Source organism: Chiloscyllium punctatum, chromosome 47 (assembly GCF_047496795.1).
Source record: "Chiloscyllium punctatum isolate Juve2018m chromosome 47, sChiPun1.3, whole genome shotgun sequence".
Lineage (NCBI taxonomy): Eukaryota > Metazoa > Chordata > Chondrichthyes > Orectolobiformes > Hemiscylliidae > Chiloscyllium > Chiloscyllium punctatum.
The window spans coordinates 13,948,715-14,092,893 of NC_092785.1; positions in this window are offsets into that span (position 1 = coordinate 13,948,715).

Consider the following 144,179-nt stretch of genomic DNA (forward strand, 5'->3'; position numbering starts at 1 on the left):
CTTGAAGATCACTTCAAGTGCAGATCCAGGTATCCTTTAAATGAGTTGAACGTTGCAGCTGAAGCAGTCACCCAACCACAGCACCCCACTCCTCCAAAACTGGGAAGTGAATTCCAGACAAACTACTACCCTCTGGATGAAATGGTAAGTCCTCATGTCCCCTATAACCCTTCAATCAATTAGTATCCCTCTTGTACACCGCTCAATGATCATTCGTTCAGGGTGACAGGTCTCCATTCAAGACGTTAGTTGTTTGGACACATGAATCACATTTTTTCTCTTTCTCCTCTGTGGAAAATGAACCTAAGGTATCCATCTTTCCTCAACGCTCCAGTAATTTCCATAGTATTAGCAATATTCTTGTATATCTTTTCTACATTCTTCTCAGTGCAAGACTGTCTTGATGGTTAGGTGGTGATCAGAACTATGCACAAACGGCAGCTGTGACCGATCCAATCCTAATTTATTGTCAGTGTTTCAGGTCTGGCAGGTGTGAGGGAATTTGTTTTGTGTTGCCTCTGCTGCAGGGTAACGGGGTAATAATTTGGCGATGGGGGTCACATTACACTGTATCTTAGTTCAGGTGTCCGGTCAGGATTGAGCGTATAAATGGAACTGGAGGGGTATAGTTGGACCATAGTGTGATCAAAGTAGAGCATTAGTTAATCAGTTCCTCACGAGTTAGACGATGTGTTTAACAGCTTCACCTCTGCTCTGATACCAGCTGATATAGACACTAAACAAGGCAGACCCCAGACCCCAGCTTGATGTATCCCGACTTTATTTATTTTTATTTATCAAAGGAATCTCTTCCTGAAATGTGCATAACCAATGCTGTAAATATTGCTTCAGCAAAAAAAATCAGAAGTTTACAATAAATGAAATGGTGATACAATAGAATAACCGAGCTATGTACATACAACACAGATTCAAAGGCAATGAACATGCAGTCAATGGATAATCGTCAAGCTAAAAGCAATGCAAAAATGAAAAGAAAGAAAACGTATTTAAAAGGTGGGACAAAACAATAGCAAGGGTGCGATTACAAACAGAATTTTTCCTCGTACAATGATCACACCAGAATCTTGGTTAAGTGACTTGTGATTTCAAGTATTAAACTGGTACTCCAGTAAACCTCTTCCTGAATCTCCCACACAGCTGAGTGTGAATTTACTTAGCTTTAAGTAATCTATGCAGAGCTTTATTTTAAACCAAAATTTCTGGTCTGCGGTGAACACGAACTGTTGGCTCCTCAGTAAAGTGTTTGACTAAATCTATCATTCACTTCAAATGAGCAAACATCTACATATCCACTCAGTTCCAGGAAATTAGAAGGACTAAAAGAAATGACAAAATTGATAAAATTGAAACGAAAGGTTTCAAAGGTAAGGGTACTATTCCTAATCTCAGATTCCAGAACTCAGAAATAAATCTTTGGGTCCATTTTAATGCCATGTTGGGTTACAACCAAAAATAAACAAAGTTTTTTTTTGGCCTGTAGCCAAACTTCAAAAGCAGTTTGAAAAACAAATTGTTGTGATTGCATAAATACCTACAAGTTAACTATTAACTTCAGAAGCACAGAGAAGCCCACTGCTTATTTACTCAATAGCCAGAACCAAACTCACTCGAAATATTATTGAAATCTATACATAAAAATATCATCGTTTTTAATTTTCCGACATGATGAATTTGCTCAATTCCACGGTAGTCTTCAATTGAAATGGAGATTCCCAGAATAGATAAATAGCTTGGCAGACGAAAGTTCAATATCCCAGGCAATAACTTCGGTATCTGTGATAGTGGGGAATCTGCAGCGTCCCTGCAATTTGAAACTAAATCAGTCATCCGCCACTGTGTGAGGGTGATCACAATATGCGTATGGACCATTGTCAGTGGCAGTAACTGAAGCGAATCTTCAGGCCGGTTCTAATAAATTCAGTTCTGCAAATCAATTATGCAAGACACCCTCCCGGAATTGCACATGCTGAAAATAAAACATCATTTTCTGCATGAAGCTCTTTGTGCAGGCAATATCTCTGAACTCAATGCCGATGTGATTCAATCTCAAAGCCTTTCCTTTCTACTTGCTAACATTGCCTGGGCGACTGTAACATGACAACGTGATTCAATTCATTTCTTAAAGAATTTGAATGACCAGGTGACGACTGTGAGTGAACTCCCAATTGTGGCAGAATATTTTTCAAACTGAGGTTTATTGGATGAGTCCAATCTCAATCGATCAATAGCAGACATTGGAAAACACATATTGAGTTATTTCATAACATCCCTACAGCGGACATGGAGGCCAATCGGCCCATTGAATCGACACAGACCCTGCAAAGGGCATCCCACTCAGACCCAATCCGTGGAAATGTCAGGCAGCAGAGATAACCACTGTGCCACCCCACATGCCAGCATTGGCAAACCAACACCATCCAGCCCACTTTGAAATCTCCTTTTAATTCATCTTGCCCTTGACTTTGACCATTTGGAAATTAAAATCTCGTTGTTAAATAGCTCTCTGAGAACTTTCTCCTCAACACTGTGACGTCGCTTCTCTGTTTAACAGCAGCTGGTACCGTGAAGAAATATTGTTTGAGAAATGGAGACGACAAATTTCAGGTTTTAACACATGCAACATCGAAATAGAATTGCTCAACTTGCATGGATACAGTGTCTCAATCAAATATAACTTCATCAATGAAGGCAACGTTTGAAACAAGTAAAATATTCACAGAAAACTACCTTCAACCGTTACGTAAGCTCAAATCAATAGAGATCCTCATACCATGATGAGACTATCCTGGAGATAGGTGAGATCTGACTCTGATGCACACATGATATGTACGACAGCAGATGGGCACGAATGGTACCCACATGTATGGTGAAGAAACCTAAAACATTTTGCTGATGATGCGATGGCACAGTTTGAAGGGAGATGGACAGATAAGCACAGTGGGGAATTTGCACGCACAAGGGTGCAAAAAATGTCAAATTCCAGAAATGTGTGTTCGGTAGTTAAACTTGTCTACGTGCCCTGTAGTGATGGTGAAATGGGACTTGGTGTGAAGACTGATAAGGGACAGAAAACAGCGAGCAGAAGAAAAATATGCCATACTCAGTTTGTCAGGTTGGTATTAGCAAGTCCACAAGGAGCATTACTTGCGATACAGCCATCGAAAATTTCTATCAATGACAGAGATCATACGATCATGTGTTACATTGGCGAGCATAATGTTACGTGGGACAGCAAAATACAAGGATGACATAGGAACGCTGAAAAGAGGGAAGACATGTTCAGTGAATGAATAAGCACCACATAGATTGTGTCATATAATGTAGAGAATGTGATACATTGTTCCTTCATTTCCATCTTGGAAATATTTCAGGCCGTCAACAAACTAATAGATGCTTAACCTAGTCATAAATCGAAAGCCAAAAAGTAGCATTTCTGTCCATTCAATGATTGCCATTGGCATTATTCTCTTGGACATTTTACTTCTCTCAGATCTCTCTAAATTTGAGGAACAAACATTGCTTTGTGTCATTTCACTCCATCATCATTGAAGCCTTGCTCTATTGCTTTCATTATGGTCATTCAATGCTGCACTCAAAAGAACATCGACCCTCAACTCCCCAGTATATTTTTCTGTTTTTCCTTTTTTTACAGTCAGTGTCGGTGCTGTGTTAAAAATCAAATGGCAGCAGTGGACAAACCTAAAATGGCTGTCTGACTCAGAATCATCAGTCCTGACTTGCCAGATCCAGAATGGTATGTTGCCTCCACAGTTACCAGTGTCAAGCACATCAAGAACAACTTTCGCCCTTCCTGGATGTGGGATGGGCTTGAGGTGGGAAAGAGGCAGGCGTTGGATAGTGTGGTAAGTGAAGTCACAGAGGTCCTGGTCCACATTGACGAAAACAATACTTGACAGCGAAATAGCGACTCAAAAGCTGGCATCCTATCATTATGCACGCTTTTGATACAAGTGCATAAACTTTGACAAAAACCTGTTACTGAGCCATGCCGTCAGCATCTCAATATCCCTGATACTCACCCGTTGACATCAGCGATGCTTCTCTGATCGGTCTCAATTAACAGCCACAGTCAGGGAACTCATGCCCCATGTTGTGCAGTTGGCTGTCCTCATTACCTTCCTGAAATCCATATTGATGAAACCCATTGCTCTGCCTTCATCAGACCACTTTGATATTTCATCAAAAAGCTCAATTAAGTTTGTGAGACATGATTTCCCTCGCACAAAACCATGTTGACTATCCCTAATCAGTCCTCGCCTTTCCAAATCCAAATACTGTCATTACCTTATTTTTGAAGGCTTCCAATTTTCCATCCGACCCAATCCTGTGAATGTCAGCCTCCAACAGCTTTTGAAAGTTCTTGCCTAATACCATCAAAATTAGCCTTCCTCCAATTTAGAATTTTTTCACTCTTGCATCACTATTTTAAAGCTATTAAAATTATAGTCACTGGCCCCAAAGTGCTCCCCAACGGACACACCAGTCACTTACCCTGAATATTTCCCAAGAGTAGGTTAAGTGTCGCACCTTTTCTAGTAGGTCCTTCCGCATACTGAATAAGAAAATTTTCTTGAACACACTTAACAAACGCTTCTGCATCTAAACACTATTACTCTATTATTCTGCATTTCATCATTTCTCTATTACTCGTTATTTTCCTCATACTTTCCATTTAATGTATTTACAATTACTCTCCATTTCAGCCACTCTGCTTAAACCTTCACTCTGTATTCAACATTCTCCCTGTTACTCTCTGTTTAGTACTCTCACTATTGTTCTTCGTTTAATCCTCCGTACTCTGGACTTAACCTTCTCCATTCCCTTGCATTTATCCCTGTCCCTGTTGTGGTGTATACAACTCTCTCTTCATTACTCTCTATTTCGTTCTTTTTCTATCACTCTGTCTTATCTCTCCTTCCTTTTCCCCTTAACTGAACACTCACGTTACTCCCCTGTATTGAACAATCTCCTTAGCACTCTGTATTATTTCCTCTCAATTTCCAAAAATGTGGTAACCCCTTATCACGTCACTCTGCATTTATACTTGCATAGTCCATGATATTCACCCAGCTCGCACAAAGCTGTTTCCTAAAGTGAACCGAACCCTTGACATTCCCGTTGATATCCTGTCAGCCAGGACTCATTCTTCCTACCAGATTAATAGCCCCACTCAGGAAGCTCATCTTTAATGAGATCCATCTGGCTGACCAAATTACAATCTCTCCAAATTTCCCTGCACTTCCCTCTCCCTGTGCCCCTGTAATCAGGATTGCCACACTTATTCTTTATGCACTTCTTCCCCTGTTATTTTCTATTAAGTCCTCACCCTTTCTGTTTCTAAACTCAACCAATTGTCCTGTATCCAGCTTTCTCGCTATTACTCTCCACTTAACCCTCTCCAATTGTCTATCTTTTCCTCTACCCATTATTCTATAATGAATTCTCTCCATATTACAATCTTTAACCCTTTCTCTATCTGTATTTCACACTGTCTCTTTCTCCAGGGCTCTTTTATTAATGTCTCCATTCACTCCCCCCATTCCGGATTCAGTGTTTTTTTCCTCTGCAATAATGAGAGACTGAGTATCCCTGCCTGAACATTGCCCACAGCCGCGAAACTGTAACCACTGCTGCTCTGTGCTGCCGCCCGTCTGGCCAACGCTAGGACTGCAGATTTATCCCAGAGTGCTGGAGGAACTCAGCACCAGCCCCACATCGTCAGAGACAGTGTCGCTGGTTGGAAGAAGAAAAGCACAACTTTAACATGAGCTAATACAGTATTGATGTAAAAATAGGAACAGCTATAATACACAACAACATTTACATATAAGTTTGAACAATTCTAATCTGCAACAATATATAGCTATAAACTCGAACATCTCCAACACAACCAATATTTAAGTTCCAATGCACAATAATATTACATGTAAACACAATCAGCTCTAATGCACAATGATATTTGTACAGACACAAAGACCTCCAACATATAACAATACATAATGTATATTAGGTACATAAACATGTAATAATGTGTATGTGAATGACTTGTATGAAGAAAATGAATGCACTGCTGCGAAAGTTACAGATGAAACAAAAATAGGAGGAATGGCAAGTTGGGACATTGCATGTGCTTTCTTAGGTACGGGGATGGTGGTGGTCTTCTTGAAAAAGATAGGATCTTCAGATTGTTGGGGGGAGAGGGTAAAGATGTCGGTGTGTACCTCCTGCCAGTTTGGCCGTACAGAATCTAATTTCACGGCCAGAGACTCCATCCAGTCCCGTCGCTTTCCTTGGGTTGACTCTCAGGACATCTGCTCTGACATGTGCAGCGGTGAACGATGGAACAGGTGTGCCTGGGGCTGTTGGAGCAGAAGTGATTGCGCTACTGGGATTCTGCTCAAACCGAGCAGAGAAAGCATTGAGCACATCAGGGAGGGACGTGTTTTGTCCGCTATCCCTCTCTGCTTCAGTTTACATCCCATAATGTTCTTTAGTTCTTGCCATAGGCTGCGGGAGTCTGTTTGGTTTGTATGGCCCGCTTATGTGCTCTGGTCCTCCCTCTTGGCATCCCCGATGGCCCAGTGGTTTTCAGATCTGAATTCCCTGTATAAGTCAGGCTCAATCCCACTTTAATGTTGCTCATCTGGTCTTCAGTAGGGAGTGGATTTCCTGATCCACTGAAGGTTTACGCTTGGGGAACATTGGATTGAATTCTTCACTCCACAGTCCTCCATGCATTTGCCCATGATGTCTGCGATGGTGGTGTTGTCTTCATCCAGGATTTCCACTGAGTACTTCAACACGGTCCAGTTCACCAATTCCAAACAGTCCCAGAGACTGTCATTCACAGCCTCAGACCAGCATTGTATTTCATTTTGTAAAGGGTCCTCCCATTACAACTTCTCCTTGTAAGCTGTTTCCACATGTCGAAAGATGAATACCGGAGGACACAGCCTCAGAGTGTAGGGGCGACGTTTGGAACTGAGACTGGAATTAATTCCTTCAGGTGATTCATCTGTGGAAATAATTGCTTCAGAGTGTTGTGGACGTCAAACATTGAGTGCATGATGCTGCTGCCCCTTTACCAAGGTTGTGTTTCCTTGTTTTTTTTCTTAGTGTGTTTGGAAATGCAATGGTTCTAGGATGTCGAGTTTGGATGGTTTGCAGAGCCAATTTCATGATAGCTAACAGAAACTGCCTGAGGCCAAAAGGCTTTCAAATGCAAAATCATCTGCAATGAAAGGGGTGTGGCCAATTCTCCCACCTCCGATTATCTCTGGTCTGGTTTAGTTTGGGTAGGTGTTTGCAAGTTGCCAGATTTTTAAACTGCTGGTAAAAGGAACAGCGACAAGGAAGAAGTTGTTCCATGCTGATCTCTCTCTGACATCTCTCCTGCAAGACCCTGTGTTTGATTTTAACCGTTTTGACATTGGGTGCTTATGGGGATTGTTGGAGGAATTTTGAACAATCGTTAAGTTGGGACAGTCTGTTGGGTTTTCAGATGAATGAAGTGATTTAGTCTTCTGTTCTCTTTTGTTTGTGTTTGATTCGATACTCTGTAGATAAACTCTGTTTTATTTAAACCGATGAATGTTTATCTGCTCCATCAATCCTGGAATATCCACTTTACTCATGCATAAAATCAGCAGATAAGTTAGGGTCTGGGCTACCATCTTAAAATACTTTTAGTGGATCTGATCCATAACAATTGTATTAAAAATTGTGCAATATGGGTCCCTGGTTGATAAGGGAATCAAACGTTGTGGGGATAAGGCCAGAGAATAGAATTGAGAAACAGATCATTCATGATCAAATGACAGAGCAGACACGATGGGCTGAATGGCCCTATTCAGTTGCTACATTGTATAGCGGAATGGTCCCGTCTATGACAACATTTATGGATGGACACAAACAGCTCCAACATGGAAAAAGTGTATGTATCTCTTCCTTGGTTAAACATGGAAGAAACAATTGGAATCCTGCCTTTCATTGAATATTTCCCTGTGTTATTTTTATTTTCATTAGTCTTAGGTCCTTGAACTGACGTAGCAGTTCCGTAATCAGGGTGCAGAGGTACATATATTGATATTTTGATTTTCCCAGGTTGCCAAAATGCACCTTTGAGAGCAATATGTGCACAGAGACCTGCCATAGGGTTCACATGTCCTTTTTCAGGAGACGGAGTCTCATGATCAGACAGAGACAGAACCACACCGAGAGGGACACAGAAACACGCCCACACCCCCACGTACACACAAGGACATGCAAGCAGAAGGACATCCACACACAGAAATGCAGGCAAATTAAGATATAGGAACATACTGACAAATAAAAACACATGCACGTGCACACATTCAACTCACAAAAATGCACACATGCACAATAACACATTCCAACTGAAATGTGTGAACACACCTATACAATGACTAAAGAAGTATGCCCATACCCTCACGACACATACAGGAATACAATCAAAGTCAAGAATGGGGTACAACTACTCACATAGGCGTGAGCATGTAAGCGCACATGCACACACGCACGCAAACACATGACAACAGGCAAACTAAGACAAATAGGAACACCCCCACGTATGGTCAGAATGCATACACGTTTCCACACAAAGAAATACAGTCATACAGAAAGAGTTGAAGAAAACTACACACGCATACATGCACACACATACCTACAGACATACTCACGGAGAAAGGAACATACCCATGTACATACCGAATGCACACATATCCACACACTCAGAAATACAGTCATACTGAGATACAGGAAGACAGGCACAGAATCACACCCACACCCTCACACACTTACATAAACAAACTCAAAGTAACAGACATTACACACCAACCTGCGAGAATGACAGCAACTTCTTGTACATATGTAAAAACACATTCAAACACTGTTATGGAACCATCACCACAACTAGAAATAGACAGAGTGACACACAGAAACAAACACAGAGAGATCCAGACAGTCAAACAGAGTCTGAACAACATATTCTCTTGCTTAAACATATTCGCTTGCTTCTGCCTGGCTGTGCTCTTGCTTAAACAAGAGCACAGCCAGGCAGAAACACACTCCCCAAACCCACAATAATGTGATGACACTCAGAGACATACATACATCGTTTCACAGAACGTACACACACAACCACATAGTCATTGAACTGCCATGCCAAAAACAGCATACACACAGGCACAAACACCACAGATGCACATGTGCAAAACACAGACAGATACCAATCACTCAGGTACAGTAACATACGCCAACATAAAAACACCCACCTTAACAGAAACGATCTCAGACAGACTGAATAACATTCCCAAATAGATGTATGCATGAATTGAAATACTTCTCAACACACACAAAGGGAAAGCCACTTTGACATTCATAAACACAATCATAATGTGTCACACTCAGGGACATGTCCAAGAACAAATACTGAGAGACACGCAAACACAGGGAGATCCCCATAAAGGCAATGAAGACCCACCCCTCTCACACACACACACACACACACAGAGGGAGATCCCTACAAAGGAAATGAAGCCCCCTCCCCACCACACACACGGAGAGCCCGACAAAGGCAATGAAGCCCCCTCCCACCACCCGACACAAACACAGGGAGATCCCCACAAAAAGAAAAGAAGTCACCTCCCCTCCCCCCACCCACACACAGCGAGAATCCCCACAAAGGCAATGAAGCCCACTTGCCCCAATCCACACACACAGGGAGATCCCCACAATGGCAATGATGCCTCCTCTTCAAACACACACACAGGGAGATCCCCACAAAGGCAATGAATCCCCCTCCCACCACCCACACACACAGGGAGATCCCCACTAAAAGAAATTAAGCCACGTCTCCTCGCCCGACACACACAATGAGATACCCACAAAAGGAAATGAAGGCCCCTCCCCCCCACACACACAGGGAGATCCCCACAAAGGCAATGAAGCCCCTCTCCTCCACACTTAGTTGGATTCCTACAAAGTCAATGAAGCCCCCTTCCCTCCCCGTCACACACATGGAGATCCCTACAAAGGCAAAGAAGCCCCCTTCCCCCATCCACACACACACATGGAGATCCCCACAAATGCAATGAAGCACCCTCCCCCCACCACACACACGGGGAGATCCCCACAAAGACAGTGAAGACACCCAGCCACACACACACACACCGGTAGATCCCCACAAAGTCAAGGAAATATGCAGCCCCACGCCACCCCAAACACAGGGAGATCCCACAAAGGCAAAGACGCCCCATACACACAGGGAGATCTCCACAAAGGCACTGAAGCCCCCTCAACCCCACAACACCCCCCCACACACACACGCACACACACCCACAAATGCAATGAAGCACCTTCCACCCCCACACACGGGCGCACAGGTATATCCCCAAAAATGCAATAAATTATGGTCCCTCCACCCACCCACACGCAGGGAGATCCCCACAAATAGGCAATGAAGCCCATTCCCCCCCCCCACCACAACACACACATACACAAGGAGGTCCCCTCAAAGGCAATGAAGCCCCCTCCCCCCACACACAGAGAGATCCCCACAAAGGCAATGAAGCCCCACTCCGCTCCCACACACACACAGCTACACAGGCACCCTCACACACAGAAAGGGAAACGCGTGAACACACTTCCCGCCCAGCCACAGGGAGAGGAATGGGAGATAGATGACCAAACTCCAGCCGACTTACTTACAGTAATGTGTCAAAGTATTGCTGGCTATAGCCGTACACTTTGTATTTTAAAAATCACTGTTTGGGGAAAGATCAGTGAATAAAGGGATTAAAGTCAATGCAAGTGAGCATGTGCTGAACTGAGACAACATTTGTCTGACATGGTCAATGTGAGATAAAGACAGACAGCGCAAGAGGGAGAGAGAGAGAGAGACAGAGAGACAAGAAGGATAGACATAGAGGAAGACAGAGAGACTGACAGACAGACAGATAGCTAGAGAGAGAGAGACAGAGCAAGAGAGAAACAGACAAAGGCAGACAGAAAGAGGCAGAGAGGGAGAGACAGAAATAGCCGGATGAATGAAGTAGACAGAAGGTGGACGCAATAAACACACTCAAATACAAATGTGCATTGAACAATTACCCATTCATATGACCAGATCACCGGTACACAGAACTTTTATCTTGTTGTAATAAAGTGTTTATTGTGAGCTGAAGAGAGAGAGGCTGACAGTCATCATGGTGCAGGAGGGACTGTTTCAGCCCCTCCCCCCTGCGCCCCAGCAAGGAAAATTCAGAGACACCTCCTGCTATAGTCTTTAACACTCATCCGCCAAGCAGTCCATGAAGACAAAATATTCCAGCTGAACCCATCACTCACACCTGTCCATCACTTGGAATTAATCCTGCAGCCTCTTTCCATCCTACCCTGCCCCGGATAGTCACCGCTTGCTCCATTACCTGCTGTCCATTTTTCGTAACTTTCAGTATCATTGAAGGGGAATGCAGATAAATTATTGCTAATGTTTTGAGGGATGATGTGGGAGGACCGCTCGGGTGAACAAGGAAATGCGGGTTTGATGGTACAGTTGCATCAAAATCACGATTTTCTGGTCTGGCTGGACGATCAGAAAAGAAGGGCTGAATGGCCTCTTGCTGCTCATTGTGTGCCTCCGTGTGTGTCAATCCGTCAGTCAATCAAGGATAGAAGCATGCTCCTGAGCATGGTGAATGGTGATCCATCCTGTTACTGCCCCCCGCATCCTGCACCGGGTGTTATAGTCAAATTCTTGTGCTTGTGCTGGTGGAATCCTGGCCGTACATCTGCAATTCCTGCACTGGGAACACTGCGGCTGCCTCTGGAGCTCTCTCAGTTGTTTTGCTAATTTATGAAGTGATGAATCTACATGACCAGTTGGTGCACTGCATTCCTGAACTTCGCTCTGAACTTGGGAAGAGTCATTGCATAAAATAATGTGTTTGTGCTGCAGCTGAAATCCTTCAGCATTACTCCAATGTATCCAAAATTCATGAAAGATCTGCTGTACCATTGATTCCCTCCTTTAATTAAATTGTACAAGTATACTGCACCTTGCATGAACCACAGAAGTATGAAACTGATGGATATGGTGAAGAGGGAAATCACCGACTTCCTCCGGCTCTCCATCTCTGCATCTTTGTGACTGTCTCCCTTCCTTTGACCCATCAGGCTCTTGCGTACTCGACTAGCCACTAAAATGTGCCTTACCGTCAGAGTGTTCATCCACAGAATTAACACGAATGCGATTAAAGGGGTTAAAATTATATCGAACCACTGAAACCCCAGCCACCTGGAATCAGTCTCAAAACTTGACTTTGTTCGGCAATACCACTGAACATTGTCAATTATCCTCCCAGGTTGAAACCGAAAATAATAGGGAATATTTTTTGAACAGATGAGAATGCTGGTTGCAGCCACAGCCACAGCCAAGGCTTTCTCTGTCCAATATTTTCTCTTCAGTTTCAGACAGGAAATGGCCACAAAACGTTCAAAGGAGAAAAGGACAGTGAACCAGACGGAACAGTCTGTGGCTGCTCGAGCTAAGGCATAGACAGCACTACACACAGGAGTGATATTCAGGAAAGACCTTGAGTCGTAAATGAATTTGAGTTGCCACAGAATAATCTCCGTGAGAATGAACATGAGATCCGATGTTGCCATGGCCATCAGGCAGCGCATTGTGCAGTTAGAGAGGCCGCATTTTCCCCGTGCGAGAACCAAAACCACCAGGAAATTAACTGAAAGACAAAGGAAGTTAAATTCAAATCAGAAATTGATGATCAAACATTCTCTGCTTCGTTTCAGAGAGCAATAGAAGATCTCAGCACCTAACTGAGGGAGCTGGAAGTGTTCAGGTATCGAGTTTGAATATGACATCTTCAAAGGCCTGACACATTGTTTGAAACAGCTCAATCCTGTGTTTGACTAATTGTGGGCAGGCAATCAACAGATGCAGATGGCATCATTTTTAAGATGAAAGGGAAGAGGTTAAAACGGGGTCTGAGCAAGATGTTTTCACACAAAGAGTAGTGAGGGCGTGGGTAATTCATTGCCTGGGAGATTCGTGGAAGCAGGAAACCTCACAAACTTCAAAAACTGGATGAACACTTGAAGCGTCACAGTATTTGAGACTACATGTACAGTGGTAGATCCTGGCGCGGGTATAGATTTCGTGTAGCATTGATAGCACAAACTGGATGGAACGAAGTACCTCTTCGGTATCATTGATTCTACTATTCTATGAATTACTTCTGGGGGAAGATTTTGTAGTGTAGCATTTTAATGGAATAACTGAAAGGGATTTGAATGCTGAAAACATGAAACAGAATCAGATACAACTGGCAAAACCCAACAGATATGGCAGCATCTATGGGGACAGAAACAAAGTTAGTGGAATCACCGTTCATCAGAGTTTTTTCATCTAAACATGGGTCATTGAACTCAAAACATCATATCAGGTTTCTGCCCACTCTATACCTTATCATTTCAACCAAAAACACAGGGATTCGTTTCTAACAGGGAAATGAGGTTGAAAGTGTTGATATTCAACTACAATGGAACATGTGGTAAACTGCTCTTCACTTACATAGTTGGAGTCATGAAGATGTACAACACAGAAACAGGCCATGTAGCCCAAATTGTTCATATAGTTCAGATATCCTAAATTAATCTAGTCTCGTTTGCCCCTATCTTCCTCTAAAATCTTTCTAAACATTTAAATGTAATTATACCAGCCACCATCCCGTCCTAGAGCAGATCATTCCAGACATGCACCACCCTTTGAAGAAGTTACCCCTTAGGTCCCTTTTAATTTTTGCTCCTCTCACTCTAAATCTATCTGCTTTAATTTTGGACTCCCGCAACCCATGGAAAAAAAACCTTTCCACTTACCTTGTCAATGCTCCTTGTGGCTTTGTAAACATCTAATATTCAGCCCTCAGCCTCCTAAACTTCAGGAAAAACAGCCCCAACTTACTCAGCATTTCCCCATAGCTCAAATACTCCAATCCGGGCAACATCCTTTTGAATCTTTTCCGAACCGATTCAAGTTTCAAGGCATCCTCCCTTTTGTAGGAAGACCAGAAATGCACACAATATTCCAAAAGTGGCCGGACCAATGTCCTGCACAGACAGAACATAATCTCCCCATTCCAACATTCAGTGGTCTGAACAATAAAGGAAATTATAACAAGCGTCTTCTTCACCATCCTATCGACTTGAGACATCATTTTCAAGTGTCAATGAACCTGCACTCCAACACCTCTTCTTTCAGCAACATTTTCCAGGACCTTACCATTAACTGTACATGTCCTGCTCTGGTTTACCTTTCCAAAATGTAGCACTTCACATTCATCTGAATTAAAATATATCTGACACTCCTCAAACAATTGTCCCATCTGATAAAGACCCGTTGTAAACTGAGAAACATTTTCCGCTGACCACTCCAACTCTAATTCTTGTGGCATCTGCAAACTTACCAACTGTATCTCCAATGTTCACCTCCAAAGCATGTCTATGAATGAGGAAACGCCGTGGATTCCGCACTGAACCTTGTGGCACACCACTGGTCATCGACCTCCAATCTGAAAAGCAACGTTTCACGACCACATTCTGTCTTCTGCCTTCAAGGCACTTCTCCTCAAATGGTTGTGTCTCCATTAGTTGAATATAATCTAACCTTGCTCACGACTCTACCATGAGAAAACTGATTGAATGCCTTCCCAAAGTCCATATAGATCACATGCGTTGTTCTGTGTCAACAATCCTCTTCGGAACTTCTTCAAAAAACAGAGTCAGGTTCGTGAGTTATATTATCCCATGCACAAGGCCATGTTGACTGTCTTTAATCAATCATTGCCAATTAAAATACATGTAAATCCTCTCCCTGAGGATTCCCTCCAATAACTCCTCAGATACACCAGTCTATAGATCCCTGGCTTTTCCTTACAACCTTTCTAAAATCGTGGCACCACGTTCGTCAACCTCCAATTTTCTGGCATCTCACCTGTGATGATCGATTATACAAATATCTCAGCAAGGTGCCTCGCAATCACGTCCCCAGCTTCCCAAAGAGTTCTAGGGTACATCTGATCAGTTCCTTGGTATTTATCCACCTTTATACGTTGTAAGACATCCAGGACCGCCTCTTCTGCAATATGGACATTTTTCAAGAAATCACGAAGTATTTACCCAAATTCTGTATATTCCAAGTCTTTCGCCACAGTAAAAAATGATGCAAAGATACTCAATTAATATTTCCCCCATCCCCACCATTTCCACACATCGGCTACCTTGCTGATCTTTGCAGGATCCTATTTTCTCTTCAGTTAGGCTTTTGTCCTTAACATATTTATGAGACCCCATTGTTTTCTCATAAAACCTATTTGCAAAAGCCATTTCATGACCCCTTTTTGATCTCCTGATTTCACTCCGAAGTATACATCTTTATACTTTTCTAAGTATTCGCTCGACCTCTGCGATCAAGATGTGACATATGTGTCCTTCTTTCTCTTACCAAAAGATCAAATTCTTTTGTCATCCTGCATTCCCTACACTTACCAGCCTTGCCTTTCAACCGAACGGGAAGATACTGTCTCTGGACTCTCCTTTTCTCATTTTTATGGGTTCCAATTCTCCCCTGTCCCTTTACATGAGAACATCTGTCCCCAGTCAAACTTTGAAAGTTCTTGCCTGGTACTATCAAATTGGCTTTTATGTAATTTCAACTTTTAAATCCGGTCTATCCTTGTCCATCAGTGTACGAAAACTAAGGGAATTATGGTCACTGGTTCCAAAGTGCTCCCCAGCTCACAACTCAGTCACTTACCCTGCCTTACTTCCCAAGATTTGTGCCTTCTCTTGTAGACCCATCCACATACTGAATCAGAAAATGTTCTTGCACACACTAACCCAATTCCTTTCCATCTAAACACTTAACACGACGGACATCTCAGTCTATGTTTGGAAAGTTAAAATTCCCGACCATTCCCACTCTATTATTGTTACAGAGATCAGAGATGGCCTGACAAAGTTTCTCTTCAAATTCCCGCTGACGGTGGGGAATGGGTCCACAGTACAATCCTAATTAGGAGATCATTCCTTTCTTATTTCTCAGTTCAACCAGAAATACTTCCCTGCACCTATTCCGAGGAACATCCTGTCAGTACAGCCATAATACCATTCCTTATCAAATACTCAACTTCTCCTCTTCCCCATTTCTTGCTCCCCCTTTCTTTCCTTCCCACAGCCTTTGTATTCTGCAACATTAAGCTGCCAGACCTGTCCACCCTAAGCCACATCTCCACAATTGCTATGATTTCTAAATCCCATTTTTTTAACCATTTCCTAAGTTCATCTGTCTTCCTTGTTTGGAATCGTGCACTGAAATAAATTCAGGTTAATTGATTAGACCTACCGCGTTTTCTGCTTTGTCCCTGCCTGCCCTGATTGTTTGACCGCCTCCTTTTCCCAAATGTACCAGTCTCAGACTGATATTTTTCTCACTATTTCCCTGGGTCCCACCCAGTCCCCTGGATCCCCGCCCGCACCAAACACCGACCTTATTATTTTAAATCCAAGCAGCTCGAGCAAATCACCCTGCTAGTATATTAGTCCCCTTCCAATTCAGATTCAATCCGTCCACCTGATACAGGATATTTCTCCCCCAGGTTCCAGTGATAACAAAGTGTGAACCCTTGTCCCCTGCACCAGTATTCCTCCCAAGCATTCATCTGCTCTATCCCCCTGGTCCTACGCTCACTACCTTGTTGCACTGAGAATTGTCCAGGTATTACTCCGCTCGAGGACCTCCTTTTAACTTCCTACCTAACTTCTTACATTCTCCCTTCAGAATTTCATCTTTTTTTCCTTCCTATGTCTTTAGATCCAATGTGCATAATGACCTCCTGCTGGTACCACGCCCCTTTGAGAATACTCTGCACCTTCTGCAAGAGATCCTTAATGCTGGTGGCAGAAAGAGAGAACTCCATTTTGATTTCTCACTCCTGACCGCAGACGCATCTCTGTGAGTCTTTGATGACGACAACTGATCGTTTGGAAACTGATGTACTGCTTGTTACATTAGAGCCAGACTTGGTACCAGAAACGTGGCTGTTCGTGTTGCATTCCCCTAACAGTCTATCAGCGCTATGTTTTTCACAAGAACACGGTTGTTTAAAATGGGTGTAGCCACCAGAGACTCCTGCACTACACACCTTCCTCTCCTACCTTTCCTGGTGGAAACCCATCAAACTGATTGTATCTGTGGTTATTCTCTCTTCGTATAAGTGCTATTCATCACACCCCGACCTCCTATAAATTCCTCATTACCTCAGGCTGCTGCTCCAATTCACACCATGCGATCTGATGGGATTCACAACCCAACATACTTACTGTAGATCCTAATCATCGGTAACATGGAAGCTGTCAAGAAAATCCCATATCCGACAAGAAGATTATATCACTCTACTAAAGGCCACCACTGCGGCTGAGCAATCTGCGGACCCAGAAAATGTCACTGTCTTACTGCGCTAAAAGGCACAGCTCCAGGTAAACGTTTTGCCTATGCTTTTTACTTTCATATTTTCGTCAAGAGACAGACCTCAATAAAACATAAACCCAAAAAGAACTCACTCTACTCACTTTGGTACATTTACACAAAAGAATGTCAGCAAGATTACAAGTAAAAGCCTGTACCATGAATTCGCCCACACAGGTTCCTCCAAGGTCAGTTGCAATTTTCGTGTTGTTGCTTTTTCGTAGATGCACTCTGATCCCCAGAAATACATGAACGCAAAAAGCAAAGGCAGTAGCTGGGCAGATTCACCGCAATGGCAAAAGTGAGGACTTCAGATAATGGAGGTTGAGAGTCGAGTGTGCGGTGTTGGAAAGCGCAGCACATCAGGCAGCATCTGAGAAGCAGAAATATCGACGTTTCGGACATTCCTAATGAAGGGGTTTTGGCCAAAACTTCTATTTTCCTGCTTCTCGGATGTTGTCTGACATGCTGTCTATTTTCAGCACTTCACTGCTGTGTCAGTCAGCAGTGTCGGTGTCTCTGTCGTTCTCTTTCACTGGCCATGTGATCTCTAGCTTTGTCTTTCTCCCTCCTTTTTAAATTGCCGTTTCTTTGGTCTTTCTATGCACAAATTTCGAAAACAATGCAATAGCTTATAAAACAATAATTACTTTTCCTGGAGTTCATGGAAATCAGCTCTGCCATCGAAGATCACCCAAAAAAGGAGCAGCTCTTCAGGCTGCAATCTTTGCCCGTCCCCATATAGAATTACCTAGAATTGGCTGGTCACCACAATTCAAAAATCAAGAGTTGTTGCATTGGAGAAGATGTTATTATTTGACGGCTCATGCTAACAGATCTGAGAAAGGTTTGTTTTATCATTAAAGGCACAAACCCCGATAGAAGCCCCGTCTCTGTGAGGATAAACTGAGGATTTGTAAACTCACTGAATCCCTCATACTTTGTTTTGGGACCTGAACAATTCCTTGTCATGTCTAACAAATGTTGTAATTTTTTTTGTACACTCAGTCATCAAATAATGCAAAATGCAAATCGAGAACTGTGACTTTTTGATACATTCTCTGCGTTATCTGACTCAAATTGATTGGGGCTGTGCTTGTTGATATTTTTTGAATAAACGACATAATGCAAAAGAAAACAGGCAATTCAGTGCTGCAATTACAGAGTGTGACAGATCCAATCCTTTGTATAATGAAAATATAATACGGTAAAAATTCAGTCTCTCTGACTTCTATTGCGTTTTGATTACGTCAGGGATAATTAACATTTGAAGTGATAATCCAAATACTCAGCATTTCATAAACAGTACAAGATTTCACAGTACTCCTTTTAAAAAAAATATTAGTTTTTTTGAATGAGAGTAACTAAGCAAGGTAAGCAATACTAACCTAATGAATTATTAAATCCTGAAGTTCCAAACTTAGTTAATATTATTCCTCCCCATGTTGAAATCACTTTAGGCACTGCAAAAATTATGAAGCAACAAAAACTTCTTCAGTGAACAACTGGAAGGGCGCCGCAGCCGACTGAAATTCAACTTAACACTTCACCATGTTCCAGTGGTGGAAACTGACAACACAGAAACAGGCTATTTAAGGCACCAAGCGAATTCACTTTAACACTCCTCAGTCTTTCTGCAATCTCACAGAAATGCTCGGAAGTTATGGCACTGTAAGAGGTCATTCATGTCTGCATCAACTGAATAAACTCGCTACCTGCTCTGATACAACTTTCCAGCATCTTGTCCACAGTGTTGAAGGGTTGTACACTTTACATGCAGATCCAAGTTCCCTTTGAATGAGTTAAGGTTTGACACCTCAAGCCACCATCAAAACTGGGCAGTGAATTCCAGTTGCAACATCATCTTCTAAATGAAATGATAGGCCTAAATTTTCTTGATAATCCTCCCATTAATTTTTCTCACTCTGTGGGTCCTGTTAAATGGTCCTGCATTCTGGGAGACAAGTCTCCAACCAAGACCCTGCTTATTTTGCACATCTCAATCACGTCAAATTTCATTCACATCTGTTTCGTGAAAATCCATCTTTCCTCAATGCTGCAGTAATTTCCACGAACTAACACCATTCTTGTAAATCTCTTCTATACTCTCCACAGTGCAATTCTATCCTCGCTGCTCGGTGATGACCTGTACTGTGCACAAACCCACTGCTGGAAGCCACCCGGTGTCTCATGTAGTTCCAGTATTACAGGTCTGGTGGTGGGGAGGGAGGGAATTTGTTTTGTTTTGGCTGTGGTGCAGAGTGAGAGAAGAGTCAGTTTGGGAGGAGTAATATTGAATTACTTCTCAGTGTGGATATCTGATCAGGATCTGGGACACATACTGGACTTGAACTGATATAGTAGGGCGCAATCTTATTTGACGTGTGGGGTTAGTGTATCAGTTCCTCCTGAGTAAGTCTAAGTGTTTAATCGCCTAACTTCTGTTCTAACACAAGCTGATTAATTAAAGAACAAGCCAGATCGACGAAGAAATCCAGCCTGTTGGATAATAAATTTATTTGTTTTGATTTAATAAAGTGATCTCTTGCTGAATTATAAACACACTTTGCTGCACATATTGGTTCCACAAGAAAGCAGAGATTTATTTCAAAAGAAGTGACGATAAAATAGAATGAGGATCTAGATTAAATTGGTGCTGGAAAAGCAGAGCAGGTCAGGCAGCATCCGAGGAGCAGGAAAATTGACGTTTCCGGCAAAATCCTTTCATCAGGGCTTTTGCCTGAAACGTCGATTTTCCTGCTCCTCGGATGCTGCCTGACCTGCTGTGCTTTTCCAGCACCACTCTAATGTAGACTCTGCTTTCCAGTATCTGCAGTCCTTGTTTTCACCCCGATAAAACACAATAAACCAAACTTCGTATTTGTTCTGCAGATTCATAGGCATTAACCTCATTAACCCCAAACCAATAGAAAAATGAAACAAAAGGACATGACTGTTATATATTGTGTAAAACACGACTCCCAGTGTCGTTATAAAGAAACAACCCTCACATAATATTCACACCAGAATCCCTTTATCTCACAATTGGTTGAATGCTTGTGATTATCACTTGTAAACTGGAACTGCAATGGATTTCTTCATGAAGCTACCACATAACTGAATGTCAATGTACTCAGCTTTAAACCATCGCTTCAGAGATTTTTCTTGTCCCAACACTTCTGCCTGGGACCAACACAACATTTTCATTCAAAGGCAATGCAATTTACTGAAGCCCTCATTTCCTTCGCATGAGCATAGAGCTACACATCCAATCATTTCCAGGGTCTGACTGGAACTAAAAGAAGTGACAAAAATGATATCAGTGAAAGCAAATCTTTCTCAGTTAAGTGTTTGGTCCTCCATCGCTTATTCCAGAACTCTTCAACAAATCTTACAGGCTCCATTAACACCATGCTGGGTTGTAATCATCAAAAATAAACACAGGTTCACTCATGCACAAAGCCATTTAGCCGAAAGGCAAAGCTCAAACGCAATTTTTAAAACAAATTTATGTTATTGCAGAAATAACTTCAACTTCAGATGCACAGAGAAGCCTACTGCTTGTTCACTCAACACACCAGAACAACATGCAAATTAACTGATTGTGCAAACTCGACATAAAAAAACCTCAGCTTATATTTTTACAAAGTGATTCATTTTATTAATTCCAAAGAAAATCTTTATATTCTTCGACTGAAATGGAGATTTCTGGATGGTTCCCAGAAGAGAGGAATACTTTTCCAGGCAATTCCTGTGGAATCTGCGATGATGTGGATTCCACGCAGTCCCTGTAATCTGAGACTAAATTACTGATTGTCTGCCACTGTGTGACCTCTGGGCACAATATGGCCAGTTATCATTGCCAGTGGCAGAAGAAACCCGCATAGAATCCTCAAACAGATTCACAGAAATTCATAGGTGCAAGGCACTTACCAGGAATTGTGACAAACGGAAGGGTCGTGAGAAATATTTTCCTCACACCATAAAGTGAAAACGTCATTTTCTTCCTCAATCACTTTGTGATGTCAATTTCACTGTACTCAATGCCGTGGTGATATCATCTCAAAGCCTTTCATTTATGTCTGCTGGCATCGTCTCGGGGACTGTTACATTAAAATATGGTTCAATCAATTTATTTACAAACTTGAACAAACAGGTGACAGCGGTGAGTTAACTCTCAGTTGTCACAGAGCATTTTTAGAACTGATGTTTATTGGATGATGCAAATCTCAAATCGTCGAGAGGAAACATTGGAAAATGCATGTTGATGAAAATCATAGAATCCTTACAATGTGGAAGTAGACCAATGGGCCCATCGAGTCCACACCGACCCTGAAAAGTCTATCCCACCCAGACCCACCCACCGTCCCTGTCAGGCAGCAGAGCTAAGTACTGAGCTACTGTGCCAACCTGTCCACCAGCATTGACACCCCAACACCATCTCTCGAACACTGAAAACTCATTTTACTTCAGTGTCATCCTTCCCTTGCCTTTGACCATTTGGAAATTAAATTCCAGTTGTTGAGCGTCTCTCTCTGAGAAATGTTCTCCTCAACACTGGGATATGGCTTCCCTGGTTATCAGCGGCTGCTTTGTAAAGGGATGATAGTTGGTTAATGGAGACGACACATTGTATGTTTTAATACATCAAACATCGTGATCGAATTCCTCTCCCTCCACAGGTACAGCGTCTGAAACTAATATAACGTTTCCTGTTCAGGCAATAATTGAAATCAATAAAATAATCACTGAAAATTGCCCTCAAAGACTATGCAAACTCCAATCAATACAGATCCTTCGACTGGGATACGAATGTCCTGGACATTTTGCAGAGCTGACTCTGAGACACACCTGACCTATACAGAAGCACATGGGCCTGAGTCATTATCTCTTCCCTGCAGTGTACTGAGCATGTATAGAGAAGAAACTTCAAACATCTGACTAATGGTAGATTTGCGCACTTAAGGATGAAGAAATTTCAAATTCTGGAATAGTGTGAGAAGTAGTAAATGTTATCAATGAGCCATGCAGTGATGGGGAAATGGGAATTGCTGTGAGGACTGATAAAGTACAAAAAACAGAGAGCAGGAATAAATCTGTCATATTCATGTTCTTCGGCTGATATTAGTGAGTACCACAATTATCATTCCTCGTGCCATTTATGATCTGTATCCATGACTGAGGTGATAGGATCATGTGTAACGTTGGTGATCACACAATGTCAGGTGAACAGTAAAGGAGGAGAGAGGAAGAATGAAAAAGGAAGGACAGCTTCAGTGAGTGATTGAGCACAAAAATAGTCTGTGCAATTTAATGTCGAGAAATGTGAACAAATCTTCAACCATTTCAGTCTTGGAAAGATTTTCGGCCACCAGTAACTTTTCGATGCTCACTCCAGTCGTAAATCAAAAGGCTACAGGAATCCTTTCGTTCCATTCACTGCCAGTAGTTTCTATTATTCTCTTGAAAACTTTACTTTCCTCACACCCTGCCAAATTTGAGGAATTCCACCCTGGGTTTCCATCATTTTGGTCCCTCATATTGATCCCTTTTCGTTCAGTTACCATTCTGGTCAAATGATGCTGCACTCAAACAGACATGGCCGCAAAACTTGGTTTATATTTTTCGTTTTTTCCCCACTTATAAAGTCAGTTTGGTTCTGTGTTAACATCAAGTTGCAGCAGGGTTCAAAGCTAAATTGATTGACTTTTTCAGAATCATCCGTCCTAACCCAACAGTGTCCAGGAAGATCTATTGTCTGAAAAGTGCCGAGAGTCGAGAATATCACAAAACATCTTCAGCACGTTTTTGGGGTGTGGTTGACTGTGAGTGTGACAGGGAAGTGTGGAAAATGAGGAGGTCCTCATCCACATTGGCGCCAACCCTTCAGAATCTTGCATCCTGCCATTAATCACATTTTATTTACAAAGAAAGAGCCTTTGACGGAAGACTGTCACTGAGTCATGTACTAGGCATCTCAGTATTCCTGACATTTACCCTTCAGAATCAGCCTGGTCTCCCTGACGGACACAGAATATTGGCCCCAGTCAGGGATTTCATATCCAGTATAATCCAGCTACCCCATCTCATGGCAATCATTACCAGGGTGAAAAAAACAATGAGTTTCTGAAAGTGCGGATTAACAATCGGGCAAGAAATTAAAAAGCTGATCCATGGGTGACAACGAGTGCTCATTAAGCCGAAGAAGGTGTGGCTGGAAACACTGGTTCCATGAGGAAGGGCTTTGGGCATCTCAGTCATTGGAAATGTTTCGCAGGGTGGGGCGACCTGAATGCATTGTGACATTGTGATTGTTTTGTTTTAATTGGATGGGGATTGCAACACAGCTCGGGAGATATACGACTGCTGTTAGAGAATATTTAATCAGACCTGTCAGAGGATTGGGAATCTGAGATCAAACGCATTTAGTAGGGAAATGAAGCTGATCATTATAAGTAGACAATCTGTGAGTGAAAGAGAAAAGCAGCAGAATCACAATCTGGATCTGTTAAGATGCTGTGCATCTGAATTCTGGTCTCCAGGATCAAACTTCCATCCCCGAACTCACATTTCTAGGGAAAGAGTTATTTCCTGCACGTTTCTTTTTCATTTTCGGGAGAAGCTGAATAACATAGTTACTATCGAAAGATTTTTTTTATTTTATTTTGTCTTTATGATGATGTGTGAGATATTTGTTCTGAAATAGACTGCAAGTATACAAAAATATTTTGAACAGTTCACTACCGCCCAAGAACCTAAAGCCAGAATGCACATTGGAAGGACTAATTTATTACATCTCACAGCATTGGATTGACACAGGAGCACAGATGTAAGCATGCAGCAATCTGTTATATATTTCCACAAATTACGAAACCAAAGAGATAAAAGTATGTCACAATATTGTTGTATTTGGAAGAATGCCCATAAAATGCTCAAATTGTTTATTAAGTTGGAGAAGGAAGAAATGGAATATGAACCTCAGAGCCCTGAAGCTAACTAAAAAGAACAACAAGGAATTGATGCCTAAATGGTCAAACGTGGACTCAGTTTTCTGTGGATAGGGAATGGCTAAAGAGTATGAAACATCTTCATGAATCACAACACTAATTCAGTCACCTCTCGGACAATGAAGAAACAGGATAGGTGACAATGGGTGGGGCTGCCTGATTCCAGGGCTGTTCGGGAAACTTTCTGATTCCCACCCATTTACTCAGACTGCACGAACGTGGTTGATGCAGAGCATTGGCATCCAATTGCAGGTCTCGTTGCAAAAGCCAATTTTGGAGAGCACATCCCACCTGTTGGTATGCAATTTCTTGTAAATGGCTTTTTCCTAGTCCAGGCTGGTAAGGCAGGTTGCCAACCTCGCTGTTTCACACATAGACATTTACATCGCTGAGGAGTGCGAGACTCTGAGAGATCGTTCTGCCAAGTACACCACAGGCTTTGTCGGGGTGAACCATTGATCCTGCAGCAGACCTGACCTAGTTGATGATAATCTCAGACAGGATTCTGTCAATTGCTTATTGCAGTGAAACCGTTCGTCAGTCCTCCCTGTGCACCTTCTAACTTAGATGAGAGGGATGGTAACTTTCCTGTTCGATTCACACAGGCTACCTGTTTGAAGCATACAGTTATCCACTTCCAGCAGGTCCAGGCCAATCAAGTGCCACAGAGGTGAAAACAACTCAGGTGGGCAGTCATCACTTCTGGAAGTTGTACTCATTCTTAAGGACTTGAGCGTGTTGGTCAGCTTCTGCAGAGGTAACGGCTGGTCCAGACTTTCCCGTGTGCTGTTGTCTAAGACCTCTGTGATACAGGACAGGAACAACTGTGCGGCTGCGCTGTCTGCGCACTTCATATCATATCGACTGGCAAAAAGGGATTAGCTGATCTTCAGAATGTTCTTCCTGGTGGTCGTGGTGTCAGTAGAAAACCTTTTAATCCAGATTGATCGGATAATTCGCCCCAAGGCCTGGCTCCACAAACAGACAAAGATTGTTTGGTGTGTGCTTTTACCCACAAGCTGTACCGAAGGCCACAAGTTACTCTCAGCAAACAGTTCCCAATTCACAGCTCGAAGACCATTTCATTACAAAAATGCAAAACACAAAAAGTCAGTGAGGGGCCTATCACATCTGCTCCCCATCATTTCTGTTGTAGTGTTCATCTTCTCCTTTGTGAAGTACCTGTGAGTATATGAACAGCAAGAGTTTGGAGGGACATGGGTCAAATGAGACAATTTCGGGTAACTGATCGACACAGATGAGTTTGATTTGATTCAATTTGATTGCTTTATTGTGACGTGTACGGAAATGCACTGAAAAGCTTTGTGAATGAGCAGTCCAGGGAGATCACACGAGGCAACGAGGTGCAGAACAAAAGCTTTTGACAGAGTCATACAGGTTAAATTGCGCAGGGCGTACAACACAGGTCAGCGTTAGAAAAATCAGCATTACGTGAGTCAAGAGAGTCCATTCAATAGTCTGATAACGTCTGAGCAGAAACTGTTTCTGAACCAGTTTGTGTATAGTCAGGTTTCTGTACCTTTTGCCTGATGGAAGAATTTGTTGGGTATCATTACCGAGGCGGCAGGGGTCTAATGGAGTCCATCGATGGAAGTATGGCTCACGTTATGGCCTGGGTTGTCAGGATGTCTGACTGGGATGAAGTCGAAGATTTATGCAGATAATGAATTGGTTGAATGATCATCAATTTCTGTTTGTGTTTCTGATATACAGAGTCTGCAGTTCCTTTGGTTTTGTTCAGCCCCTTCTCTAGCTTGTTGCACAGGAGGAGGTCATTTAGAAGTTGGAGGCAATGGCCCAGTGGAATTATCACTGGACTGTCAATCCACAGACCCAGGTAATGTTCTGCAGACACAGACCAGCAGATTGTGTTATTTGAATTCAATAAAAGTCTGAAATTTAAGAGGCTCATGATGACCGGTTCAGAGAGGGGAACTGCCATTTTTTCCAGTTCACTACTACGTGTGACTCCAGACGCATAACAATGTGGTTGACACTGACCTGCCCTTTGGGCAATTCGGGATGGGTGATAAATGCTGATGCAAGCCAGCGACGCCCTTATCCCTGAATGAAGAAAAACAAAGCCCCTTCTTGTACCTGTTACAGAGGGATTGGAGGAGACAATTCCACACATTTTTTAAATTGGAAAGGGGACCAGCAGAAGGCCATTCATCCCCTCTCAAGTGGGTAAGAACAGTCGATGGGCATTACATCAGCCCACAGTGTTCGACTTGAAAAAACAACAAGGCACGCGGGAAAGGGTCGGTGTGAGGAGAGGGAATTTGTGTGATGTCCAATTACAATTGTATTGGGAATGAGGAACAGTCGTTGAGATGGAAAGAAGTGATCCTTGAAGGCAATGCAACAGGGATCAACTAATTTTGTCAATGGACATAGTGTGAACAAGGCTCATTATTGATTTTGCAGGGATGAGACAATTTGTTGATTGCTTACAGAAAGGCAGTGCTCCTCTCCCCAACACTGACTAAAGGTGGAAATCATCTCCCTTACTCTGCATATTATCCTTTCTCTCGTCCCCAGTATTTAATCATCAATATTCTCCTGTATGCAATCCACTGTCTTCCCCAGTGTTTCATTGTCTCCTGATACTCTCTCTTTCAATTTCTCTCTCTCTCTCTCTCTGGATTTAAGCCTTTGTCCGTATTCCAACTCTCTGTTCACTACCTTGTATTTACTCCTTTCCCTATCTGTCTGCATTTAGCCTCTACAATGATTCTTTGCACAATACGATCATTATCTGCATTTGATCTTCTCTATTTCCTTGTGTTACCCATCGCTCCTCCTTTGTATTCAGCCCTCTATTTTACTCTCTGTTTAACCCTGTCGCTCATACTTTCCGTTGAGGTCGGTCAGAATTACTCTCCATTGCACCAGATCTATGTAAACAGGACACAAGATAATCATGAACTTCCACTCTGTATTCATCTTTCTCCCTATTACTCTCTAATTATCCGTCTCTCTATTAATCTTCATTTAATCCTCTCCACTTGAGGATCTGAAACCTGAATTCAGGCTGAGGTAACTAGCTGTTGTCAGGAAGAAGTACTCAATACATATTCTTACGAACATTGGTGTAATTAAAATGGCTTCATAACATAAATAACATAACAATGGCTTCTAGGCTGCAAAAGGACAATTCTGCTTAAAGCTGCATAAAATGGCTTTTAAACAACTAAAGCTGTATAATTGATCTGCCCACAATCTGTCTCAACAAAGATTAATAGACAATGCTTCCTTTGCAGCATAGAAATAACTCGACTACTTACTGGCCATCCTAACTGACGTTCAAGTGCAGGGCAAAAACTCAGTGCATGAGATAAGAATGGTTGAAGTTTTGAGAAATAAAGTTGGTTCCCAGGAAATATCATTGGCTTAAGTTGCTGTATATAAATCCATTTCATTAAATTGATCGGGAATTGTTTCAATGAACTGTACGATTGTCGCCTGTACTTCTCTTTAAGAAAAGTATAAAAATGTCTTCGTTTGAAGTCAGTTCCTCTCAGCAACACAGGAGATTTTAACCTCTGTGTTTCTGGATGATCTGTGCTCAGCCGTGAGGAAAAAAAATGTGAAGACATCAAGTACCAGACCGATTGCTTGTATTTATTGACTGATGGCGGAACAGACATACCACCAGGCACCCCCGCCCCAGCACTGGCACCAGGGGCCCAGATCTTCGTCTGCTGCTGTGACTCGGACTCGGAATGGATGGATTTCGATCAGCAGTTGACTTCAGAGGATTCGGCCAGCCAGACATGAGTATTTTTACCCGTTTGGTTTCCTTCTCATTCATGTCGTGGTGAACCCGACACCTCGCTGCTTAACATCTCAGTCCAGCCGGACTGAAAGAAAGGTGTCTGGGACCCCAGGGAATCGGGGACTCCAGGATGTCGTGGACTCCCACTAACAGGTCGGCGACCTGTGCGTAGAGTGCGCCACTCTCAAAAGGGAGGTGTCGGGGGACCCCAGGGAGTCGGGGGATCCCACTAACAGGTCGGGTACCCTCAGGTAGAGTCGGGGACGCAGAATAAGTCGGATTGGTGTTGTTTAAGAATGTCGAGAAAGTTCCGAAGAAATCATTTTTCTTGTTCATTGTCGGGTTGTTGATTAGTGAAAGTTTTAGGTCGAGGTTATCTTCTCTGTTTTATCTGTTCAGCTTGACTTGTCCTGCTTTGCTACTTTGTCTTGTTTGTCCACTGTGGTTTTGTTCTGTTTGTTTGGCTGTTTGTTCTTTGGTTATGGAATATAGAAGGTGGTTGCTGCTTTTGTTGCATTAAAGAAAATAAAGCCGGCCAGTGATAAAATTCTCGCATACTTGGTTAAGCAGCTATGTGCCACAGCCAGGATTTATTATACTAGTGTGTGCGTGTGTGTGTGTGTGATAGAGAGACTCAGTTGATTCTGCATCATTTTACATCAATAAAAACTTGCTCTCAATTTCTCCATAATTCCATGCTTCTGTCAAAGATCATTTTCACTACTCTCACCCCAACGTGTAGTACTAATGAAAGAATTGACCGAATGAAGTATAGCAGTTGCAATACGCTTGGGCCTCTGGTGCATAATCATTCTGTTCAAGGATGAGAGCAGGACTCTGCTCAATTTTATGGAAAATCGAAACCTATCATGGAGTAAAATCACTTCAGACTTTAACATTTGCTCATTGAGTGGAGGAATTGCATGAACCTTATTTAATTTCGTTACATTTTGTAAAACTGGAAGATCCAAGGTATCCCAAATAAACGGCATAGTTTTCAGAAAATGATACTAGCAGATTTGATTTTTGTTTCAGTCTCGTTGTTTGCACTTAATTTTAAGTTTGCCGTGTTTCATTGGTGATTATGGTGTGCCAGTCAAAACTTTATTTGATGTCAATTCCCCTTCCTTAATGACAATTAAAGTTTCAGTTCAACATTAAGTTGTGATAAATCATGTACCAAAATTAACATCCTTTTCTTAATACCTGCGTCTTTGGATTCGGCCATTATTCGAGCATTAGAATTTTTTTTGTTATCATGTGAGTAGACAAGAACTTCTAATGCAGAAGCGGTCAATTCACGGCCAATAGCATTGCAAATGAACAATGACTGGTCAGGACTGTTTAAGGAACCTAATCTGGGATTGAAATTGAAGGACTAGAAGAAGGTAATGATAATGGATTTCAGAGTTGGAAATTGTATACTTTTTACATTTTAAATATTGAACACTGAATAAATGAATTTCCACCTTATATTGATGACTTATAAAATGTCTTAATCACCTGTTCAATTTTCAACTTTGAATTACCGATAATGATTATTTTATTTACTATTATTATGTAATTAATTGGATTAGCCCCGAATCACAAGCGCAGAATTAATTGTCAGGATCACTTGGTCTTGTTCCTTTACACATTATTAGTGACCTATCTCATTGCCTATTGGTTAATTTGAAGAATGGCTGCATTAATTTGATGCTAACTGAAGAATATAAAAATACTTTACCGGCCAGTTGAGTGGAATTTGCATGTGATTGGGGATAGATGTATTTATAGCAAATGGGATCCCAAAAGATGGGAAGTGTTGTGAATGGGTAGATGGGGAAATAAAAGGGATATGAGAAAAATGTCAGGCTACTAAGGCTGAGGAATATACAATCAGGGTTAAACAAAAACACTATAAATCAAGAACTTAGATTCTACTCGGAATCCCGAGCCTATGTCTGCCTTACCAACCCTATTTGAAAAAGGGGATTTTGTTCTTGGATACCCTTGGGAAAGGAGAGAATGGTTTATACTCTCTTACAATTGACACTTCGCGGCCTCTAAACACGATGGAAGGGACCCCTACTGCTGATAAGGTCACAGGGCACCTCCATCATTGCACGGTCATCGGACGACCCCCATGTAAGGGGGGTGATGATGAAGATCGAACTTACCCTATTATATGGACTCATCTTCGTCGGCATTGGTGCTCAAGAACGGACGGTTTACCCGTCCGAGCTTGAGCAATCAGAGACTGTGTCTTTTTGTGCCGAGAGACTGATTCTTTCGATGCATGGAAAGTTACCAAGAATGATTGTCGCAATGGTCAACTTCATCAAGAAGATTGGACAGTTCGTTTATTGGACAAGTCTCAATGGTCTTTACCCTGTCAAGGTGTTGTGTGCCAGTATGATTTCAGTTATGATATGAGCGGCCCTAGTAAGCCTGTCCTGTATTCAAAGAGGTCTAAATTGGCACATCCCAGAAGAGAAATTGGGGAAATATTATATTTCGCGAACAATATGTTTCCTCAAATTCGCAATAAACAATATGGCTGGGATGAAGTGGTCTGTTATGCCATTACATCAGCGAAGGACTCGTTGACCACTTTCCCCTCCCATCAACCCCATCCCAACATAGGAATCTGGAACGCTTCTTAGTCGTTTACTGGACATGATATTTCTTTTGACTATTAATTATCCCCACCAGCTTGTTGCTTTTGGACATGCTCCGTGATCGCCTATCCCAATTGTAACGACAGAATGTTATGGGGGTACATTTACGTGAATGTGTCCAAGACTATTCCATGCACCTTGATTAAATGGACCAATGGCGACTGATCCACTGTGGGGCCTCGCATCTCATGCATATGCCTACGGGAGGAGTATGTCTCTGTAACCCTGTTATTACTGGTGTTGAGGCCCTTTGTCGTATGGTTAACAGCACCACCAACCTTCACTTTGAAACCCCGAATGGCATCTCCGTCTTCCCCATTCTTGGATGGAAGGAAACATTCTGGGACAATAACCACATCTCTTACCATAGGACGCACCACATTTACATTGAGCAGCTTTCATGATCAGCGTTCAGTGCAACCACACTTTGGAGTCATGGCCGACACATATACTCATGAAGTTGCAAAGCCAGGCCTGTTTTCCATTGCAAGCTCCCTCCATTATCTATACTAAACCTGGCTATTATTTTTCCAGCCAATTCAAAGCAACCAACTTACTTGTTCTTGGTTGAAACAGGGATTCGCCCTGCTATAACCGTAGGGACACGTTTCCCGACGACTGTTCCCTGTCCAACTACCTGGGAATGAGGATTCCCTGCCAAAGTTCAAATTTATTTGAGTTCTGTGTGCACTGGAGGAGTGCTCGGGTTTGGACAACACTGAAGCTCAGTCTGTGTCCTGTGAATTTCTTAGTACTATTTTCCTTCGGAGGATCTTCTGGAATGATGAGCTATCTAAAACGAAATTATCTTATTTGTGGTCTCAGACTCTTGGGCAACGAGACAGTCTTGGCCTTGGCAGGGGTTTAGGACATGCTCTCAGAATTACGCCTAACTTCCAAACAAAAGCGGTACGTCGTCGACTACCTCCTCGCCAAAGAGGGTGGGCTTTTTGCCATTGTAAAGGGCAAGTTTATGTTGGAGTTACTGACCGCATCGAGAATATTACCAACCATGCAGTTAACATCCACACCTTCCTCACTCAAATGACAGAAGGCTCGAAATTTGGAGATTTGGGTTTTTGGCTTATGGTACAACGGGTTGATAAGTCTGGCCATGCATATTGTTATTGTTTTAATTTGCCTCTTTGATGGTGTTGCTATTACTAAATGTATTATTGGTAGGCTAATAATTTCTGTTGACAACATCGGTTCTCCCCATAAAATGCTTCTTCTCCATCCAAATGAAGATGAGGACGTGCGATTTCCTACCCTTGGTCCTTTGGAGGTGCAGAAGGAAATATGTCATTCTCTAGCGTCCATTTGATTGGACTGATCGAATCTGTCTAGATCAGAGTGGTGCTGAAAAAGCACAGCAGGACAAGTAGCATCCGAGGAGCAGGAAAATCGACGTTTCAGGGAAAAACCCTTCATCAGGAAACTAATGGCATCATCAGGGCTTCTAATCTAAGCCCTCCCATAATATGGTGTGGTCATGGATCGACTAAAGAGCGGAGATGAGGGTCTGGAAACTGAAGACAGGCTGAAGTAACGAGTTGTTATCAGGATGAGTCACGGCAATCCTTCCTTTCATTGAATATTCCCTGTCTTGTATGGTTCATTCGGCTTTGGTCCTTGAACTGAAGTCACAGTTCAGCTGTCAGGGTGCAGGAGCTACAGATACTGATAGTTAGATATTTCGCAGCTTGCCAGAAATGCTCTATGTCGACAATTGTGTGCACCGTGACCTGCTCAAGGATTCACTTGAACCTTTTTAGGAGACGGAATATCATGACCAGACATGGACAGAACCACAACCAAAGGATCACAGAAACACACCCACACTCTCGCGCAAACATACACGTACATGTAGAAACACACACTCACCCTCAAACTCACTTACACATACATGCAGATCACGTACCTATACACAGATATATAGTCAAAGTGAGATATCGGAACATACTGACAAACAAAAGCACACATAAACGTACACACATGCACAGATGCACAATAATACCAGCAATCTGAAACATGGAAACTCATCAACACACAGGCTACAGCAACATTCCAGCACCCTCACAACACACAGGAATGAAAACAGAGTGCAGAAGGGGGCACACCTTCTCGCACATGCGCGTGCACACATATGCACCCAGAAAAACAGGCATACTGAGACACACCCATGTATGGACAGAATGCACACACATCCACACACAAAGAAATGCAGTCAAACTGATAATTTCGAGATGCGGTTGTTGTACTGGGGTGCACGAATTTAAAAATCACACAACGTCAGATTCTGGTACAACAGGTTTGTTTGGAAGCACTAGATTCCAGCGTACTGCTCCTTCACCACCTGGTGAAATTTAGCAGGCAAAGTGAGAAAAAAGAACAAATCTACACTTGGTCACGCATGCGTGCGTGCGCACGCGCACATGCATACACACACACACACACCCACACACACGTATGCACACACAAATACAGAAAGGAACACATTATTACATGCCAAATGCACACAAATCCACACGCAGAGAAATGCAGTCATACTGAGATATCGGAACACATCTCCACATAAAGAATCACATCTACAGCCCCACACACAGATGGAAAAGAGCTCAGCGTAAGAGTCATTACACACCAACTTGCAAAGACTGACAGTAACTTCTTCAGCACACACACAAGCAGTTTCAAATATAGTTACTAAACCACAACCACAATGAGATATATACAGGGTGACAGTCCGAAACAGAGACACACACCCAGAGAGGCACAGAGAGATCTTGACACACGGACAGACAGCCAAACCCAGTCTGATCTTCACACTCACCTGATTTAACATGAACACAGTCAGGCAGAGACACACCGTACTCCCACAATAATACAATGACACTCAGAGACACACACACATGGTGTCATAGAACCGGCATGACATGCGGAGAGTAATACACACACACACACATACATACGCACACACAAAACCACACGGTCATAGGACTGTGACCTCACAAACAGCACACACACAAGCAAAAACACAACAGCTTCACAATGCGCAAAGAACACACAGATTAGCAATCACACAGGCACAATAACGTACACTCACATAAGAACGCTTACTTTCTCGGGAACACTCACACAAGATTGAGTAACATATCCAAATATATAAACACTTGAATGGAAATTCACCAAAATACTTTCCAATGCGCACAAAGGGAGACCCACGCATAGAATCATAAACACATTCATGATTTGTCACACTCAGGGACATATCTAATGACAAAGACTGAGCGACACACAAACAATGTTAGATCCCCATAACAGCAATGAAGTGCACCCCTATGCAGAGACACACAGAGACAGTCACACACTGAAAGGGAGACGCATGAACACATTTCCCGCACAGCCACAGAGAGAAGAAAGGAAGATGATCAAACTCCAGACGGAGAGACAGAGGGACCGAGAAATAGATAGACAGAGAGACAGAGAAGGATCGACACAAAGGGAGACAATGAGACAGACAGACAGATAAACAGGTATAGAGACAGATCGATGCAGACAGGGAGGGACACACAGAGCGAGACAACAATAGAGAAAGAGAGACATAGCAAGAAACTGAGAGATGGGGGGGGTGGTGGTCAGCGTGAGAGAGGAACAAAGACAGACATGTGAGGTAGAGAGAGCGGGAGAAAGCAATATTTTTGTGAAGTAATTAGACAGGAGGTGGACCCAATAAGCTCTCAAAAACAAATGCACTTCTCCAACAACCAACTCTGAATAGGTGAAGACTGGCACCCGGAACCTTTCCCTGCCAGTTGTAATAAAGTTTTAATATGAGCTGAACAGGGAGAGTCTGACAATCATCATTGTGCAGAAACGACTGCTTTTGCCCAACACCCTCCTCCCCTGCAGGAGAAATGCAGACACCCATCATGCTGGTCTTTAACACTCATCCAATGGGCACTCTGTGAATACCCAATATTGCAGCTGAAACCATCACTCGCAGCCAGCCCGCCATTTGGAATCATTCCTCCAGCCTCTTTCCATCCTCTTTCCATCATAAGTGAAGAATTTACGTGATCAGAACTTCGCTCTGAACTTGGGCAGAGTGGCTGTATAAAATAATGTGTACGTGCTGCAGCTTAAATCCCTCAGCAGTTCTGCCATCAACATAAACTGGAATAGATGAGAGCTCTTCCAACGATATGCTTCTTTAGTGCTAAAGTATAAGGTGTTTGCATCCTGTGCTAACGACAGAAGTACAAAGCTGATTGATATGGTGATGAGAGATATCACCGACTTCCTCAGGTTCTCCATCTCCTGTTTCTTTGTGACGCTCTCCATTCCTCTGAAACAGACGGAACAGTCTGTGGCGACACGAATCAGGACAAAGATAGCACTGCACACAGGGGTATGTCCAGGAAACACCCTCGGTTATAATGATCTTTGAATTACCACAGCATGATCCCAGTGCTAATGAATAGCAGATACTCTGTTGCCATAGCCAACAGGCAGCGCGTAATGCAGTTATAGAGGCCGTACTTTCGCCATGACAGAACCAAAATAACCGGGCAATAATCAGAAGTCACGAAGCAAACATTCTTCATGACTGCTCAAAGGAAGATCTTCATATCTAACTGGGACAGGGGATTGACAGATGGCGGAAGGGCGCAATTTCTCAGGTGATTAACCAAGGTAAAAGGTTTGGAGGGGATTTGAGGAAAAGGCTTTCACTCAGAGAGTGGTGTGGGTTTTGATACGTCAGTGCTTGGGAGGGTTATTGGTGAAGGAAACCTCAAAACCTTTAACAACTAATTGGGAAGAGTCCAGATTTTGTTTAGCCTTTATAGCACAATCTTGATGGACCGACTGACCTCTTCAGGACAGTCGGGTTCCACAATTCAAAGAATTATTTCTGGGAAGTAGGCTGGGAAGTGAAACATTTTTATAAAGGAAATAAATGAGTTATGAATACCATAATTATAAAAATGAATCAGAAACAGCTGGCGAAACTCATCAGGTATGGAAGCACCTGTAGAGAGTGAAACCGAATTCATACAATCATTCTTCATCTGAAAACGTTCCTCTGAACATTTGTCAAAGAACTCAAAACATCAACTCGGTTTTCTTCTCGCGCAAGGCCCTATCATTGCAAACAAACGACTGGTGTTGATTCTTAAAGGGAATTGAGAATCATCATATTGATGTTTATCGACAATGAAACATTTGTTCTACTGGTCTTAGAATGCTGGGCGAAATTAGAGTCTTAGAGATCGAGAGGAAGGAAACATTGTTCCAAGTCGTCCTTGCTGATCAGATATTCTGGAATAATTGCGTCCCATTTGTCCTCATCTCCATCAAAACCTTTCCTCCTCATTTACCCATCCGGTTGTGTTTGAAATGTTGCATTTGTATCACTCTCCACCACTTCATCTGGCAGTTCATTCCATATATGCACCACACTTTGCATGGAAATGGTTTTCCATTAGGTACCTTTTAAATCTTTCCACTGTCACCCTGAAACTTTGCCCCTGGCCTCTGGACTCCCCCACCCCAAAGGAAAGAACTTGCCTATTTATCCTATCTATGCCCCCCTCACGATTTTATAAACCACTATATGATCACTCTTCAGCGTCCAAAGCTCCATTAAAAACAGACTCAGCCTATTCAACCTTTCTCTATTACTCAAACCCTCCAAACCTGGCAATATCCATGAAAATCTTTTATGAACTCTTTCATGTTTCACACCACTCTTCTGATAGCAGGGAGACCAGAATTGCACAGAACTTTTCCAAAAGTGGCCTAACGAATATCCTGTACAGGTACAAAATGAACTCACAACTCCTCTAATCAATGCTCTGAACAATAAAGGAGCACATACGAAACGGCCTCTTCATTATCCTAGCGTCCAAAGACTCCACTTTCAGGGAACTGCAGAACTGCACTCCAAGGTTTCTTTGTTCAGTAACATTCCCCAGGAGCTTACCTTAGTGTACAGGTCCTTCCCTGGTTTGCTGTTCCAAACTGCAGCACCTCACATTTACATAAAGGAATCTCCATCTGCAACTCCTCAGTCCATTGGCCCATCTGATCAAGATCCCGTTATACACGGACATAACTTACTTTGCAATCTGCTATATTTTACATTTTGGTTACATCTGCAAATTTACTAGCCATACCTCCCATATTCACATTTAAATCATTTATATAAATGACAAAAAGTAGCGATTCAGTTTCAACCCTTGTGGAACACCACTGGTCACAGGCCTCCAGTCTGAAAAGCAGCCCTATACCACCACTCTCTGCCTTCTACATTCCAGCCCATCCTGTATCCAGATTGCTAGATCTCCCTCTTTTCCATGTGGTCTGAACTTGCTAATCAGTGTACCATGAGGAACCTTGACAAACTCCTTACTGACGTCCATATTGATCACGTCCACCACTCTGCCATCATCAATCCTCTTCGTTACTTGTTCAAAAACTCAATCAAGTTAGTGAAACATGATTTCCCACGAGCAAAGCCATGTTAACAACCACTAATTAGTCATTGCCTATCCAAATAGAGTGTACATATAAATCCTGTCAATTGGATTTCCCTCCAACAACTTCCATACCACCAATGTCAGGCTCACCTGTATAAAGTGTGCTGGGTTATCCTTACAACCTTTGTTAAACAGTGGCGCACATGAGGCAACTTGCAGTTTTCCAGCACATCACCTATGACGATTGATTTTCCAAGCATCTCAACAAGGGTCCAGCATTCACTCCCCTAGCTAGCCACAGATCAAATTCTGGGGATTTATCAAACTTTATGCATTATTTCATAACCAGCTCATTCTGCCCTGTACTATGGACATTTTTCAAGATGTCACAATCTATTTCCCCACATTCTATGTTTTCCAGGCCTTTCTCCACAGTAAACAATGATACAGAATGCTCGTTTAGTATCTGCCCCATCTTCAGCAGTTCCACACATAGATTGCCTTGCTGATCTTTGAGCGGTCTTCTCTCCTTAAATACCTTTTCGTCCTGAATATATTTAAGAAATGGCCTTGGATTCTCCTTAACCCTATCTCCTTAACTCTATTTGCAAAGATGATGTTTTGTCCCGTTTTTGCAGTACGGATTTCCCTCTTAAGTATACTCCCACTGCCTTTGTACTCTTTGAAAGATTCACTTGATCTCTGCTGTCTAAACTTATCTTATGCTTCCTTATGCCTGCCAACCTCTTCTTTCACCCAAAAAGGAACATACTCTAAGATCTTGCCCAATGGCCATCCTCCAATTTAGAACTTTAACTTTTAGAACTGTTCTGTCATTTTCCATCACTATTTTAAACGAATAGAGTGCAAGTGTCTGGTCCCAAAGTGTTGCCCCACCTACACCTCAGTCACCTGCCCTGTCTTGTTTCGCAAGAGTAGTTTAGATTTTGTAGGTTTTCTACTCGGTACATGTACACACTGAAACAGAAAATTTTGATTTTAACACTAAGCAAATTCATCTCCATCCCAGCCCTTAGAATTGTGGCAGTCCCAGTCTGTATTAGGAAAGTTAAAATCCTCTTCCATGACCACACGTTTATTCTTACAAATAACTGAGATCTCTTCACAAATTTGTTTCTCAATTTCCCACTGACTGGTGGGGAGTCTATAGGGCAATCACACTAAGGTGAACAGCCCTTGCTTAATTCTCAGTTCCACACAAATATCTTCCCTGTATGTATTCCCAGGAATATCCTCCTTAAGTAAAGCAGTAAAATTATCCGTTATCAAAAAGCAAGTCTCGCCACCTTCTCTTGTGCACCTTTATGTCCTTCCTGCAGCACTTCTATCGTGCAGCATGAAACTGCCAGTCCGGTAAATCCCTGAAAGCCATCTGTGTAATTGCTATGATATTCCAGTCCCATGCTCCGAAACATGACTACAGATCACCTGTCTTCCCAGTTCTGCATCTTGTACAGAAATGAATGCAATTTAATTTGGCAGTCCGCCCTCATTCTCTGCTTTGGGCAACCCTACCCTGACTATTGGACTTGCACCTTTTCCCAGTTGTATCAGTCTCAGACTGATTTATTTCCTCATGATCGCCCTGGCACACCACCCCAGCCCCGCACCTCCACCATCCCCGCACCCCCCACTCCAACCTTACTCGTTTCAATCTTCCTTAACATCACGAGCAAATCTCCCTGCAACTTTTCTTTCAATTCAGGTGCAATCTGTCCTTGTCATAGAGGTCACTTCGATTCCAAATAATATTCCAATGATTCAAAAATGTGAACCCTTCTGCCTTGCACCAGCTCATCAGCCATGAATTCATCTGCTATATCTTCCTATTCCTATACTCACTAGCTCGTGACAACTAGAGTAATGCCGATATTACTACCCCCAAGGACCTCCTTCCTGCTTGACTTCTTATATTCCCCCTTCACAATTTCCACCTTTATCCTTCATATATTGCTAGTTCCAATATACACAAAGACCTCCTGCTGGTCGCACTCCCCTTTGAGAAAGTCTGCACCCTCACCGAGAAATCCTTGATCCTTGCACTCGTGAGGCAACAAGCACACTTGTCCGCGGCAATGTCTTTCTCTGCCTCTGAGCAAAGACCCCTGGTCACAATTGATCACTTCGAACCTGACATAACCCTAATTACATTAGAACCAGTCTTTGTATTAGAAACTTGGCTGTCAGTGCTCCATCACTCCCTACAATTTCCTAAACAGCATATAAGTTTAAAATACACATGACCACAGTAGATGAAGGGAGGGCTGCTGATGTCATATAATGGACTTTAGTTAGGCATTTTATCAGGTTCCCCATTGTAGACTAATGGAGAAAGTGAAGTCACATGGTGTGCAGGGTGTTTTACCTCGGTGAGTAAAGAACTGGTTGAGCAACAGGAGACTGAGAGTAGTAGTTGAAGGGAGTTTTTCGTAATGAGAAACCTGACCAGTGATGTTCCTCAGGGGTCAGTATTATAGATTTGTAGATTACCCTCAGTGTGGAAACAGGCCCTTCAGCCCAACAAGTCCACACTGATGCAACGCACCCAGACCCCTTCACCGAACAGGATGGGCAATTTAGCGTGGCCAATTCACCTGACCTGAACATTTTTGGACTGTGGGAGGAAACCGGAGCACCAGGAGGAAACCCACGCAGACACGGTGAGAATGTGCAAACTCCACACAGACTGTTGCCTGAGGCGGGATTATGAACCCGGGTCTCTGGTGCTATGAGACAACAGTGCTCACCACTGTCCCCACTGTTGTTTGCAATATACATAAATGATCTAGAAGAGGGCACTGTTGTTATGATCAGCAAGTTTACAGATGACACAAAGATTGGTGGAGTAGCAGAAATCATAAGGGACTGTCAGAAAATAAGGAGGATATAGATAGAGTGGAGAGTTGGGCAGAAAAGTGACAGTTGGCTTTCAATTCAGACAAATGTGAGGTGGTGCATTTAGGTAAGTGTAATTCTAGAGCGAATTATACAACGATTGGAAGAGCGTTGCGAAAAGTTGATGCACAGAGATATTTGGGAGTACAGGTCCATTGTATGCTGCAGAGTTGCATCGAGTGTTCAAGAAGACATATGGGGTACTGGTCTAATGGTCGGATACTTGGTGGTGTGGTTGAGCAGAGGGATCTTGGTGTCCATGTACACAGATCTCTGAAAGTTGCATCGTAGGTAAATAGTGATGTGAAGAAGGCATATGGTGTACTGGCTTTTATTGGTAGAGGAATTGAGTTACGGAGTCCTGAGGTCATGTTGCAGTTGAAAAAGACTCTGATGCGGCCGCATCTGGAGTATTGTGTGCAGTTTTGGAGCCATACTAAAGGAATGATGTGGAGGATCTGGAACGGGTGCAGAGGAGGTTTACCAGGATGTTGCCTGGTATGGTTGGAAGATCGTATGAGGAAAGGCTGAGGCACTTGGGGCTGTTTTCATTGGAGAAAAGAAGTTTTAGGCGTGACTTGATAGAGGTGTACATGATGATTAGGGGGTTTAGATAGGGTTGAACATGCGAACAAATTTCCTCGTATGGAGTCAGCTATTACGAGAGGGCCTAGCTTTGGGGAAAACTAAAATACAGGTGAGGTGGTGGAGGACTGGAGGGTTGCTCATGTTGTCCCCCGGTACAAGAAGGGTAGTAGTACAGACCAGTAACAAAAACATGTTGCCAATCACTGAAAACTCATTCTTTTCGAAATATAAATAGAACCTACCTCGAAGTAAGCTCTCCAGCAACTTCCCCACCACCGACGTCAAGGTCACTGGTCAAAGCTTTGTATAGGACAGAAGTTAGGGGTAGATTCTTTACTCAGCGAGTCGTTACTTCATGGAATGCCCTGCCAGTAGCAGTGGTGGACTCTCGCCCTTTATGTACATTTAAACGGGAATTGGATAGGCATATGGAGGATAGTGGGCTAGTGTAGGTTAGGTGGGCTTGGATCGGAGCAACAACGAGGGCCAAAGGGCCTGTACTGCGCTGTATTTTTCTATGTTCTATGTTCTATAGTATGCTTGCCTTAATTGGACGGGGTATTGAGGATAAGCACTGGCAAGTCATGTTAAAATTATCCAAGACATTGGTTCGGCTGCATGAAGAATACTGTGTACATTTTTGGGCGCCACATTACCAAAAGGATGTGGACACTTTGGAGAGGGTGCAGAGAAGGTTTACAAGGATGTTGCCTGGTATGGAAGGTGCTCGCTATGAAGAGAGGTTGAGGAGGTTAGGTTTATTTTCACTCGAAAAAAAGAGATTGAGGGGGTCCTGACTGAGGTTTACAAAATCATGAACGGTGTAGACAGGGTGGATTGAGACAAGCTTTTTCCCAGGGTGAAGGATTCAATAACGAGAGGTCATGCTATCAAGGTGAGAGGTGGAACGTTTAAGAGGAATACACGCGGCAAGTACTTCACAAAGAGGGTGGTTGTCGTTTGGAACGCGTGGCCAGCAGAGGTGGCAAAGGCAGGCACGGCAGATTCGTTGAAGATGCATCTGGACAAATTCATGAGTAGGTGGGGAACAGAGGGGTACAAATGCTTAGGAATTGAGCAACAGTTTTAGACAGTACATTTGGATCGGCTCAGGCTTGTCTCTCTTACAGACAGACTTTTCTGTGGCCAGCAGAGAAAAAAACAATGTTGTGTTGTTTCCCTGGTGCCAGGATCAAGGATGTCTCAGAGTGCAGAATGTTCTCACGGGGTGAAGGGCCAGCAGGAGGTCATTGTCCACATTGTAACCAACGACATTGGAAGGGAACAGGTTGAGTCTCCGAAGGGAGATTACAGAGAGTTAGCAAGTAATTTAAAAAGGACGTATGGAAGGGTATTAATATCTCGATTACTCCCAGTGCTACGAGCAAGTGCGGGCAGTAATAGGAGGATAGAGCAAATGAATGCATGACGGAGAAGCTGGTTTACGGGAGAAGGATTCACGTTTTTGGATCATTGGAATCTCTTTTGTGATGGAAGGTACCTGTCAAAGAAGGATGAATTGCACATAAATTGAAAGGGGACTAATATACTGGCAGGGAAATTTGCAAGAACTGCTTGGATTAAAACTAGCAAGATATGGGCGGGGAGGGCGGGGGTGGGTGGGTGGCGGTTGGGGGTGGGTGAGGGGTGGGACCCAGGGAGATAGTGAGGAAAGTGATCGATCTGAAACGGTAACAGCTAAGAAGAGAAGTGGGTCAAACAGTCAGGGCAGACAGGGACAAGGTAAGACTAATAAATTAAACTGCATTTATTTCAATACGATCGGCCTAACAGGGAAGGCAGATGAACTCGGGGCATAGTTAGAAGCACTGGACTGGGATATCATAGCAATTACAGAAACATGGCTCAGTGATGGTCAGGACTGGCAGCTGAATGTTCCAGGATACAAATGCTAGAGGAAGGATAGAAAGGGAGGCAAAAGAGGAAGGAGAGTGGCATGTTTGATGAGGGATAGCATTACAGCTGTGCAAATGGAGGATATTCCCGGAAATACATCCAGGCAAATTATTTGGGGGGAATTGAGCAATAAGAAAGGGATGATCACCTTATTGAGATTGTATTATAGACCCTCCAATAATCAGAGGGAAATTGGTAAACTACTTGTGACGAGATTTCAGCTATCTGTAAGAATAATAGGGTCGTTAGGGTAGGGGATTTTAACTTTCCAAACATCTACTGGGACTACCATAGATTTCAAGGATAAGATGGAGAGGAAAGTCTTAAGTGTGTACAGGACAATGTTTTGATTCAGTATGTGGATGTACCTCCAGTAGAAGGTGCATAACTTGACATATTCTTGGGAAATAAGGCAGAGCAAGTGAGTGAGGTGTCAGTGGGCGAGCACTTTGGGGCCAGCGACCATAATTCTACTTGTGTATAAATAGTGATGGAAAAGGATAGACCAGATCTAAAAGTTGAAGTTCTAAATTGGAGAAAGGCCAATTTTGACGGTATTGAACCTGATTGGAGGTCGTTGTTCACAGGTAAAGGGACATATGGAAAATGGGAAGCCTTCAGAAATGAGATAACAAGAATCTAGAGAAAGTATATTCCTGTCAGGGTGAAAGGGAAGGCTGGTAGGTATAGGGAATGCTGGATGACAAAAAAATTGAGGGTTTGGTTAAGAAAAAGAAGGAAGCATATGTCAGGTACAGAAAGGATAGATCGAGTGAATCCTTAGAAGAATAGTATAAAGAAAGTAGGAGTATACTTCAGAGATAGATTTGGCAAATACAATTAAGGAGAATCCAAAGGGGTTTTACAAATATATAAAGGACAAAAGGGTAAGTAGGGAGAGAGGAGGGCCCCTCAAAGGTCAGCAAGGCGGCCTTCCTGTGGAGCCACAGAAAGTGGGAGAGAGACTAAATGAATATTTTGCATCAGTGTTTACTGAGGAAGCGGATAATGAAGATATAGACTGTCGGGAAATAGATGGTGATATCTTGTAAAATGTCCAGATTACAGAGGAGGAAGTGCTGGATGTCTTGAAACGGTTAAAAGTGGATACATCCCCAGGACCTGATCAGGTGTATCTGAGAACTCTGTGGGAAGCGAGAGAAGATATTTTCCGGGCCCCTTGCTAAGATATTTGTATGATCGAAAGTCACAGGTGAGGTGCCAGAAGACCGGAGGTTGGCAAACGTGTTGCCACTGTTGATGAAGAGTGGTAAAGACAAGCCAGGGTACTATAGACAGCTGAGCCTGACCTCGGTGGTGGTCAAGTCGTTGGAGGGAATCCTGAGGGACGGGATGTACATGTATTTGGAAAGGCAAGGACTGATTTAGGACAGTCAACATGGATTTGTGCGTGGGAAATCATGTCTCTCAAACTTGATTGAGTTTTTTGAAGAAGTAACAAGGACGATTGAGGGAAGACCGGTCGATGAGCTCGATATGGACTTCAGTAGTGCGATGGACAAGGTTCCCCATGGGAGACTGATTAGCAAGGTTAGATCTCGTGGAATACATGGGGAACAGCCATTTGGATAAAGAACTGGATCAAAGGTGGTCAGAGGTGGTCAGAGGGTGGCGGTGGAGGGTTGTCTTGTTAGACTGGAGGCCTGTGACCAGTGGAGTTCCACAAGGATCGGTGCTGGGCCCTCCAGTTTTGTCATTTGCATAAATGATTTGGATGCATGCATAAGAGGTACATTCAGTCAGTTTGCACTTGACACCAAAATTGGAGGTGTCGTGGACAGAGAAGAGGGTTACCTCAGATTACAACATTACTCACCCATTACATGGAGATCCACGCCCTCGGGGGCTTATCGTGATCAATCCACAGAGTCCTCATTGGCCGACTCTAAGCTATCTCTTCAATTGACAGTCCAGTCTGCGAATGTGGAGACACTCGCTTGTACAGTCCTGCCAAGGGCAATACTTGGAGCCAGTTTATTTGACCATTTTAGATAACCTCTCTTTTAAAGTATGATTGGCCTGTTCCACAATCCCTGCAGCCTGCGTGCGATATGCACAGTGCAGTTGCTGTTCAATGTAGAGTGAGTCACATATTTGAGTAATAAGTCGAGGCATGAAATGTTTGTTTCAGCAGCAGGAAGCACAGAAGCATTGACCAGGGGGCTGACTGGAAGGTGAAGCACTGATTTGAGAACTTACTGAGAACGTCTGGACCCTCTATTTATGTTTCAGCAGCAAAAATTGTGGGAGCGTTGACAAAGGCACTGATGAGAAGGTGAACCACAGATTTAAAAACCTATCTAGTAAATAGGCGGAGCGCAAGCTGAGCAGGAGCGGACACAGGACTGCTGAATAAGAGAAGTAATGTATTTGGATGGCTGCGTTACCTGAAGCACTAAGTAGGTAGTGGCTCCCACCCGTCCTCCTCCTCGAACCAATAAAAAAGTTCTGTGCGCTGGATTAGAAAGATAACTAGCTTTCAAAAAAAAATTCTTGGGAATTTAAGATAGTGGGAATGGCGGTTAGAACCATTGATATACCTCCTGCAGAATGTGGGAGGTCAGGGTAACCAATCGTGTCCATGCTGACTTCATTTGTTTGAAGTGCACCCAACCCCAGCTCCTAAGAACCTCTGTTGGGGAACTGTTTCTGGAGCTGGATGAACTTCGGAGGCGGAGGGTGTTAGTGAGAAGAGTCACAGGAAGTAGTCAGACCTCAGGGGCAAGAAAAAGGCAGATGGGTTCAAGACAGGTGACGGAAAGGGATCCGCTGTGGCCATGGATACTTTTGGGGGTGGTGGGAACGAGTGACCAGGCGAAAGCCACGAGATACAGGTCTCTGGCACAGAGTCTGTCGCTGTTGTTCAGAAAGGAAGAGGGGAGATGAGCAGAGCATTAGTCATTGGGGACTCCATAGTTAAGGGGACAGATAGAATGTTCTGTTGGAATGGTTGGTGTGTTGCCTCCCCAGGTGCCAGGGTTCCTGATGTCTCTGATCGTGTTTTCCGGATCCTTGCAGGGGAGGTGGAGCAGTCCCAAGTTGTGATCCACAACAGAACCAACGACAAAAGTAAAAAAAGGAATGGGGATACAAGGCTGAAACTCAAGGAGCTAGGGTGGAAGTTTAGAGCTAGAAAAAACATAGTTGTTATCTCTGATTTGATGCACATGTGTATTGCTCGTGATGCAAGGAATAGGGAGAGAGAGGTGTTGAACATGTGGCTGCAAGAATGGTGCAGGAGGGAGAGTTTCAGACATCTGTGTAATTGGTGCTCATTGTGGGGGAGGTGGGAGATCTACAAACAGGAAGGTCCACACCTGAATCAGAGGGGTACCAGCATCTGGGGATAGGGTGGGGGGCAGCGGGGGGATATTTTCATGCTGGGGAGGATTTAAACCATATCAACAGGAGGATGGGAACCTGAACTGTTATTCCAGTGTACAGGAGGTTGAGAGTAGTGAGGTCAGAAACATAGTTTCAAGGTCGCAAGAGAACACCAGCAGCAGGAAGATCGTTTGAAATATGTCTACCTCAACGCCAGGATATTCCAGAATAAGGTGGGTGAACTTGCAGTGTGAGTTGGTACCTGGGACTTCGATATTGTGGCCATTTCGGAGACATGCCTAGAGCCGGGACAGAAATGTTTGTTGCTGATTCTCGGGTATAGATGTTTCAGTCATAACAGGGAAGGTGGTAAAAGAGGGGGGTGATGTGGTACTGTTCATCAAGGACGATTGAGGTAAGGACGTTTGAGGACTCATCCACTGAGGTAGTATGGACTGAGGTTAGACACAGGAAAGGAGAGGTCACCCTGTTGGAAGTTTTCTATAGGCCTCTGAATCGTTCCATAGATATAATGGAAAGGATAGCAAAGATGATTCTGGATAGGAGTGCGAGTAACAGCGTAGTTGCTATGGGGGACGTTAACTTTCCAAATATTTACGGGAAATACTATAGTTTGAGTATTTTAAATGGGTCAGGTTTTGTTCAGTGTGTGCACGATGGTTTCCGGAAACAGTATGTAGTCAAGCTAACAAAGGGTGTTTTGGATTTGGTACTGGGGAATGAACCAGCCAGGTGATACATTTAGAGGTAGGTGAGCACTTTGGTGATAGTGACCACAATTCAGACATGTGTACTTTAGTGATGGAAAGGGGTAGGTATATACCACAGGGCAAGAGTTATAGCTGGGCATAAGGAAATTATGATGCGATTAGGCAAGATTTAGGATGCATAGGATGGGGAAGGTAACTGCAGTGGGTGGGAACAATTGAAATGTGAAGCGTGTTCAAGTAACAGCTACTGCCTATCCTTGATAAGTATATTCCTGTCAGGCAGGGAGGAAGTGTTCGTGTGAGTGAACCGTGGTTTACAAAAGAAGTTGAAAGTCTTGTCACGAGGAAGAAGAAAGCTTGTTATAGGATGACATGTAAAGGCTCAGTTAGAGCGCTTGAGAATCCCAAGTTAGCCATGAAATACCTAAAGAGAGGGCGAAGAAGAAAAAGGAGGGTACATGAGAAGTTATTCGTGGATAGGATCAAGGAAAACCCGAAGGTTTTCTATCGGTATATCAGGAATAAAAGAATGACTAGGGTAAGATTAGAGCCAATCAAGGCTGATAGTGGGAAGTTGTGCATGAAGACCGAGGAGATAGGGGACGCGCTAAATCAATACATTTTGCCAGTATTCACACTGGAAAAGGACATTGTTGTTCAGGCGAATTTGAAATGCAGGCGACAAGATGGGATGGAGGTGCACAAGATGGAGGTTTTGGCAATTGTGAAAAGTGTGAAAATATATACGTCCCCTGGGCCGGATGGGATTTATCCTAGGATTGTCTGGGAAACTAGGGAGGAGATTGGAGGGTCTTTGGCTTTGATCTTTACGTCGTCGTTGTCAACAGAAACAGAGCCAGAAGACTGGAGGATAGCAAATGTTGTCCCTTTTTTCAAGAAGGGAATAGAGTCAACCCTGACACTATTAGACCAGTGAGCCTTTCTTCGATTGTGGATGAAGTGTTGGAAAAAGTTAGAGATAGGAATTAGAATAATCTATAGAGGAATAAGTTGATTAGGGGTTGTCAAAACTGACTTGTGAAGGATAGGTCGTGCCTCACAAACCTTATTGAGTTCCTTTAGAAGGTGACCAAACAGGTAGATGAGGATGAAGTGTTTGAAGTGGTGTATATGGATTTCAGGAAGGCATTTGTTAAGGGTCTCCACGATAGGCTATTGCACAAAATACAGAGGCATGGATTTGAGGGTGATTTAGCCGTTTGGATCAGAAATTGGTTAGCTGAAGGAAGATAAGGTGGTGGTTTATGGGAAATGTCCATCTTGGAGTTCAATTACTAATGGTGTACCGCAAGGATCTGTTTTTGGTGACTGCTATTTGTCGTTTTTATAAATGATCTAGTTGAGGGCATGGAAGGATGGGTTAGTAAATTTGCGAATGAGACAAAGGTAGGTGGTGTTGGCGATAGTGCCGAAGAATGTTGCAGGTTGCAGATGGACATAGATAAACTGCAAAAATGGGTGAAGAAGTGGCAAATGGAGTTATTGTAGAAAATTGCGATGTGATTCACTTTGTAAGGAGCAACAGGAACAACGAGTACTGGACTAATAACAAGATTCTTGGTAGTGTAGATGAGCAGAGAGATCTCGGTGTCGATGTACACAGATTTCGAAAGTTGCGACACAGGTTGATAGTATCGATAAGAAGGCATACGTTGTGTTAGCGTTTATTGGCAGAGGGATTGAGTTTCGGTGCCACAAGGTCTTGCTGCAGCTATACAAAACTCTGGTGTGGCCGTACTTGGAGTATTGTGCACATTTCTGGTCACCACATTATAGGAACGATGAGGAAGCTTTTGAGAGGGTGCAGTTACGATTTACTCGGAGTTTACCTGGTATGGAGGGAATATCTTATGAAGAAAGGCTGAGGGACTTGAGGTTGTTTTTGTTAGCGATAAGACGTGTGTGAGGTGACTTATTTGAGACATATAACATAATCAGATGATGAGATAGGATAGATGGTGAGAACCTTTTTCCTCAGCTGGTGATGGCTTGCACGATGGGTCATAGCTTTCAATTGAGGGGATGATAGATATAGGACAGATGTCAGAGGTAGCTTCTATACTCAGAGTGGGAGGGGAGTGGAGTGGCCTGCCTGCAACAGTAGTAGCCTCTCCGACTTTGAAGGCATTTGAATTGTCATTGGATAAATATATGGTTGAAAATGGAATTGTGTCGGATCAATAGGCTTCAGAATGGTTCCACAGGTCGGTGCAACATTGAGGGCTGAGGAGCCTCCCTGTGCTGTAATGTTCCATATTCTATGTGGCCCATTGTCAGAGCTCATCCTTTTAGGCAACCCAAAGTGGGGAATTACTTTAGTCAACAATATTTTGTCTCCTGTATGTGCAGTGCAATTAGTAGAGGGGAAGGCTTCAATCCATTTGCTAAATACATCGAACATGAACAAACAGTATTTATAACATTGTACTTTAGGATGTAGGTTTGTTCGCTGATCTGCAAGGTTCACTTTTAGACGCTTCGTCACTGTACTAGGAAACATAATCAGTCGGTCTCTCTGCAGCACTGGCGCTATGGCCAACTTTCTATTTATGTCTTTCGTTTTCCTTGGGTTGATGATGTCATTTTCTGTGCTGGTGATGTCATGGTGATAGCATCTGAAAATGAACCTTGCAGCTCAGCGAGCAAACGTACATCTAAAACCTCCGTCTGAGCTCTGAATCTTGTCCAATCTCACGAACATCTACGGGGACAATACACTAAAACTAGCATAAAGATTGGAAACCAATGACAGCTGATAGAGCACCACCCACAAATAGCTGTACTTCCTGCATGAGTGCCAAAAGAAACAGGCCCTATATTACAACCTCAAAAACAAACCTCCCTTAACACCCCACTATCCAAATGAAAAGCAAAGGAAAACAGCTGAAGAATGCTTCGGGAAATGTTTAATGATGGCTACCACAGATTCCTTAAATACAACTGGGAAATATGGTGAAAAAAACTCTACTCCCTCATGCAACAAAGCACAAATGGGCAGACACAGTATAACAAGCCATCGACATGAGACAGCAGCCAACACAGAAAATGAAGAAAAAAACGAGACCTGCAGAATCAAAACAAGACAAACTCACGCAAAATAACACCGGAGGCAGCACAGAAACTATCTGTCCAACACTTAACAGCACTGATAAAGCTGTCTAAATAACTGGATTAAATTACAACTTCTGGGATGTAGACCACAGAAATTTTTAGAGCTTAAGAAACAATAAATAAAGAAACCAAATTCACAGAAGAAACCATCATTAAGTGGGAAAAAGGAAGAACACTCAATAAACAAGAAAGGAAAACACTAGAATGACTCAAGAAAGATAAAACATTATTATCCTACCTGCAGACAAAGGACGCCTTACAGTCATTTTAAAGCGGACAGACTCCATTGAGAAAGCAAACACACTGCTTGCAAATACCGACACTTACCAATAGGTGGCGACTGGCCCTAAGCAAAAACGAGAAAACCAAATCACAGCCTTACTCAAAAACTCCAGACATCTGGAGAATTAAACAAGGCAGACATCCAAAAGATGAAACCAGATGGATCTGACACACCACGACTCGACGGATGATCCAAAATTCACAAGCCAGGAACGTTCCTCTGACCCAGAGTCTTGCTACCTGGAACACAAACGTACAGAATGGTGAAGGAACTACACCAAAGACTAAAAAAAAGTTGAAGAGTCATGCACCTCCATTCACTCGCCCCAACAATTTCTGAACAACATTATTGACATCAAGATAGAAGAGGATGAAATTTTAGTCCCTCACACAACAGCCCTGTTCACATCCATCAATATCCACCTGGCCAAGGAAACATTGGCGACACTTTTAGAAGAATCAAAGACACATAGACTGGACAAGACCAACTTCATCAGCAAGGACATTATCATCAAGTTATGGGACCTATATCTTACACCCCACTTCAACAACAAAACCTACAGGCCAACCAATGGAAAACCTATGGGATGTTAGATATCAGGGCTTTTAGCAGAGGCAGTAATGCAGAAACTCGAACAAACAGCTCTGCTAATCATCCAACCTAAACTTTGGGTCTGCTACAGGGATGAGACTTTGGTCATCACTAAACTAAACAAATTAGAGGAAACCTTCAAGACCATCAATAATACAGTTACAGGCAAAACAATTCACAAAGGTGGATGAAAACAACAACAGACTGCAATTCCTTGATGTCACAGTAGAGCGAGCAGCCAATGGTGAACTTTAAACCAGCGTCTAAAGGAAAACAACACATATGGAACAAATACTCAACTCCAGAAGCAATCATCCCAACACCCACAAACGAAGCTGCATCAGAACTTTATTTCAATGTGCCACCACACATACTGCAGCTCAGATGAATTGTGAAGAACAGAACAAAACCACCTACACAGCATATTCAAAATGAACGGGTACCCAATGATCGCATTCCGTTGATTTCTCAGCAACAGAAACAAACAAGCAGACAAAACATTCCCAAAAAAACCCGAGCTGCTCTCCCCTGAAACAAATAATTCTCAGAAATGACTGCCAGTCTACTCAGACCCCTTGGCAGCCCACAGACCCACCAACGTGAAATCAGCAGGTAATGTATTTGAAATACCCTATACAGACAACAAGCAAAAGAAACGCCAATTACAAAATACCTGGCAACAACTGCAACGCACACGACATTGGACAAACAGGCGAAAGTTAACCACCAGGATAGACATGACCCACTATCACTAGTATCTTTGCATACAGATGAGGAAGGAAACCACTTTGACTGGAACAACACATCAATCCTAGGACAAGCCAAACAGAGACATGCACGAGAATTCCTCGAAACATAGCATTCCAACCGGAACGCTATCAACAAACACATCGATTAGGACCCCATCTACCACCCTCTGAGAAAAAGAGCAGGAAATCACATCGCTTCAGGTCACGACATCACCAACCCAAGGATATCTGAATACATAAATAGAAAGCGGGCTTCACAGGATGCTCAGTGATGATCTTACCTTGCATGGTGCCGAAATATCTGAAAATGAATCTTCCAGCTAATCAAGCAAACCTACATCCAGAACCTCAATCTGAGCTACAAATCTCTCCAAATTGTACTTTAGGTACTTCAATAGAATGAAGCTGTGTGCAGAAAAACGGACCATCTTGCAAGAGTGTAGTCCCAGAAGGGCATTTAATATCTTTACCATTATTATTATACGTGCAAATAAGGCACATATCCAAACACATTTGACGTGCTGTATTAAAATCGGGGTGCCACCATGTTTTTAAAATTCGCTGTACCATTCCTTCCTTGCCAAGATGGGTACAAGTATGCAAGTCATCAATAAGCACTGGGAACAAAGAATCAGGAATACAGGCTTAACCCACTGGTGTTAGCCAGAGGTATCGTGTCGAGGAGTGCGAACACCCAATCGACTTCCAAAGTGGGTGTTGAGATTCGGAGGCATCCTTCTGTCAAGTTTGAATCGCAGTTAGATCTGGCCTGCCCTTGTCCCTGAAGTAGCTGCTTGAATTGAACCCTAATTCCTGTTATGTGTAACAACGAAAATGGCTGATGCAGCCACCACCTTAGCAGTTGTATCAGCACGGGAATTTCGCCATTTTACGAAGTGTCCCTCCTTTGTGTGCAGTACATTTAATACCAGCTAATGGACGAGGAAGCAGAATAGCATCGAGGAAATTCTTAACCCAAAGAGCATTCTGAATGGGAGTTCCTGCAGGAATAAGGAATCCTCGTTGATGCCAGAGGCGACTAAAATCATGCGCAACACTGATTGCAGACCTGGAATCGGGGTTAATGTTAGCAATTTTATCAGTCGGTAGAAGACAAGCTGTGGTAGGGGCTAAAAGCTCGGCTTTCTGTGCAGGGCCAGGGGTCTGAAAGGCAGCAGATTCCTGAACAGCAGTGTATGTTGCTATAGCATAGCCTGATTGCCAGACACTGTCTGGGGAATCAGAGGAACCACCATCAACATAAAACCTGAGGTCAGGATTCTCACCTGGAAGGTATGTCAAGTCCAGGCGAGGAGAAATAAGAAAATGATGTTGCGGGGGTAGAGAAGAGTTCAGAAAGATCGCCAGGATGTTGCTCAAGGAACGTACTGGGATGTGAGGTGGAGCACTAATGAAACAAGAGGCAACGGTTCTGTAACAACGAGACCTCGTAGCAGCTCAGATGAGCTTGGGTGAGGTACTGGGTCTCCTGAGATGTGAGGAGGACCATTGGCAACAGGATCCAATTTATTGGAATATTCGGCCACCGGGCGATGACGGTCACCATGCTGCTGAGGGACGACACCAGTGGCACCTTCATCGATGACACGAACATCCAAATGCAAGGGTCTGCCATACAGTGAGCACCCTAGCACTGGGGCTGTTGCCATGGCATCTTTGAGGGCAGAAAATGATTGTTTTGCCGAATCAGCCAGCTAACAATTAAGGGGAGCATTCGGAGAGGAATATGGAATTAGGTCTTGAGTAAAAGTTGTGATGTCTGAAGCCACTGCCTGCAAAAGCTGACCAATCCCAAAAAGGTCCTCATCCATTTGGGTGAGGAAGGGGGTAGGGTTTGGAAGATGGGGATAATGCATTCCTGAGTAAGGGAACGGTCAGTAGCATTGATCAAAATATCCAAAACTTTCACTTGTGATTGACCTTTATGAACCCTAGTGGGTGGGACAACACATCCCCATGAATGGAGACATATGAGGAGGTTAAGACTGTCCTGCTAGTTATTAATCAAATCAGTGCTAGCAAGGAGTATCTTTCTCAGCCTTAGTTTCTTTATGCTTTATTTCCTGTTGCCTTTTTCACCTTCTGTCTACCCATCCACAGTCAGCCTAACATGCATCTACCACCTCATCACATATATTATTCCCCCAACTGGCCAGTTAGGTACCTTTTCATTCACTATCTACTTTATCTTCCCATTCTTCAATTAATAATTTTCGCTTTTTCGCATAATTTGTCTCCCAGATTACGTTTATTGCCTGCTCATAAAAGGCCATATCACAGGTCCCCAGATTCCTGACCTACACAGAGGGTACGGAGCAGTCATCTCACACATAGTTGCAACCTGGTTACAAAGGCACTTACAAGGGCAAGGAACCAGCATCTACTTCAATACCTGAATCTCGAGCAACATCCCCCTCACATCTTCATCAGTTTTCTCAGATTTTAGAACCACATTTCCACAACTCCAATTTTCACAAAGTGCATGTGCAATGAGAAAACTGTATCATCTGAAATTAATGATTAGCTTAAATGTTGAATTCGTATTTGGAAATTCACTCTGGACAGAAAACGAAACTTAAGACATGATCAATTCAAACATGATAATTTTAACCATTCGTTAAAACCCAATTTTTCTTTTGATGAACCTTTCCTAGCATGGCTCAATTTAAGTCAGGACAGAAAGTCCCTCAAAGGGAAATAACATTCACCAGGCACGATCTAAAGTAATAAACGGCACAGTCTACACTTTAAAATCACCATGGAATTCCAACATGCAGACTGAAATCAAAACAATCACGGATCTCCAGTTCTCGGGGATAAAGAAAACAAATTATACATAAGACCACGTGTAACCACCAATGTACAAAGTTTGATTCATAACAAACCACTGAGTTAACACTCAGTCCAGTGACAGCAAGAACCAGAAGTCTGTCACCCTACATCCCGCTCCTTTTTCATATTCAAAGGGATTTCTAAAAATATTCTGCTGATTGTTCTATGCGATCGCAACTAAAAGTGCCATCAGGTAAAAATGGTTTGTCAGTTCTCTGTGTCCATGCCACCTCTTTGTTGACAATGTCATCGTTTGGGAATCAGTTCTCCATTCTATTAAAAGCTTACACTGTACACACCATCACAATCGCCCAGAACTGTAAACTGGATGTCATTTAATTCGTATATAACGATTTAACAGGTTGCCCAAATCCCAGAAAGAGTTTACTGTAGTATCCAATCTCTCACAGAGACCTCGAACCCATATAACCATTTTCCTCATCAGGTATTTTCTCACACATAGGCCACCTCCCTAACTGCAGAGAAGGACCTTATGACTCCTTGCTTTGCTATACACAAATATCTACCAACCATATCTGTAGATCGGCAGGGTGTCTCTTGTCGAAATGAACGTTCTCTCCCATTTGCTCTATTCTATACAAATGCTCCCACTGACTTTCCCAAGGCAACAATTCGAGATACCTAATGGAGGGTTTGGCTCCTTTATTTGGCGCCGTAGGCAGTTTCTTCTCAAGTTGTCTAAACTACAGTTGTCTCGTGGTTGGGGGGAGTGGCTTTTCCCGATATTAGACGATATCATTAAGTTCTCCGCTCTCGTTTGTTCCTGATTGGGCTGGTGAAGACCCGACATCAAAATGGCTAGATATTGAGGCCTCCCAGTCAAAATGTCTCCTCATCAGCCTTTTATTCTTGGATAAAATGAAGAGAGTCATGAAATATTGCCATAATCTGATTGTTATTAATACGTTTAAGGCATGGAGGAGAATGCAGCAGAAGAAGGGTAATATGTCCAAAACATTATTTCTGACCCTGGGCAGCTAGGAGAATCTACTGTTTGGCCGATTTATTTCAAATTGAAATAACGATGTCGTTTAACCAAATAATTTGTAAACATTGTCTAGTTCGCAATGAACCTTTCCACTTTTTTCATGTCCGGGATTTTATTCAGAAAGGGACCATGCCCTTGACCAACCGCTGCGGATCTTCTATGGCTAAGAGGGTAATTTATGCTGAAAGTACTCTCTTCATTAGTATGCTTTATCATATCCTGGGGAACGATCCTTCAAAAGACGATAAGCAGCTTGGCGAGGTTTGGGAGACGGAATTAGGGGTTGAGATTTCTATTTTAGCATGGGGACACATTTGTGAAAATGTGAGGAACATCTCTATTTATAGGACCGATGCCATACTGCTAAAGATTTTGCATCTGATCCATTCGGCAAAATGCAATGTCTCGAAGTTTAAATTGGGAGCATCCTCCTTTAGTCCTATGAGTGAGGTAAACATCGGTACTCTCACTCATTGTTTATGGTTTGCCACTGGCTCCATGGATATTGAAGTTCTGTGGCAGGGATCATAGAGAGGGCCTTGAAGGCTGAGGTTAAGATGGATCCCTGTCTATCTGCTCGTCGGCCTACCCAATATACTCTCTTTGGATGCACATAGGAAAGAAATTGTAATATCCTCACTTTCTTTGCTCGGAAAAATATTTTAATGTGTCGGTTTTCTGACCACCACACCACACCCCAAAACCCCCACCCCACCACCCCCCCCCCCCACCCCCCGGCCGGGTCGATTGGGTTTGCATAGTCTTGTTATGTAAAGTCTCTCCCTGGACCTTTTTCACAAATATGGTGCACCGCAAAACAGAACATTTTTGTAGGATATGGCATCCTTTTCTGGACTGCTCGGATGCAGATTTATCAGTCATTTTAACAAGGGCTTTCATGTAGCCACGGCATTCTGATTGAGTGCACTAGATGCCCTTGAAGGAAGAATTCGGAATATGTTGTATGCAATACTTAGTACTCACAGAAATCGAGAGGTATTTTTTGTGCTGAGCTGTTTTGCTTGTTTATTTATTAACCACCTTTATTGCTTTTTTTTCTGTTTTGCGCATGAGTATACTTGTATTTTGGTATATATTGTTCCAGTTGTTGTGGGTTTTCTTTTCTTCCTTTTTTTGTTGTTTTTTGTACATAGAATAATGTTCGCTGGTGTTGTAATTTATTTGCTTTTTATAGTTTTGTAAGAAAATAAAAGTTTCATAAAAATATATATAACACAGGACAACACAGATCGAGATTCAATTTATTGGCCGAAGGAATGACAAATGTCTAATGATAATTTCTGTCTACTATTGATATATTTTTAAGCATAAAAAGCTTGTCTTTCTCTCTGTAAAGCGCGAAACTTGATAGAGAAATTGAGAATAACCTGTACGTCTCCTTGCCCAAGTTTTAGCCAAAACTGCAGCAGTACTATTATCAATAAAAAATTATTTTACTTTTGAGTATTGTTTATTTTTTTATGCTCTCACAGGTCCCGGGTGTTTTAGCTAATTTTAATCCAATCCCACAGGTTCCCCGTTTTGAGGCATCAAACTGCCTGATTATATTGGCTTCTACTCCAATTAGGGTCTAATCAGAAAGTTTCTGTCACAGGGTGAAGAGTCAAAATCGTGCCATCAAGTTCCTTTGTGCTAAAAGCGCTCTGCTGGTCTCCCAACACCACTGCACAGCAGGTGGTTTGGGGTGAAAACACTCGAGGATTCAGAAAGGGAGAGAGGGAGGGAAACAGCTCACAGAAGCATCCAAATTGACAGTACCCTCAACGCAGAGCAACACACAGACAAACATAACTACACAACACTGGTGAGAAAATGGTTGGATTTGAATTAAGGTCTCTCAGTGTAGAACATATTGGAAAAATGTCATGTTCCCTCTGCAACTTGGAAATGATTTGGCTTTGAACACTATTCCTAACATTATACACATTAAACATAATGTTTCTACATTTAAAACAATGCTTCACATGTATCCAGACACCTTAGAGTGAACCATTTCATAACGAGACAGGGTGAATTTCATTGCACCTTCTGCAGGTTACAATGTTTTCTGATGTTCGCTCGCAAATTTTAAGTGAGAAAGAATTCAAAGGTAGAAGGTATGAGATTACAATGGGCATGTTCACCTCATTTTCCTCATATCTCAGGGACAATATCGTAAGGGATCGGGCAACACTGCTCTGTGAAAGACTGTTTTTGAAGAACGAAACAAATGTGCAATGTGAGACATTAAAAAACTTTGATGTGTTGCCCCCCCACCCCACAAAAGAATCTTCTGCCTGTGCAATTGCATGGGGAGTCCAGCAGAGTTTGGTATTGTATCATTTAAGACACAAGGTTGACAGAGACCCCAATTGGACAGAGACACTGATATACTCAGAAACATAGAGAGACGTGGATACATTCTCAGGCTGAAGCAAACCCCTGCAAGAGGTTCTGTCTCTCATCGGAGACAGTGAGTATGAGAAACCATCGAGGGAGCTGGGACCAACAGGAATACTAAGTATCACTCCTTCAGCCTGCCCAACTGTAAACTTGTGTTTGTTTTTGTCTGACTGTTCCTCTTCTATCCTTCATTCTCTGTCATTCTCTGTCTTTTCTTGTCTCGCTTCCCTTGTCTCTCTCTGTCCTTTGCTTTCACTCTTGCTCTGTCTGCCCCTTCGTCCAACCGCAGTCTTCATCTCTCCTCTCTCTCTCCTGCTTTCTCTTTCTTTCTACTTCGACTTGCATTTCTTCCTCTCTTTTTCTCCATTTCAAACCTGAAAGTGCCCAACAAATGTTGAACCCCACTAAAAAATATTTCATCCGAAATTCTCACTCTGCTCCTAAACTTACGACGTTCCCCAAATATTTGCCTCACTAAATGTGCACTCACAAATATTTTTCTGGCCCCGATATTGCATTGAGCCCCATTCCCTGATGTCGAGGCAAGTAAGTCTGTGTGTCCTGACTGGCCTGTGACTGATTGCTTTAATGCACAGCAAGATGCCAATGCTATAATTACAGAAGTGTTACGTCACAGAGCGAGTTCCTTTCGCCCGTCATGCTTGCACGCCCTACCTCATTAAATCATCCTTGTCCTTTCCAGCTCCTCAGGATTTGTCCAAATGACATCATTTAGTCCGCTTCCTGTTGAGACTGTCCCTCTACTCTGTCTCACACTCTGCCTCTTCTGCTGTCCCTCCTCTATCTGTCTCTCCTACAACAGCCCCTCCCTCTTCTCCACTCAAAACAACCTGTAAGACACTCCGCTTCTCTCAGGCCTCTCACGTTTGACCACTCTCCTGCTCAGAAATTTAAGGGCATGGCCACTGTCTCATTGACCTCTCATCCTCTCCCCTCGCAGACTCACAGCCCTTGGGCTGAAGGACATGGTGCAGAGGCTAACCTCATTTTTGCAGACTACTATAATACACAGCAAGCTCCCAGCCTGCGGATATCCCCTGACCGCGCAATCAATGAGAAACATACTTCATGCCCCTGTCACTCCCCTGTATAAGTTTTACCGCCCCGATACAAGGCTCAGGCAAGTATTTGAATTGTCCAAAAAAAACCTTTATTTAACCACACATGGAGAGAGGTACAATAAACATATATAGGACGCATCTCCAAACGGTTATTCAAATTACAGTCTTTTATAAAAACAGTTTGTGTGTTACAGGTTGTGCTCGTGTGAGAGAAATGCAGTGTACTTCAAAGTGCGTGTGTGTGTGAGTCAGTCTATATTTGTGTGCGTGTGTGTGTGAGAGAGACAGTGTACATCAGAGTATGTGTGTGTATGTGCAAGACAGTGTCCATCAGAGCGTGTCCGTTTGAGAGAGATGGTGTACATCTATCTCCGTGTTAGGGAGAAACAGTGTACGTTAGAGAGTGTGCGTGAGATCGACAGTGAAAGTCACAGCGTGTGTGCGTGTGAGTGAAACAGCGTACATCAGAACATGTGTGTGTGAGAGCGACAGTGTACGTCTGTGTGAGTGTCTACATCAGAGAGAGAGGCCGTGTACATTGCAGTGTGCATGTGTGAGAGGGACAGTGTTGGTCATAATCTGCGTGCGAGGGGTAGAGAGAGTGTACAGTTCAAGGTATGTGTGGGAGAGAGAGAGACAAACAGTGTACATCCTAGTCTGTGCGTGTGTGTGTGTGTGTGAGAGAGAGAGAGAGTGTGTGAGAAGGGTTTGACCCCCGTGCATGTTGCGTGTATTCAATGCAGCTCAGCTGTGCAAGCTGCAGCATCTGGATTCAGAATGCATTTACTCTCTTCTTGCCTAAACGTCTCTACTTCTCTGTTCGTCTCTACCTCTTTGATTTCCATTGCACTCCTTACTTTTCTCCATGTCCTTCCCTCTCCCTGGCACCTCCTCTCCATGCCTCTTTTTCTCTGTCTGCATCTTTGTCTCTTTCTCTCTCTCTCTCTCTCTCTCCCCCCGACAGTCTCTCACACTTGCACCTTCGATTAGAATGATACTCACATTCAAATAATGTCCCATTTGCCATTTCTGGCAGAGAACACCAATTCACAGACGGTTAAAATGACTATACAGCCAACAATCAGGAGGACAATTTTTGTGAAGCCATGTCATACAGCGTTTGGAGTCATAAAGTGCGGAAGCCTTGTTGTGATTGTACATGGGTTTTGGGTGTGGGGGGGAAACCCACCATGGACCAACACAAACGTGACAAACTGCTGTATGTGGAGGTTTCTCCGTGTTCTGAAAGATGGCAGAGAAACAGGCAGATACTCACAAAAATGACCGACAGTAAGGAAAGTTCAGAACGTCACTTAGTTTTTCTGAGCATCGTCACTTAGCAGTGGAGCAGGACAGGCTCAGATTGTACACATGGTTTGTCAAAAATGGCCAAGTACGTTCTGAAGAGGAGATGAATGGTTATCAAATTCAGAGCAAAATCACAGCAATTTAATATCCCGGTTTAGTCAACATGATGAAAAATGGTGTGTGAGCAGTTCTTATCAGGGACTGGAGGAGGATAGTGAGGAAAATACATCAGATTATTGCAACTGAGCACGGGAATTTTAAATTGAGCTGGCCTCATTGGAGGCCCTTGAATCTGCCCATTGTGTGACTTTTGTCCAGACGATGGGATTCCATTCCTACTTTTCACGCCTTGACGTTTCCCCCAAACCTCTGATGTCATGTCCCATGTAGGGTAGGGGATGTGCAGAGGTGTGGTGGGGGACTATACGCAGGTTTACCAATGACACAAATAATGACCATTTATTTCTCAGTGCTGAAAATAGTCTCTGGTTGGATAGACACAGACAGATTAGTCAGACAGGCAAATCAGTGGCAGGTGAAATTTAATTCTGACAAATACATGGTGATGCACTTTCGCAGAAGCCATAAGACAAGGATGTGACAAATAAATAGTGGCACAGTAGGAATGTGAGGTATACATGAAAATCTTGGGATCTTTATTATTGTAATTTTGTTAGCATTGACATTTCAGTCATGAAAAACCTGGGGATACTTTTAGACTAATTTACAGCAACTCCATAGTGCTGTATTGTGAACTTCAATATGATAGCCCAGTGATTTTGCCACTAGTTTACTAAACCCATGAACCGGATAATGTTCACAGGGCATGGGTTCGAATCCCACCGCGGCAGATGTTGGAATTTCAAGTTAACAAGTATCTGGAATTAAGAGTGTCATGATGACCATGACTTATCTGTCGGGAAAAACTAAATGGGCAATATTCACGGTGAAAACTGCCATTCTTAGGTGGTCTTGCCCTACATCTGACTCTCGACCCAGAGCATTATGTTTAACGCTTAATTGCCATCTGGGCATTAAATGTACAGGGTCAGCGATGCACACATAATGAACCCGGAAAAAAAAAACAAGTTACTCTGTCAACTTTATGAAACCTCTGTTATTGTACTTGGCTGAAAAGGATCAGAATGGTGGAGGTTGGGTGATGCAAAAGGATAGTTCGCTAATGTAAATCAAGTTCGTTTTGAGAGACTGATGTGTGATTTAAGATATTTGATATTGTTGTTTTGCTCCGTGGCTCCAATCATGATTAAGATCATCGAGCCAAACGGACTAAAAGTCTGCTCGGCTGTTGTGACATCCATTTGACTTGATGCTCAGCATTGAGCGAATCAGTGAGTTAGAAATGAAATCAGTCCTACCAGTTACTTCGTGATCTATTAGTAAAAAATTCCTAAAAGAACATGAATCATCGGTCGCCCCTGATTTACATAATGGTGTGTGCCTCATGGTGTGTGGCATTATTGCACCTATTGTCACACAGGATGTCTGTCCAAATAGTGATGGTGATTTAGAATGCAGAGACAGATTCTTTTCATATATAAATTCCAACAATTATCATGTGGCTGCAGTTGCATCAATACAGTTCATGATCTCCCTGGTCAATTTAGCCAATCAGAACCTTAGAAATGTTGTCACATCTTCCTTGCACTCTGAAGGAATGGAAAGCAGAGATGAGTTAGAATGAACGCTGATTGTGTTGATTTTATGGGACATTGTTCATGACTGTACTCTGTGTGGTTTGACAATGGTCATTCATGGAAATGACCACAGACAGGGCAGTTCAGTATTTTTAGCTCCTTCTACTTTGATGATAGCTTTCATGTGAGTTGTATCACTTTACGATGGCAAGGTGGTTTATTGGAGTTCAAATTTAGATGGTGAGTAAACCCAGTCTTTTGTGTCCAGTGAGGGATGGAATGTGTGTTGAGGTTTGGAGTGACATAGTATTGAAGGGAATCATTGTTGCCAGCTAACACTTGGAAGTTAACAACTTTTTGCAGTAACAATAACACCGAATTGAACATTTCCTCCATACATTATAAATGTCTGGGCTGCAGCATGAACACTGTTGGCTGGGACATATCTCGCTCACCATTTTACATCAGGTGAGAAACGAAGTGGATCAAACACTTTGATGCAATAACTTCCCGTTTGTTTCATTCCGAAATGGTTCACCTGAAGGAAACTGTTATTGCTGGAATGTTGGGTGGCAAGATATCAAATGAAATTCATTTGGCATCCGGTAAGACGTTGGAAGATTCGGAGAGGACGTGTTCCGACCATACCTACAGAGGTTTATGCAATACAAAAGACGAAGCCTTCTCTGGCACTATCATTCTCTGACAGCTCTCTTCCTTTTTTTTCATTCTTCTCTTGATGTTCAGTCTTTGCTTCTCCTAATGATCCGACTAACTGATTTCGCGTGCTGACTGAATGCTGATCCAGTCCTATGTCGAACGGATACATTTACCCCTTGACTTACTGGAGACTGGAAGTGGCCAGTACGAGTTAGAGTTGTGTGAAATCAATGCACGCAGTTAACATTTCCAAACTAATTGTATGTTGTAATTCTTTAAATAAGATAAAAATAAACTTAATCTGTACCTCACAGGCCCGCTGCTTTACCCAGTGATTGACTGGGATGTCGCGTACTGTTGATCCAGATCTTCAGAAATCACTCTGAGTATAGGAATTCCTGAAAGTGGAATTTTACTGAATGGGAATCATAAACCTCAGACTGGAGCATTTCATTACTGTGGCTTCATGCTGCTTGGAGAATATATCATTAGAAAGTTCTACTGAGGGTGGGAAACTGCTCAAATAGAACTTTTGACCTATTATTCTTGCTTTCCTGCATGTTCTGTAAAGGCAGAATTGTAGTGTGTGGGGGGCAACAGCAGGAGATTAAGCGTGACTCCAATTGCTATTTTATTGGGAATATCTTTCACTGTATGACTGTCTTGCATGTGGACCAACAATCTAAAAGCATCACCCAGATGCAGAGACAATGCGACTCAGTGAGCATCTTGCAAATACAATTTTACCAAATGTGGGTTCGAGCCAAAGTGGGACAATAGACACCAGTTTGAAAGTGTTATTTGTAACATCTCTCAAAGTAAAATTACGCTGACTGATAGTTACGAACCGGAGAGGAACAACTTACCCCGGTGGCCTTGTGCAAGGAGCAGTATCCCTGACGATAGAATTTACCTGTTTGTGGGGAACAGAATGAAATGGAATACCTGACCAAAGTGGTGACGAAGACTATGACGGCATAATCCATGTGGTGCTTCATTTACATGATATTCATTATTTCTGTTTTCTCCACTGATGAAACAGTTAACTTAGTTTGCAAATAAACACTGGATTGCAAATGGGAAAGTCTTTGTAAACTGGTCGTTAATATTTGCTACGAAGTTTACAAAGGAAAATGTCCTCTTGGAGGTCAAGAGATGTGATATTTTTCCTAAAATGAAAACGGCAGAACAATAATGTAATTTCAATAAAACTCCATATAGACTTATTATGTTTAGACAAATAATATTTTGGTACGAATTTATCTTCTAGCAAGTTCGGACAAGTTGTGGGCCGTGGCTACACTAATTTCTGATCTGATCGTTAGCAAGGATGGATATCGAGCCAGAAATATTATTATGATTCGCGTCTGATTCTGATTAGATTTATTCTAACTATTTTTAAAATCTATAATGCATAATTTTTGCACATTTAATTTTCCAGAGACCTCTACTTTTGGCTTTGTGTTTTGCAATCTCTTTTGGGGGAAGAGGCTTTGAAGACGAACGTACATCAGTCAGTTTTAAGGCAATATATAAAATAAATAATGCTAACCAGAGTGGGAATAAAATGACTGTTTCAACTTCTAACAATCTTTAGTACCTGCAAAATTATGACAATGGGTAACAATCGAATTGAGCAGAAATGACAGAACACAATACAGAACATTTAACATGTTACTTTAATATACCGTGGAAGCCACTCCCATTACGATGGGTTCTAACTGTTATTTAGTATTTCATGTCAGTGAACTCCTGTCACCATCTTTCTCATAAGTGGAAACATTATATCCACATTTCGATCACAAAGTGCTGTATACTCTCTGAACATTTGTGGCCTGTATGTTACGAACAAAGCTCAGAAATCCAACCTCCAGAATTGTGAGCATTTCTCTTTTAGTGTGACAACGACAAATATTCTGACACTGCAAAGAGCCCATTCTCTGTCATTGTTGCTTGTTTTTTGCACCTTAACCTCTCACCATCCAACACAAGCACACGTTAACTCGCCAATGCACCAAACTCAGCATTGTTTGTCTTTCATTTGGAGAAGCGCTGATTATCAGTTTCTTAATTAATTGCGCCTATTTTTGCAAAACTTTAATTCCTGAAAATAACTATTCAGCTCTTAAATATATTAATTATGACCAGAGGTTCACAACATGGAGCCCTCAAAAACCTCGGGCCAGTGAGATTACAACTGTTTTCGTTTACATCCTGAGTACAAGTGAAGATGATCCTGGCTGTTAAAGGGCAGTGATCTCAGTAGTCATGTATCTCCGCCGGAATTCAGCAGGGTCTTGTGCTTGGCACCAACTCTGTAGATGCCTCATCCATGCCCTCCACCGTAATTTCAAAATGAGAGATGCTTTCTTATGATTGCACAATGTTTAGAACCATTAATGACTCATTAGGTAATGAAGAGGTGTGCGCCCAGTGCAACATCCAGCTTGGAAAGTGTATTGAAAAGTAGCATTGGCGTCACACAAGGACCAGGAAAAGAACATGGCAAAAGGCGAGGAGCTGCCAATCTCCCATTGCCTCACTATGACATTACCACCACTGAATGCATGCCGATCAACAATGTGGCTAAACTACCGACAGGAAAAAGACCTCGTCCAACCATGCAAGTTCTGTAGCCACCGGAGTGTATCAGACACTCTGATTACTACAGCAATAAACACCCTACCGGCATCTACAATTAATTTGCATCATCCAAACAGCATAGCTCACGGGTGGGTTGGAATTCTATCCATGTATCGGGCTGACAGCAGCTCAAATGTAACACTGAGTACAACATTCACTGGACAAGCAGCTACTTCATCGGCGTGTACATCATCACAATGAGTCCTCACTCCCTTCACAAACAACATGCGTGATGAGCAAAAGATAGCTTTCACAGGAAGTAAAACAGTTGCATTCTAAGTCGGTTTCAGCAGCTCCTTGCAAATCCATGACCTCCAGTACCACGAAGACGAGAGCAGCAGATGCAAAGAAAAGATACCACATACAATTTCCTATTCAAACCAGACTTCATTCTGACATGGCAATGTATTGTCATTCCATCACTCTTGCTGGGTTCAGATTCTGCAACTCTGACCCAAAACCAGAGTGGCCTACCTCCACCCCAAAGAAGTTAGATGCTTCAAAGGTGTATGTCCAACACTGCAAGGACGAGCACATCGGGCTGGAGAATGCACATTTCCCGAGATACTAATGCTCACAATCCGTGTGCAAGTTCGAAAATAATCACAATTCCCTAATCTGCAAGAGCATTCCTCTGAACACAAGCAGTGGTTAGTGTTCAAGGAAATGTGCCATATAGCAGAGAGAAGGAGAAATGTTCAAGGCGAAAGGCTGAGTGCTTGCTGCTGAGGTTCTGCTGAATTTTGGGCATCAGCTATGACATCAGATCATCAGTCTCATAGCTTATTTTTCTGAGTCAAATGAATTCTCCAACTGCTGCTGGTCTCAAAGCCAGAGACAGCTCCATTTGCCACAGTTGTCTGTGCTGGTTACTGGTCGGTGCGTTGGTCTTCCCGACTGCATTGAATCACACGGAGAATGCCTTCTCTTCAAATTTCGAGGAAATCATTTCATAGCTGCGACAACGTACTCAGTGCAGGAGTATCTAAACGAAGGGAATCGTCTAAAAAGGGAAAGGTCATGTGCACTGGGGAGTTGGCTGTGCAAGGAGAGCTCCATTTTCTTTTAGTCATTGAAAACATCTGGGTGTCACTGGCTTGGCCAACACTTCCCAGCCTTCCATAATTGTGCAGTGCCCAGGTAGGAGTCTTCCAGATTGTTCTGAGTCTGGAGTCACATCTAAGTCAGACCAGGTAAGGATGACAGAACACCTTCCCTAAAGGATATCAGTGATCGAAATGACTACCTTTTCCTGACAATTGATATCCATTTCATCTTCATCATTAGAATCTAAAGTCCACATTTAAGTCAAATACCAACATCCGCCATTGTGAATGTCAACCGCAGCTTCCCAGAACATTATCTCACTTTTTGCATGAACAGTATATTTATAAAACCATTCAGCCATCGTCTCCCATAATCTTTAGCATTGACCTGAATCCGTAAGTATAAGGGTAGCACTGTGGTTAATAACAGACACCCAAGTTTAATTTCAGTCTTGAACAACTGTCTGCGTGGAATTTGCACCCTTTTGATTTGCACCTGTCATGATTAAGTTATTATAATGACACTCGGTGGAAAAGTTTTCAATATTTTAAACAATTTTTAACACCATTTCTTCCATTCACTTTTATTCTCTTTATTTATGTTCTGACTGTCAGACACATCTTCAATGCTATTGAGGTGCGTAAGGGACTGAGAGGTCAGCGGAAAATAGACAATGAACGAGATATAGAGAGCAGACAAAATTCCGTGGTATTACTCTTTGCCATATGTGCCAGCTTCAAACTTCTCTGGTTGGTTTTTGTCTTAAGTTTTTTTAATGTTGCTTATTCCTTGAATTCTGATGCTGCTTCTCTCTGTCAAATTGTTGGATATATGCTGCGGGACTAAAATTGCTGCACAAACGCATTCATTTATGAGGTAACACAGAGCAATTTCAGAGACCAGTTGAAGTGCACCGTGAAAGATCCGGTTATGAAAATAATTCAGTTGATGGGCTCGAAACGTTAACTTTGTTTCTGTCTATACAATGTTAGCTGATCAAGTGTACTTTATGCACATGGAAAACTGGTTAATGGTAAGAGTTTTAGAAAATGAAGTTGGGCTGAATACATTACAGCTATCAAACTCATTTTTCAACAGAATTATGAATTTGATAAGGAGCTGAGAAATACACTTTAATTCAAGGTGCAGTCAACAGCGAAGAAGGCGCACTCAGAGCACAACTGAATCTTGATCAGGTGGGCCAATGGGCCCAGACGTGACAGATGGGGTTTAATTCAGATGATTGTGAAGTGCTGCACTTTGGAAAGGCAAATCAGCACATGAATTATGCAATTAATGGGACGATCATGGGGAGCGTCACTGACCAAACATACATTCGGTTGCAATTGCATAGTTTCTTGAAAGTGGACTCGCAGGTAAAGAGGATAGCAAAGAAGGTGTTTGGTATGATTTCCTTTATTGGTCAGTGCATAACGTATAGAGTTTGGGAAATCATGTTACAGCTGAACAGGACATTGGTTAAGCCACTTTTGGATTACAGCATGCAGTTCCGTTCTCCATGCTATAGGAAGGACGTTCTGAAAAATTATAAGGTAAAAAACACGATTTTTAAGTATGTTGCCAAGTTTGGAGAGATTTTGCTGGAAGGAGAGGCTGAATTGGGTGGGGCTGTTTTTTTCCTGGATTGTCAGAAGCTGCTGTGTACCCTTATAGAGGTCTACAAAAACATGAGGGGCATGGGTGTGATGAAGAGACAAGGTCTTTTCCTGGGGTGGGGAGTCAAAATCAAGAGGACATAAGTTTAAAGTGAGGGAGGAAAGACAAAAAAAAAGTTACTGAAGGGGCAGCAGTTTGAAGCAGAAGATGTGTTTGGAATGAGTTGCCTGAGAAAGTAGTCGAAGAAGGTATAACTACAATGATTAAAAAGTATTTCGATGTGTATATGAGTACCAAGGCTTTCGAGGGTTTGGGATCAAATGCTGGCAAATGAGCTTAGACAAGTTCAGGAAATGTGATTAACGTGGTTACGTTATATTGAAGGTTTGTTTCCATAGTACATCTCTGACTGTATGTTGATGTAATTATAATTCAACATCTCTTTTCCTCAAACTGGTTCGATTTTCCCACAGGAGTAAACTGCTCAAGATATGAAGGTGTCAACAATCGCCGTTGAACATGTATTCCCCGTTTATCTCAATTGCTAAGTAGAGGATACACAGTTTGTATGCTGGTTACATAGATGTTTCGCTGACTGGCAATCTCATAAACCTCTCAGTGAACACTACATGTTAACGACCATATTAAGCTGAATATACTTCAGAAGGACAAGGTCCACACAAAAAGAATGAACTGTTCCGGCTAATGAATTTGCATCAGAATGAAGGAAGGTGTAAATGCAAGAGTTAAGCCAGGAGTGTGGGGAATTGCAAAATGTTCAGAATGTCTGTGAGCCGATCTCCGAACATTTATTTCTATCTGTCTGTGTGTGTATGTCAATGTGTGTGATTGAATAGCTCTGCCTTCAATGGGACACAATTTGAATGAATTATAAGTGATTGAACAAAAATCTCCATTTCTGTCTCTTTGCCTGTGTCTCTTGTGTTGAGAGTGGTGCAGTGTCAGCCTCCATTGGACTCCCCATTCACTGTATAATCACTTGTTTGGGGGGAAATCATCAAATCCTCTGGATATGTGAGCTTGCTCGCCGGTATCACAAAGTGACAGGGTCATATAAGTGTTCAGCATGGAAACAGTCCCTTCCATCCAACTCGTCAATGCTGACCAGATTCCGAAACTAATCTAGGCCCATTTGCCAGCACTTGACCCATATCACTCATATCCCTTCCTCTTCAGATACACAAGCAGATTCAGTTTAAATGCTGAAATTGTACCGGCCTCCACTACTTCCTCTGGCAGGTCATTCCATCAACTCAACACCCTTTTCGTGAAAACGTTGCCCCTTGGATCCCTTTTAAATCTTCGCCCCTCAGCATCACAATATGCACTCGAGTTCTGTTCTCACTCACCCCGGGGATAAGACCTTGTCTATTTACCCTATCAATGCTCCTCTGTAGGGTCAACCCTCAACCTCAGACATTCCAGGAAAAATAGTCCCAGTTGATTCAGCTTCTCTCTATAGCTGAAACCCTCCGCCCTTGACAGCATCGTTGTAAATATTTTCCGAGCCCTTTCATTTTTCACAACATTTTTCCAAGTGGAGAGAGACCAGCATTGCACACAACATCGCAAAAGTGTCATAATCTCTGTCCAGTGCCAGGTTATGTTTCAACGAGTTTTTTTGGAAGCACTAGCTTGAGGAGCGCTGCTCCATCATCAGGTAATTGTGGAGGATAAGATCATAAGATACAGCAGTTAAAGCCTTACAGTCTTAGGATCATATACTCCACAACGACCTGATGAGGAAGCAGTGCTCGGAAAGCTAGTACTTCCAAGTAAACCTGTTGGACTATAACCTGGTGCTGAGTGTTTTATTTTTACTTTTGCACCCCAGTCCAACCCTGGTACCTGCAAGTAATGTCCTATCCAGCCGCAACATGACCTTTCAACTCCAATACTCCATGCTCTGACTAACAAAGGAAAGCATGCCAAATGACAACTTCACTATCCCATTTATCTCCGACCCCAACCATCAAGGAACTATGAACATGCATTCCAAAGTCACTTTGTTCAGCAACACTGTCCTGGACCTTATTATTATGTCATGCAACGTAGTTAATGAATCCAACATCTCAGCGAGCAGTCGATGATCTGGGGGATAGATGTTAACTAATTTCATCTTGTCAGGGCCAATGTCTATGGTTATGTTCTGTGTGGAACCAAATGTTACATTTCTGGGTTCGGCCTATTTATTTGTATGAGATTTTGTTGGAATTCGTCTTCATGCTGAAGCTTCTTCGTTGCTGTACAAACAGCACAATTTCTGTTGCGACACAGACAAAATTATACAGCAGCTGGAGAACATGCTCAAATATCTCTTTATCCAAATGAATCAATCACTTAAATACAAAAAAAAATCAATCAATCCAAAATATTCTCATTTCAATTCAGATTTGTATCCCTGAAGTAGCTTGTTGCAACGGTGACAGGCCGAGGGTAGTGCTGGCATCTCCATCCTGATCGCACATTAAATGGTTGTTTCCATGCAAGGGACACAGAGAAGATTTCAGGGAGACGTGAACAAGGGACAACAATAACACGCATCGTTTTGAGACAGTGTTTCAATTACTTTTTCATACAAATATGTTGTAAATAATTAAAAACAAAATGTCCATTAAAACATGCCAAGCAGCAGAACTAAATAATTGTGTTGTGCATTTACTTGAAAGGTCAGAGTTTTAGCCACAGGTTCCCGTTATTGAGGAATCCCGGTTTCACATTGTGCTGCTTTGGCATAGTATCCCAGCGTGGACAGACACAGTCTGGAATAACAAAACAGAAATTTCTGGAAAAGCTCAGCCGTTCGGGCAGCATCTCTGGAGAGAATTCAGAGCTAGCATTTCAGGTTAACAGCGAACAACGTCACTTCAGTTACCAAATTTCACTTTCTCTGAAACCTTCTTCCAGCAGCACATGCCTTCCTATCTCTGCAACCTCCTGTAGCTCTTAAGCCCATCTATATCTCTGAAAATCACTTCAGACCCGACATCACTCCTTCTCTCAATGACCTCTACCAGTCCATAGACTCATCCCGATGTCTATACCATCCTCCAACTCATGCAACCCTCTCTATCTCTTTAACATCCTCCAGTCCATACAGCCCTGCCCATCTCTGCAATCACCTCCAGCCCCTGTTCCACTCACTTTCTCTCTCAACTCCTCCAGTCGCTACATCACTCTCTACCTCTGTAACATCCTCCAGTCCCTAAACCTCTTCCTGTCTGTCTAACCTCCTCCAGTGACTGCAACTTTCGCTATCTGTGTATCTTCCTCCAGGTCCTGCACCTCATACGACACACTCCTTATGTCTGTAAACTCCTCCGTCCCCTGCATCCCTCCCTACCTCTGTAACCTCCTCCAGCCCATACACCATCAGCTCTCTCTGTAACCTACGAATGTGTATTTGGAAGGGGATTCACGTCTACAAATTTTACACATCAGTGCCAAACACAGTGAGCTTTGTTTAATTCAGAAATCGCCCAAAATAACAATCTCCTGAAGGCCAGGGTCCATCACAGAGAGCATATTTCCCACTGCATCGGGGTGAAATCGGAATTTCTCTTAAACCAATGAATAGGCTGCTTCAATCCAGGTCCGTTTACAGAAACAAGATGTTTAACACTTGAGAGTAACCAGTCATTGGCGAGTAAATGATGAGATACCAGACAGAATTCATTCAGAATCTGACAGTAAACATGGATTTTGCAGATAACGATGGTGGTTTGACAGTTAATCTCACTCTCTTACCAGAGTCTCATTTTGATTGCTGTCAGACGACGGTTTGTGAGGATCATGTCATTCACGCCCCTTGTTTTTGTTTCTTCTCTTCTCCCATTTCACCCCAAATCAGTCTTTTCACCTTGTGGTCCTTATTGTCACTGTGTCATCTAAGTCTCTCTGCCCTCCAACCTATCAGAGACTTTCCCTTCTGCTCTTTGTTCCATGTTGTACTGGAGATACAAGAGCAACGCAGGCAGTTCCTTCTCTCACACAGTCGGTACATTGTCATTCACAGAGATACAGAGAACAGAACCGTCATCAATCCGACAGGCTCAGAAAGAGAGAGTGTTTGGTCCTATTCCAATCCCAAGTTCTGGGGGATATTTTAATATTTACACAAAATCAGCGGTGGGCAAGTTCTTCAAGGAATCCTGAGGGACAGGATGTACATGTATTTGGAAAGGCAAGGACTGATTCAGGAAAGTCAATGTGGCTTTGTGCGTGGGAAATCATGTCTCACAAAATTGATTGAGTTTTTTGAAGAAGTTAAAAAGAAGAATTATGAGGGCAGAGGAGTAGATGCAATCTTTATGGACTTCAGTATGGCGTTCTAAAAGGTTTCCCATGGGAGACTGATTAACAAGTTTAGATCGCATGGAATACAGGGAGAACCAGCCATTTCGACACAGAACTGACTCATGGATAGAAGACAGGTGGTGGAGGGCTGTTTTTCAGACTGGAGACCTTTAACCTGTGGAGTGCCACAAGGATCGTTGCTGGGTCCTCTACTTTTTGTCATTAAAATAAGTGGTTTGTATGCGAGCAGAGGAGGTACAATTAGTAATTTCGCAGATGACACCAAAATTGGAGGTGTAGTGGTCAGCGAAGGGGTTACCTCCGATTACAACAGGATCTGGAACAGAGGAGCCAATGGTCTGAAAAGTGGCAGATGAAGTTTAATTCAGATAAGTGCAAGGTGCTGAATTTTGGGAAAGCATATTTAGTAGGACTTATACACTTAATGGTAACGTACAAGGGAGTGTTGGAGAATAAAGAGACCTTGGAGTGAAGGTTCTAGCTCCTTGAAAGTGGAGTCGCACGGTGATAGGATAGTGAAGGCGGCATTTGGTTTGCTTTCCTTTCTTGGTCACAATATTGACTACAGGACTTGGGAGGTCATGTTTCGGCTGTACAGGACATTGGTTAGACCACTGTTGGAATATTGCGTGCAACTCTGGTCTCCTTCCCATCGGAAAGACGTTGTGAAACTTGAAAGGGTTCAGAAAAGTTTTACAGTGATGTTGCGAGGGTTGGAAGATCTGAGCTACAGGAGAAGCTGAACAGGCTGGGGCTGTCTTCCCTAGAACGTCGGAGGCTGAGGCGTAACCTTATAGAAGTTTACAAAATTATGAGGGGCGTGGATAGGATGAATATGCAAAGTCTTTTCCCTGGGCTCGGGGAGTCCAGAGCTAGAGGGCATAGGTTTAGGGTGAGAGGGGAAAGACATAAAAGAGACATAAGGGGCATCATTTTCACGCAGATGGTGGTACGTGTATGGAATGAACTGGCAGAGGATGTGGTGGAGACTGATACATTTGCAACATTTAAGAGGCATTTGGATGGGTATATGAATAGGAAGGGTTTGGAGGGATACGGTCCAGGTGCTGGAAGGTGGGACGAGATAGGTTTGGGATATCTGCTCGTCATGGACGTTTGGATCAAAGGGTCTGTTTCCATGTTGTAGATCTCTCTGACTCTATGACTCTATATCGAGTTTGAAAGTGGTGCAATCCAGGTGCTGGGAACGTTAAACACTCTCTTGTACGTGTGTAACAGTATATGTATGTGTGAATGACTGAATGTGGTGTGCGAGGGCATGTGTGTGTACACATTTGAGAGGGCGAGTGAATGAGAATGAGGGACTCACTGAATAAGTTCTAATTTGTTTATAACTGAGCGGTTTTAATCAGCAACATCAGAAGTAGCAATGTTAGGATCTGGTCTGCCTTCTTTAAATATTTTGAGGGGCTCTTGTGTGATCCATAAAAGATTGGGTGTTCTTCCGGGATTTGTTGTATGTTTATGATTTGGGGTTGCATTTGCTGGACTCAAAGGCACCGAGTTGTGGGTGTTAGTTTCGCCTGGATAAAATAGTGTGTGGGAAAACAATGGCCTATTCAATCACGAAATGATTTATGGGGGTGGAAGAAGTTGCCTTTAGGAGATTTAGAGAAGTTGAACACAGAAAAGCTGCTGGAATTATCAGTAATTTGAAATTGTACCTATCTTCTTCCATGAGGAAAGGAGAGATCATTAGAATAATAGCTCAGCACTTATATTTGCTGGAAATGTCATCAGACCCTTTAGAGGTTACTACAGTTCAACTAAAGATCAGTTGCTTTATTTGGCAGGAAAAGAAAATGAAAGGACAAAAATAATGACACTGTTGTAATTACGATTAAAAACTGAGAAAAGACTACAAGAAGGAATCGATATTACAGAACAAAAAGAAAAGGAGTGAGAAAGAGAGAAAGAAGAGAGAGCAAGAGAGAGAAAAACAGAGGGAGAAGAAAAGAAGGAAGAGCGGGAGTTGGAACTTCAGGAATTGACAGATCGAAATCAGACTTAATGGAGGGAGATGAAGGCTGAAGGTAAGCTTAGTCAGGAAGAGAGTGAGGATGTGCAACAGATGGTTACTATAGAACCGGTGAAATTCTGTTTGAACGCTTTGCCTAAATTTGATGGAAAGATGTCGAAGTGCTTTACATTACATTGGTGTATGTGAGACGGTGAAAAAAGACATATTCGGTGCTTATGAGCTCTTGACAGAAGCCTACCGATAACAATTCAGGAATCGAAGGAGGGGCCCTGGTCAAACCTGCATTGAATTTGAAAGGTCCAAGCAAAGCAATTTTAAACAGCGGATGAGATAATTAAAAATTAAACAAATCGATGACATTCTTAGAGAAACGATTATTTCGGACGAGTTCATAAATTAACTTGTGAAGTAATCAGAACTCACGTGGAAGGACAGAGAGTTAAAATGGCAAAATTAACAGATGAAATGCATCATAATTATGAGCTGGTCCATAAATCAAACTTTGGCTTCCAAAATCTGTTTCAAACCGTGAGGATTAGAAACTGCGGAAAAGAGAAATCCTCACGTGGAAAGGAAAAAGTAGATCTCGGTGAAGACCATGCAGATAACGTAGCAGAAGCTGAAAGTGAAACCCTTGAAGGAGAAAGAGAAGTTAATAAGCTCTGGTGTTATCTCCGAAATAAAGTAGGTCACATGAAATCACACTGTTGATGGTTTGCGAAAGGCACTGGAAGCGAGATGCAGGAAAATAGGAGAAGCCAGTGAATTTTGAGGAACATCATCGGATGCTAGAAATCTGCACCAGAATGAACAATATGTTTAGATGTTGGTTAAGGAGGAAATGCCAGATCTTCTTAAATGATATACCTGCAAAACTAAAGTTAACTCACTTAAGCCAGGTGCAGCAGGTAAAGAGGTTTAAATTTTAAGAGTTACCGTCTCCTCCATGAAAGAGAAGGAAATGTATCATTGAACAAATATTACAGAAAATATGTGAGTAATAGGCATTCACGGTGAGATGAAAAGTGCTCAATTATGTCAAGTGTGGTTGCATTGCCCAGTTAAGAGTGGAGAGGTTGTTGTAGAAGTATTGGACAAAGTGTCACCTCCAGCAATATTATTTGACCTTACTAATACGATAGCTCATTCACAGGTGAGATTGCTGTCAACTGTGTTTGAAAAGCCAGTAGAAACTCAGGAAACAAAGCTAATGCAGGACACATATCCTGGAATTTCTCCGGACTGTGTGCTAACGAGGTCACAAAGTCACGAGTTGAAACAAGAGGGATGACAGAGGACGGAAATGAAAGTTGAAATTAAATTAGCAGAGACCTGATTTGATCAACTGGTTGACGCAAAACAGGAGCAGTTCGATGTCAAAGCAGATATCCTCTTTTCATAGAAATTAACTGAATTACAGCAGAATGATGAGAACCCAGAGAAATTATATCAAAAAGCCAATGGAAGAAACATCTAAATGTATTTAAATCTAAATCGATGTACATGGAATAGTGTATGTTAGATTAGCTTCAGATTGGTATGACAGGTCGGCGCAAAATCGAGGGCGAAGGGCCTGTACTGCGCTGCAATCTTCTAGGTTCTGTATGTTCTATGCATCGTGGTGTACGACGATCTTAAAAAATGATACTTCTCTGAGGAAAGGGAGAACATCACGTATCCAAGCAGATAAGAAATGGACACATGTTCCTTAATTCGTATTGAGAGTGGATTACAGAAATGGGTGTACTGCGTTATTTACCATAAGGTGACATTTACGGGTAGAAATCACCTCAAGCAAATATACAGAAACAGTTTTACAGGACTGGATTGCACAAGGATGTCGTTGAATTTTGCCAGACATGAAAAATATCTCGTATAACCTGCAACTTTATTTCCCTGTGGAGTGTGACGAAGCTACTCCTTTAACAAGGTTATGCAGTCCTTGCTTTCTTCTTCAATGAGGTCATAAACGAAACAGGCTCTGGAAAAATGAAGACTGAAGGGTTTAGTGCCAGTTTGGTAACAGCTGACACATACTGTTTTAGGCAGAACGATTTCAATGTGTGTAAAATGACGTTAGAGTGTCAGACGAAGAGTGAAGAATTTGTGGTAGCAGAAGTGGATAAACTCGCAGCTCCAGGAATATAATTTGTCCGTTCTAATGATATAGTTCCTTTACTGGTAGGAGTGCTTCCTAGTATGGTCAAAACGCCAGTGGTTACTCAGGCAATTTAAGTATTGCAAGTCACATATCCTGGATCTTTTCCTGCCTATGTGATAACGAGGTCACAATGTCATCAGATGAAACAGGAGTGATCAAAGATTGCCAGTAAGAAAGTTGGAATGGAAGTAGCAGAGATTATGTTTCATCAGAATGTTGAGATAAATCCGGAGCAGACAGATTACAATGCAGACATCTTTAACTCAGACAAATTAATTGAGTTACAGCAGAAAGATGAAACTTTAAAGCAATTGTATAAAACGGCAGACATAGAGAAGGAATCTGAATGTATCCTTGAATGTCATCATCCTTAAATGATGGCTTAATGAGGAAACATTGAGAATCAAATATTCTGGCATATTGAAAATGGGCAGAAATTCATCAAATAGTAATGCCAGTGGGGTATAGAAAGGAAGTGTTACGAATGACGCATGAACAACCATTTGGAAGTCATTTCAGAGTGAGGAAAATAGAAGCCAAAACATGTTACGGGCCAGGACTGTACAAGGATGTCGTTGAGTTTTGCCAGACATGTCACACCTGTCGAGTAATTTGAAAACCACAAGCGGTGATAAAACCTGCACCTTTAATACATTTTCCTGCATTTGAGTAACCTTTTAGAAGAATATTAATTGATTGTGTAGGTCTCCTGCATCAAACTAAAAGTTGGAAGCAGTCGTTGTCATCTCTAGTGTCTCTATCCACGAGAATTCCAGAGGATGTTCAATTCTGTAATATCACAGCTAAAAGGATTATAGAAGAAATACTCAAATGTTTAACGAGATATGGACGACTGAGAGAGATACAGCCAGATCAAGGGTCAAAGCTCGCATCCAAATTATTCAAGGAAGTCATCGAAGCAGTGGTATAAAAGAATTCAAATCTGTTGCATACCATTCAGAATCGCAGTGAGCTCTAGAAAGGTGGCTTCAGACAGAAAGACCATGTTGAGGGCACATAGTCAAGATTATGCAGATGATTGGAATAAGGGAATATTGTGCTGTTTGAGATCAGAGTCGTACTAAATGAATCAACCAAATTCAGTATAATTCAATTCGGTTTTGTGTCTGAAGTCAGAAGACAGTTAAAAACGATTGAGAAATTAGTGAGTCAAAAATAAGAGACCACATACTTCACTTTGTGTCACATTTTAAGGCACGATTAAAAAGAGATTGGAACTTGGCTACACAACATTTAAAGATATCACAGCATGCAATGAAACACGAAGCAGGCAATAAATAAATAAAGATCAAATTTCAATATCGGCAATATGGTATTAGTGTCACTACAAGTGATACTTGAATCTTTAAAAGCAAGGTTTGGTGGACCTTTTCAAGTTGAAAGGAAATTGAGGTGAACTATGATAGGAACTCCAGAAAGAAGTCTCACAGAGTGTGCTATGTGCAGCTGCTTTGCAGGTATTTAGGCAGGGAAGGACAGCACGAGGAGAATGCGTTGTTGATTACAACAGAGAGGGAAGAATCAAATTAATATGAATGTTAATTTCTCATTACTCAAATTAAATTTGTGAATGGGGAAGTTTATTGAGTTAACTTTCAGAAGAAAATCGAAATAACCTGAAAGAGTTGTTCATATTACATGGGGAGCCAAGTCGAAATAAGCTGGAAATCTTTGACCTCATTGTGAACGATGTTGAAATCGGAGATGCTGTTCCAATAAAACAACATCATTATTGGCATTACCCTCTCAAGTTGGCACAAGTCCAAACGGAGGTTGGATGCATGTTCTGAGATAACGTATCGATGTCAGTCACAGTTACGGGAACTAACAAAGAGTAAAGGTGCCAAAGCCAGATGGCACCCAATGATCATGTGTGGACTATCGCAAATTAAACGCATTTACAAAGACTGATGCGTATGTGATTCTATGTATGGAAGACTGTGTTGAGAAGTTGGGTCAAGGAACCTGTATTTTTAAGTTGGACTTGCTCAAAGGATACTGGTAGGTGACTTTGTCATAAAGTGCAAAGGCAGATTGGTTTTTCTAACGCTGACTGGATTTTATTAATTTAAAGACATGCAATTTGATCTGAAAAAAACGCGCCAGCCACATTTCAGAGACGAATAAGGTTGCCAGGTTATCCAACTGTGTCATTTATATTAATGATCTGGTGATCTTTATTCACAGATGGAAGGAACATATGCAACATTTATCAGACTTGTTTGGTCGACTTCGGAAGGCATGTTTGTTGATAAACCTTATGGTAAGGGCATTTGCCAAAGCCCAAGTTATCTTCCTGTGCCATGTTATTCGACACGGACACATTCCCATACCGTTGACAAAAAGAGCAGTAATATGGTTCCTGGGATTGCTTGAAATTGATCGAAAATCTGCCTCAGATTTTCGCAGTGTGGCTACTCCACTCACTGAATTGCGAAGGAAAGGCAAGACGGTTTCGTGGACAGCAGACTATCACAAAGCGCTTCACAGCCTGAAAGTATTAACTTCTCCGCTGATACTCGCCAAATCTAATTAGGCAACGCCATTCAAGTTGTCTATTGATGCAAGTGTCGGTGTGGTGCTCTTGCAAGAAGATGATGAGAAGGTACAGAGTCTTATCGGGTATTTCTCGAGGAAGTTCAAATTTCATCAGCAAATATATTCGACAGTTGAGAAGGAGTCTTTGGGCGAGATGGTGAAATTACAGCATATCAGTGTTGATGTTATCAGAAACATATCTGAGACAATCATCGAAACTGATCATAACCCATTGAGGTTTTTGGAGACAGTTAAGGACAAAACAAAACAGTCTGTTTAGATGCAGCTTGTTGTCATTGCAATTCAATTTGAAAAATGTGCGTGTGGCAAAAAGCAAAAACATGACTGCTGATTCATTGTCGAGACGCGAATGTGAAATGGCAGCATTTGGCAGCAGAAACACGACAGATTGAAACGATGTATGGTTGTGCATGTTTGTACAGTTATATTCAATGCAATGAAAATTAGTGTTTTGCAGTACCAACAATTTTTAACGCGTTTTAAATGAAGTCATCCTTGGATATTGATCGTTCACTGTTTTTTAAATGGGGAGGTGTGACGAAGCTGTTCCTTTAACAAGGTTATGGAGTCCTTGATATTTCTTCAGAGAGGCCGCAAACAACATCCTGACTCTGAAGAACGCGAGGTTGAAAGGTTTTAAACCAGTTTGATAACACCTAACAGATACTGCCTCAGGCAGAAGCTTTTCAAGTTAAAAATAACACTTGCACAATGAAAGGGGAGTGGCCAATTCTCCCATATCACTGTTTGTCTGGTTTGTGTTTTTTTTAGCCGTCGTGTATAGAAAGGCTGCTTGACTCACAGAAGCAGGTACTGGCTGGTATTCTCTCTCTCTGACTTTGATGCCATCAGACTTTGTTTCATTTTCCCTTTTGTGCCAAGAGATATTTATGTGAATTGTTGCAAGGATCTGTCACAGCATTATTAAATTCGAATAGTCTGTTGGGTTTTCAGGGAGGACAGGTTATTTAGTAATCTATTTTCCATTCTTTGCGCTTCATTCAAGAACCTTGTCAGTAAATTTGATTTTACTGAAAACTAAGTGGTTTGACGAACTGATTCTTTCCTGGAATACTGACTTTAAAGTTGCTTAAAACAACGAGCAAAGTTATGGTCTGGCAAACTTCTTGAAGTGTTCTAAGAGTTCTGCCTTGTACTAAACAGGAGTTAATCAATTTTTTCACAAGATATGGATTACGCACAGAAATAAAATCAGAACAAGTGACAAAATTTACATCAAAATTATTCAAGGAAGTATGAACAGTTTAGTAATAAAAGAATTCAAATGCACTGCATACCATCCAGAATCGCAAAAAGCACACGAAAATTGGCGTCAGATACTAAAGACAATGCTGAGGTTTTATCGTCAAGACTAATGCGATGACTGAGATTTCTACCTTTTGTGATCTGGGAAGCACCAAATGACTTGACCCAATGCACTCAATTTGAATCAGTTTGTGGGTAAAAATTGAGAGCACCATTGAAATTGATTAAGCAGAAGTTGATAATTCAGAATTCAGAGACCACATATTTGGACTATGTGTCGGATTTTCAGGAATGATTACGTAGCGTCGGAGAGTTGGGTCGACAGCATTTAAAATGATCACAGCATTAAATAAAACAAGAAGCGTATAAGCAATCAAAAAGTCACAATTTTGCTGTCGATGATGAGTTGTAGGGTTACTTTTAGTGGTGGGATAACCTTTTAAAGCAACGTTTAGTGCACCTTACCAAGGCGAACGGATTATGAGTGAGGTGAACTATTTGATAAGAACTCCACAGAGAGTCTTTCACAAAGTGCGTCATGTGACTACAGTAAAAATGTTGAAGGTGATTCCTGTATCTTTAACAGACAGTGAAAACTATTTTGACAGTTCAAGTTTGCAGGCAACTGTCATGTTACTGACTTGCAGTCTCATGATGTAATGGAAAAAGGAAAATATGTAACGTTGGCCAAAAACTGGATATCTCAGTTCTTTTGACCAACATCTGAATTTAATCAATGAGTTTAAATTATGCCTTTGGATACGAAAACCCAATCGAATTTAAAATTTGCATGTTTGACATCATTGAACCAATGAGACGATCCGATGTTTGGGGTATGAAAAAAGGAAGTTTGGACCGTTGGTCAGAAAGAGCGCCAACTGCAACTGAAAGACTGCTGTTCAGCACATTCTCTGTAAAATGCACATTTTTAATGTGAAACTTCTTTGTTACATAAGACTGAAGAGAACCAATGGAGGTCTACAAACGGAGAAAAATTGACGGCGGAGAGGACAGCCACTGTCTGCTTTTGAAATGTAAGTTGATTTAAACTTAATACAGGCTTTATTCGATCAGTGCATTGTTATAGAGGAGGACAGAGATAAACAATCTTTAAGATAGAGGAGGCTCAGGGTTGCAAATAGTTGTTTCATATTGACTGTTAGACTTTAAGTTTTTTTTTGGTAAATAGTAGAATTTGCCTACTGCTCTGTCACTCATACTTTAAAAGATTACGAGACTATCTCAGCTTTTCTGTGTATCTTGTTTAATTAGCAGAATGTTTTAGCGCCGAATTATAAGAAAAGACAATTGGAGGAAAGCCAATGGAGACTGTGATACTGAAAATAACACAGAGTGAAGAAACAAGTTCAGAGGAATTCTGAATTGTGCATTCCACATATTCAACTGGACAATGAAGAAGTTGTCAAATATTGGGTTAAATTATTGAGTTACCTTCCAAAGAAAACGGAAATGATATGAAGGAGTTTTTTTTGTCATATTGTCTGATATATGGAAAATCGTACCAAATGTTAGTAATATGTATGCTCCACTCACTGAATTACAGAAGAAATACAAGAAATTTTAATGTACAGGAAACCGTCAGAAGTCATTCGCCAGCTTGAACGTTGTGCTCACCTTTGTCACAGTATTAGCCATGCAAAATTTTAGGAACATGGGACTGGGATATCATAGCAATTACAGAAAAATGGCTCAGGTTTGGGCAGGCCTGGCAGCTTCATGTTTCAGAATAAAATGCTCGAGGAAGGATAGAAATGGATTCAAGAGAGGAGGGGAACGGCGTTTTTGATTGGGGATAGCATTACATCGGTGCTGAGGGAGGATATTCCTGTAAATACATCCAGGGAAGTTAGTTGGGTAGAACTGTGAAACAAGAAAGGGATGATCACCTTATTGCGATTGTATTATAGACTAGTGAGAAGGAAATTGAGAAACAAACTTGGAAGAAGATGTCAGCTATTTTAACAATAATAGGGTGGCTATGGTAGGGAATCTTAACTTTCTAAACATAGACAGGGAAGGCCATACTGTTAAGGATTAGACGGAGAGGAATTTGTTAAGTGCGTAAAAGAAAATTTTCTGATTCAGCATGTGAATGCACCTTCTAGTGAAGATGCAAAACTTAACCTACACTTGGGAAATAAGTCAGGGCAGGTGACTGAGGTGTCAGTGGGGGAGCACTTTGGGTCCAGCGACCACAATTCTATTAGATGTAAAATAGTGATGAAAAAGGATAGACCAGGTGTAAAAGTTGAATTTCTAAAATGGGGAATGGACAGTACTGACGGGATTAGGCAAAATTTTCAAAAGCTGATTGGGGGCAGATGGTCGCAGGTAAAGGGACAGCTGGAAAATGGGAAGCCTTCAGGAATGAGATCACGAGAATCCAGAGAAAATAGATTGCTTTTAGGGTGAAAGGAAAGGCTGGTAGGTACAGGGAATGCTGAATGACGAAAGAAATTGATTTTGGTTCACAAAAAGTAAAAAGTATACGTAAGGTATCGATAATATAGATCGAGTGAATCCTTCGAAGAGTATAAAGGCAGTAGGAGTATACTTAAGAGGGAAATCAGGAGGTAGAAAAGGGGACATGAAATAGCTGTGGCAAATAGAATTAAGGAGAATACAGAGTTTATACAAATGCATTAAGTACACAGGGTAACTCGGGTGAGAATTGGTCCCCTCAAAGATCAGCAGGGTGGCCTTTGCGTGGAGCTGTAGAAAATGGGGAAGATTATAAACGAGTATTTTGCATGAGTATTTACTGTGAAAAAATGGATGGAAGATATAGAATGTAGGGAAATAGTTGGTGACTCCTTTCAAAGTGTCACATTACAGAGGAGAATATGCTGGATGTCTTGAAACGCAAAAAGGTGGAAAAATTCCCAGGTCCTGATCAGGTGAAGCCCAGAACTCTGTGGCAAACTAGTGAAGTGATTGCTGCACCTCTTGCTGAGATATTTGCATCATCAATAGTCACAGGTGAGGTTCCAGAAGACTGGAGATTGGCTAACGTTGTGCCACCATTAAAGAAGCGTGGTAAGACAAGCCAGGGAACTTTCGGCCATTGAGCCTGAAGTCGGTGGTGGGCAAGTTGTTGGAGGGCATCCTGAGGGACAGGATCTACATGCTTTTGGAAGGAGAGGCCTGATTAGGGATAGTCCGCATTGCTTTGTGCGTCGGAAACCATGTCTCCCAAACTGGATTGAGCTTTTTGAAGATGTAACAAAGAGGATTGGTGAGGGCAGATTGGCAGATGTGGTCTAAAAGGTCTTCAGTAATGCGTTTGACAAGATTCCCCATGGGAGATTAGTTAGCAATGTGAATTCTCACGGAATACAGGATGAACTAGCCATTTGGATATTGAACCGGCTCAAAGTAGAAGACAGAGGGTGGTGGGGGAGGATTGTTTTTGGTGTGCTTTCTTTTATTGATCAGAATATTGAGTACATGAATAAGATGTCATATTGCGGCTGTACAGGACATTGGTTACGCCATTGTTCGAATATTGTGTGCAATTGTGATCTCCTTCCTATCGGAATGATGCTGTGAAACATGAAAGTGTTCAGTTATGTTTAACAAGGATGTTGCCAGGGTTGGAGGATTTGAACTGTAGGGAGAAGCTGAACAGGCCAGGGCTGCTTTCCCTGGAGCGTCAGACGGTGAGGGGTTACCTTATTGAGAATTAAAAGAAATCATTCGGGGCATGGATAGGATATTTAGACCAGGAGTTTTCCCTGGGATCAGCGAGTCCAGAATTAACGGGTATTGGTTGAGGTTGAGAGCGGAAAGATATAAAAGAGACCTAAGAGGCAAAGTTTTCACTAAATGGGTAGTACATGCATGGAATGAGCTGCGGAGGAAGTGTTTCAGACAGGTACAATTGCAACATTCACGAAGCATTTGGATTGGTATATGAATAGTCAGGGTTTGGAGATTTTACGGGTCTGGTGCTGGCAGGTGGGACGAAGTGGGCTTGGGATATTTGATTGTTTGGACGGGTTTCACTCCATGTCTAATTACACAAAGCCATTCAAAGTGGCGAGTGATCTTAATGTTCACCCTGACCTTCCAAGAAGAAAACGAGAAGGTAGAAAGACTGATCAGGTATTTCAGCAGCAGATCGAAAATGCATCAGCAGAAATATTCGACAATGGAGAAGGAGACTTCGCGCTTGTTGTTGGCTTTGAAACATTTCAACCTTGATGTTACCCGTAACGTGTCTCAGGTAATCATATTAATTGATCATGACCCATTGAAGTTTGTGGAGAAATGTAAGGACAAAAATTCCAGACGTTTTGGTTCGAGCTCCTTCTCACAGGCATTCAATTTGAAAGTTGTGAATGTGCCAGAATGCGCAAACATGATTGCTGACGCATTGTCAAGGCTTGAATAAGAAACAGACGCATTCAGTGGATGGAGTAAAACAGACTGAAACAGAAATAGTAGTGCATGTTTGCATCGTTATTGCCAGTGAAATGTACAGATGTGTTGTAGTTCACTGACAGTTTCACATAAAATGATTTTAAAATGAAGCCATCATTGGATATTTCATATTTCATATTTTTGTACGGCAGGAGGAGTAGTGATGCTGATTTTTTTTACAAGGTTGTGCTGTCTTTTGTTTTTAACATTGCCGTGAACGCAGATGATCAGTGATGTTGCCTCAGACAAAAGGCTTTCAACTTTAAAAAAAAAACACTGAAAGGGGTGTTGGCAGATTTGCCAGCTCAGCCTTTCTCGGTTTTGGTCGACTTTGGCTTGGTGTTAGTAAGCAGTAGTCAGTGTTTTTACACTGCTGCGAAAAGGAACATGTACATGGAAGATGTTGTTCAAAGCTACATATCTCTCTGACCTTTCTTATGTAAGACCCTGTGTTCGATTTTTCCTGTTTTGCCAAAGTGTGTTTATGAGGATTGTTGCAGGAATTTGGAACATTCCTTAAGTTGTCAAAGTCTGTTGCATTTTTGAATAAGTTAACTTCAATTGAATTCCAATATTTTGTTTTGTTTGTGTTTCATTCAGTACTCTGAAAATGAATTCTGTTTTATTTAAAAACGAGAGGTTTTGACAAGCGACATCACTCCTGGAATATCGATTGTACACCTGCTCTGAAACAAGTAGAATGGTTCGTGTCTGGGCTACACTCTTAAAATGTAATGAGTGATTGTGGCCTGGTCCAGAACAAATGTATTTAAAACAGAGTTACATGCGTTTCTGACTGGTAAGGTGTTCAAATGTTTTGGGGAGAAGGGCAGGAGAATAGATTTGAAAAACTGTCATGATCAAATGAACAACTGACTTGATGGGCTGAATGTGCCTAATGCTGATGTTACATTGTAAGTCATATTGATACAATATAGAGCAATATTTATATGTGGACACAAACAACTCTAGCATGAAAAAACATATATCTATATTGCATTCTTGTTTCAAATGGCCTAACTCTTACATTATATAGTCTAATGATCCAACATATATCAATATTTATATATTGACACAAACAGTTCCAACATGAAAATGAAAATTTTATATTGCATTCTTGGTTCAAACAGAGATTAAGAAGTGGACTCCTGCTTTTCATGAATTATTCCCCTGTCTTAACTCGTTCATTACGCGTCGGTCTTTTAGATGATGTAACAGTTCAACTTTCAGGCTGCAGGAGGTACGGATATGATATTTAGATATTTCCCAGTTTGTCAGAAATATGCGATTGCGAGCAATCTGTGCACAGTTACCTGCTGTAAGAATCATTTGTCCTTCTGCAGGAGAGGAGTTTCATGATCAGTCAAAACCATAACCACACCCAGAGGGACACAACAACACATCCACACCGACATACACCGACACACACCCACATACCGCCCCTCACCACGCACGCACGCAGAGTGAGAAACAGAGATATTGAGACACATAAGAAGATACCCATGCACAGACAGAATGCACACACATCACGTGCGCACACACACACACACACACACAAAACATGCCATGAAAGAGCAACGCATCTCTGCACAGACACCAAACCAATCGGAGCCACACTCTCACGCTCATGTCGAAATGAACTCAGAGTGAGTGGCTTTGCACAAAAACCTGTAAGATCTGACAGAGACGTCTGTTACACACGCACACACAAGTACATTCAAATGCATTTACTGAGGCACAACTACAATTAGATATAGACAAAGAGAGACACTCAGAAACGAAAAGAGACACCTGTATAGAGAGGTACAAAGTGATCCGACTGTGGGCACAGAAAGATCTTAACACACTGTCAGACAGCTCAACAAACTACTCACCTGCTTAAACATGAGCACAGTCAGGCAGAGACGCACACCACACTCACACAATAATATACCATTACTCAGAGACGCACACATATGAAATCACAGAACAATCATGACATGCTGACAGTAACAGCCACACACCCATACACCCCACGCCACAAAGTCATCGGAAGGTAACTCCTGAAACAGCATACACACAGACACAAACACAACAGTTGCGTGTGTGCAAAACAGACAACAGAAGACAATCACAAAGGCACAGACATGTACACAGACATAAAGGCACTCAACTTCACGGAAACACTTTCATACAGACTGAATAGCATTCCCAAAAACATCGCTGACAGGAGAGATGAATGGCCTGCTGCTGCTAATTGACTATGTGCCCCCGTATTTGTCAATCTGTCAGTCAATCAAAGATAGAAGCCTGTTCATCTCTGACACCTCCCTCCCCTTCCTGGACCTCTACATCTCCATTAATGACGACCGACTTGACAATGACATTTTTTACAAAGCCACCGACTCCCACAGCTACCTGGATTACACCTCTTCCCAACCTCCCTCTTGCAAAAATGCCATCCCGTATTCCCAATTCCTCCGCCTCCACCGGATCTGCTCCCAGGAGGACCAGTTCCAACACAGAACTCAGCAGATGGCCTCCTTCTTTAGAGATCACAATTTCCCTTCCCACGTGGTTAAAGATGACCTGCAACGCATCTCGTCTACATCCCGCACCTCCGCCCTCAGACCCCACCCCTCCAACCGTAACAAGGACAGAAGGCCCATGGTACCCACCTTCCACCCTAGCAAACTTCGCATAAACCAAATAATCCGCCGACATTTCCGCCACCTCCAAACAGACCCCACCACCAGGGATAAATTTCCCTCCCCACCCCTTTCCGACTTCCACAAAGACTGTTCCCTCCGTGACTAACTGGTCAGGTCCACGCCCCCTCTACAACCCACCCTCCCATCCTGGCACTATCCTCTGCCACCGCAGGAACTGTAAAACCTGCGCCCACATCACCTCTCTCACCTCTATCCAAGGTCCTAATGGAGCCTTCCACATCCATCAAAATTTTACTTGCACATCCACTAAGATCATTTGTTGTATCTGTTGCTCCTGATGCGGTCTCTTCTACACTGGGGAGACTGGGCGCATCCGAGCTGAGTGCTTCAGGGAACGTCTTCGGGACACCCGCACCAATCAGCCACACCGCCCCGTGGACCAACATTTCATCTCCGCCTCCCACTCTGCCGAGGACATGGACGTCCTGGGCCTCCTTCACCGCCGCTCCCTCACCACCAGACGCCTGGAGGAAGAACGCCTCATCTTCCGCCTCAGAACACTTCAACCCCAGGGCATCAATGTGGACTTCAACAGTTTCCTCATCTCCTCTTCCCCCACCTCACCATTGTTCTAAACTTCCAGCTCAGCAGTGTCCCCATGAATGGTCCAGACTTGTCCTACCTGCCTATCTCCTTTTCCACCTATCCACTCCACCCTCTCCTTCCTCACCTATCGCCTTCATCCCCTCACCCACTCACCCATTGCACTCTATGCTACATTCTCCACACCCCCACCCTCCTCGAGCTTACCTCTCCACGCTTCAGGCTCACTGACTTTATTCCTGATGAAGGGCTTTTGCCCGAAACGTCGACTTTGAAGCTCCTTGGGTGCTGCCTGAACCGCTGTGCTCTTCCAGCACCACTAATCCAGATTCTTGTTTCCAGCATCTTCAATCAACGTTTTTACACCGTGATGAATGGTGACCCATTCTGCTTCCCCCGTCCCCATCAATCCCTGGGTGTTATAGTGAGATCCATGTGATTATACTGATGGGATCCTGGTCAAACATATGCAATTTTTGCGCTGGCAACAATGCAGCGGCCAACGAACTTGACTCAGTTGTTTTGCTGAATGACTCAGTGAAGAATTTCCTTGACCAGTTGTTGCACTGCATTCCTGAACTTCTCTCTGAACCTGGGCAGAGTCACTGCATAAAATAATGTGTTTGTGCTGGAGCTGAAATCCTTCAGCATTTCTGCAACAAACGTAAACTGGGTTCTAAGCCTGTTCCTCCAACGATTTCCTCCTTTAATCTAGAAGTTAAAGATATTTGCACTGTACGCTAACCACAAAATTATGAAGCTGATGGGTATGGTGAAGAGATAAATAACTGACCTCCTCCAGCTCTCCATCTCTGCATCTTTGTGACTGTCTCCCCTCCTCTGACTCTTCAGGCTCTTGCGGATTCGACTGGCCACTAAAATGTACTTGACCGTCAGAGTGTTCATCAACAGAATTAACATGAATGGGATGAAAGGGGTTAAAATGTAACCAAACCACCTAAATCCCAGCTACCTGGTATCAGTAAAATGATTTGACTTTATATAGCAGTGTATCGGAACATTGTCAATTCTCCTCCCAGTTTGTACCGAAAATAAAAGAGAATGTCCTTTGAAAAGAGCAGAATGCCGGTTGCAGCCAGAGTCACGGCCAAGGCCATCTCTCTCCAACATTTCCTCTTCATTTTCAGGCAGGAAATTGCTACAAAACGATCAAAGGAGAAAAGGACAGTGAACCAAACAAAACAATCTGCCGCTGTACGAGCCGGGAAAGCGACAGCTCTGCACACAGTTCAGGAAACATTTTGGGAAGTACAAGTATTTGAATCTCCACAGCATGATGACTGTGAAAATGAATAGTCGATCTGATGTTGTCATAGCCAACAGGCAGCGTCTTGTGCCGTTGGAGAGGCCGCATTTTCCACGTGCGAGAACCAAAATCACCCGGAAATTGACGAAAGGAGTCGATAAAATGGAAATCAGAAATTAGGTAAAAACCTGATGAAGGGCTTTTTCCAGAAACGTTTCCAGCTCTTCGGATGCTGCCTGAACTGCTGTGCTTTTCCAGCACCACTCGAATCGCAAATTAGAAATTGCCATCGTGGCCTTATTTGTTAGATGAAATGGAAGGGGGTTAGAGTAAATGTGAGGAAGAGGTGTTCACCCAAAGCATGGTGGGGGTCTGTTAATTCAGTTTCTGGGAGGGTAGTGGAATCAGGAAACATCACAAACTTTTAAAACTACCTGGATGAATAATTGAAACTTCATAACTTACGAGGCTACGAGCATATTGCTGTAAGGCAGGACGATCGTAGATTTTGTGAAGCGTTGATAGCACAAACTTAATTGTCCGAACGAAATATTCTGTCTTTTTTTTAAAGAGAAGCACTTCAGGGAGGCAGGTTGGGAAGTGAACCACTTCAATGAAATAAATGTAAGGGCTTTGAATGCTGAAAACATGTGTTGGCACTCATCCACAGATTCAATCAATAAGCACATCAACCTGGACCCAATATACCGGCCACTGCAGTGGACAGCTGGACCTGACAAGCAGAAGCGGCAGATAGAAATCACGATAACCGCCGGACGAAGCATCACAGAAGCGCTTCACAGGAGGCGCCCAAGCACGAAGGATGTCACGTAGAGAGGGGACGAAACGTCAGCAACACAAATTCCCAGCTCGGCGAACAGAACCACAACAATTAGTAAATGCAGTACTCCAATCCATGTAAAATAAGATCCAACATAATAAAAATCTAGTATCTGACTCTCTCTTGTGTTCTGATTATGTCAGGGGCAATTAACATTTCAAGTGATAATGTCATTACCCAGCAGGTCAAAAACAGTGCAACCTTTCACAACATTTGCTTTTAAAAAACATGTTTTAATAATGAGAATAACGAAACAAGGATGCTGCCTGAACTGCTGTAATAATCTATTTGCTTAATTCCTGATTTCTGAACTTAGTTAAAAATCATTCCTCCGCAAGAATTACTTCACGCATTGTAAAAACTATAGAGATACAAACACTTCTTCATGGAACAAATGGAAGGTCGTCATAGCACTCTGGAATTCACTTTAACACTCCACAGTATTGCAATTTTCCTTCAAGTCCAGATCCAGGTTCCCTTCAAATGAGTTGTGGTTTGATACCTCAAGCTCCCAGCGAAACTGGGCAGTGAGTTCAATTCACCCCATCACCTATTGAATGAAACGGTCAGTCTCGTGTACCCTATAATCCTTCCATCAATTTGTATTACTCTGTTTCTCCTGATAAATGTTCCTGTGTTCGGCGTGATAGGTCTCTATCTATGACCCTGATTATTTTGGTGACTTAAATCACATCACCTCTCATTCACCTCTGTTCAAAGGAAAATGACCCAAATCCTATCCATCTTTCCTTAATTCTACAGTAATTTCCACATAATGGCAACATTTTTGTAAATCGCTTCGAAACTGCCGCAGTGCAATTCTGTCCTCAATGCTAGGTGGTGACAAAGTATTGTTCATAAAACCATACGTGTGAGCCACCCAGTGTCTCACGTAGTTCTAGTGCTACAAATCTTGCGGCGGTGAGGGAATCTGTATTGCATTGGCTCTGTTGCAGTGTGAGAGAATCCAATTTTGGTAGCTGTAATATGCAATTTCATCTAAGTCTGGATGTGTGATCGATAGCGTAAAATGGATCTGGAGAGGTATAGTTGGGGCATAGTCTGTTTGAATTGTGGTGTCAGTTCATCAGGCGTTAGGATATGTGGTTAGTAGCCTCACTTCTGTCCTGATATCAACTGATTAATTACAAAACAAGCCAGACCCTCAGAACGAAATCCAGTTTGATGGATTAAAATCTTATGTCTTTTCATTTAACAAAGTGATCTCTTGCTGAATAGTAAACGCAAAATGCTGCAAATATCGCTCCCACGTCAAAAACAAAGTTTATTTTAAAAGGAATGACAAAATATTAGAAAACAAACTCTCGACTTTTCACACAGATTCAAAGAAAATGATTATGCTGTGTGTATAATTCTCACTAACCTCAAAACAATGCATAGATGAAACGAAAGAAAGCAGCTTAGTACTTAATATAAAACTGTTCTGTCTTTCCAAAGAAAATACCCCTCGTGTCATATTCACACCAGGGTTTCTGGATCTAACATTTGCTCAAATGACTTGTGCCTGCCACTTTTAAAGTGAAGCTGCTGTGAACTTCTTTCTGGAACAACCACAAAGTTAATTGTGAATGTACTCAGCGTTAAGTAATCTCTTCAGAGCATCTTTTCTCCCAATAAATCTGTCTCGGATGAACAGAAATGTTCACTCCAAGGTACGAAAGCTGACGAATTTTCGCATCCCCTTCTCATGAGGAAAGTTTTTTGAATCCATCCAGTTTCACGAAATAAAAAAGACTGAAACAAATGAGAAAAATGTTAAAAATTAAGCGATTTATTCTGAATCTCAAATTGCTGACCTCTCCAGCAAACCTTTAGATACCATTGATACCATGCTGGGTGATAAACAATAATTAAAAAAAAACACCGTGGACTCGTGCACAAAGCCATTCAACCCACGGCCAGACTTTTAAAAAACGGTTTTGAAACAAATTGCTGTGGTAACAGGAATACCTCGAATTTTAATGTTAGCATCAGAAGGACAGAGTAACCGACAGTTATTCGTTCAAAAAACAGAAAAGAAATCTCTCCCGATTTTTTTTTCTATTCTCGACATAAAAATACCACTGTATATAATTTTTTCAAAGAGACTTGCTTCCTTAATTCTATCGAAATTCAGCGTCGTCTCCGCTTGAATTGAGATTTCTGCAGGCTTTCCACAAGAGATTAATCATTACACCACGGAAAGTGTAATTTCCTGGGCAATTCCTGCAGAGTGTGCGATTGCTACCCATGCGTCATTCTGAGAAATAGCATTAATCCTCAGAAAAACTCAGGCAATGTCAGATGTGTAAGGCACTTACCAGGAATTATTACAATCGGAATGTTCATGTAAATGAATTTCCACATCTGATGAATTGAAAAAGTCATTTTCTGCAAACATCTATTTGTACAAGCACTCTCTCTGTACGAAATTCATCCTTTTTTATGTCAGCAAGGGCTCACTGATTGAGATACATAAATAGCCACAATCAGGGAACTCACATCCGATGAAGTCCAGTTGGCTGACCTCATCACAAATATTACCAGAAGGAAAAGCTTGGGGTTTCTGAAAGTCGAATTGAGCAAATCAGGCAAGAAATTGAACAGCTGATCCTTGGGTTACTCCAAGTGCTCATTTGATTATTGCAGGTGTGGCTGGAAATATTGGTTCCAAGGGGAAGATCGTCGGACATTTCATTTATTGGTGAGGGTTCTGTGGTTGGTGCGATCTGAATACATTGGAAGCGTGGTTTGCTTTTAATTGAATGTTACTTTTCTAGCCAGATCCTCAATAAAATATGTGTGGGCGGCACGGTGGCACAGTAGTTAGCACTGCTGCCTCACAGCGCCAGAGACCCGGGTTCAATTCCCGCCCTGAGGGAACGACTGTATGGAGTTTGCACGTTCTCCACGTGTCTGCGTGGGTTTCCTCTGGGTGCTCCGGTTTCCTCCCACAGTCCAAAGATGTGCAGGTTAGGTGAATTGGCGATGCTAAATTTCCTGTAGTGTTAGGTAAGGGGTAAATGTATGGGTGGGTTACACTTCGGCAGGTCGGTGCGGACATGTTGGGCCGAAGGGCCTGTTTCCACACTGTAATGTAATCTAATCTAATCTTAAAGTGATAAGTTAGTTTTGAAACCTCACCTTTATAACTTAATATTTATGATGATGTGTTCGGTATTTGGACAGAGATACCACTTTGAAAGAATTAACTTATTACTTCTCATAGTCTTAAATTGATACAAGACCACAGATCTAAACACGCAGCAATGAAATATGCTTTCTCCAAATAGTACGTACACAATTCAAAAGCATGATTTTGCAATTTTATTGTATTGTGGAAGAGTGATCTCAACGTATTCGAATATTTTGCCAACATGGAGAATGAAGAAACTTGCTTCATGAATCGAAATAGAGAGTTGATGTATAAATGAGCAATGCTGGACTGAGGAGCATTAACAAAGACGTTCTCAGTTTATTGGCAATGGAAAAAGAGGGAGAAATGTCTGAATGCAATGCAACAAATATTCAGGTGCTTCGGTATCAGCAAGAAAAAGGATAGGTGAGAATGGGCAGCCCTGCCTGACTCTGGATCTGATCAGGAAGCCCTCTGATTCCCATCCATTGACGGCAGAAGCAGTAAAAATATCTGTTGCCATGCTGTATATCTCTATGACTCTACGAACTGTCAAATTCATTTGCTGAATCCTCCCCAAAACTCAATGTGGAAAGCACATCTCAAACTTAGCTGTACAATATCCTGTCAAAGGTCTTCTCCTGGTCCAGGCTGATGAGGCAGGCCTCCATCTCCCCTGTCCTGTACGGAGGTGATCATGTCCTTCAGGAGAAAAATGCTCTCATCGTTAGTGCTGCCACTGCAGGACAGGTTTGATTGGTTTGAATCACTAATTCCAGAGGAGATCTGACCTGGTTAGTTATGACCTTAGATACGATTTTTTAATGTGCAGTCAGCAATGAAACAGGTTGCCAGTCCTCCAACTTGTCCTTCGAATTGTAGATGAGGGGCGAGATACCTTTTCTTGTGCATTATGCATTGGTCCTGGCCAATCATGTTCCACTGATTTGACCACAATTTGGTGGGAAAGCAGTGACCTCTGGGAATTTTACACATTTCTGAGTACTCAAAAGCCTTGTCAGCTCATTCAGGGAGAATGGCTGCTGTCGCATCTCCCCCTCGGTGCTGTTATCTAAGACCTCCGTGATATTGGGCAGGAATGACTGGGAGATTTGCAGTGATAGTTGGCTTCATATCCTAGAGTCCAGCAGAAAAGGATGTGCTGATCCTCAGAGTGTCATTTTGAGAGGACATCACCGAGCCATCTTCTTCTTTCAAGCTGCTGATCACTGATCTCCCGCTGTCCATCTTCTGAAAGAACAATAATGCACAGGACTCACCCTACACGGCGTTGTGGATGATGGACCAGGAAGTTACCTTGAAGGCTTCTGATGTAAAGAGCAAGGCTTACTAAAGATTGGTCATAACATCGACCTCCATCGCCTGCAGTATGCGTAGGTTCTGCATGCTCTTTTGGATTTTGGACAGCTCTCCCTGCTAAAGATCCTCTTTATATTCCCCTTGACTATCTCCCACTAGTCCGAGAGAGACTGAAAGAGGGATGTCACAGTTCTCCAAACTGTGGAATCCATTTTGAGCTCCTCTGTGTTCTCTTGGTTCAGCATTTTCACCATCAGGTTACACGATCGCTTGCTGGCCAGCAGGAAGCAGTGATCATGGAGGAACACCGGTTTGACGTCGGCGAATCTGCCCAAAACCGATCCAAGTCTCTCCAATCTAACTTCACAGGTGAAACGTTCCAAGCCTGCGCAATTACCCTTCAACCTTCCTTGTGATAGTTTCAAAAGCGTTCATGCTGTTGTGTGCATTTGCTTCCAGGTTGGTTGTGAACTTCTTTCTTCTTTGCTCTCTCGCCTTCATCTTTACTTTCGTTTGCATTTGGCCATGACGGTTGCTGAATATGGTATTATTGGTGTCTACAGCAGCAGCTTTATGAACTGGAACATGAATCCTGGTGTTGGTCGGGGTAGGCCCAGGTACACAATCCCATTATCTTGACCGATTACATTGTACTGGGTGTTAATGAGACAATGGAACTGAGATGTTAAACCAGGAAACTTGCCCCTTTGCCTGTCAAATTCAATCAAGTCAGACAGATATGCAAGTCTTCATTTTGACTGAAAATTGAATGGATTGGTGATGAGATATTGCCAGAAGATTTCGGATTGAAAAATGCTTCTGAGTTTAAATAGAACTGTTCAGAGATGGTTACTTTAAAAAGATGACATCAAAATATTAAATGTTGTTTATGTACGACACTTTCTATGATAGAAACTGAATTTAAATTACGTTAAGTACATTGATACTTCAAATGGCTACTAAACAATTCTGATCGAACATGACCTGAATGACTGGCTACAAAAAGGTCAGAAATCACACGAGAGCTTGTGCTTTCAACTGGACCTGTTTAATAATAGCTTGGTATCGTGTGACCTCTGACATTGTCTCCCCATTTCAATGCAGACACCTTCGCATCATAGCTAAAAAAAAGGCAGCTCAAATCATAGTGTTACCACACACACTGCAGAGAATCTCAGGACAAAGAAGCAGGGACCTTTGGAGTGGGAGGAACAGTTACAACTTCAATTCAACAAGCCCTAATCAGGGATTCTAACCTCGTGCCTGGGCAAAGACATTTCAGAACTGAAAAATTACCCGGGCTTTTAGAGGCAAAAATTGAATTTGTAAAGCTGAATATTTATCGAACCTGTATATCAAAGATAATAAACCACGTCTCGTTAATCGTGTATGACGAGGCCCACGAAGTGAGCAGATCGACCAGACCATATGAGAACAAAACTGACAGGTGAAATTCTGAATTTCTACAGGGAAATGGCCTACACAACGATTTATCCTTTTGCCTTAGAATTTTTCAGGTGGAAAAACCAATAAGTAAAATTTCACTCATGTCGTTTAGGGAAAGAAAATGGAATCCTTACTTGATCTGGCCTGTACGTGACTTCAGACCGACTGCAACATGGTTGACTCTGAACTGCCAAGAATTGGCAATAGATGCTGTTTTGACCAGTGATGCTGTCATCTCACAAAATACCACAAATGTTACGGCTGCAATGAAAAAAAAACCCTGGATACCATGGCATACAATGGGAGGGAATACAGTACAGCTTTGCAAGAATGAGAGCTTAACTTTAGGGGTTTAGTTATAAGTAGAGGCCGGACAAATGTGGCCTTGTATCTGTCGAAATTGAAGACAGGGTGGATGAAGGTAAACTGTTTCCATTGGTTGGGGATTCAAGCACAAAGGTACAAAGTCTGCAAATTAAGGCCTGTGTGATCACGAGAAATGTTAGGAAGCATTTGCACACAGAGAGGGTTTTTGGAAATCTTTACGACAAACGACTGTGGATTAGGTGTTCATTTTAAATCCGAGGTGGATTTTCATTTTTGTTAAACGTAGGTATTAAGGGAAAGATACAAATAGAGGTGCATGGCGTTCTGCTGCAAATCAACCATTGCATGGTCGAACTAGCTCGCGGGGGCTGATTGACCTTTTTCTACGTTCCTATGACTATTAGCCCAGAGCTTATCAAAGGCATTGACTTCCTTCCAAAAGGAGTAGCGTTGAGAAGTGGGCAGAGCTACATTTCAACCCATCACAATCCATTCACTTTTCAAGAGTTCAGATTTGTTCGGTGTCCCCCCCAACTGTGTCTGAAACAATGAATTGTAAAGATTTAATAATATTTTCCTTAACTTTGTATTCATTCTCGACTTTGTACAGTTTTTGTTCAAGCCTGTTCAAACTGCCCAGACACTTTCCAGAGAAATAAAGTGTACAACTCCAAGCCTTGATGTTCTTATGTCAACTCCTGAATTAGGTAATTTAATTTACAGCATATCTCTTGTCCAGAAAGTTTAATGGTTTCTCACTTCTTACATTATCTGCTATTTCTCTGCCTCCTTCACTGGTTTACAGTATAAAATGTGTGTAGAAAGATCCCACTAATGGACAGCGATTAGCTGAAATATTTTGAATACTGCAAGCAGCCGTTATCTAAAATATTGTTCAATTTTCGAACAATTAGCCAGAGAATTGAACACTTCACTGACGGATTTTGTTTTTAATTCAATAGATAAAGCATTGCTCAGTTTTCAATGAGTGTGCTGCTGTCATAGACACACCCAGTAACAATAGAATAAGTGGAGACGATTCAACTCCTTCGCTTGCGTGTACCACAGGAACTGGAGGAGGCCATTCATCCCCTTCTCCAGCCTAAAGTACTGGAGCAGGAGGGCATTCAGCTCTGTATTCTCGACGCAATTGCTGGCAGACGTGCTGAATTTTTTCCCAGCAAGTTCGGCTTTTCTTGCTGATTTATCGCATCCACAGTTCTTTTGGTTTTGTTCAGCCCCACCTCCAGCATGTTACATAGAAGGAAGCCATTCAGCATGTGGACGCAGTGTCTTATTGGAATTATCACCGGACTGTCAATCCAGAGATCCAGGTAATGTTCTGGGGAACCGGATTCAAATGCTACTATATGTCGGATGGTGACAGTTGAATTCAATAAAACTCTGGAATTGAGGAGTCTAATGACCAAAAGTCCGATTGTCGGTTGATTCGTGTCCCTTACAGAGAAAAATGACCATTCTCATTTTGTCAGGACGACAATGATTCCAGGCACACAACAATGTGTTTGTCACTCATCTGTCCTCTAGGCAATTAATGATTGGCAAGAACATGTTGGCTCTGACCAGTGACTGCTTCATTCCCATGAATTAATTTTAAAAAGCCCCGTTTGGGAATGATACTGAGGAAGTGGAGGAGGTAGTTCAGATCATTTTGAGTGTGTAAAGAGAAACAACAGAATGCCATTCATTCCCTCTCCTGTGAGTACAAGACCAGAAGGGAATTACATTAGTCCACACTGCTCTAAAAAAAATAGAGAGCAGGTGGGAGAGGGAGGTGTGAGGAGTAGGTTTTGTGTGAGGTGCCAAGACTGAGTAGTCAGTGATGTGGAGAAAGGTGATCTTGTGAGACAATGCAGTGTAGGAGGGCAGTAATTGTGCAGATGAAAGGAGTGACTTAATGTTGTGGTTTGGAATTCTGAAGAAATCAGAACATTTATTGGAAGCTAATTGGAAGGCTATGCCCATTTTCACCAACAATAACTAAAACAGGAAAACATTTCTGTTGAGTAATATTTAATCCTTTACCTAATCCACAGTAGTTAAACAACTCTCTTATTCTCTTTGCAATCCAATCTCTTCCACCGGTGTTTAATTCTCTCCCGGATACTCTGTCTTTCACCTTCTCGCTCTCTCTCTCTTGAACTGTATTTAAGCCATTATCTGAATTCACTCCTCTATATCCACTCCCCTGTATTTAAACCTCTTCCTATTAGGCTGCATTTAATCCTCCCAATTCATCTTTAATTGCCCCAATGTTATTCTGCGTTTGATTCTCTCTATTCCCTTGTACTTAACCATTTCTCTCTTCCACTATATTTAACCTTCGTCCTATTCCTCTCTATTCAATCCTGTCACTGTTACTTTACATTTCATATTCTTACAATTACTCTGCACTCCACAATTTTATTTAAATTGCACACATGACAATCTTTAGTCCTCTCGTTGCATTCAACTTTCTGCACATTGCTCTCCAATTAACTCACATACTATTAGTCTTCATTTAATCCTCTGCGCTCTGTGTGTACACGTCTTTTTTCCCCCCGTGTTTCCCCTATCCCTGCTATCCTGTATTCAACCTTCTCCTCATAGCACTCGAGGAGTTCATTCTCAATTACGCTGTAATAACTGTTCTCCATCTTCCTCTTAACATAATTCTCACACTGCTCCCCTGTAATCACCTCTGTTCGTATTACTCTGTATTTAATCCACTCACGTGTCACAGATGCCAGGAATCCGTCATCAAGTCACTGCATCTTCGCTGACGTAGTATCTGTAACTGACCCAGCTTCCACAAAACTGCTTCCTAGAGTGAGCAGAATCCCCAATGTTCCTGTTTGTATCTGACAGCCAATACCCCATGATGGTAATAGGTTTAGAGCCCCCGTCAGGGAACTCATTCAATTTGAGCCATCAAGCTGAACACATTTTTTTTCCCAGATGCCCCTGTACTTACCCTCTCCCTGGAACCCTGTAGTCAACACTGTTTCTGCCGACACATTTCTACCCTGTCATTTTCTGTCAAATCCCTCTTCTTCTTCTGTCTTTATCATTCCCCCATTCCCCTGTATATTGCTCTCTCCTTATTCTTCTCAACTTGCCCTCATGTCCATTTAATCGTCTCCCCATTCTTCTCAATTGAATTCTCTGTATGCTACAATATTCAAAGTTCGCTGTATCTTTATTTAACACACTGTCTGTCCCCGGTGATCTTCAATTTTTGTCACCACCCCTTCCAGAACATGAGGTCCGCCCAACAATAACTAGACCTCGGTGTCCTGCGTAATCATTCCTCACACCTGCTAACACATAACCATCGCTTCTCTGTACTTCCACTGCTCTGGCTGGTGCTGTGACTGCAGATCCATTCCAAGGTCCTGGAGGAGCTTTGCATCAGCCCCACACGGTCAGACACTGTATTACTAATGGGTAAGATTGAGGCACAATATCATCATGAACAATACTATATTGATGCATGAATAGAAACAGTTCCAAGAAACAACAGTATTTACATATAAACATGAGCAGCTCTGATAGACGGCAACATTTATATGTGCACTGGAACAGATCCAACGCAATATAATATTTTTACATTAACACAAAAAGTTCCTTTGAACAATGATACGAATGTGTAAACGCAATCAACTCTAATACGCAACAATATTTGTACAGACCCAATCAGCTTCAGCATGCAACATTACATAACATAGATTATACATTATAAAATATAAAACTGTATTTATATCAAGAGTGTTGTGCTGGAAAAGCACACCAGGTCAGGCAGCACCTGGAGCAGGAGAATGTTTCAGTCAGAAGTCCTTCATCGTCCATGATGAACAGCTTCTGCCAAAACGTCGATTCTCCTGCACTTTGGATGCTGCGTGACTTACTGTGCTTTTCCAGCACCACGCGGTCGACTCTGAACTCCAGTATCTGCAGTCATCGCTTTCTCCAAATACTCTATTTTTGAATAACTTGAATGAAGAAAGGGAATGTCCTTTTCCCTAATTTGCAGATGAGACAAAAATAGGTGGAAGGCAAGTTGAAACATTGCATGCGCTTTCTTCGGTGCAGGGATAGTCGTGCTATTCTTGAAGCACGTGGGGATTTCGTCTTGTTGGAGGGAGAGGTTGAAGATGTCGTGAATACTCCACCAGTTTGTTCACACAGCATCTCTGTGCTCACCCTGTGATTCCGTGTAGGGCCACTGCTTTCTTCGGTTTGTCTCTCAGAAAGACTGATCGGACATCTGAGGTGGTGACCAAAAGAACAGGAGTGTCAGGGGATGTTAGGGCCGGGGTCACTGCAACGCTGGCATTCATCACAAACCAAGCATAGAAAGCACTGATTTTGTCAGGGAGGGATATGTCTTTATCTGCTATCTTGCTCTGCATCATTTCGTATCCGTAATGTTGTTTCGGCCGTGCTATGGGCGATTGGTGTCTGGTTGGTCGCATTAGCTTTGAACTTGATCCAGTAGTCCCTCCATTTTGGTGGTCATATCTGGATTCTCTGCGTTAGTCGATGTTGTCCGCCTTAAATTGTGCCCATCTGGTATTTAGGCGGGAGTGTATTTCTTGGTTCATCCAAGGTCCACGATTGGGAAATACTCGGATTAACTTATTTGGCATGCAGTCCTCCATGCATTAGGTAATGAAGTCTATGACGTTTTTGTCATAATCATCCAGGTATTCTGCCGATACATAAACACGGTCAAAACCACTGATTCCTAGCAGTCCTGGAGACTGTCTTCCACAGCCTCAGACCAACATAGGACCTCCATTTGTGCTTGGTCTTTTCATTTCAGCTTCTGTGTGTCAGCTGTTTCCACATGTAGGAGAGACTAGGACCTGAGTGAAGGGACAAAATTTGGAACATAGATGAGGATGAATTTCTTCAACCAAAGAGTGGTGAATCGATGGAAATCATTGACGCAGAGAGCTGTGGAGGCGAGGCCATCAAGTGGTTTAAAGCAGAGATGCATGGGATTCGGAATGCGGCCTTTGGTTCAGGGGAGAGTGGGATTGACAAACAGATCATTCATGATTAAATTACAGAGCTGACTGGGTGGCCTAAACGGCCTGATTCTGCTCTTACATCGTATGGTCTAATGATCCAATTTCTAACAATATTTGTAAATGCACACAAACCGCTCTAACCTCAAACGATAATAATATATTATCGCCTTGGTTCAAACATGGAGAAAAGAGCTGCTGTCCTGCATTTCACTGAGAATTCCCTCCCTTGCTTAGTTCATAAGACTTAGGTCTTTGAATTGAAATAACAGCTCAGCTTTCAAGGTTCCTGGGGTAAAGATACTGATATTTACATCTTTTCCTGTCCCCATAAATACTGTATTGAGAGAAAGCAGTGCACCGTGACCCACTGAAGACTTCAACTGTCATTGTAAAGGAGAGCGAGTCTCATGATAATACAGAGAGTTAACCACAACCAGCAGGAAACAGAAACCCCGCCCCTCCTACACCCACGTAGATACACACATGTACACACACACAGAAAGTTAAAAATCACACAACACCAGATGAAAACAGAACAGGGTTAATTGGAAGCACTAACTTTCTGAGAGCTGCTCCTTCATCAGGCGGTTTTGGAGAACACAATTTTAAGACACAGAATTTACAGCAAAAGTTTACAGTGTGATGTTACTGACATCATACATTTTAAAAAACCTTAATAATTTATTGTGGCTTTCATCTGTGATACTTTCACTTCTTTCATGTATAAATCACAAAACCTTTGTTTTAAAGTTGCATTCTCCGGTTAACTGTAATAATGGGTGTTAGCTACAAAATGTTGAAGGTGTTAGCCCCCGTGTTCTCTGTCTTTGTCGTAATGTTTAGACTGATTGTAAACTAAAAAAGTGAAATCACAGAGTTTAACATTAGTTTCTGAGCAAACTACAATGTAACTCTGCATTACGGTCAGTCTCCTGCGCTTGTAAACTTTGGTGCTGGGAAGAAAGGCTTTGGACGTTTTGCTTGTTGGTGAGGTGTCTTGGACTGTTGTGATCTAAACACATTGGAAACATCGGTTTCTTTTTCGTTGGATGGTGATTGTTAACGTTCTGGAGCAATATGCCGGCCATTATTGTGGAAGCTGCCACGGGAGGAAGACAATCTTGAGTGAGAAAGGAAAGCAGCTGAAACACTTCCTAGATCTGTAATGTCATTCTGGTTCTGAATCCTGGCCTTCAGGATCAAACACTCCACTTATGCATCTCACACATTCAGGTACAGGGTTCTTTCTCAAGCATTACTTTTGAGATTTGGGAGATCCTCAATAACATATGCATGAAGTGATGCAGTTACTGTCGAAACCTCACCATTTCCATTTAGCCTTTTTGATGATGCATGATGTTTTTTTTTCAAAAACAAATTGGAAGAGTACATCAGTATCTTGAACTGTTTGCAACCGGCCACAATGCATTCTTGAAGGATTATTTTATTACATCTCGCAGCATTGAACTGACACAAGAGCGCAGATGTAAGAATGCAATGATTTCTGACGCTTTCCACAAGAATTACGGACACAATGAGTTAGCATTATTGAACAATATCAGTGTACTGGCGATCAGTGACCATAAAATCTTGAATTAATTATTCAGGTGGAGAATGAAGAAATTAAGTAGAAATGTGATTCCTCAATTGAAATAAAGAGAACAATGAAGGCTTCGTGCAGAAATAGGCAATGATAGATAAAGCAATCTTATTAAAAAATGTAGTTAGTTGATTGGCAATGGTGAAACAGTAAGCAATGCCTGAATGAATTACAATAATTCACCCCTCTCTTGTGCAACAATAAAACAGAAAAGGAAAGAGTGGGAAGCATCGCTTGAATCCCAATCTTATCAGGAAGCTTTGTGATTCTGAACCATTTATTGAGACTGCACTTGTTGGTGGAGAGTTGTGAGATCAAAATGTGGATTCCCTCCCCAAAGCCGACTTGGAGAATACATTCCACATGTAATTGTGCGATATCATACGTGAAAAGCCTGCCCCTGCTCCAGGCCGATGAAGTTGGCGTCCACCAGGCCCAGTTTCCCACGATAGTGTCCCTGAGGAGAGTGAGGCTTTCAGAGGTCATTCTGTTGAGTAAAGCGCAGGTTGATCGGCATCATCACCACTTCCAGAGCAGTGGTTGGCGTTGACCTTAGAAACGATTGTGTAATCTGCATTCAGCAGTGAAACTGGTCAACAGACTTCCCTCATCCCTTGGAATTGTAGAATGGTGGGGTTGTGGAGAAAACTTTCTGCATGCATTTACACATGCTAACTCCATGAAAGTATAAGAATATTGCCAGTCTTGGAGTGTTTCAGCTAAAGGGAGAGTATGAATAGTCTGAGGTTCTTTTCGCCACAGCGTCAGATGTTGAGGTGTCACCATGTCAAAGATTATAAATCATGAGGGTCAGAGATAGGGGAAATAGCCAAGGACGTTTCCCCAGCATAATGGAGTCCAAAACTACAGATAATAAGTTTATGTTAGAGAGGAACGTTTTAAAAGGGACCCAGCAGGCATCTTTTTCACACATGCTTGGATTGAACTGTCAGACGCAGTGGTGGAGGCTGGTACAATTCCAATATTTCAAAGGCATCTGAATGAGCAACCGTAGTGGTTTACAGGGTCTCGAGACAAATGCTGGTAAATGGGACTGGATTCCTTTGGATAGCTGGTTTGCAGAATAAGTTTGATTTGATTTCATTTGATGGATTTATTATCAATTGCACCAAAGTACAGCGAAAAGTTTTGTTTATGAGCAGTACAAGCAGATCATCGGATGTGAGGGTGTTCAGAACAAAAGATTTAGACAGAGGCATTCAGGTTATATTTCACAGTGTGTACAGCAGAATCAACATTTGGAAGATCAGCATTACTTGAGGCAGGATAGTCGATTCAATAGTCTCATAACATTCCAGAAGAAGCTGTTTATGAATCTGCTGTTGCGCATGCTCTGGCCTCTGTATTTCTGCATGACGAAACACGTTGTCGGAGAGCATTCCCGAGTTGTGGACGGTCTTTTATGATGGTTACAACCTTTCCATCGCAGTGGGCTGCGTAAAAGGAATCCATGCTTGGAAGCTTGATTTCCATGGTGGACTCGGCTGTGCATACAACCTTGTGTAGTTTCTTATGGTCCTGGGTGGAGCAGTTCCCGTACTATGCTGTTGGGAGCCCAGAACGAATTCTCTCACAAATGTACCTGTAGACGTTGGTGAGGCTTCTTACGGACTCTCGAATTTCATGGAAAATAGGGTTGTTTCAGTTCTGTATGTCTCTATGACTCCGTGACACAAATAATTCATTTACTTTTTTAGCAATTTCCATTCTCCCCCGTTTAAATTTGCCTGCTTGTGACTGAAAGTGGCTTCTGTCAGATTTCACCATTTTGTTTTCTTTATGACACTTATATGGAAACTCATACGTGGTTATGCCCTCTGCAACCTTAATCTCATATGCTATTTTCCCCTTCTGAATGAAACACTTGACCCTCCTTTGCTGACTTTTTAAGTGCCACCAGTCCTTACAGCCCTTCCTTTTTTGCATTGAATACTACCTCTAACTCCCCTCGTAAGCCATGTCTTGGCCATGGTTCTGTTTGCCAGACAGGAATAGACACCTTTTGTAGTTTAACAATCTTGTCGCTCAGGTGACGGGCACTGGGGTTGAAATTGGAAACAGGAAGATGAGGAATGATTCAAAAACAGAGGTGCAATCAGACTCAGGATGGCATTGTGAAATGGAAGTCTTGTCTCATTAATCTACCCTGTCCACTCTGTCTTTAATCATCTCTTTTTACCCGTGTTTACCCCTCTTACTGCTATCATGTATTCAACTCTCTTTTCGTGACTCTCGCGTTTGTCCCTTCTCTATTACACTGTCCTTACACCCTCGCTTCCCTGTTAATGAAATGCTAGCCCTACTACCCTGTAATCAACACTACCCTTATTACTTTGCATTAAATCCTCTCCCCTTTCACAAATGCTGTTTACCCGTCATCAAGTCAACTGTGTTTGTATTGCACAGTAATGACATTGACCCAGTTAACACAAAGCTTGTTCCGAGTGAGCAGAAGTCCAGTTTTCCCTTTTTTAAATTTTTTTTTCTTAAACCTTGCTCTAACTGCAGTCGGGTTTACTTTTCCCCAGCCCCCATGTTGTGTGTGCACATGTGTGAGACACAGTGAATTACACAAGGTGCACGAATCTTTATTCAATTTACACCACCAGGAAGAAAAGAAACACCCGAGTGACCAGTGACAAGCAGTGCCCTTCACATCAAAGGGCAATGCTGTGTGATCAAACAGTGAAGGGGAGGAAACCCTGGCTATTCTTTTTTTCTTTTTAATTAGTGCTTGAATTAGGCAGTTCTTGTTATAAGGTATGAAAGAAACAACTCCATAGAGGCCAGTATCCCATCACCAAGTTACCATTTATTCTCACATGGACAGTTCTTGACACTGGTCCACGTCCCTCAGAGCCAGCTCTCAGAGTGAACAGAACCCTTGACACTCCTATTTATTTATTATTTCTTTCGTTTTTTGCAAAACCGCTGACACTCCAGTTTACTTTATTTCCCTAATGCTTATTTTTTCCCACAGCTCCCATGCTGTTTGTGTAGGTGGGAGTCACAGTGAAAGACACAAGGTGCACAAATCTTTATTCAAATTTCCACCACTAGGAAGATAGGAAACCACCCGGGTGGCCAGTGACAAGCAGTGCCCTTCACATCAAAGGGCAATGCTGTGTGATCAAATAGTGAAGGGGAGGGCAGAGAATAAATCAAAATAGAGTTGGAGGGTGAAATAATGCACTCCACCACCTGCGGCGCCCACCTCTCCTTGAAAAAAACTCCAGCGTGTTGGTGGACACCGCGTGCTCCTTCACCAACGACACCCGGGCCCTAACGTAACCACAGAAGAGGGTCAGCCAGTCGGCCCTAACAACCCCCTCCACGGCCCGCTGCCTGGAACTGTTTATGGCCAGTTTGGCCATGCCCAGGAGCAGACCCACGAGGAGGTCTTCAGACCTGCCCTCCCTCCTCCGTACCGGTTGCCCGAAGATCAGGAGTGTCGGACTGAAGTGGAACCAAAAGCAGAGGAGGAGGTTTTTAAGAAAATCAAAAAAGGAGTGCAAACGCCCACACCCAATATACACGTGTTCCACGGGCTCCACAGTGCCATCGAACAAGCAGTTGCGTTTGGCATCCATGAACCACAGCAATCTGTGGTTTCAGGGGACCGCTACGTGCAGCACCCTCCACCCCAGATCCCCGAGAGAAAGGGGGAGGAGTCCCGCGAAGAGAGCCCTCCACTGAGGATCCCCACCACACGGTGGCAAATGGGCAAGCCAAGGCGTGTTCAGATGGTGGATGAGGGAGAAGAGGTGGACGGTGTGCAGCAGCAGTCTATACAGGGCTCGTCATTTTACCCCCTGAAAGGGAACAAAATTAAAATTCCGGAGATGGATCAGGTTGTGGGACACAGGGTCCCGCGGGAAGTATGGTACATTGGGGCCAATGTGAAATTCCGTCCGGGATGGGGTGAGCGCGGACGGGATCCCATCGCACACGTGAGCATCCTCCAATTGGTGCACTATGTCGGGTCCGAGCACAGCCGTTTTAAGGCGTCGGATGGCTCTGGCCACGTACCGGACGTCTACCGCTGCCCTGCCCGATATGTCCTGTGGCAGCGTCCAGCCCAGGCACCTGGCACCCAGCACATCTCCGTCCCTGCTCACCCTCACCACCATGGCCCTCCCCTCCGACAGCTGCTCGAACCCGTGAGTACGGAGGTCTGGATTCCTGTGCAACGGCTCCCTGACGACATCCGCTATTTCTGCCGGAGGGTAGGCACGGCGTAGTTCGACCATTCCAGGCAGTGATCATGTCCTGGTCAAAGACAGGCAGCTTCTTGAGGGCGACATCCAAACCATCACGGTTGAAGAACAGGAGCTATGTGTCGTAGTTGAGGTTACCCACTTGGCGGAAAAATATACATCGCTAGGGTGCACCACGTAGGAGGAGGCTAGATGTAAAGGTATCGCTGCAAGTTCTGAAGGCAGAACATCGCGACCTGGGTGCGGATGCACACCAGCGACTGACTGCCCTCCTCAATAGGGAGACTCAGGACCTGAGCAGCGCCCCAGTGCATCTTTTTGTCACAGAAGAAGTCGACCAACGTTTTCTGGATGTCAGCGACAAAGCCAGGAGGAGGGACCAAAGTGACCAGTCAGTACCACATCATGGCAGACACCAGCTGGTTTATGACCAGCATTCGACTCCTGTAAGATAGCACTCGGAGCAGTACTGTCCAGCGGCCTAGGCGAGCTGAGACTTTGGCCTCCAGCTCCTGCCAGTTGGTTGGCCAGGATTCCTCAGCCTGGCTGAGGTAGACCCCCATGTAGAGGAGATGGGTGGCACTCCAGCTGAACCCTCGTAACTCCTCCGCCAGAGTGTCCCCCCGTCACGGACCGACCAGTAGTCTGGAACATTTGGCCCAGTTGATCCTGGTGGAAGATGCTGCTGAGTACATGGCCTGGCACTGGCACATCCTCCCCAGGTCAGCCGGGTCAGTGAAAGTGTGGAGCATGTCATCGGCGTAGGCCGAGATGACACCCCCCCGTGCGCGCCGTGCAGAACCAGCCCTGACAACCTCCTCTGCAAGTGGTGCAGGAAAGGCTCCATGCACAGGAAATACAGCTGGCCGGACGGGGGCAGCCTTAATGTATTACTCTTCCGAAGCGAAGGGGTCCCGTCAGGGACCAGTTAACTTTAACCAGACACTCTGCGGCGGTGTACAAAATTCGAATCAGGGCGACGAACCGAGTCCCGAACCCGAATGCCCGCAGAGTCACGAGCAGGTACCCGTGATTAATCCTGTCGAACGCTTTCTTCTGGCCGAGAGACAGGAAGGCACGCGACAGACCAGCCTGTCGACTGAAATGAATCAGGTCCTGGACCAGGTGGACGTTGTCGTGTATCCTCTGGCCCGGGACCATGTAGGACTGGTCCGGCTGAATCATGTGAGCCCGCACGGAAGCCAGGCGAGAGGACAGCACCCTGGTGAAGATTTTGTCGTCCGTGCTGTGGACTTGCAGTCCATCCGATCTGATCCAGAAGATTTCTGATTGCCTCCCATTGATTAAGGCTGCACTGCCGATGTTGGTGCGCAGCAGTTGGATTCATGTGCGGATTTCCTCCCAAAGATCGCTTTAGAGAGCACATCCCACATCTCGGTGTGCGATATCCTGGCAAAGGCCTTTTCCTGGTCCAGCTTGATGAAGCAGACCTGTCCTGCCCATAGGTGAGCATATCCACAAGGATCTCGGGTGTCTTTCTGCACAATACAGAACAGTTTGGTCAGTGTGAATCACGTATCACAATGAAGACCTGATCAGGTTGGCGATGACTTCAGTCAGACTTCCGTTATCTGCAGTCAGCGTAAAATTTGTCCTTCGTCATCCATCTAAACATTGTGATTGTAGGTGAAGGGGTGATAAATTCCCTTATGGATTCACACAAGTTACCTGTCAGCAGCATGCTGTCGTTAACTTCCAGCAGGGAATCGCCAAACAAATCTAACATAGTTACTCATAACTTGTCTGGTGAGCCATCACTTCTACGAAATTTACTCGTTTTCAAGGATTGGAGGGCTTTGGTCAGTTCATCCAGAGATAACAGCTGATGCAGCCTCTCTCTTGTGCTGCCGTCTCATAACTCTACGATAGCGGACAGAAACTAATGGGAGGTCGCAGTGTCAGTGGGCTTTGCATCATAGAGTCTAGCATAAAAGCAATTGTTGATCCTCAGGATGTCAGACTGGGATGACGTTAGCGTGCCATCTTCCTCCTTCTGGTGGCTGAGCACAGAGATCTCCATTTGTTCCTTCTGAGGATTAAAAGTGAGTATGTCTCATTCCATTACACATTATGAACCCTGGACCGGGAGGTAAGCTCAGAGGCTTCCAAAGAAAAGAGCAAGGCTTGCTGCCCCTTCACCTCCTGGGTTTCCTCCGTGGTATTGAGCCCCTTTGAGGACTGCGGGGTTGGTTCTGCATGCTCTGGTGTACATTCGCCAGTTTTCCATGTTACTGTATTGTTAGAAGACATTTGAAACGAATGACCCTCTTCATGCACCCCTTGACTCTTTCCTGGATATTTGAGGAAGACTCAAATTGGACCTTCACTCTTCTCCAACCAGTCTAATCGTTTTGACCAGCTCCTTGTTTTGTGGGCTTGGCAGTTTCACATTCAGACTCCACCTTCCCTTGCTGGCCAGCAGGAGGCAATGGTAAAAGACGAACATTGGCTTGATGTCAGTGGATCTGAATGAAACCAATCACAGGCACTCTCATGTCAGCTTGCAGCTGAAACGTTCTCGTCCTGGTACAGTTTCCTATACTGTTCCTTGTAGCAGAGCAGGCCATGTTCATGCTGTTTGCTCGATTCGATTTCCAGCACCAGGTCAGTCATATCCTTTGATCTTCTTTATTCTCATCCTCATCATTGTCTTCTCGGGCTATTTGTGGTGATGGTGGAGGAAGATGGCATCACTGGTGTCTACGGCAGCAGCGTTGTGAACCTGTAAGAGAAATCCTGGTGTCGACTGTGGTGTTGGTGTGATAGGCCCAGGTACGCCAGCTAATTGATTTGATTGATCACATTGAACTATTGTTAATTGGACAGTGGAACTGAGATCTTAAGCCAGCAAGCTTGCAGCATCCAGTGTCAAACTGAATCAACTCAGAGAGATATGCAAGCCTTCACCTTGATTGATAATTGAGGGGTTGTTGATGAGATATTGCGACAAGCTTTCGGATGGAATAAAAAACTTAATTTCTGTAGATTTGCTTTTGAGACCGGTCCATGTAAAAGGGGATATTTAAATATCGAATGCTGTCTCATGTAACACCCTTCCTGTAATAGAAGCTGAATTTAAATTATACCAATTACATTGTTACATCAAACTACTGCAAAGCCACAGCAGTCGGACATGTCCTGGATAACTAACTAAATTGTCATAGCTCACGCGAAATCTTGTGATTCCAATTATACTTGTTGGACGAGAACGTGGTTTCATGTAACTTCTGACATTGTCCACTCCAGTCCAACATCAGCACCTCCTCATCAAAGGAGAAAAGAAGCCAATGAAATCAGAGAGCTCCCAAATGCACTCCAGAGAACATTAGGACAATGAAGCAGAACCATGTGAGAAGGAAAACAGCCCCAACTCTAGTTCGACAAGCTGTGCATTTCAAGTGCATAAACACTATTGAATACGCATCAAGCACGAACATATCTTAAGCTAGTGTATGGATATAGACATTTCAGAACTGTAAGTTTTCTCTGGATATGAAAGGGAAAGACTGCTTTTGTAAAGTTGTATATTTATCTATCTGTATTACAAAAATAATTTGCATATCTCTTTATAAGTGTAAAACCAGACCCACTAAGTAAGCAGGTAGATCAGACCATACGAAACTGCCATCTTTACCTGGTCTGGCCTAAATGTGACTCACAACCCACAGCAATATGGTGGTCTCTTAACTGCTGTCTGGAGAGGGCAATGAATGCTCTCGAAATCGGGAGTAGCTCATCTATCATAAAGCCGAAGAAGTTATGCTGCAGCTTTGCATGGCCCTGCTTAGATCTCACTGGGAGTACAGGGAGCAGATCCCAGTATCACACTTTCAGTACAGGGAGGGATGTGTCTTCGTCCGCTGTCTTGCTCTGCTTCGGGCTTCATCCCGTCATACTGTTTAGGCCTTGCCAGAGGTAGCTGGATTCTGTTTTGTAGGGTTGGGCCTCTATCTTGGTCTGATACTCACCTTTGCCATCCCTGATGGCTTTGGGGAGGTCATCTTCACTTTCCCTGTTCTGGATTGCGACTCGAATGCTGCTTGCATGACTTTCAGTCGGGAGCAGATTTCCTAGTTTATCCAAGGTCTACGATTGGGGGACTCTCAGATTGATTTCTTTGACAAGCAATCCTCCACATATTTGCTTTTGAAGTCTGTGACGGTGGTGGTGTACTCAACCAGGTTTTCTGCAGCGTACTTGGACACGTCTCGTCCACCAAATCCAATCAGATCTCGGAACCGTTTTCCAACGCATCAGAAACAGCATCGTACTGCCTTTGTGAAGTGTTATCCCATTTCAACTTCTGTTTGTTTCCACACATAGGAGAGACTAGGAGCGGCGGAAACTGGCTCAGACCTTGGAATGTAGATGAGAATGCATTTATTCAGCCTATCTGTGGTTAATGTATGGAAATCGTCGTCACATACGCCTGTGGAGACCAGATCATTGAATGTATTTAGGACAGCGATATATGGATTTGTTATTTGTTTGGGGATCAAAGACTGCGGAGATAAGGCAGGAAAATGGGATGGAGAAATAGAGCGTTCATGATTAAATTGTACAGCTGACTCGATGGGCTGAATGCCCTAATTATGCTCCAACATCATAAAAATATTGATGTATGGACACAAGCAGCGCTAACATAAAACAATATTTATATATTACATGTGCGGTTGAAATATACAACAAACTGCTGACATCCAGCTTTTTATAAAGTCTTCCCCTGACTTGTTCAGTTCGTATCACAAGTGTTTGAACAGAAGTAACCGTTCAGCTTTCAGGGTTCAGGAAGAAGAGGTAATAATATTTGGATCTTTCACAAATTCCCAGAAATGCACCACTGTGGGCAATTTGTGCACCATGTCCTGCTATATGGTTCACTTGCCTTTTTTCATGAGAATCTCATGCTGATCGAGAAATATATCCACACTGTGAGGGCCACGGAGCCACACCCACATCCTCACACACCCACCAACACAGAGACACACAAACACACCCACGCACAGAAATACAGTCAAAGTGAGATCGAGGAACATGGTGACAAACAGAAACAGGAACACACCCAATCTCACAGACACACTTACACATGCAAAAAAAAAATCAAATGAAATGATGGAACATACTTAAACACCAACTGCAGAAACATTCTCAAACCCTCAAAAACACAAACAAAAAAACAATCAGACTGCAGTTTGGGATCACACCAATACACTGACACATAATATTACCGGAATCACTTAATTAGATCATCTTTATCGAAACATGGGTCACTGGAAACAAAACATCAACACAGTTTACTCCTCGCACAAGATCCTATCAGTGCAAACAAGAGATGGGGTTGAGATTCAAAGTGTTGACATTCATCCACTATGGAACATTTATTAGACTGCTGAATTACAAAAGAAGTGACTGGTTGCACTTGAGAAGATGGAATTATTCGATGGAAAATGCTTACAGAGCTGACAAAGTTTTGTTTCATTATTCAAAGCATCAAACACTATATGTGCCCTCTCTATGATGGTAAACTGCGGATTTGCAAACTTACCATGTCCCTCGTGTTTTGTTTTGGAAAGTCAACAACTCCTTATAATGTTTCGCAAGTATTCTAATTTTGAATGTCCATTGAATCAGCAAAGAATGGACATTTCAAATTGGGAAATGTAAGCTTTTTAATGAATTCGCTGCATTGTTGAAGTCAGTTTAAAAATGTGCGTGTTGACGTTTTATGAAAAAAGTACATAACGAAGAACAAAAGATATCCATTTCTCAATTGCAATGAGTGGACATGGCTACTTTAATCTGAGTGCGGTAAACAAAATATAATAAAAATCCGACCTGTCTGACTCCCTGGTGTGTTCTGATCTTGTCAGCGGTAACTACAATATTTCTTTAAAACCGATTTATCATGCAAATAACTAAACTAGGCAAGCAATTAACCTGATGATCAAATTGATAACACCCCTCAGTCTTTCTGAAATCCCAAAGAAGCTCAGATCAGTCCCGGCATTGAGAAAGGTCATTCATATCTGGGGTCGACTGAATAATCTATGTAACTGTCCAATCCCACTTTCCAGCATATTGTACTTTGAAGATCACTTCAAGTGCAGATGCAGGTATCCTTTAAATGAGTTGAACGTTGCAGCTGAAGCAGTCACCCAACCACAGCACCCCACTCCTCCAAAACTGGGAAGTGAATTCCAGACAAACCACAACTCTCTGGATGAAATGGTGAGTCCTCATGTCCCCTATAACCCTTCAATCAATTAGTATCCCTCTTGTACACTGCTCAATGATCATTCGTTTCGGGTGACAGGTCTCCATTCAAGACGTTCGTTGTTTGGACACATGAATCACATTTTGTCTCTTTCTCCTCTGGGGAAAATGAACCTAAGGTGTCCAGCTTTCCTCAACGCTGCAGTAATTTCCATATTATTAGCAATATCCTTGTATATATTTTCTACATTCTTCTCAGTTTCTTTTCATAAACTGTCTTGATGGTTAGGTGGTGATCAGAACTGTGCACAAACGGCAGCTGTGAGCGATCCAATTTCTAATTTATTTTCAATGTTTCAGGTCTGGCAGGGGTGAGGGAATTTGTTTTGTGTTGCCTCTGGTGCAGGGTAACGGGGTAGTAATTTGGCGATGGGGAACATATGACACTATATCTTAGTTCAGGTGTCCGGTCAGGATTGAGCGTATAAATGGAACTGGAGGGGTATAGTTGGAGCACAGTGTGATCAAAGTATAGGATTAGTTAATCAGTTCCTCACGAGTTAGATGATGTGTTTAACAGCTTCACCTCTGCTCTGATCCCAGCTGATATAAACACAGAACAAGCCAGACCCCAGACCCCAGCTTGATGTATCACCACCTTATTTATTTTGATTAATCAATGGAGTCGCTTCCTGAATTGCATATAACCAATGCTGTAAATATTGCTTCAGCAAAAAGACAGAAGTTTACTATAAATGAAATGGTGATACAATAGAATAACCGAGCTATGTACTTATAATACAGTTTCAAAGGCAATGAACATGCAGTCAATAGATAATCGTCAATCGAAAAGTAATGCATAAATCAAAAGAAAAAAAGGTATTTTATAGGTGGGACAAAACAATAGCAAGGGTGCGATTACAAACAGAATATTCCCCGTACAATGATCACACCAGAATCCGTGTCTGTAACACTTGGTTAAGTCACTTGTGATTTCAACTGTTAAACTGGTACTCCAGTAAACCTCTTCCTGAATCTACCACACAGCTTATTGTCAATTGACTTAGCTTCAAGTAATCTATGCAGAGCTTTCTTTTAAACCAACATTTCTGGACTGCGGTGAACAGGAACTGTTGGCTCCACAGTAAAGTGATTGACGAAATTTGTCATTCACTTCAAATCAGCACACATCTACATATCTACTCAGTTCCAGGAAATTCGAACGACTAAAAGTAATGACAAAATTGAAAAAAGTGATATAAAAGGTGTGCTACTCCTAATCTCAGATTCCAGAACACACAAATAAATCTTTCGGTCCATTTTAATGCCATGTTGGGTGACAACAAAAAATAAACAAAATTCTTTTTCTTTAGCCTCCAGCCAAACTTCAAAAGCAGTTTTAAAAACAATTTGTTGTGATTACATAAATACCTACAAGTTAACTATTAACTTCAGAAGCACAGAGAAGCCCACTGCTTATTTACTCAATAGCCAGAACCAAACTCACTCGAAATATTATTGAAATCTATACATAAAAATATCATCGCTTTTAATTTTCCAACATGGTGGCTTAGCTCAATTCCACGGAAGTCTTCAACTGAAATGGAGATTCCCATAAAGATGAATAGCTTGGCAGACGAAAGTTCAATATCCCAGGCAATTCCTTCGGTATCTGTGATAGTGGGGAATCTGCAGCGTCCCTGCAATTTGAAACGAAATCAGTCATCCGCCCCTGTGTGAGGGTGATCACAATATGCATATGGACCATTGTCAGTGGCAGTAAACTGAAGCGAATCTTCAGGCAGATTCACATAAATTCAGCTGTGCATCTCAATTATGCAAGAGAATTACCCGGAATTGCACATGCTGAAAATAAAACATCATTTTCTGCATGAAGCTCTTTGTGCAGGCAATATCTCTGAACTCAATGCCGATGTGATTCAATCTCAACGCCTTTCCTTTATACTTGCTAACATTACCTGGGGAACTGTAACATTACAACGTGATTCAATTCATTTCTTAAAGAATTTGAATGACCAGGTGACGACGGTGAGTGAACTCCCAATTGTGGCAGAATATTTTTCAAACTGAGGTTTATTGGATGAGTCCAATCTCAATCGATCAATAGCAGACATTGGAAAACACATATTGAGTTATTTCATAACATCCCTACAGCGTACATGGAGGCCAATCGGCCCGTTGAATCGACTCAGACCCTCCAAAGGGCATCCCACTCAGACCCAATCCCTGGAACTGTCAGGCAGCAGAGCTAACCACTGTGCCACCCCACATGCCAGCATTTGCAAAGCAACACCATCCAGCCCACTTTGAAATCTCCTTTTAATTCATCTTGCCCTTGACTTTGACCATTTGGAAATTTACTTCTAGTTGTTAAGAAACTCTCTGAGAACTTTCTCCTCAACACTGTGACGTCGCTTCACTGTTCAACAGCAGCTGGTACCGTGAAGAAATATTGTTTGAGAAATGGAGACGACACATTTCAGGTTTTAACACATGCAACATCGAAATAGAATTGCTCACCTTCCATGGATACAGCGTCTCAATCAAATATAACTTCTTCAATGAAGGCAACGTTTGAAACAAGTAAAATATTCACAGAAAACTACCTTCAACCGTTACATAAGCTCAAATCAATAGAGATCCTCATACCGTGATGAGACTTTCCTGGAGATAGCTGAGATCTGACTCTGATGCACACATGATCTGTACAACAGCAGATAGGCACGAATGGTACCCACATGTATGGTGAAGAAACCTAAAACATTTGGCTGATGATGCGATGACACAGTTTGAAGGAAGATGGACAGATAAGCCCAGTGGGGAATTTGCACGCACAAGGGTGCAAAAAATGTCAAATTCCAGAAATGTGTGTTCGGTAGTTAATATTGTCTACGTGCCCTGTCGTGATGGTGAAATGCGACTTCGTGTGAAGACTGATAAGGGACAGAAAACAGCGAGCAGAAGAAAAATATGCCATACTCAGTTTGTCAGGTTGGTATTAGCAAGTCCACAAGGAGCATTACTTGAGATACAGCCATTGAAAATTTCTATCAATGACAGAGATCATACGATCATATGTTACATTGCCGAGCATAATGTTACGTGGGACAGTAAAATACAAGGATGACATAGAACGCTGAAAAGAGGGAAGACATGTTCAGTGAATGAATGAGCACCACATAGATTGTGTAATATAATGTAGAGAATGTGATACATTGTTCCTTCATTTCCATCATGGAAATATTTCAGGCCGTCAATAAACTTATAGATGCTTAACCTAGTCATAAATCTAAAACCAAAAAGTTGCATTTCTGTCCATTCAATGATTGCCATTGGCATTATTCTCTTGAAAATTTTACTTCTCTCAGATCTCTCTAATTTTGAGGTACAAACATCGGTTTGTGTCATTTCACTCCATCATCATGGAAGCCTTGCTCTCTTTCTTTCATTCTGGTCATTCAATGCTGCACTCAAAAGGACATCGACCCTCAACTCCCCAGTATATTTTTCTGTTTTTCCTCTTTTATTCAGTCAGTGTCGGTGCTGTGTTAAAAATCAAATGGCAGCAGTGGACAAACCTAAAATGGCTGTCTGACTCAGAATCATCATATCCTGACTTGACAGATCCAGAATGGTATGTTGCCTCGACAGTTCCCAGTGTCAAGCACATCCCAGAACAACTTTAGCACTTCCTGGATGTGGGATGGGCTTGAGGTGGGACAGAGGCAGGCGTTGGATAGTGTGGTAAGTGAAGACACAGACGTCCTGGTCCACATTGAGGAAAACAATACTTGACAGCGAAATAGCGACTCAAAATCTGGCATCCTATCATTATGCACGCTTTTGATACAAGTGCATAAACTTTGACAAAAGCCTGTCACTGAGCCATGCCGTCAGCATCTCAATATCCCTGATACTCACCCGTTGACATCAGCGATGCTTCCCTGATCGGTCCCAAGTAACAGGCACAGTCAGGGAACTTATGCCCCATGTTGTGCAGCTGGCTGACCTCATTACCTTCCTGAAATCCATATTGATGAAGCCCATTGCTCTGCCATCATCAGTCCACTTTGATATTTCTTCAAAAATCTCAAATTAAGTTTGTGAGACATGATTTCCCTCGCACAAAACCATGTTGACAATCCCTAATCAGTCCTCGCCTTTCCAAGTACATGTATGTCCTGTCCCTCAGGATAGCTTCCAAAAACGTGCCCACCACTGACGTCAGGTTCACTGGTCTATAGTTCCCTGTCTTGTCTTTATGGCCCTTCTTAAACAGTGGCACCACGTTTGCCAAACTCCAGCCTTCCACCACCTCAGCTGTGACTATCGATGATGCAATCATCTCAGCAAGAGGCCCAGCAATCACTTCCCACAAAGTTTCCGTGGACACCTGATCAGGTCTTGGCGACTTATATTCTTTTATGCGTTTTGAGACATCCAGCACTTCCTCGTCTATATTATCGACATTTTTCAAGATGTCACTATTTATTTCCCAACATTCTATACCTTCCAAGTCATTTTCCTGAGTAAACACTGATGCAAAATTCTCGTTTCGTACCTCCCCCATCTCCTGTGGCTCCAAAGGCCACCGTGATGATCTTTGAGGTGCTCTTTTCTCTCCTTAGTTACCCTTTCGTCCTTAATGTATTTGTGATATTCCTTTGGGTTCTCCTTAACTCTGGTTGTCAAACTGTTCTCATGTCCCCTTTATGCCCTCCTGATTTCTCTCTTAAGTATACTCCTACTGCCTTTATACCCTTCTCAGGATTCACTCGATCTATCCTGTCTATAGCTGACATATGCTTCATTCTGTTTCTGAGCCCACAATTTCTTTAGTCATCCTGCATTCCCTGTACCTACAAGCCGTTCCTTTCACCCTGACAGGAAGATACTGTCTCTGGACTCTCATGACCTTATTTCTGAAGGCTTCCAATTTTCCATCCGACCCGATCCTGTGAACGTCTGCCTCCATCAGCTTTTGAAAGTTCTTGCCTAATACCATCAAAATTAGCCTTCCTCCAATTTAGAACTTTTTGACTCTTGCATCAATATTTTAAAACTATTAAAATTATAGTCACTGGTCCCAAAGTGCTCCCCAACTGACACACCAGTCACTTACCCTGCCTTATTTCCCAAGAGTAGGTTAAGTTTCGCACCTTTTCTAGTAGGTCCGTCTGCATGACGAATAAGAAAATTTTCTTGTACACACTTACCAAACGCTTCTGCATCTAAACACTATTACTCTGTATTATTCTGCATTTCATCATTTCTCTATTACCCGTTATTTTCCTCATACGTTACATTTAATCTATTTAAAATTACTCTCCATTGCAGCCACTCTGCTTCAACCTTCACTCTGTGTTCAACATTCTCCCTGTTACTCTCTAATTAGTACGCTCACTATTGCTCTTCGTTTAATCCTCCGTACTCTGGACTTAACCTTATCCGTTCCCATGCATTTATCCCTGTCCCTGTTGTGGTGTATACAACTCTCTCTTCATTACTCTCTACTTCGTTCTTTTTCTATCACTCTGTCTTATCTCTCCTTCCTTTTCCCCTTTACTGAACACTCACGTTACTCCCTTGTATTGAACAATCTCCTTCGTACTCTGTATTATTTCCTCTCAACTTCCACAAATGTGGTAACCCCTCATCAAGTCACTCTGCATTCATACTTGCATAGTACATGACATTCACCCAGCTGGCACAAAGCTGTTTCCTAAAGTGAGCAGAACCCTTGACACTCCCGTTGATATCCTGTCAGCCAGGACTCATTGTTCGTACCAGATTAATAGCCCCACTCAGGAAGCTCATCTGTCATGAGATCCATCTGGCTGACCAAATTACAATCTCTCCAAATTTCCCTGCACTAACCCTCTCCCTGTGCCCCTGTTATCAGGATTGCCACACTTATTCTTTATGCACTTCTTCCCCTGTTATTTTCGAATAAATCCTCACCCTTTCTGTTTTTAAACTCCACCAATTGACCTGTATCCAGCCTTCTCGCTATTACTCTCCACTTAACCCTCTCCTATTGTCTATCTTTTCCTCTACCCATTATTCTATACTGAATTCTCTCCCTATTACAATCTTTAACCCTTTCTCTATCTGTACTTAACCCTGTCTCTTTCTCCAGGGCTCTTAAATCAATGTCTCCATCCACTCACCCCATTCCGGATTAAGTGTTTTTACCTCTGCAAGAATAAGAGACTGAGTATCCCTGCCTGAACATTGCCCACTGCCGCTAAACTGTAACCACTGCTGCTCTGTGCTGCCGCCCAGCTGGCCAACGCTGGGACTGCAGATTTATCCCAGAGTGCTGGCGGAACTCAGCACCAGCCCCACATCGTCAGAGACAGTGTCGCTGGATGGAAGAGAAAAAGCACAATTTTAACATGAGCTAATACAGTATTGATGTAAAAATAGGAACAGTTATAATACACAACAACATTTACATATAAGTTTTAACAATTCTAATATGCAACAATATATAGCTATAAACTCGAACATCTCCAACATAACCAATATTTAAGTTTCAATGCACAATAATATTACATGTAAACACAATCAGCTCTAATGCACAATGATATTTGTACAGACACAAAGAGCTCCAACATATAACAATACATAATGTATATTAGATACGTCAACATGTAATAATGTGAATATGAATGACTTGTAGGAAGAAAATGAATGCATTGCTTCGAAAGTTGCAGATGACATAAAAAAGGGAGGAATGGCAAGTTGGGACATTGCATGTGCTTTCTTAGGTACGGGGACGGTGGTGGTCTTCTTGAAAAAGATAGTGTCTTCAGCTTGTTGGGGGGAGAGGGTAAAGATGTCGGTGTGAACCTCCGCCAGTTTGGCCGTACAGATTCTAATTGCACGGCCAGGGACTCCATCCAGGCCCGTCGCTTTCCTTGGGTTGACTCTCAGGAAATCTGATCTGACATGTGCAGCGGTGAACGATGGAACAGGTGTGCCTGGGGCTGTTGGAGCAGGAGTGACTGCGCTACTGGGATTCTGCACAAACCGAGCAGAGAAAGCATTGAGCACATCAGGGAGGGACGTGTTTTGTCCGCTATCCCTCTCTACTTCAGTTTACATCCCATAATGTTCTTTAGGTCTTGCCATAGGCTGCGGGAGTCTGTTTGGTTTGTATGGCCCTCTTATGTGGTCTGGTCCTCCCTCTTGGCATCCCCAATGGCCCAGTGGAGGTCAGATCTGGATTCCCTGTATAAGTCAGGCTCTTCCCACTTGAATGTTGCTCATCTGGTCTTCAGTACGGAGTGGATTTCCTGATCCACTGTAGGTTTACGCTTGGGAAATATTAGATTGAATTCTTCACTCCACAGTCCTCCATGCATTTGCCCATGATGTCTGCAATGGTGGAGTTGTCTTCATCCAGGATTTCCACTGAGTAATTCAACACGGTCCAGTTCAACAATTCCAAACAGCCCCAGAGACTGTCATTCACAGCCTCAGACCAGAATTGTATTTCATTTTGTAAAGGGTCCTCCCATTACAACTTCTGCTTGTAAGCTGTTTCCAAATGTCGAAAGACGAATACAGGAGGACACAGCCTCAGAGTGTCAGCGCGACGTTTCGAACTGAGACTGGAATTAATTTCTTCAGGTGATTCATCGATGGAAATCATTGCTTCAGATTGTTGTGGAGGTCAAACATTGAGTGCATGACGGTGTTGCCCCTTTACCAAGGTTGTGTTTCCTTGTTTTTTTCTTCGCGTGTTTGTAAATGCAACGGTTCTGGGATGTCGAGTTTGGATGAGTTGCAGAGCCAATTTCATGATGGCTAACAGAAACTGCCTCAGGCCAAAAGGCTTTCAAATGTAAAATCATCTGCAATGAAAGTGGTGTGGCCAATTCTCCAACCTCTGATAATCTCTGGTCTGGTTTAATTTGGGTATGTGTTTGCAAGTTGTCAGCTTTTTAAACTGCAGGTAAAAGGAACAGCGACAAGGAAGAAGTTGTTCAATGCTGAATCTCTCTCTGACATCTCTCCTGCAAGACCCTGTGTTTGATTTTACCCGTTTTGACATTGGGTGCTTATGGAGATTGTTAGAGGAATTTTGAACAATCGTTAAGTTGGGACAGTCTGCTGGGTTTTCAGATGAGTGAAGTGATTCAGTCTTCTGTTCTCTTTTGTTTGTGTTTGATTCGATACTCTGTAGATAAACTCTGTTTTATTTAAACCGATGAATGTTTACCTGCTCCATCAATCCTGGAATATCCACTTTACACATGCATAAAATCAGCAGAAAAGTTAGGGTCTGGGCCACCATCTTAAAATACTTTTAGTGGGTCTGATCCATAACAATTGTATTAAAAATAGTGCAATATGGGTTCCTGGTTGGTCAGGGAATCAAACGTTGTGGGGATAAGGCCAGAGAATAGAATTGAGAAACAGATCATTCATGATCAAATGACAGAGCAGACACGATGGGCTGAATGGCCCTATTCAGTTGCTACATTGTATAGAGGAATGATCCCGTCTATGACAACATTTATGGACGGACACAAACAGCTCCAACATGGAAAAAGTGTATGTATCTCTTCCTTGGTTAAACATGGAAGAAACAATTGGAATCCTGCCTTTTATTGAATATTTCCCTGTGTTATTTTTATTTTCATTAGTCTGAGGTCCTTGAACTGACGTAGCAGTTCCGTAATCAGGGTGCAGTAGGTACATATATTGATATTTTGATTTTTTCCAGGTTGCCAAAATGCACCTTTGAGAGCAATATGTGCACAGAGACCTGCCAAAGGGTTCACATGTCCTTTTTCAGGAGACGGAGTCTCATGATCAGACAGAGACAGAACCACACCGAGAGGGACACAGCAACACGCCCACACCCTCACGTACACACATGGACATGCAAGCAGAAGGACATCCACACACAGAAATGCAGGCAAATTAAGATATAGGAACATACTGACAAATAAAAACACATGCACGTGCACACATTCAACTCACAAAAATGCACACGTGCATAATAACACATTCCAACTGAAATGTGAGAACACACCTATACAAAGACTAACGAAATATGCCCATACCCTCACAACACTCACAGGAAGACAATCAAAATCAAGAATGGGGTACAACTACTCACATAGGCTTGAGCATGTACGCGCACATGCACACACGCACGCAAACACATGACAACAGGCAAACTAAGACAGATAGGAACACCCCCACGAATGGTCAGAATGCATACACGTCCCCACACAAAGAAATACAGTCATACAGAAAGAGTTGAACAAAACTACACACGCATACATGCACACACATACATACAGACATACTCACGGAGAAAGGAACATACCCATGTACATACCGAAAGCATACATATCCACACACACAGAAATACAGTCATACTGAGATATAGGACCACAGGCACAGAATCACACCCACACCCTCCCACACTTACATAAACAAACTCAAAGTAACAGACATTACACACCAACCTGCGAGAAGGACAGCAACTTCTTGTACATCTGTAAAAACACATTCAAACACAGTTACGGAACCATCACCACAACTAGAAATAGACAGAGTGACACACAGAAACAAACACAGAGAAATCCTGCAGGGGGCACAGAAAGTTCATGACTTCCGGACAGACAGTCAAACAGAATCTGAACAACATATTCTCTTGCTTAAACAAGAGCACAGCCAGGCAGTAACACACTCCCGAAACCCACAATAATGTGATGACACTCAGGGACGTACACACATCGTTTCACAGAACGTACACACACAACCACATAGTCTTTGAACTGCCATGCCAAAAACAGCACACACGCAGGCACAAACACCACACAGGCACATGTGCAAAACACAGACAGATACACAATCACTCAGGTACAGTAACATACGCCAACATAAAAACACCCACCTTCACAGAAACGACCTCAGACAGACTGAATAACATTCCCAAACACATGTATGAATGAATTGAAATACTTCTCAACACACACAAAGGGAAAGCCACTTTGACATTCATAAACACAATCATAATGTGTCACACTCAGGGACATGTCCAAGAACAACTACTGAGGGACACACACACACACAGGGAGATCCCCACAAAGGCAATGAAGCCCCCTCCCCATCACACACACGAAGAGGCCCACAAAGGCAATTAAACCCACTCCCTCCCCACAACAAACACACAGGGATATCCCCACAAAGGCAATGAAGCCCCCTCCCACCACCCGACACAAACACAGGGAGATCCCCACGAAAAGAAAAGAAGCCACCTCCCCTCACCCCACCCACACCAAGCGAGAATCCCCACAAAGGCAATGAAGCCCACTTGCCCCAATCCACACACACAGGGAGATCCCCACAAAGGCAATGAAGCCCCCTCCCACCACCCACACACACAGGGCGATCCCCACAAAAAAGAAATGAAGCCACTTCCCCTCACCCGACACACAATGAGATCCCCACAAAAGGAAATGAAGCCCCCCCCCCTCACACACACACACAGGGAGATCCCCACAAAGGCAATGAAGCCCCACTCCCCCACACACAGTTGGATTCCTACAAAGTCAATGAAGCCCCCTCCCCTCCCCCCCACACACATGGAGATCCCCACAAAGGCAAAGAAGCCCCCTTCCCCCATCCACACACACATGGAGATCCCCACAAATGCAATGAAGCACCCTCCCCCCTCCACACACACAGGGAGATCCCCACAAAGACAATGAAGATACCCCCCCACGCACACACACAGGTAGATCCCCACAAAGTGGAGGAAATATGTACCCCCACCCCACCCCACACACAGGGAGATCTCCACAAAGGCACTGAAGCCCCCTCAACCCCACAACATACCCACACACACACGCACACACACCCACAAATGCAATGAAGCCCCTTCCACCCCCACACACATGCACACAGCTAGATCCCCACAAATGCAATGAATTAAGCTCCCTCCACCCAACCACAGACAAGGAGGTCCCCACAAAGGCAATGAAGCCCCCTCCCCCCACATACAGGGAGATCCCCACAAAGCCAATGAAGCCCCACTCGGCTCCCACACACACACAGCTACACAGGCACCCTCACACACTGAAAGGGAAACGCGTGAACACACTTCCCGCCCAGCCACAGGGAGAGGAATGGGAGATGACCAAACTCCAGCCGACTTACTTACAGTAATGTGTCAAAGTATTGCTGGCTGTAGCCGTACACTTTGTATTTTACAAATCACTGTTTGGGGAAAGATCAGTGAATGAAGGAATTAAAGTCAATGCAAGTGAGCATGTGCTGAACTGAGACAACATTTGTCTGACATGGTCAATGTGTGATAAAGACAGACAGCGCATGAGAGAGACAGAGACAGAGAGACAAGAAGGATAGACATCGAGGAAGACAGAGAGACGGACAGACAGATAGCTATAGAGAGAGAGAGAGAGCAAGAGAGAAACAGGCAAAGACAGACAGAAGGAGACAGAGAGGGAGAGACAGAAATAGCCTTATGAATGAAGTAGACAGAAGGTGGACGCAATAAACAGACTCAAATACAAATGTGCATTGAACAATAACCCATTCATATGACCAGATCACCGGTTCACAGAACTTTAATCTTGTTGTAATAAAGTGTTTATTGTGAGCTGAAGAGACAGAGGCTGACAGTCATCATGGCGCAGGAGGGACTCTTTCAGTCCCTCCCCCCTGCGCCCCTGCAAGAAAAATTCAGATACCCCTCCTGCCATATTCTTTAACACTCATCCGCAAAGCAGTCCATGAAGACAAAATATTCCAGCTGAACCTATCACTCACACCTGTCCATCGCTTGGAATCACTCCTGCAGCCTCTTTCCATCCTACCCTGCCCCGGATAGTCATCTCTTGCTCCATTACCTGCTGTCCATTTTTCGTAACTTTCAGTATCATTGAAGGGGAATGCAGATAAATTATTGCTAATGTTTTGAGGGATCATGTGGGAGGAGTGCTCGGGTGAACAAGGAAATGCGGGTTTGATGGTACAGTTGCATCAATCACGATTTTCTGGGCTGGTAGGGCGATCAGAAAAGAAGGGCTGAATGGCCTCTTGCTGCTCATTGTGTGCCTCCGTGTGTGTCAATCCGTCAGTCAATCAAGGATAGAAGCATGCTTCTGAGCATGGTGAATGGTGATCCATCCTGTTACTGCCCCTCCCCCCCCCCATCCTGCACTGGGTGTAAAAGTCAAATCCATGTGCTTGTGCTGGTGGAATCCTGGCCGTACATCTGCAATTCCTGCACTGGGAACACTGCGGCTGCCTCTGGAGCTCCTTCAGTTGTTTTGCTAATTTATTAAGTGATGAATCTACATGACCAGTTGGTGCACTGCATTCCTGAACTTCGCTCTGAACTTGGGCAGAGTCGCTGCATAAAATAATGTGTTTGTGCTGCAGCTGAAATCCTTCAGCATTTCTCCAATGTATGCAAAAATCATGAAAGAACTGCTGTTCCATTGATTCCCTCCTTTAATGAAATTGTACAAGACTACTGCACCTTGCATGAACCACAGAAGTATGAAACTGATGGATATGGTGAAGAGGGAAATTACCGACTTCCTCCGGCTCTCCATCTCTGCATCTTTGTGACTATCTCCCTTCCTCTGACCCATCAGGCTCTTGCGTACTCGACTAGCCACTAAAATGTGCCTTACCGTCAGAGTGTTCATCCACAGAATTAACACGAATGCGATTAAAGGGGTTAAAATTATATCGAACCACTGAAACCCCAACCACCTGGGATCAGTCTCATAACTTGACTTTGTTCGGCAATACCACTGAACATTGTTAATTATCCTCCCAGGTTGAAACCGAAAATAATAGGGAATGTTTTTTGAACAGAATAGAATGCTGGTTCCAGCCAGAGCCACAGCCAAGGCTTTCTCTGTCCAATATTTTCTCTTCAGTTTCAGACAGGAAATGGCCACAAAACGTTCAAAGGAGAAAAGGACAGTGAACCAGACGGAACAGTCTGTGGCTGCTCGAGCTAAGGCATAGACAGCACTACACACAGGAGTGATATTCAGGAAAGACCCTGAGTAGTAAATGAATTTGAATTGCCACAGAATAATCTCCGTGAGAATGAACATGAGATCCGATGTTGCCATGGCCATCAGGCAGCGCATTGTGCAGTTAGAGAGGCCGCATTTTCCCTGTGTGAGAACCAAAACCGCCAGGAAATTAACTGAAAGACAAAGGAAGTAAAATTCAAATCAGAAATTGATGATCAAACATTCTCTGCTTCGGTTCAGAGAGCAATAGAAGATCTCAGCACCTAACTGAGGGAGCTGGAAGTGTTCAGATATCGAGTTTGAATATGACATCTTCAATGGCCTGACACATTGTTTGTAACAGCTCAATCCTGTGTTTGACTAATTGTGGGCAGGCAATCAACAGATGCAGATGGCATCATTTTTAAGATGAAAGGGAAGAGGTTAAGACGGGGTCTGAGCAAGATGTTTTCACACAGAGAGTAGTGAGGGCGTGGTAATTCATTGCCTGGGAGATTCGTGGAAACAGGAAACCTCACAAACTTCAAAAACTGGTTGAACACTTGAAGCGTCACAGTATTTGAAACTACATTTACACTGCCAGAAGCTGGCGCGGGTATAGATTTCGTGCAGCTTTTATAGCACAAACTGGATGGAACGAAGTACCTCTTCGGTATCGTTGATTCTATTCTTCTAAGAATTACTTCTGGGGGAAGATTGGGTAGTGTAGCATTTTAATGGAATAACTGAAAGGGATTTGAACGCTCAAAACATGAAACAGAATCAGATATAACTGGCAAAACCCAACAGTTATGGCAGCATCTATGGGGACAGAAACAACGTTAGTGGAATCACCGTTCATCAGAGTATTTTCATCTAAACATGGGTCATTGAATTCAAAACATCATATCAGGTTTCTGCCCACATTATACCCTATCATTTCAACCAAAAACACAGGGATTCGTTTCTAACAGGGAAATGAGGTTGAAAGTGTTGATATTCAACTACAATGGAACATTTGGTAAACTGCTTTTCACTTACATAGTTGGAGTCATGAACATGTACAACACAGAAACAGGCCATGTAGCCCAAATTGTTCATATAGTTCAGATATCCTAAATTCATCTAGTCTCGTTTGCCCCTATCTTCCTCTAAAATCTTTCGAAACATTTACCCATCCAGATAACATTTAAATGTAATTATACAGCCACCATCACGTCCAACAGCAGATCATTCCATACATGCACCACCCTTTGAAAAATTTACCACTTAGGTCCCTTTTAATTTTTGCTCCTCTCACTCTAAATCTATCTGCTTTCATTTTGGACTCCCGCAACCCATGGAAAAAAAACCTTTCCACTTAACTTGTCAATTCTCCTTATGGCTTTGTAAACATCTAATATTCAGCCCTCAGCCTCCTAAACTTCAGGGAAAACAGCCCCAACCTACTCAGCATTTCCCCATAGCTCAAATACTCCAATCCGGGCAACATCCTTATGAATCTTTTCCGAACCGATTCAAGTTTCAAGGCATCCTAGCTTTTGTAGGAAGACCAGAAATGCACACAATATTCCAAAAGTGGCCGGACCAATGTCCTGCACAGACAGAACATAATCTCCCCATTCCAACATTCAGTGGTCTGAACAAGAAAGGAAAGTATACCAAGCGTCTTCTTCACCATCCTGTCGACTTGAGACATCATTTTCAAGTCTCAGTGAACCTGCACTCAAAAACCTCTTCTTTCAGCAACATTTTCCAGGACCTTACCATTAACTGTACATGTCCTGTTCTGGTTTGCCTTTCCAAAATGTAGCACTTCACATTCATCTGAATTAAAATATATCTGACATTCCTCAAACAATTGTCCCATCTGATAAAGACCCGTTGTAAACTGAGAAACATTTTTCGCTGACCACTCCAACTCTCATTCTAGTGGCATCTGCAAACTTACCAACTGTATCTCCAATGTTCACATCCAAAGCATGTCTATGAATGAGGAAACGCCGTGGATTCCGCACCGAATCTTGTGGCACACCACTGGTCATCGACCTCCAATCTGAAAAGCAACCTTTCACTACCACATTCTGTCTTCTGCCTTCAAGGCACTTCTCTTCAAATGGTTGTGTCTCCATTAGTTCAATGTAATATAACCTTGCTCACGACTCTACCATGAGAAAACTGATTGAATGCCTTCCCAAAGTCCATATAGATCACATGCGCTGTTCTGTGTCAACAATCCTCTTCGTAACTTCTTCAAAAATCAGAATCAGGTTCGTGACTTATATTATCCCACGCACAAGGCCATGTTGACTGTCTTTAATCAATGATTGCCAATTAAAATACATGTAAATCCTCTCCCTGAAGATTCCCTCCAATAACTCCTCAGATACACCAATCTATCGATCCCTGGCTTTTCCTGACAACCTTTCTAAAATAGTGGCACCACTTTCGTCTAACTCCAATTTTCTGGCATCTCACCTGTGATGATCGATTATACAAATATGTCAGCAAGGTGCCTCGCAATCAGTTCCCCAGCTTCCCAAAGAGTTCTAGGGTACATCTGATCAGGTCCTTGGTATTTATCCACCTTTATACGTTGTAAGACATCCAGGACCGCCTCTTCTGCAATATGGACATTTTTCAAGAAATCAACATCTATTTCCCCAAATTCTGTATCTTCCATGTCTTTCGCCACAGTAAATAATGATGCAAAAATACTCAATTAATATTTCCCCCATCCCCACCATTTCCACACATCGGCTACCTTGCTGATCTTTGCAGGATCCTATTTTCTCTTCAGTTAGGCTTTTGTCCTTAATATATTTATGAGACCCCATTGTTTTCTCCTAAAAGCTATTTGCAAAAGCGGTCTCATGACCCCTTTTTGATCTCCTGATTTCCCTCCAAAGTATACATCTTTATACTTTTTTAAGTATTCGCTCGACCTCTGCGATCTATATGTGACATATGTGTCCTTCTTTCTCTGACCAAAAGATCAAATTCTTTCGTCATCCAGCATTCCCTGCACTTACCAGCCTTGCCTTTCAACCGAACAGGAAGATACTGTCTCTGGACTCTCCTTTTCTGATTTTTATTGGTTCCAATTCTCCCATGTCCCTTCACATGAGAACATCTGTCCCCAATCAAACTTTGAAAGTTCTTGCCTGGTACTATCAAAATTGGCTTTTATGTAATTTCAACTTTAAGATCCAGTCTATCCTTTTCCATCAGTGTACTAAAACTAAGGGAATTATGGTCACTGGCTCCAAAGTGAGTGCTCCCCAGCTGACAACTCAGTCACTTCCCCTGCCTTACGTCCTAAGATTTGTGCCTTCTCGAGTAGGCCCATCCACATACTGAATCAGAAAATGTTCTTTCCATTCCTTTCCATCTAAACACTTAACACTACGGACATCTCAGTCTATGTTTGGAAAGTTAAAATTCCCGACCATTCCCACTCTATTATTCTTACAGAGATCAGAGATGGCCTGACAAATTTTCTCTTCAAATTCCCGCTGACGGTGGGGCATGGGTCCATAATACAATCCTAATTAGGAGATCATTCCTTTCTTATTTCTCAGTTCAACCAGAAAGACTTCCCTGCACCTATTCCGAGGAACATCGTGTAAGTACAGCCGTAATACCATTCCTTATCAAATACGCAACTTCTCCTCTTCCCCATTTCTTGCTCCCCCTTTCTTTCCTTCCCACAGCGTTTGTATTCTGCAACATTAAGCTGCCAGTCCTGTCCACCCTAAGCCACATCTCCACAATTGCTCTGATTTCTTAATCCCATTTTTTTTAACCATTTCCTATGTTCATCTGGAATCGTGTACTGAAATAAATTCAGGTTAATTGATCAGTCCTACCTCGTTCTCTGCTTTGTCCCTGCCTGCCCTGATTGTTTGACCGCCTCCTTTGCCCAAATGTACCAGTCTCAGACTGATATTTTTCTCACTATCTCCCTGGGTCCCACCCAGTCCCCTGGTTCCCCGCCCGCACCAACCACCGACCTTACCATTTTAAATCCAAGCAGCTCTAGCAAATCACCCTGCTAGTATATTCCTCCCCTTCCAATTCAGATTCAATCCGTCCTCCTTATACAGGTCATTTCTCCCCCAGGTTCCAGTGAGAACAAAGTGTGAACCCTTGCCCCCTGCACCAGTACTTCTCCCACGCATTCATCTGCTCTATCCCCCGGTCCTACGCTCACTACCTTGTGGCATTGAGAATTATCCAGGTATTACTACGCTCAAGGACCTCCTTTTAACTTCCTACCTAACTTCTTACACTCTCCCTTCAGAATTTCATCTTTTTTTCCTTGATATGTCGTTAGTTCCAATGTGCATAATGACCTCCTGCTGGTACCACGCCCCTTTGAGAATATTCTGCACCTTCTCCAAGAGATCCTTAATCCTGGTCGCAGAAAGAGAGCACTCCATTTTGATTTCTCAGTCCTGGCCGCAGAAACATCTATCTGAGCCTTTGACTACCAGAACTGATCGTTTGGAAACTGATGGACTGCTTGTTACATTAGAGAAAGACTTTTTACCAGAAACGTAGCTCTTCGTGTTGCATTCCCCTGACAGTCTATCACCGCTATGTTTTTCACAAGAGCACGGTTGTTTAAAATGGGTGTAGTCACCGGAGACTCCTGCACTACACACCTTCCTCTCCTACCTTTCCTGGTGGAAACCCATCAAACTGATTGTATCTGTGGTTATTCTCTCTTCCCATAAGTGCTATTCATCACACCCCGACCTCATTACTTCAAGCTGCTGCTTCAATCCAATCCATTCGATCTGATGGTATTCACAACCAAACATACTTACTGTAGATCCTAATTATCGGTAACATGGAAGCTGTCAAGAAAATCCCACATCCGACAGGAAGATTATATCACTCTACTCAAGGCCACCACTGCGGCTGAGCAACCTGCGGACCCAGAAAATATCACTGCCTTACTGCGCTAAAAGGCACAGCTCCAGGCTAACTTTTTGTCGAATGCTTTTTATTTTCATATTTTCGTCAAGACAGAGACCTCAATAAAACATAAAACCAAAAAGAACTCACTCTACTCACTTTGGTACATTTACACAAAAAAATGTCGGCAAGATTACAAGTAAAAGCCTGTGCCATGAATTCGTCCACACAGGTTCCTCCAAGGTCACTTGCAATTTTCGTGTTGTTACTTTTTCGTAGATGCACTCTGATCCCAAGAAATACATGAACTCAAAAAGCCAAGGCAGTAGCTGTGCAGATTCACTGCAATGGCAAAAGTGAGGACTGCAGATAATGGAGGTTTAGAATCGGGTGTGCGGTGTTGGAAAGAGCAGCAGGTCAGGCAGCATCTGAGAAGCAGGAAAATCGACGTTTCGGACATTCCTGAGGAAGGGTCTTGCCCAAAACTTCTATTTTCCTGCTTCTCGGATGTTGTCTGACATGCTGTCCATTTTCAGCACTTCACTGCTGTGTCAGTCAGCAGTGTAGGTTTCTCTGTCTCTCTCTTTCGCTGGCCATGTTATATCGAGCTTTGTCTTTCTCCCTCCTTTTTAAATTGCCGTTTCTTTGGTCTTCCTTTTCCCCAAATTACGAAACCAATGCAATAGGTTATCAAAAAATAATTACTTTTCCTGGAGTTAATGGAAATCAGCTCTGCCAACGAAGATACCCCTAAAAAGGAGCAGCTCTTAAGGCTGCAATCTTTGCCCGTCCCCATATAGAATTACCTAGAATTGGCTGGTCACTACAATTCAAAAATCATGAGTTGTTGCACTGGAGAAGACGTTATTTTTTGACGGCTCATGCTAACAGATCTGAGAAAGGTTTGTTTTATCATTAAAGGCGCAAACCACGATAGAAGCCCCATCTCTGTGAGGATAAACTGAGGATTTGTAAACTCACTGAATCCCTCATACTTTGTTTTGGGTAGTGAACAATTCCTTGTCAAGTTTAGCAAATGCCGCATTTTTTTTGTACACTCAGTCATCAAATAATGCAAAATGCAAATCGAGAACTGTGACTTTTTGATACATTCTCTGCGTTATCTGACTCAAATTGTTTGTGGCTGTGCTTGTTGATTTTTTTTGAATAAACGACATAATGCAAAAGAAAACAGGCAATTCAGTGCTGCAATTACAGAGTGAGACAGATCCAATCCTTTGTATAATGAAAATATGATATGGTAAAAATTCAGTCTCTCTGACTTCTATTGTGTTTTGATTATGTCAGGGATAATTAACATTTGAAGTGATAAGCCAAATACTCAGCAGTTCATAAACAGTACAAGATTTCACAGTACTCCTTTAAAAAAAATATTATTTTTTTTAATGAGAGTAACGAAGCAAGGTAAGCAATACTAACCCAATGAATTATTAAATTTTGAAGTTCCAAACTTAGTTAATATTATTCCACCCCATGTTGAAATCACTTTTTCCACTGCAAAAATTATGAAGCAAGAAAAACTTCTTCAGTGAACAACTGGAAGGGCGCCGCAGTCTACTGAAATTCAAGTTAACACTTCACCATGTTCCAGTGGTGGAAACTGACAACACAGAAACAGTCTATTTAAGGCACCAACCGAATTCACTTTAACACTCCTCAGTCTTTCTGCAATCTCACAGAAATGCTCGGACGTTATGGCACTGTAAGACGTCATTCATGTCTGCATCAACTGAATAAACTACCTGCTCTGATACAACTTTCCAGCATCTTGTCCACAGTGTTGAAGGGTTGTACACTTTACATGCAGATCCAAGTTCCCTTTGAATGAGTTCAGGTTTGACACCTCAAGCCACCATCAAAACTGGGCAGTGAATTCCAGTTGCAACATCATCTTCTCAATGAAATGATAGGCCTAAATTTTCTTGATAATCCTCCCATTAATTTGTCTCATTCTGTGGGTCCTGTTAAATGGTCCTGCATTCTGGGAGACAAGTCTCCATCCAAGACCCTGCTAATTTTTCACATCTCAATCACGTCAAATCTCATTCACATCTGTTTCATTAAAATCCATCTTTCCTCAATGCTGCAGTAATTTCCACGAACTAACACCATTCTTGTAAATCTCTTCTATACTCTCCACAGTGCAATTCTATCCTCGCTGCTCGGTGATGACCAGTACTGTGCACAAACCCACTGCTGGAAGCCACCCGGTGTCTCATGTAGTTCCAGTATTACAGGTCTGGTGGTGGGGAGGGAGGGAATTTGTTTTGCTTTGGCTGTGGTGCAGAGTGAGAGAAGAGTAAGTTTGGGAGGAGTAATATTGAATTACTTCTCAGTGTGGATATCTGCTCAGGATCTGGGACATATAATGGACTTGAACGGATATAGTAGGGCGCAATCTTATTTGACGTGTGGGGTTAGTGTATCAGTTCCTCCTGAGTAAGTCTAAGTGTTTAATCGCCTAACTTCTGTTCTAACACCAGCCGATTAATTAAAGAACAAGCCAGATCGACGAAAAAATCCAGCCTGTTGGATAATAAATTTATTTGTTTTGATTTAATAAAGTGATCTCTTGCTGAATTATAAACACACTTTGCTGCACATATTGGTTCCACAAGAAAACATATTTATTTCAAAAGAAGTGACGATAAAATAGAATGAGAATCTAGATTAAATTGGTGCTGGAAAAGCACAACAGGTCAGGCTGCATCCGAGGAGCAGGAAAATCGACGTTTCGTGCAATAGCCCTTCAGCAGGGCTTTTGCCTGAAACGTCGATTTTCCTGCTCCTCGGATGCTGCCTGACCTGCTGTGCTTTTCCAGCACCACTCTAATCTAGACTCTGCTTTCCAGTATCTGCAGTCCTTGTTTTTACCCCGATAAAACACAATAAACCAAACTACGTACTTGTTCTGCAGATTCAAAGGCAATGAACACAGAGAAAATGTATAAACTCTCATTAACCCCAAACCAATAGAAAAATGAAGCAAAAGGACATGACTTTTATATATTATGTAAAACACGACTCCCAGTGTCGTTAGAAAGAAACAACCCTCACATAATATTCACACCAGAATCCATTTATATAACAATTGGTTAAATGCTTGTGATTGTCACTTGTAAACTGGAACTGCAATGGATGTCTTCATGGAGCTACCACACAACTGAGTGTCAAAGTAGTCAGCTTTAAACCATCGCTACAGAGATTTTTCTTGTCCCAACACTTCGACCTGGGACAACATGTTCATTCGAAGGCAATGCAATTTACTGAAGCCCTCATTTCCTTCGCATGAGCATAGAGCTACACATCCAATCATTTCCAGGGTCTGACTGGAACTGAAAGAAGTGACAAAAATGATATCAGTGAAAGCAAATCTTTCTCAGTTAATTGTTTGGTCCTCCATCGCTTATTCCAGAACTCTTCAACAAATCTTACAGGCTCCATTAACACCATGCTGGGTTGTGATCATCAAAAATGAACACAGGTTCACTCATGCACAAAGCCATTTAGCCGAAAGCCAAAGCTCAAACGCAATTTTTAAAACAAATTTATGTTATTGCAGAAATAACTTCAACTTCAGATGCACAGAGAAGCCTACTGCTTGTTCACTCAACAAACCAGAACAACATGCAAATTAAATGATTGCGCAAACTCGACATAAAAATACCACAGCTTATATTTTTACAAAGTGATTCATTTTATTAATTCCAAAGAAAATCTTTATAGTCTTCGACTGAAATGGAGATTTCTGGATGGTTCCCAGAAGAGAGGAATAGTTTTCCAGGCAATTCCTGTGGAATCTGCGATGATGTGGATTCCACGCAGTCCCTGTAATCTGAGACTAAATTACTGATTGTCTGCCTTTGTGTGACCTTTGGGCACAATATGGCCAGGTATCATTGCCAGTGGCAGAAGAAACCCGCATAGAATCCTCAAACAGATTCACAGAAATTCATAGGTGCAAGGCACTTACCAGGAATTGTTACAAACGGAAGGGTCGTGACAAATATTTTCCACACAACATAAATTGAAAACGTCATTTTCTTCCTCAATCACTTTGTGATGTCAATTTCACTGTACTCCATGCCGTGGTGATATAATCTCAAAGCCTTTCATTTATGTCTGCTGGCATCGTCTAGGGGACTGTTACATTACGATATGGTTCAATCAATTTATTTACAAAATTGAATAAACAGGTGACAGAGGTGAGTTAACTCTCAGTTGTCACAGAGCATTTTTAGAACTGATGTTTATTGGATGATGCAAATCTCAAATCGTCGAGAGGAAACATTGGAAAATGCATGTTGAAGAAAATCATAGAATCCTTACAATGTGGAAGTGGACCAACGGGCCCATCGAGTCCACACCGACCCTGCAAAGTCTATCCCACCCAGACCAACCCACTGTCCCTGTCTGGCAGCAGAGCTACGTACTGAGCCACTGTGCCAACCTGTCCGCCAGCATTGACACCCCAACACCATCTCTCGAACACTGAAAACTCATTTTACTTCAATGTCACCCTTCCCTTGCCTTTGTCCATTGGGAAATTAAATTCCAGTTGTTGAACGTCTCCCTCTGAGAAATGTTCTCCTCAACACTGGGATGTGGCTTTCCTGGTTATCAGCGGCTGCTTTGCAAAAGGATGATAGTTGGTTAATGGAGACGACACATTGTACGTTTTAATAAATCAAACATCGTGATCGAATTCCTCTCCCTCCACAGGTACAGCGTCTGAGTCAAATATAACTCCTCCAGTGCAGGCAATAATTGAAATCAATAAAATAATCACTGAAAATTGCGCTCAAAGGCTATGCAAACTCCAATCAATACAGATCCTTCTACTGGGATACGAATGTCCTGGACATTTTGCAGAGCTGACTCTGAGACACACCTGACCTATGCAGAAGCACATGGGCCTGAGTCATTCTCTCTTCCCTGCAGTGTACTGAGCATGTATAGAGAAGAAACTTCAAACATCTGACTAATGGTGGATTTGAACACTTTCAAGTGAGATGTAGGAATGAAGCTGGGGATGGATTTGCGCACTTAAGGATGAAGAAATTTCAAATTCTGGAAATGTTTGAGAAGTAGTAAATGTTGTCAATGAGCCCTGCAGTGATGGGGAAATGGGAATTGCTGCGAGGACTGATAAAGTACAAAAAACAGAGAGCAGGAATAAAACTGTCACATTCATGTTCTTCGGCTGATGTTAGTGAGTACCACAATTATCATTCCTCGTGCCATTTATGATCTGTAGCCATGACTGAGGTGATAGGATCATGTGTAACGTTGGTGATAACACAATGTTAGGTGAACAGTAAAGGAGGAGAGAGGAAGAATGAAAAAGTGAAGGACAGCTTCAGTGAGTGATTGAGCACAAAAATAGTCTGTGCAATATACTGTCAAGAAATGTGAATAAATCTTCAACCATTTCAATCTTGGAAAGATTTCAGGCCACCAGTAACTTTTCGTTGCTTACTCCAGTCGTAAATCAAAAGGCAACAGGAATCCTTCCGTTCCATTCAGTGCCAGTAGTTTCTATTATTCTCTTGAAAACTTTACTTTCCTCAGACCCTTCCAAATTTGAGGAATTCCACCCGGGGTTTCCGTCTTTGCGGTCCCTCAAATTGATCCCTTTTAGTTCAGTTATCATTCTGGTCAAATGATGCTGCACTCAAACAGATATGGACGCAAACCTTGGTTAATATTTTTCATTTTTCCCCACTTATAAAGTCAGTTTGGTTCTGTGTTAACATCAAGGTGCAGCAGGGTTCAAATCTAAATTGATTGACGTTTTCAGAATCATCGGTCCTGACTCGACAGAGTCCAGGAAAATCTATCGTCTCAAAGTGCCGTGGGTCGAGAATATCACATAACACCTTCAGCATATTTTTGGGGTGGGGTGGAATGGGAGTGGGGCAGGGAGAGGGAAAGTGTGGAAAATGAGGAGGTCCTCATCCACATTGGCGCCAACCCTTCAGATCTTGCATCCTGCCATTAATCACTCTTTATTTACAAAGAAAGAGCCTTTGACGGAAGCCTGTCACTGAGTCAGGTACTAGGCATCTCAGTATTCCTGACATTTACCCTTCAGAGTCAGCCTCGTCTCCCTGACTGATACAGAATAATGGCCCCAGTCAGGGATTTCATATACAGTATAATCCAGCTACCCCATCTCATGGCAATCGTTACCAGGGTGAAAAAAACAATGAGTTTCTGAAAGTGCGAATTAACAATCAGGCAAGAAACTAAAAAGCTGATCCATTGGTGACTCCGAGTGCTCATTAAGACGAAGAAGGTGTGGCTGGAAACACTGGTTCCATGAGGAAGGGCCTTGGGCATCTCATTCATTGGAAATGTTTCTCAGGCTGGGGCGACCTGAATACATTGTGATTGATTTGTTTTAATTGGATGGGGATTGCTACCCAGCTGGGGAGATATACGACTGTTGTTGGAGAATATTTAATCAGACCTGTCAGAGGATTGGGAATCTGGGATCAAACTCATTTAGGAGGGAAATGAAGCTGGTCATTGGAAGTAGACAATCTGTGAGTGAAAGAGAAAAGCAGCAGAATCACAATCTGGATCTGTTAAGATGTTGTGCGTCTGAATTCTGGTCTTCAGGATCAAACTTCCATCCACGAACTCACATTTCTCGGGACAGAATCATTTCCAGCACGTTTCTTTTGCATTTTCGGCAGAAGCTCAATAACATAGTTACTATCGAAAGATTTTATTTTGTCTTTGTGATGATGTGTGTGATATTTTTTCTGAAATAGACTGCAAGTATACATCAATATTTTGAATAGTTCACTACCGCCCAAGAACCTAAAGCCAGAATGCACATTGGAAGGACTAATTTATTACATCTCACAGCATTGGATTGACACAGGAGCACAGATGTAAGCATGCAGTAATCTGTTATATATTTCCACAAATTACGAAAACAATGAGATAGCATTATGTCACAATATTGTTGTATTTGGTAGAATGCCCATAAAATGCTCAAATTGTTTATTAAGTTGGAGAACGAAGAAATAGAATATGAACCTCAGAGCCCTGAAGCTAACTAAAAAGAACAACAAGGAATTGATGCATAAATGGTCAAACGTGGACTCAGTTTTCTTTCGATAGGCAATGGCTAAAGAGTATGAAACATCTTAATGAATCACAACACTAATTCAGTCACCTCTCGGACAAATAACAAACAGGATAGGTGACAATGGGTGGGGCTGCCAGATTCCAGGGCTGATCGGGAAACTTTCTGATTCCCACCCATTTACTCAGACTGCACTAACGCGGTTGATGCAGAGCATTGGCATCCAATTGCAGGTCTCGTTGCAAAAGCCAATTTTGGAGAGTACATCCCACCTGTTGGTATGGAATTTCCTGTAAATGGCATTTTCCTAGTCCAGGCTGGTAAGGCAAGTTGCCAACCTCACTGTTTCACACAGAGACATTTAGATCGCTGAGGAGTGCGAGACTCTGAGAGATCGTTCTGCCAAGTACACCACAGGCTTTGTCAGGGTGAATCATTGATCCCGCAGCAGACCTGACCGAGTTGATGATAATCTCAGACAGGATTCTGTCAATTGCTTTTGGCAGTGTAACCGGTCGTCAGTCCTCCCTGTGCACCTTCTAACTTTAGATGAGAGGGATGGTAACTTTCCTGTTCGATTCACACAGGCGACCTGTTCGAAGCATACAGTTATCCACTTCCAGCAGGTCCAGGCCAATCAAGTGCCACAGAGGTGAAAACAACTCAGGTGGGCAGCCATCACTTCTGGAAGTTGTACTCATTCTTAAGGACTTGAGGGTGTTGGTCAGCTTCTTCAGAGGTAACGGCTGGTCCAGACTCTCCCGTGTGCTGTTGTCTAAGACCTCTGTGATACAGGACAGGAACAACTGTGCGGCTGCGCTGTCTGCGCACTTCATATCATATCGACTGGCAAAAAGGGATTTGCTGATCTTCAGAATGTTCTTCCTGGTGGTCGTGGTGTCAGTAGAAAACCTTTTAATCCAGATTGATCGGACAATTCGCCCCAAGGCCTGGCTCCACAAACAGACAAAGATTGTTTGGTGTGTGCTTTTACCCACAAGCTGTACCAAAGGCCACAAGTTACTCTCAGCAAACAGTTCCCAATTCACAGCTCGAAGCCCATTTCATTACAAAAATGCAAAACACAAAAAGTCAGTGAGGGGCCTATCACATCTGCTCCCCATCATTTCTGTTGTAGTGTTCATCTTCTCCTTTGTGAAGTACCTGTGGGTATATGAACAGCAAGAGTTTGGAGGGATATGGGTCAAATGAGACAATTTCGTGTATCTGATCGACACAGATGAGTTTGATTTGATTCAATTTGATTGCTTTATTGTGACGTGTACGGAAATGCATTGAAAAGCTTTGTGTATGAGCAGTACAGGGCGATCACACGAGGCAACGATGTGCAGAACAAAAGCTTTTGACAGAGTCATACGGGTTATATTGCGCAGGGCGGACAACACAGGCCAGCGTTTGAAAAATCAGCATGACTAGAGTCAAGAGAGTCCATTCAATAGTCTGATAACGTCTGAGCAGAAGCTGTTTCTGAACCTGTTTGTGTATGGTCAGGTTTCTGTCCCTTTTGCCTGATGGAAGAATTTGTTGGGTATCATTACCGAGGCGGCAGGGGTCTAATGGAGTCCATCGATGGAAGTATGGCTCACGTGATGGCCTGGGTTGTCAGGATGTCTGACTGGGATCAAGTCGAAGCTTTATGCAGAAAATGAATTGGTTGAATGATCATCAATTTCTGTTTGTGTTTCTGATATACAGAGTCTGCAGTTACTTTGGTTTTGTTCAGCCCCTTCTCTAGCTTGTTGCACAGGAGGAGGTCATTTAGAAGTTGGAGGCAATGGCCCAGTGGAATTATCACTGGACTGTCAATCCACAGACCCAGGTAATGTTCTGCAGACACAGACACAGCAGATTGTGTTATTTGAATTCAATAAAAGTCTGAAATTAAAGAGGCTCATGATGACCGGTTCAGAGAGGGGAACTGCCATCCTTTCCAGTTCACTACTACGTGTGACTCCAGACGCATAACAATGTGGTTGACACTGACCTGCCCTTTGGGCAATTCGGGATGGGTGATAAATGCTGATGCTAGCCAGCGACGCCCTTATCCCTGAATGAAGAAAAACAAAGCCCCTTCTTGAACCTGTAACAGAGGAATTGGAGGAGGCAATTCCAAACATTTTTTAAATTGGAAAGGGGACCAGCAGAAGGTCATTCATCCCCTCTCAAGTGGGTAAGAACAGTCGATGGGCATTACATCAGCCCACACTGTTCGACTTGAAAAAACAACAAGGCACGCGGGAAAGGGTCGGTGTGAGGAGAGGGAATTTGTGTGACGTCCAATTACAATTGTATTGGGAATGAGGAACAGTCGTTGAGATGGAAAGAAGTGACCCTTTAAGGCAATGCAACAGGGATCAACTAATTTTGTCAATGGACAGAGTGTGAACAAGGCTCATTATTGAATTTGCAGGGATGAGACCATTTGTTGATTGCTTACAGAAAGGCAGTGCTCCTCCCCCCAACACTGACTAAAGATGGAAATCGTCTCCCTTACTCTGCATGTTATCCTTTCTCTCGTCACCAGTATTTAATCATCAATATTCTTCTCTATGCAATCCACTGTCTTCCCCAGTGTTTAATTGTCTCCTGATACTCTATCTTTCAATTTCTCTCTCTCTCTCTCTCTCTCTCTCTGGATTTAAGCCTTTGTCCGTATTCCAACTCTCTGTTCACTACCTTGTATTTACTCCTTTCCCTATCTGTCTGCATTTAGCCTCTACAATGATTATTTGCACAATACGATCATTATCTGCATTTGATCTTCTGTATTTCCTTGTGTTACCCATCGCTCCTACTTTGTATTCAGCCCTCTATTTTACTCTCTGTTTAACCCTGTCGCTAATACTTTCCGTTGAGGTTGGTCAGAATTACCCTCCATTGCACCAGATCTATGTAAACAGGACACAAGATAATCATTAACTTCCACTCTGTATTCATCTTTCTCCCTTTCACTCTCTAATTATCCGTATCTCTATTACTCTTCATTTAATCCTCTCCACTTGAGGATCTGAAACCTGAATTCAGGCTGAGGTAACGAGCTGTTGTCAGGAAGAACTACTTAACACATATTCTTACGAACATTGGTGTAATTAAAATGGCTTCATAACACAAACAACATAACAATGGCTTCGAGGCTGCAAATTGACAATTCTGCTTAAAGCTGCATAAAATGGCTTTTAACCCACTAAAGCTGCATAATTGACTTGCCCACAATCTGTCTCAACAAAGATTAATAGACAATGCTTCCTTTGCAGCATAGAAATAAGTAGACTAGTTACTGGCCATCCTAACTGACCTTCAAGTGCAGGGCAAAAACTCAGTGCGTGAGATAAGAATGGTTGAATTTTGAGAAATAAAGTTTGTTCCCAGGAAATACCATTAGCTTAAGTTGCTGTCAATAAATCCATTTCATTAAATTGATCGGGAATTGTTTAAATGAACTGTACGATTGTCGCCTGTACCTCTCTTTAAGAAAAGTGTAAAAATGTCTTCGTTTGAAGCCAGTTCCTCTCAGCAACACAGGAGTTTTTAACCTCTGTGTTTCTGGATGATCTGTGCTCAGCCGTGAGGAAGATAATTGTGAAGTCATCAAGTACCAGACCGATTGCTTGTATTTATTGACTGATGGCGGAACAGACATACCACCAGACACCCCCGCCCCGGCACTGGCACCAGGGGCCTAGATCTTCGTCTGCTGCTGTGACTCGGACACGGAATGGATGGATTTCGGTTAGCATTTGACTTCAGAGGATTCAGCCAGCCAGATATGAGTATTTTTACCCGTTTGGTTTCCTTCTCATTCATGTCGTGGTTCACCCGATACCTCGCTGCTTAACATCTCATTCCAGCCGGACTGAAAGAAAGGTGTCTGGGACCCCAGGTTATCGGGGACTCCAGGATGTCGGGGGCGAACACTGACAGGTCGGGGACCAGTGCTTAGAGTGGGCCACTCTCAAAAGGGAGGGGTTGGGGGACCCCAGGGAGTCGGGGGATCCCACTAACAGGTCGGGGACCCTCAGGTAGAGTCGGGAACTCAGAATAAGTCGGATTGGTGTTGTTTAAGAATGTCGAGAAAGTTTCACAGAAATCATTTTTCTTGTTCATTGTCGGGTTGTTGATTAGTGAAAGTTTTAGGTCGAGGTTATCTTCTCTGTTTTATCTGTTCAGCTTGCCTTGTCCTTCTTTGCTGCTTTGTCTTGTTTGTCCGCTGTGGTTTTGTTCTGTTTGTTTGGCTGTTTGTTCTTTGGTTATGGAATATAGAAGGTGGTTGCTGCTTTCGTTGCATTAAAGAAAATAAAGCTGGCCAGTGATAAAATTATAAAATTCTCGCATACTTGGTTAAGCAGCTGTGTGCCACAGCCAGGATTTATTATACTAGTGTGCGCGTGTCTGTGTGTGTGTGTGAGAGAGAGAGACTCAGTTGATTCTGCATCATTTGACATCAATACAAACTTGCTGTCAATTGCTCCATAATTCCATGCTTCTGTCAAAGATCATTTTCACCACTCTCATCCCAACGTGTAGTACTAATGAAAGAATTGACCGAATGAAGTATAGCAGTAGCAATACGTCTGGGCCTCTCGTGCATAATCATTCTGTTCAAGGATGAGAGCAGGACTCTGCTCAATTTTGTGTATAATCTAAACCTAACATGGAGTAAAATCACTTCAGACTTTAACATTTGCTCATTGAGTGGAGGAATTGTATGAACCTTATTTAATTTCGTTACATTTTGTAAAACTGAAAGATCCAAGGTATCCCAAATAAACAGCATAGTTTTCAGAAAATGATACGAGCAGATTTGATTTTTGTTTCAGACTCGTACTTTGCAATTAATTTTGAGTCTGCCGTGTTTCATTGGTGATTATGGTGTGCCAGTCATAATTTTATTTGATATCAATTCCCCTTCCTTAATGACAATTGAAGTTTCAGTTCAACATTAAGTTGCGATAAATCATGTAACAAAATTAACATCCTATTCTTAATACCTGCGTCTGTGGATTCGCCAATTATTCGAGCATTAGAATTTTTTGTTATCATGCGAGTAGACAAGAACTTCTAATGCAGCAGCGGTCAATTCACGGCCAATAGCATTGTAAATGAACAATGACTGGTCAGGACTGCTTAAGGAACCTAATCTGGGATTTAAATTGAAGAACTAGAACCAGGTAATTATTATGGATTTCCGAGTTGGAAATTGTATACATTTTACATTTTAAACATTGAACACTGAATAAATGAATTTCCACCTTATATTGATGACTTATAAAATGTCTTAATCACCTGTTCAATTTTCAGCTCTGAACTACAGATAATGATTATTTTATTCACTATTATTATGTAATTAATTGGATTAGCCCCGCATCACAAGTGCAGAATTAATTGTCAGGATCACTTGGTCTTGTTATTTTACACATTATTGGTGACCTATCTCATTGCCTATTGGTTAATTTGAAGAATGGCTACATTAATTTGATGCTAACTGAAGAATATAA